Raw genomic sequence first — 144,179 nt, forward strand, 5'->3', positions numbered from 1 at the left:
GCATTTCGGAAAACACAGAAACCAAAAATTATTTGAACCTGCCTATGACTCGGCTAAACACCAGTTGGCAGCAGGAATCCATATGTGTGTATCAAAATCCTGTTCTTTCTTTTGGCAATGAAATTTTGGTGCAGGAAATGTATTTATTTATTTATTTATGTATTGTGTCAGAAGCAAAATGAGGGTATAGTAGTAATGTATTTTAAAAACACAAAGTTAAAAACTTGGCATTCTACTAAATGTCCTTTGACCAATAGCTGTCCACTGGGAGTGCCTGCGGTGTTGCTATAAGAAAGTCCTCTCTTTTGTATGTGGCAGGGCTCAGACTGCATTGTAATAGGTGTTCTGTGGTGAGCTCTCCTCCACACTTGAATGTTGTGAAGTAGTAACGAAAATAATTTTATGGTTAGGTGTCACAACATGAGGAACTATATTAAAGGGTTGCAAATTAGGAAGGCTGAGAACCACTGAACTAGAGGATTTCATTAACAAATGGCAGCCGGTGATCCAATATCTCAACAAAAAAAGTAAAATTACATGTAAAAACAGGGAAACCTGTAAGACAGTAAGCAAAGAGGAACATGTTGATAATTTAGAACCTATGATGCTCCTTTATGCCCTACTCGAACAGAAGTCAGAGGGTCCTTAAATAAAGACAATAAGTGAGAAATATTAATGAATTATCAACAACTGGAAAATCTAACACTGTACGCAACAAACATTTACACTGTATGCATATTTTAATAAATATATGAGTAAATATATACATAATAAAAATAAAATGAATATAATAATAAGAATAATAATAATAAAAGAATTTAAGCAATATTATATTTTAAAAAGTCAGAATTGAGCTGAAGGATACTTTCTTCTCCAAGAAACAATCAGGTTCTTCCTCAAGACAGATATTAGCTTTTCAGGGCATAAACTCGATCGAAGAAACACTGCACTTGGGACTTGCCTTTTGAAGAGTTGCCAACGTTGAAGAGGACTCCTCATTCTGAGAAATGTCCACAGATGTGGAAGTGTTTGACTATTTGGAATGAGAAGTGAATGCTGAAGTTGGTATCTGTGCTGGACATAGACAGGTGGGAGTTAAGAGACGCAGATGCATTATTTGCCATAGCAATGTGCTCATCTTCAGACTCGGGCCTGGTTGCGCACAACAGGGATTGGCAATAAAGAATGAGGGGTGTTAAATCAAGTGGCTGGGATAAAAACTGGTCTATAATCCCCAGATTCTCCATATGAGGACAAAGTATTTATAATAACCTTACGGATTAGGCAGTCCTACTAATGTAATTGCTCTTGATTTCTGTACCAAACGGCCTTGGGGAAATAAGTCAATTCCAAGATTCCAGCAACAACAAAACAACAAATCCAGATAAAAAGAAAAAGAGGAAATGAAGAAACAGTAGAACAACTTGAATCTGGAATGAAAGAATTAGAAGACCAATATCATAGTCAAGCTGAATGCTTTAACCTTCTGCCCCAAGGACCTGCTGGGTTTGGCGCCTCTCCGTCTCCTTCCAGCGTAGCAGTTGCCGGATATTTATTTATTTATTTATTTATTTTTCAAACTTATATGCCGCCACTCCCCTAGGGCTCGGAGCGGCTTACAAGAACCGGCTAAAATCAACAATTTAAAAACATTTTAAAAACATCATTTAAAAAAAAAATCTTTAAACATCCTAAAAGCACCTTTTAAAACATCAGCAACAGAACTCAAAAGCCTTGCACTCCCGTAGCCCAGCCTCCTTTAGCTTGTGGGGCTCACGGGTCCTTTGCTGCTCATATTTGGAGTGGATGCAGTCAGGCAATAGCTGTCACTCCCTCTCTGCTTCCTCTTGCAGCTCTCGGGCCTCCAGGGCAAAGTGGCGCCAGGCCTCCTGGGAGCGAAGACGCTTGGTCACCAGCTCTGTCCTCAGCTCCTCCATTTCCCGGCAGTGGTCTTTGTGGAAGGAGGCCGAGGAGGGAGGCCGAAGTGGGGAAGGCAGAGGAGGGCAGCCACCTTCCCCTCAATTACGTCCTCTGCTAGGGGAGAGGCCCGGCGAGGCCTCAGGTGTTAGCGCCTTGCCTCTTCTGACAGAAGGGCCACCTTCGGTCATATTCTTGGGGGGGGGAAGAGTTCCTGAGGGTACATTGGCAAGAAGAGCCTCTGTGACACGCAGTTAGGCCCAGTGGCTTTCAAAGCTATGGATGCCTTACAAAATATAAAAGATCTAGCAAAAAGCAACTGTATCATCTTACTATGAATCAAAATATAAGCCATATTAAATAGAGAAACATCAAAACATTTAAACATGGAATTAAAAAAATTATTAATATAAACATTAAAATGACATAATCCAGAAGCCAAAATCTGAGGCCTTTCCTTCCAATTGTACTTTTAGTCCACTAACCCTAACAGGCTTCGGCCTACACTTTTGTAATCAAAAATACCCAGTTAATGTTTCATAATTCTGACAGTAGGGACATTAGGCAGGGGCTCTCTGACCCCCCACCCCACTCCCGTGTTGCTAGTAGCCACAGTAATGACAGGGTGCCCTACATCACACTGGGATCTCTATCAACATCCTTTCATGTCTTGTGACCTGCAAAGGACCTGCAAAGGAAAATGGGAGGAAGATGGGGAAAGGCGAGTGACAAGGCATGGAAGGAGATCGACAGAGATCCAATAGAAGGCATGGCCAGCAGTGTCATGGGATGGGGTGTCAATCAGAGCCGGTCCAACAATGAGGCGAATTAAGCGGTTGCTTCAGGCACCAAACATACGGGGGCGCAGTCAAGACTTTTTCTGTTGATTTGTTGTAAAACATGATGTTTTGGTGCTTAATTTGTAAAATCTTAATGTAATTTGATGTTTAATAGGCTATTCCTTAATCCCTCCTTATTATCCAACATTTTCACTTATCCAACGCTTTTATTTTTCAGTGATTCTTTTGGGGGGGGGGCGCCAAAATTCTGTTCGCCTACACTTGAAAAATACCTAGGGCCAGCTCTGGTGTCAATAAAAAGGTTTCAAAAATGTATATACACTGAGCGTCTGTTTCCATGGTCAGCAGCCTCAAGTGGATCATTTAACTACACAATTCTGAGCTTATCTGGACTAACACGAGAAACTATCTCTGCATATATATGAACAATGTATTTGGATGATTACCTGGTGTAAAGGCCAAGGCTCTTTCACACAGGGGGAATCTTTGAGTTGATATCCCACCTTTGCTCCTCTTTCCTGCAATTTCAATTGAAACATCATTCTCTCATGTTCCATTTCCATCCTTCTCATCTCTAATTTTATTCTCAAGACGTTCCTCTTCCACTTCTTCTGTTTGTACATCTCCACTCTCTGTCACATTCTCTGAACTTATTTGCCTCATTTTAGGAGGTGCCATTTTTCTTTTCCTGAGGTAAATCTCAACACTAAACTATACTGTATTACTTGGTGTTCTGGCTTTTCAAACCACTGGATTTCAGTTTTATCTGAATAACAACCCCTGAACTGAAGTACTTTTCATAACCCAACACTTCAAAATACTGGATTTAAGAACTTTTTCCAGATCCCGGCACTTCAAACTACTGGATTTAGGTATTTTTTTCGGATCACGATGCTGCCACCAATGTAAAAGCACTACTCTTTCAGACAGGGGGGAATCTTTTCCCGAATATCCCAACTTTTGCCAACATTAACTATGGGACATCAAATCCCACAAAGGCAGGGGGATATCCTTATTTCAGGATCCCAGCCACTGCCAGCAATAAACACACGAGTGCGTGTGTGCGCGTGTATGAGGTGATGTGTCACTGAAGGGAAGAATGTGGGACAAATCCTCGCTGACTTTATGTAGTGTAGTTCACCACTCAAAGACATTGTCTTTATTGAAAGCAAAGAAATGTTTATTTATAGGTTCTTTGGCACAATAAGCGTATCTTGTTACAAAGGTTCCATTCTTCAGTTCCACTTGCATATAATAGATAATATCTTTCACTCTTTAGCATCAATAAATTGACTGAAACTTTGTCTCAACAGTTTCTTTTCTTTTCCCTCAGCTTTATCCAGCTGAGAACCAGGACCTAAACTAGCATTGAAATAAAGCATTGAAGTATAAAAGATGGCTCAGTGTGTTAAAGCGCTGAGCTGCTGAACCTGCAGACCTAAAGGTCCCAGGTTCAAGCCCGGGGAGCGGAGTGAGCGCCCGCTGTTAGCTCCAGCTTCTGCCAACCTAGCAGTTCGAAAACATGCTAATGTGAGTAGATCAATAGGTACCGCTCCGGCGGGAAGGTAATGGCGCTCCATGCAGTCATGCTGGCCACATGACCTTGGAGGTGTCTACTGACAATGCCGGCTCTTCAGTTTAGAAATGGAGATGAGCACCAACCCCCAGAGTCGGACACAACTGGACTTAACTTCAGGGGAAGAAGGAGAGGGAGGAGGAGTGGGGAAGTGGGAAAAAGGAATAGGGGGAAATGGGGAAAGGAAGGGAAACAAATTATAAGAAAATAAAATAATAAATAATTATATATATATATATATATATATATATATATATATATATATATATATGGCTTCCATCTTCACCTTTGCATTTCCATTTCTAAGAAAAAGAAGAGGATGAAAAAAAAAGTCAACCTCTTTTTCGAAAATGATAAGGACAAACACAAAAAAATATTGTCCTTTATGTTGGCTGAGTCAATGATTCTTCACTTTTCATTAAGTAGTAAGAAGAGAGACACAAAAATGATCTTCCTTAAGTCCTTTAATTGATACTAATCAACTTCTTTTCCTTTCAAATTCCTCTACTTTAGACCAGTCTGTGTATTTTATCGGGTTTCCTGTGTTTTTCTTTAATAAAAAGGTTAGTTTGTCCATGTCCTTGATCTCTCTCACTTTCTGTAACCATTCTTCCAGATTCGGTATTTCCTTTTGCTTTCACTATTTTGCAAAACTGATTCTGGCGGCTATAGTTAAGTATGTGAATAAGATATCATAGTTGGTATCGAAATACAATTTATTAAAGGTTGAGAAATTATAAAGTCTTTGAGGGAGCGAAGCTGCCGCCAATCTGGTCCCAAACTCCAAAGCTTCAAACTAGTGAAAGTTCGAAAAAGTTTTTTTAAAAAAATTAAATATATTTACTAGCTGTGCCCGGCCATGCATTGCTGTGGCGAAGTATGGTGGTATGGGAAATAAAGTATTGAGGAATTGGTGGTAGTTATGGTAAAGGGTAAAGGTTTTCCCCTGACATTAAGTCCAGTCGTGTCCGACTCTGGGGGTTGGTGCTCATCTCCATTTCTAAGCCGAAGAGCCGGCGTTGTCCGTAGACTCCTCCAAGGTCATGTGGGATGACTGCATGGAGCGGCGTTACCTTCCCACCAGAGCAGTACCTATTGATGCACTCACATTTGCATGTTTTCGAACTTCTGGGTTGGCAGAAGCTGGGGCTAACAGTGGGGGCTCTCTCTGCTCCCCCAATTCAAACTTGCGGCCTTTCGGTCCAGAAGTTCAGCAGCTCAGCGCTTTAACACGCTGCGCCATCAGGGGATATTATTTCCTAAAGGTTGTGAATTTCCTAAAGGTTGGGCTCGGGCTGTGGCACAGGCTGGAGAGCAGCTGCAATGAATCACTGCAATGAATCACTCTGACCAGGAGGTCATGAGTTCGAGGCCCGCTCGGAGCCTATGTTTGTTTGTCTTTGTTCTATGTTAAAAGGCATTGAATGTTTGCCTATATGTGTAATGTGATCCGCCCTGAGTCCCCTTCGGGGTGAGAATGGCGGAATATAAATGCTGTAAATAAATAAATTGTGAATATACAATATTTCTGATTGGTTTTTTTTTTGTCTGTTGGAGGCAAGTATGAATGCTGCAATTAGGAAAAATGATTAGGATGTAATGGCCTTGCAGCTTTAAAGCCTGGCTGTTTCCTCCCCGAGTAAATTTTTTGTTGGTAGGTGTTAGATGGCCCTGATGGTTTCCTGTCTGGAATTCCCTTGTTTTCAGAGTGGTGTTCTTTGCGATATTTTATGTGCTTCTACTGTCTGTGGCCCTGAGAAAACAGAGGATTTGCCAGACTTTGATGATGGTAATATTTTGTTGGGAGGTGTTAGCTGGCCCTGATTGTTTCCTGTGTGGAATTCCCCTGTTTTCAGAATGTTGTTCTTTATTTAGTGTTCTGATTTTAGAGATTGTATTGTTCTGTTTTATTATACCACATTAATTTTTATATATTCTGATTTTAGTGTTTTTGAATACTTGGAACTAGATTGTATTCATTTTCACGGTTGACCGCAACACAATAATAATAGTAATGATAGTAATAATAATGACTTTGGTAATACACAGTGCTTCACTCCCTTGTCAGCTTCCTTTCTGGAAGAATCCTTTCTTGGGAGGTGTTAGCTGGCCCTGATTGTTTTCTTTGTGGAATTTCCAATTTTCCTGCTTTCAGACTGTTGGTCTTTATTTACTGTCCTGGTTTTAGAGATTATATTGTTCTGCATTATTCTATCCCAGTAATTATTTCATATTAAAGTAGAATCTCACTTATCCAACATTCGCTTATACAATGTTCTGGATTATCCAACGCAGTCTGCCTTTTCATAAGCAATGTTTTTGTAGTCAGTGTTTTAAATTCATTGTGATATTTTAGTGGTAAATTTGTAAATACAGTACAGTAGAGTCTCACTTATCCAACATAAATGGGCCGGCAGAATGTTGGATAAGCGAATATGTTGGATAATAAGGAGGCATTAAGGAAAAGCCTATTAAACATCAAATTAGGTTATGATTTTACAAATGAAGCACCAAAACATCACGTTAGACAACAAATTTGGTAGAAAAAGTAGTTCAATACGCAGTAATGCTATGTAGTAATTACTGTATTTATGAATTTAGCACCAAAACATCACGATATATTGAAAACATTGACTATAAAAATGTGTTGGATAATCCAGAACATTGGATAAGCGAGTGTTGGATAAGTGAGACTCTACTGTAATTACAACATAGCATTACTGAGCATTATATATATAGAAGATATATCCGGGTCACGTAAAACTTTCTCAGACAGAAAGGGTTCACAATTGGAAAAAGGTTAAGAAGCTCTGCTCTAGAGGATTGTCTATCAGCACTTGGTCAAGTTTTTGTGGCCTTGAATATCAAAACAACATTTTTGTATGAATAATTTAACCCCAAAATGCTTTCCTGAGGGAAACTGGGCCCCCCATCAATACTGCCATATAATCCAGTTTCTCAATCCAGATTACACTATCTTCACACAATTTTTGTTCTTGGGTCATAAATATAATTTCCCAATTGTTTCTATCATAAAAACACGGAAAAGGTTTATTAAACGGCAAAACTTTGTTATTGTGGGACATCCTGCAGCACATTTTGCTATAGTTTTCCAATGAATATCTCATAGAGTCTCGACCAATTCAACACAGTTTGTGCTAGCACAAAAATGAAGTTTCTGGAGTATAACAACTGCTTTCAAAGTAAGTACCACACAATTAAGCAGGAAATAACACTTTACAACCAGGAACAGATTTTTTTTCAAACTTTATTACAAAGTTTTATCTGCTTTGAAGAAGATTATATGGCAGTGTAGTTCCAGCCTGGCCCTTTCACACAGCCATATAACTCAGAACACCAATCCACAATATCTTCTTTGAACTGGATTCTCTTGAGGACCCTTCCAGACAGTCCCTGGGCCCTTCCACACGGCCATATAACCCAGAATATTAAGGCAGGAGATCCCACAATTTCTGCTTTGAAGTGGGTTATCTGAGTCCACACTGCCATATATTCCAGTTCAAAGCAGAAAATGTGGGGTTTTATTCAGCTGTGTGGAAGGGGGTCTGATCCCAGGTTTTCTGTTTATCCCAGATTATGTGGCAGTGCAGACTCATATAATTCAGTTTAAAGCAGAGATCCTGGGATATAGGGCCTGTGTGGAAGGGCCCTCAGATAATCTAGTTCAAAGCAGATTTTCTGGATTATCTGCCATAATATTCTGGGTTATATGGCTGTCTGGAAGAGCTCTCCCAGGGCCCTTCCACACAGCCATATATCCCAGAATATCAAGGCAGAAAATCTCACAATATCTGCTTTGAACTGGGTTATCTGAGTCCACAATCATATAATGTGGGATTTTCTGCCTTAATATTCTGGGATATAGGGTTATGTGGCAGGGCCCTGGGTTATCTGAGTCCACACAGCCATATATTACAGTTCAAAGCAGATATTGTGGGATTTCCTGCCTTGATATTCTGGGTTATATGGCTGTGTGGAAGGGCTCCCAGACCCCTTCTACACTGCGCCTAGATATTAGGATTTTATGAGTATCCACTTCCATATAATCTGGGATAAGAAAATAATCTAGGATCCGATCCTGGTATATAGGCGCAGCGTGGAAAAAGCCACAGGCTGAATCTACACTGCCATATAATCAAGGCAGAAAATCCCACAATAACTGCTTTGAACTGGGTTATCCGAGTCCACACTGCTATATATCCCAACCCAAAACAGAACATGTGGGATTTTATTCAGCTGTGTGGAAGGGGGGTAATTCTCCCCTCCAAAAGGGCAACAAGGGAGGGAAATCCATGCCATGCGTGCAGTTCTGCTGAAGCAGTTGGCTCCTTCAACCAAAATGATTCAAACCCGACCCCTTTCAAATTCTGATGGTGAGCGAAAAACGTGACCACGCCAGTCGAGATGAGATTGCGGTCTGCTCCCTTTCGTTGTTTACTTCTAGTAGAATCCCGCCCCTGAGTCACACAATTGGCTATTTCTGTTGCGTCTTACGTAACGACGCATGACTTGCCAAGGCCAAAGATGGCTGCCTCAGCGCAAGGCGCTATAGACTTCAATTAGAGTCGATATTATGAGAGAGCTTCCGGGTTGCTAGTCCCAACGCTGCTCTGAGGGACTGTGCGGGCATCCAAGATGGCGACCGCGGTGACATAAGCGCACCGCTTGGGCTGCGTCAGGTCGTGCCAGGGGCCAAGATGGCCGCCGCCAAGATGGCGACCGCGGTGACATAAGCGCACCGTGCGCTTGGGCTGCGTCAGGCCGTGCCAGGGGCCAAGATGGCCGCCGCCAAGATTTCGGCGGCGTCGTTCCCGCCTGGCTCTTCTTGCCCTGAACAAAGGTGGCGGTCGGAAGTGCGCGGTGGCTGCTTTGCCTCCTTCCCGTCCTCCCTCGCCTTCTGCCTGCCGACTGGGAGCTGAGAGGATGGCGGCGGGAACAGTAGCAGCAGCAGCACCAGGAGGGGCGAACGAGGTGGAGTACGAGTCCATCCTCTGCGTGAAGCCCGACATCAGCGTCTACAGGATCCCCCCGCGGGCCTCCAATCGGGGCTACAGGTAGAAGAAGGGTGCCCGGATGAGCCCCATCACCCCAGTCTTGCCTCTCCTGAGTCATTCATTCAAGCAGCGGGCCTGCTCTGGCCGGGGGAGAAGGCCAGGGAAAGGAATCTAAGGACAACAACAAGCGGGGATTTAAAGTCATCGCCCTCCCTTTTCTGGGCCTTCAGGGTTTCCATTATGGTCTTAGTTGTGCCTAACGGTGCATCTAGACCAGGCAAGGGGAAACTTCGGTCCTCCAGGTGTTTTGGACTTCAACTGCTGAGGGGGAAAAGGAAAGGGCCCGAGGCTGTTAGGAATTGTGGGAGTTGAAATCCAAAACACCTGGAGGGCCCAAGTTTACCCATGCCTGGTCTTGACTGAAAGAATTAGTGTGGTAAAACATGCCTTTTCACCTGCCATGGCTCAATGCTATGAAATTCTGGGAGTTGTGGTTTTTTGTTTGTTTTTTTCTTCGTGTCAGGAGCAACCTGAGTCGCTTCTGGTGTGAGAGAATTGGCCGCCTGCAAGGACGTTGCCCAGGGGACGCCCGGATGTTTTGATGTTTTTACCATTCTTGTGGGAGGCTTCTCTCATGTCCCTGCATGGAGGTGGAGCTGATAGAGGGAGCTCATCTGCGCTCTCCCCGGGTGGGATTTGAACCTGGCAGCCTTCAGGTCAGCAACCCAACCTTCAGGTCACAAGGCTTTAACCCACTACTCCACCGGGGGCTCCTGGGAGTTGTGGTGTTGGAAAGACTTTAGCTTCCTCTGCCAAAGAGCTGGTGCCTCACTAAACTACAGCTAACAGGGCTTTTCCACACAGCTGTATAACCCAAAATATTAAGGCCGAAAATCCCACAATATTTGGGTTATCTGAGTTCACACTGACATATATTCCAGTTCAAAGGGGATAATGTGGTATTTTGTTCAGCTGTTTGGAAGGGGTCTCAGTATTCCATTGCATTGAGCCATGATGGGGAATAATAATAATAATAACAACTTTATTTCTATTCCACCCTATCTCCTCAAAGGGACTCAGGGCGGATTCCAACAATGTCATGCATTCAGTGCCTTCAAAAATTTTATTTCTTAACCTCACAACCTTTGAGGATGCTCCCATAGATGCGGGCAAAATGTCAGGAGAGAATGCTTTTGGAACATGATCATACAGGCTGGAAAACTCCAGTGATTCCGGCTATGAAAGTCTTTGACAACACATTGTATTTCTTAACCTACCAGATGTGAGGCACTGGCAATCCTGGATTGCTGTGAGTTTTCCAGGCTGTATGGCCATGCTCTAGAAGCATTCTTTCCTGATGTTTCGCCCACATCTAAGGCAGACATCCTCAGAGGGTGTGAGGTCTGTTGGAAACTAAGCAAGTAGGGTTTATATATCTGTGGATAGTCCAGGTTGGGAGAAAGAACTCTTGTCTGTTAGAGCCAAGTGTGATTCTCTCGGGCAAGAAGCAGCCAGGCTTTCAATCTGCAAGGCCATTAAATGCTAATCAAGCTGGCCATTTGCAGCATTCACATTTCCTCAAACAGACAAAAGTTCTTTCTCCCACCCTGGTCATTCCATAGATATATAAATCCCACTTACCTTGTTTCCAACAGACCTTACAATCCCTGAGGATGCCTGCCATAGATGTGGGTGAAATGTCAGAAGAGAATGCTTCTGGAACATGGCCATACAGCCTGGAAAACTCACAGCAGCCCAGTGATTCCGGCCATAAAAGCCTTTGACAACACACTAGCAATCCTTTTTCTCGTTTATCAGGGACTAACTCCACCTTTATGCTCCTTCCTTGGAAACTTTTAAACAGAGGCTGGATGGCCGTCTGTCAGGGATATTTTGATTGTGCTTTTCCATCATGGCCCATGTGGTCTCTTCCAACTCTACTATTTTATGCCTGTTGATTACAATTGTTTCATTGGAGTGTTGTGTGCTTTCCAGGCTGTATGGTCAATGTGTTCTAGCAGCATTTTCTCCTGATGTTTTACCTGCATCTGTGGCTGGCATCTTCAGAGTCTCTGATGATGGTCAAATAAGTGGAATATATATACTTAGGAATAGATATGCTTCATTTCCAACTGACCTCTGAAGATGCCAGCCACAGATGCAGGCATAATGTTAGGGGAAACTGCTGATCGAACACAACCATACAGTCTGGAAACCATACAACAGCCTGGTGATTCTGGCCGCACTGCTTTTTACTGCCATGGCTCAATACTGTGGGACCCTGGGAGTTGTAGTCTTGCAAAAATTTTAGCCTTCTCTGCTAAAAAGGACAGGTGCCTCACCAAGCTACAAATCCAGTGTGACAACTGTAGTCTTGCAAGGTCTTTAGCCTTCTTTGCCAAAGAGGGCAGGTGCCTCCCCAAACTACAAATCCAATATGGGAACTGTAGTCTTAACACGGTCTTTGGCCTTTTTTGTCAAGGAATGCTGATGCCTTACCAAACTTCAGATCACAGGATTCCATAGTATTAAGTTGTGGCAAGTAAAGCAGTGTTGAAACACTTTCTCTACAATATAGAATGCAGCAAAGAGCTTTATATGCTGAGAAAATGTTACAGGAATGCTAAGGTTACGTGGCTCTTTTCTTCTAAAATGTCTAAAAATTGACTCAGTGTTTGTGGTGTTCTTAAAGGGACCTTCCTTTCCCAACGGAGGTGTCTTGGCCCCTGACTTTAAACAGCGGGTGACTGTTGTTGCCTCACATCAGGCCCATCCAAGGCCCCTTCTACACTGCCACATAATCCAGATTATTAAAGCAGATAATCCACATTATCTGCTTTGAACTGGAATATCTGAGTACACTGCCATATAATCCAGTTCAAAGCAGACAATCTGGATTTTATATGGCAGTGTAGATTAGGCCCAAGAGCACTCCTTTCTCTTCCTTTCACTTCTCAGGAGCCAGGGACTATCCATGGCTAGTTGGCTACCTCTGCCTTGCAAGCGATGTGCCTCTGCCCATCCTGCTTTCTCTTCCATCCTGTACTCTTGATTTTGATTCACTGCCAGTTTTGTAAACCCACCCATCAAACACCAAAATACCTCGACTTCCTGCTCCCAGTAATTTTTCTGAAATTTTGGGCTGATGTAGAGTGACTGACCCATGACCAGACAGAGTTCCTAGTGGAATAAGCAATGGAATTCCTGAAGACAACATGAAAGCATTCATAGTTTTCTCTCTCTCTTTAATGGGAATCCCATTGGGCCTCTGCTTTTGCCCTCCTTGTTCTAATAGCAAGCAGAAGCAATTGTCTTTTATTCCCAGTCTTGCCTAACATCTTGCTCATACTGTATTTTTGTAAACCAGAAAGAAGTGCCTCGACATCCTTTACGGCGATAAGGTTAAAATGGAGAATGTCATGCATTTGTTTTTCCTGTCCTTGATTGTTGCTCTCTTCCTTTTGCCCAGCATTGCAGCCCAGGTGGATTTGCTTTTGCTGTTGCCTTTTGAACAGCGAGGAAAGATGTAAACATGCTTGTGTTTTCTAAACCTTTCTCCTCTCTCCCTCTGTTCCCTTGCGCTCTCTGTGTGTGCACTTACGCACGCGCTCTGAGTCATCCTAGTGCAGTTTTCATTAGTGACAAATCCTGTCTCCTGCCTGTTATCTTCTTGCTAACAAGCACAGAGGGAACGGGATTATCTTTCTGCATGTACATCGGCACAGACTGTCCTGGGGAGATGAGCAGAGAGGACTAGAAAGTGGATACTGTGAAGCAGTGATGTTTGTTTTTCTCTTGATCCCTCCTACACATGGACTCTGTTTGCCTGAAATGCTTTATGCTGCCTTGCTCACTCAAGAAATGAGCAATCAGAAGTGTTACTGATTTTTAATAGTAAGGTTGATACTGCCTTCTGTGTCTTCCTGCATCCAAGGCTGAAATGCTTTTGGAATCAGCTTTGAATGTTAATGACAAAACCTGCTGGAGAAGCAGTGTTCTGAAAAAGTATGAAGGTGCTTCTCCCTCCCTAGCTTTTCCATTCTAAAACAGAAAATGACGTATTGAAGAAAACAAAACAGCTTTCTCATTTGGTTATCTTCCAGAGTTCTGTGAAATACATATGAAATAGTGTTTTAAAATAATGATATGTGAAAACTGTCAATATAGAATACCATGACGAATTTGGTTCAGTTTAGAAGTTTTCCTGTTACTTTTGCTTTCCTCAACAAAAGCTGAATGTTCAGATTTCTTTGTGGGGATAGAATCCACTCTTGAAGCCTCTGGTCTGCTTTTTTAAATCCAAAATAAAAATGGCTGGTTGTCAAAATATCACTAAAAATTAGACTGGAGTAGAAAAATAATATAACCACAGCAGTGTAAGATTGAGATTATGAGGTGTACAGTATAGACTCAACACGTATGGAGTTCAGGCAAATCAAGGGGGCCATCCACATAAATATATGAGCCAGTGTCCACGTTAATTCAGTTAAATGTACTATTTTTGTTTCTTATAATGTAGAATTAAACAAGTACTCCTATGTTACCTGGTCCTGAGTGGTCCGTTTTACTCCAGCAGAGGATTCAAGCCCTGAAGCAAATGTAAAAATGTATTGAAATCATCTACTTTTGGCAAGCTGCTAATTATGAGGAACAGTGAAGTTGGAACATAGCTGGTTACTTCTTCAAACAGCATCATTTCTCTTATTTTGGATCTAATCATTTATTTCTGACACTTGTATCAGCCTTTTCTCCAAAAACCTTTTTTAAAAAAGGTTCTTCTCTCCTGATTGATCTTCACAAGTGCCCCATGAGATAATTTATATTGAAAGAAACAACCGATTCAAGGCCGCAGCCATGGATTTCATTTCTGAGAAGGGTTGGGGCTTGTATCATTCCAATTTTATTCTGCCATGCTAATAATGTTTTAGTTGTTATAAAATAATTTATTTCCCTCCTCTCTCTCATTTATTGTTCATATGCCTTACATTGCAAGGATATTGTTGGTTTTCTTTTAGTTTTAGGCCACACTTATTTTTAAGGTGCTGTGAAACTGATGGTATAATTCACACCAAAATGAGAATAACTGAAAAACAGTGCTTAACAACAACAGCCATTTTTTGTTTGCTCTGATTTTCCTCAATACCAAACTGGGAAGCAAAAAGGTCCACAATGTGGACGTCCTTGTGCACCTCAACTCTTTACCTTGAGCAGATAAATTGAACCTGTTGTGACCCAGGATTTAACTGAAATCAGCAGGGAAAACCAGGTGCAGAGAAGGGGACTTTCTCATTGGAGGTGTTTGTTTATCTGCAGGGCCTCTGACTGGAAACTGGATCAGCCAGATTGGACAGGACGACTCCGCATCACCTCCAAAGGCAAAATTGCCTATATAAAACTAGAAGACAAAGTTTCAGGTGAGGAATTTGCAAGGTTGACTAAGTGTTCCAGGAGATATAGTAGTGATGTTAGGGGAATGGTTTTCAAACTTTCTTGATGTCAGCTTCCAGAATTCCAAGCCAATGCAACTAATGGTCATGAACTGAAGTACCACAGACCCAAAAGATCAGAATTTGAGGATCACTGTGTTACAGAGTACGCTCAAATATTTTAAACTTCTGGAACAATATCTGTGGTAATAGCATTGTTTATTCTGTAAGTTCCATGCACTTTTCTTTTGCCTACACTGCTATCCTACATACCATATTTCTTCAATTATAAGACACCATTGATTGTAAAATGTGCTTTAATTTCAGTACCACTGTCACCAACAAACATCCATATGATCCACCTCTGATTCTAAAACGCACATATTTATATAGGAAAAAGTGTGTTTTAGAATTGAAGAAATACCATATTATTTTAAGTGGTATCCTATTTGGTACTTATTCACATCAATAGCTACCTTGGGTCTCAATCCAGAGGGAGAAAAGGGGGTACAAGTAAATAAAGTAATAGTAGTAGTAAACATTGGGTAAGTGCCAAACTGGTCCTAATGTTAGGCAGAGGGAAGAAGCACAATTAATTAAAATAATAGAATCATAGGTAAAGGAGACCTCAAGGGCCATCGAGTCTAACCTCCTGCAATGCAGGAGCACACAATCAAAGTATTCCTGATAGATGGCTATTGTTGAAAAACCTCCAGAAAAGGTGATTCCACCACTCTCCGAGGCAGCATATTCCACTGTTGAACAACTCTTACAGGCAGGAAGTTTTTCCTAATGTTTAGTGGAATTGTTTTCCATGCAATTGACTCCTTTCCTCTGTGTTCTAGTCTCTAGAGCAGCAGAAAACAAGCTTGCCCCTTCTTAATGTGATATCCTTTCAGTTATTTAAACATGGCAACATGTCTCTTCTCAGTCTTATTTTCTCCAAGCTAAACATACCCAGCCCCATCAGCTGTTCCGCATAGGGTTTGATTTCTAGACGTTTGATCATGTTGGTCACCCTTCTCTGAACACATCCTTGAATTGTGCCCAGAATAAGACACAGTATTCTAGGTGAAATCACCCCAAAGCAGACTAGAGTGGGACTGACTTCTCACCTGTTTGCCTTGCCTTGTGTGCTGAGCCTCTGTATGACTTGCTCCAGGTACTAGTGCTGTAGCTATATAGAGAGCTAGTGATAGGTAGCTTGTCCCCCAACCAGTGATTGACCTACTGATTGTCATGCATGGGCATAACATAGTTATTTAGTCTGATTTTTTTTTCTCAGCTGCCAGGGATGGAAGGAGGTGCTAGTGAGATTTTCTGCCTCGTGTGTGAAAAGTATATACCTGGCTCCGGGTACTATGCATCTTGACTTTGATGCGTGGCGGGGGAGAGGGGTGCCTCAGATGTCATGAGCCAATCCTTGTGTGCATGGAAGGCATGGCTAAAATAGCTTCCCAACCACTTCTAACTTTCCAACAAAAAGGGAGGCAGCATCAGTTCACACTTGTCAGTAATTATATCTTGGAATGTAAATTTGCACAATTTTCAGTGTTTTTTTAAAAAAAGAAAAAATATTTCCCTTTTTGTGAGAAGCCTTGAAAATTGTATCAGTTTGTGTTATCCACTCAATGATTGATGTTGTAGCATCAATGTCCAGTAGAGATATCTACATTTATTTAAGGAAGAAAGTTTATTAGCTAAGCAGATGGGAAATCTGTTCCACTAGGATATTGAACAAATTGAAAGATATATAGACTAGTTACAATTTTAAAGTTCTTCTCACTTACATTGTGTGAGTTAAGATTTATCAATGAAAGGTAATCTTTCTGTTGTTCAGCTGTGGTGTAACTAATATTGGTTTGTTTAGTGATTTATGTACAAAATGGCTACTTTGATATTTTCAGACATTGCTACTGAAATCCCATCAATTCACGAAGGCCCCTTCCACACAGCTGTATAAAATCCACATTGAACTGGATTATATGACAGTGTGGACTCAGATAACACAGTTCAAAGCAGATATTGTGGATTATCTGCCTTGATATTCTGGGTTATATGGCTGTGTGGAAGGGCCCTAAGATTAATCCTTAGTGTTTATGAAAACAGTACAGATGATTATGTGCAAATGAGCTCATAGTGTTTGTGGCTGAATAAATTGGTTATTCTTGTTTTTGTGAACATGTTTCCAGTATCCTTGTCAAGATTAATCTTTTTTGAGTGATGCATGTGGTGCTCCTCTTGTCTCCACTTAGGAGAGCTTTTTGCCCAAGCTCCAATAGATCAATATCCTGGCATTGCTGTGGAGACGGTGACTGATTCCAGCCGGTACTTTGTCATCCGGATTCAAGATGGCAATGGTAAGACAGGCTTTAGTCCTTCTCTACTGAAAGAGCGGGGCCTTAAAAGGATTCTGATACTATGGTGGGGCTGAATGACCAACAGGGATATACACATACATACATATATGGAATATTATAATGTGTTACATAACATTATATAACAACATTTGAAAAAAAATCTGTTCTTGGTTTTAAAGTGTTATTGTTTAATTGTGCTGCACTTTGAAAGTAGTTGTACTCCAGAAACTTCGTTTTTGTGGCTGCCACAAACTATGTTGAATTGGTTGAGACTCTGAGATATTCATTGAAAAATTATAGCAGAATGTGCTGCAGGATGTTTCTCCTGCAAAGACAACGTTTTTGCCGTTTAATAAACCTTTTCCATGTTTTTATGATAGAACCAATTAGGAAATGACATTTATAACCTAGGAACAAAAATCGTGTTACATCGTGTAATTGTATATAATGTGTGCAGTCAGGCTAATCAAGGCACAAACCATCTCCTGTTCAGCTATCGCACCTACTCTTGTTAGTAATATTACCTTCTTGGCAATTATATCTATAAGGAGAAGGAATTTTTTTGTAGAGGTAAGTAGAAAAGGTGTCAAAATAGTTGTTTGGCAAAATGGAAACAACATGTAAAGGAAGCAAGATAAATGGAAGTAAACATAGAAGGTGGGGTTATGAATAAAAAAAGCTCTTTCGCCTGATGATTCTGAAGATGTTGATTGATGCAAGTAGGGCAAATCCCCCCCCCCCCCCAAAGTGATTTCTACTTATCCCAACTATTGTCACCAAAAGTGGAGGTTTCCTGCTTTTTCCCCATCTCTGCCACTAACTGTTAGGTTTTCCACTTATCTACCCTTCTGAGGACATCCTCCTGTCCCACTATCTTGCATACACAACTGCTTTGCTTTAATTGAGCTATTAAGGGCTACAATCTCCCAACTCTCCGCAAAAGGTTCATAACATCAGAGAAGGCAAGCACCCACTTAAGATCTGAAGGGTTAAGCATTTTGATAAACAGAAAAAGAAAAGACAAGTGATGCAAGAGAACACAGCAATTAATGCATAATAAAAGGGCTGCTATTGCAAAAGGGAGTCTGTAGCTTTTTGGATTAATGGAAGTTGCTCTAGTCTATATATTTTACTATCTCTGTGTGAATCTTTGCTGTCTTAGCTAATTGCTCTTCTTTCATTGTCAGGACGAAGTGCTTTTATCGGCATTGGCTTTGGAGACAGAGGGGATGCCTTTGACTTCAATGTGTCCCTGCAGGATCATTTCAAGTAAGTTTTCTCTTTACTTTACCCTCTAGTCACATTTTATGTACTGATCATATGAGTCTGATCATTGCCCATCTAGGCCAGGGTGAGCAGGCTAAAACCCTTTTATTCAGGCAGGCTTTTAAAGAAGGATGTTTTTGAGATCAAGCCAAGGAGTGCTGTGGTTTTAGCTAAATGAATAAGTTTTAATTGATTTTAAGGATTTAAATTTTTAAATTTTAATACTGTTAATGTTTTTTTTCTATTTTTAACTAGCCTGGATACCAGGCATTGTCCGGGTTATTTGAAAAAAGCAATTTTAATTGTACAAAATGCATAAGGTTGTGGATTAACTACAACTGACATCATGCCAGGTTAAACCCAAGAAAATCCATCAGTACTTAAAGTTTATTATGTTGGGCAAGTTGCTCTGGATGCATCATGGGTGAGGTTCAGTGTGCTCTCTGGCTGTAGGGTAAACTACAACTCTCACTATGGTGAGTCAGTCTCCTTAAACCCCTCCAGTAAGTTGAGTTAGTTCTGTGTGCCAAGTTTGGACCAGGTCCATCATTGGTGGAGGCCACCAATGATGGTTGTGGGTGAACTACAACTCCCAGAAAGGAAGGTCAGTTTTGCCCAAACCTTTCCAGTAATCTAATTTTGGCATATCAGGTATGTGTGTCACGTTTGGTCCAGATCCATCGGTGTTTGGGTTCACAGTGCTGTCTGGTTGTAGGTGAACTACAACTCCCCCAAATCAAGGTGACTTTTCCCCCAAAGACCTCCAGTATTTTTTGCTGGTCATGGGGGCTCTGTGTCCCAAGTTTGGTCCAATTCCATCTTTGGTGGTTCAGACTCCAAAATGGCCAGGCCAATTCCCTTCAGAACGCACCAGTATTCATATTTGGGCATATTGGGTATGCATGGCAGTGTGGTCCAGATCCATCATTGTTTGGGTTCATAGTTCGCTCTGGATGTAGGTGAACTACAACTCCTATCAATCGCTCCAAAGACCTCCAGTATTTTTTGTTGGTCATGGGGGTTCTGTGTGCCAAGTTAGTTCCATCATTGGTGAGCTTCAGAGTGCTCTTAGATTGCAGGTGAACTATACATCCCAGTACCTACAACTCCTATAAATTATGGTGAATTCTACCCAAACTTCTCTAGTATGTTCAGTTGCTGATTAATTCCTCTGTTTGCTGTGTGCCATAGAAAAGAATCGGAAAGAGTTAAGGTGTAGGCAGTGGTGGGGTCATGCAAATTCCACACCAATGGAGAGAGAAAGTAACGCTGGGAAGTGTCTTTAGTGGAGGAAAAACAGAAAATCTAGGATGATATTGTTCCTGAATGAAAGCCTTCACTTGGGTGGTGGGCAGTATGGTGTTTGAGGAGGACATTGGCAGGGCTCTTGTACATGTTCATGACACTCTCTATAACCTGCAGTGTCATTAGAGGGAGGGCCGTTGGTGTTTCCTGCATAGTGGGAACTGTAGCTGTTTGTGTAGGCGGGAGCTTGTCTGTGTGTACACCCCAGCCACACACATACACACATCTTTTCATTTTTAATATGTGTATAGATGTTCTTTATATTTTTAGCTTTTAAATTATATTGTGTTGGCTTTACTGTGATCCGCTTTGAGTCTCTTTTTAGAGAGATAAAGTGGGATACAAATAAAAATAATAAATAAATTGTACCCTAGGTTCCATTTTATAAAAAAATGTCCCTAGGGCTTGAAGTATCATTCCCCCATAGTTGTGTAAGCCATTTTCAGTTAAAAATAAATCACAGAAAGTTGCAGAGGCTGCAGTGGAAGTGTGGCCTCTATGGTCCCCTGGTTGAAGCCGTGATGCCTCCTCTGCTTCTGGTTGCTTCCCCAGTCTACCCAAGTATTTTCCAGTGGCAGAACTTCCAAGGATTGAACTTTTCCCAGCCTTGATGCCTCAGCAGTGGAGATTGCAGGGCATGCACATGATTCCAGAGTAATGTATGTAGCTTTCCTGTTAAGCTGTAGCCCAGCATCTTGGTGCTACTAGCATTTAAACTTTTCAGCTGCTAGTTGTCTTTTTCAGCTGGCAAGGTTGGGCCCAAAGCACTTTGGGGATGGAATATATCAAGCTTCTAAGGGCAAACGGAAGATGAGAAGAGAACTTTTTCTTCTCCTTTTGGTTGCTTTTTATTCTGACTGTTGTAATATATTTGTTTGATGATTGCCCTTTAATGCAGTTTAAAGTCTCTAAAGGTAAAGGTTTTCCCTGACGTTAAGTCCAGTCATGTCTGACTCTGGGGGTTGGTGCTCATCTCCATTTCTAAGCCAAAGAGTCGGCGTTGTCCTTAGACACCTCCAAGGTTATGTGGCTGGCATGACTGCATGGAGCGCTGTTATCTTCCCGCTGGAGCGGTATCTATTGATCTACTCACATTTGCATGTTTTCGAACTGCTAGGTTGGCAGGAGCTAGAGCTAACAGCGGGCGCTCAAGCCGCTCCTGGGATTTGAACCTGGGACCTTTCGGTCTGCAAGTTCAGCAGCTCAGCTCTTTAACGCACTTTGCCACCGGGGCTCCTTAAAGTCTCTAGCAATACATTATTCAGCTATGTGTCTCCTAAGTGAGAGGCCATGTCTCTAGAAACATATTATATAACATTACTGCTCATCTGCACTGGCCTTTTGTCATCTTCAGGATTCAATTCAAGCTGCTGGTTTGTTACTTACAGCACTGCTTCTTACATTGTGGGTTCCAACCCCAAATTGAGTCCCCTTAGCAGCTAACTCAATGTTGGGGGTAATGAAACTTTTGGCAAGAGTAAGTGTTTCTGAATGCTACCCATTTCCAGAAATTTGTTAGCAGCAATATGCAGTGTTTACAGTTTGGTTTTCAGAAGATGCTTCAGCTTTATTCCACAAAAAGGGAAAGGGCCTTGAAAATGCTGATGTTTTATATCACGTAAAAAATTCCTGAGTGGAAAGATGTAGTGAGTGGAAGTAGTTTAAAAAGCTCTCTGTTGCACTCTAACACTGAAAACACTTTTTTACCCAGCACCACACCAGAGTCCAGTAGTTCTATCTAAAAATGTTTATTGAAGAAAACAGGTAAAAAGGGGAAGAGGGCATTTCCAAAAGGGGTCAGCAGAATAGGGAATGCAAAATAGCAGTAATCAAAAAAATGCCAAAGTACATAAAATCAGGAGAACCAAAACCCACAGTAGTACTACAAACAAATCAATGAATCAGAAAGCAAGAACCTTTCCAAGGTAAACCCCTTCAGGAAACAAAGGCATGAACCAAGTAACTTAAGAATTCTTGAATCATGAACTTGAGAGCAGAGACAGGAAAGCCATCCCTATGGCAACGTTGTGTCCTCTAAAAGGCATGAAGCCAGCACTCCTTAATTTAAGCCCAACCACGTAGCCATGAGATGTTGAACGTACCTGGGCTTCAATGTCTCACGGAGTCTCTCAGAGCATCTAACTCAGTGATTCCCAAAGTGGGCGCTACCGCCCCTTGGTGGGCGCTGCAGTGATCCAGGGGGGCGGTGATGGCACCTATTAGGACATGGGGCGGGACCAGAGGAGGGGCGGGACCGCTTCCCAAGTGCCGGAAACAGGACTGAGCACCTGAGGTGCCTGTTAGGACACATAGGGGGTGGAGCTAGAGGAGTGGGCATGGCTTCTTCCCAAGAGCCCAAGACAGGGCTGAGAATCTATACCTCTCCTGACGCGCTTGTTGGAACACAGAGGGCAGAGCTAGGGAAGGGGGCGGGGCCTCCTTCCAAGAGCCCAAGACAGGGCTGAGCCTCTGTATATCTCCCCTGAGGCACTTATTAGAACATAGGGGCAGGGTATAGAGGTTCATCCCCATCAAGCACTTGGGAAGAGGCCCCGTCCCCTCCTCTCGCCTCGCCCCCTGTGTCCTGGCAGGTGCCGCAGGACAGGGATAGAAGCTCAGCCCTGCCTCAGAGCTCGTAACTCCGCCCATTCCAGTCCTGGCCGCCCATTTGTGGCCCCGCCCACCTCCCCCTCCCAGCCCTGCATCTTGGACTAGTGGAGAGGCTCAGCCCCGCCCTCGGGCAGGAGCCACGCCCACCCCTCAAAGCCATGCCCCCCCCTTTCCAGGGGGCACTGAGTAATATTTTTTCTGGAAAGGGGGTGGTAGACCAAATAAGTTTGGGAACCACTGATCTAACTAGTCTATTTGTCACTCCCTCCATTCTCAAGCCTAATCTAGCTTCTTATGAAAACTCCTGATCAGCCGAAGGCCACTTTCCTCTGTGAAATCCAAAACATCGGCCTCATCTGGCTGCAATTCTTTCCTAACACTGAAACGCATCAAATTCCTTGTCCTCTGACATGTCAGAGAAATCGGAAAAATCCTCAGCCACTTTCTGAGCTACAACAATCTAATCTGCAGAGTCCTAAATGACTTGGGTCCTCTATGTTGTCCAGAACATATTCTTTTTTGGAGGCCATGTGATCTCAGCTCCTCCAACCCCCGAGATTTTATATTTTTATTAAGTCTTCCTGCGAGCTGATACAGTACTCATGAAATCCCCTCTTCGTTTATCTTTAGTTAGTTAGTTAGTTGGGTTTTTTTTTTGGGGGGGGGGAGGGGGTGACTTTTCAATATAATACCACAAATGATTGTCTAAAATGTAGTCAAAATTTCAAAATCGTTCTATTATATATTTTTAAAGTTTCATATATTGTGTTGAGTTCTTGCTATAGAGGTAAATAATAATGTTTGAAATAGTATTAAAAAAATATAGAGAGCACTCTCTTTCCCTACAGTAAAGAGTGGTGAAACAGGCTGCCTTGGCACAGATGGTGCGGCTGCTTCCCCAAGATGTGGGTGCTAGGTATTCTGTCTGAACATTTCCACCAACTCCTTTACACATACAGATTTTGTTTGAAATAACCATCTTATGTTATGTTGAAGATATCATTTGAATTTGCTAGGCTCAGCCATCATGCTTCCTTGTTATACTAGCTAAGTTGGAAAACCTGCATGATGCAATAGGGTATAGAGTGGATGGACCCTCCCCACATGGCAGTGCCCTTTGTTTAAATAGCTAGGCATTCACTTACATACTTTTTTCCTCTTCCTTTCTCAATTTTTCTTTCTCATGGCAGCCTCTTTCGCTCAATGAAGCTGTACAGTTTTGCGGAAGGAAGGGGAAAACACTCTTCCATGGCGTATTCTTTTTAAAGAGTCATTGCCCACCCAAACAGTGAGATTTTAGGGCATCCCATGCATGGTTTAGAGCAGGATTTTCCAAACACATTGGTGACACACTTTAGACGTGCATAATTTCACAACACAGTAATTCAGTTTTACTAGCACATCGGGTTAAATTAGCCCCTTATAAGAGACGCAGATATATACATGAAATGTATGGGAAACACAACATGAAAACATTTCATTCATATTTTTTAAAATATATGATTTTTTTGCTTATTTTGCTTAGACTTAGGCCCCTTCTACACTGCCATATAATCCAGGTTATCAAAGCAGATAGTTTATCTGCTTTGAACTGGATTATCTGAGTCTACACTGCCATATAATCCAGTTCAAAGGAGATAATATGTAAATGGAGCCTTAGAGGTGGCTCATTACATTTGTGAGACACACACACTGCAGCCAGCACACTAAAGCGACACAACACACAATTTGTAAAAGTCTGGTTTAGAGTATTGGATGTGGACCAGGCAGTTAATCATTTAAATTAGAAAGGGTAACTGGATGATCTTGTGCCACTTGCTTCAATTAACTAAACCACTTTCGCAAGTTGTGAGGCTTCAACAAGACAAAAGCTATAGACCAATCTCCTTGTTGTGCCATCTTTACAAAGTTCTGGAAATACTTATTTTGAATAGAATTATGGAAAAAATAGACCTATGTTTGATTTCGGAGCAAGCTGGCTTCAGAAAAGGCAAAAGCTGCACATCACAAGTGTTGAACCTGACTCAGCACATAGAAAATGGCTTTGAAAGGCAGCAGATTATAGGAGCTGTCTCCATAGACCTGTCAGCAGCTTATGACACTGTAAACCATTGCCTTCTCCTGAGAAAAACTTATAATATCACAAAGGACTACCACCTCACCCACTTCATAGGAAATCTGCTACAAAACAGGAGCTTTTTTGTTGAATTCCTGGGTCAGAGAAGTAGATAGCAAAAACAGAAGAACGGCCACCCTCAGGGGAGCGTGCTTACTTCATCAATGTTCAACATTTACACAAATGACCAGCTACTGCCAGAAGGGACAGAGTTTCATCTATGCTGATGATCGTGCTATCACTGCCCAAACAGGGAGCTTTGAAATGGTTGAAGCTCTCTGAAGCTTTAGGTGCTCTTATTGCTTGTTACAGGGAAAATCAGCTGATCCCTAATACATCTAAAACACAGACGTGTGCTTTCCATCTTAAGAACAGACAAACATCTTGAATCATAGAATCATAGAATCATAGAATAGTAGAGTTGGAAGAGACCACATGGGCCATCTAGTCCAACCCCCTGCTAAGAAGCAGGAAATCGCATTCAAAGCACCCCCGACAGATGGCCATCCAGCCTCTGCTTAAAAGCCTCCAAGGAAGGAGCCTCCACCACAGTCCGGGGGAGAGAGTTCCACTGCCGAACAGCTCTCACTGTGAGGAAGTTCTTCCTGATGTTCAGGTGGAATCTCCTTTCCTGTAGTTTGAAGCCATTGTTCCGTGTCCTAGTCTGCAGGGCAGCAGAAAACAAGCTTGCTCCCTCTTCCCTATGACTTCCCTTCACGTATTTGTACATGGCTATCATGTCTCCTCTCAGCCTTCTCTTCTGCAGGCTAAACATGCCCAGCTCTTTAAGCCGCTCCTCATAGGGCTTGTTCTCCAGACCCTTAATCATTTTAGTCGCCCTCCTCTGGACGCTTTCCAGCTTGTCAACATCTCCCTTCAACTGTGGTGCCCAAAATTGGACACAGTATTCCAGGTGTGGTCTGACCAAGGCAGAATAGAGGGGGAGCATAACTTCCCTGGATCTAGACGCTATGCCCCTATTGATGCAGGCCAGAATCCCGTTGGCTTTTTTAGCAGCCGCATCACATTGTTGGCTCATGTTTAACTTGTTGTCCACGAGGACTCTAAGGTCTTTTTCGCACACACTGCTGTCAAGCCAGGCGTCCCCCATTCTGTATCTTTGATTTCCATTTTTTCTGCCGAAGTGAAGTATCTTGCATTTGTCTCTGTTGAACTTCATTTTGTTAGTTTTGGCCCATCTCTCTAGTCTGTCAAGATCGTTTTGAATTCTGCTCCTGTCTTCTGGAGTGTTAGCTATCCCTCCCAGTTTTGTGTCGTCTGCAAACTTGATGATCGTGCCTTCTAACCCTTCGTCTAAGTCGTTAATAATGATGTTGAACAGAACCGGGCCCAGGACGGAGCCCTGCGGCACTCCACTTGTCACTTCTTTCCATGATGAAGACGACGCATTGGTGAGCACCCTTTGGGTTCGTTCGCTTAGCCAATTACAGATCCACCTAACCGTAGTTTTGTCTAGCCCACATTTTACTAGTTGAGCTCTGAGGATTACCTGGGAAGGAGGTATGTTGCAGCATACCAACATACTTGGGAGTTACCCTGGACCGTGCTCTGACTTACAAAAAGCACTGCTTTACTATCAAACAAAAAGTGGGTGCTAGAAATAACATTATGCGAAAGCTGACTAGCACAACCTGGGAATCACAACCTGACACAGTGAAGACATCTGCCCTTGCGCTTTGCTACTCTGCTGCTGAATATGCATGCCCAGTGTGGAATACTTCTCACCACATTAAAACAGTGGATGTGGCACTTAATGAGACATGCCACATTATCACAGGATGTCTATGTCCTACACCACAGGAGAAATTATACTGCTTAGCAGGCATTGCACCACCTGACATTCGCCAGGAAGTAGCAGCCAACAATGAAAGGACCAAGGCGTTGACATCTGCAGCCCATCCCCTGTTCAGATATCAGCCAGCACGCCAACGCCTTAGATCAAGAAATAGCTTTCTAAGATCTACTTGCAGGAATACCTCAGCAAGCGAGATTCCAAAAGTGGCAGGCTAAAACCCGGAACCTTAATCAGTGGCTGACGCCGAATGAGAGACTCCCCCCTGGGCACACAGAAGACTGGGCAACTTGGAAGGCACTGAACTGACTGCGCTCTGGCACCACGAGATGCAGAGCCAACAAGAAATGAGACTACAAAGTGGAGTCCGCAACATGCGACTGCGGAGAAGATCAAAACACAGACCACCTACTGCAATGCATTCTGAGCCCTGCTACATGCACAATGGAAGATCTTCTAACAGCAACACCAGTGGCCAGCTACTAGGCAAAAGACATTTAGTATTGATGCCAAGTTTTTTTTCTTAAAAAAACCTCTATGTTTGCAAATCCATTACAACTTGTACCCTCGGTTCACTTCTGACACAAGAAATAAATAACAAGACAAATTTGCCTAAGCCACCTCTGAACTCATTGGGCAAAAGTTGTGATCCAGCAAGTATCTTCATGTACTTGCTGTTATGCCATGCCTTGCTGGCATACTCATTGGAGGAAAGATACTAGATGGACAGATAGGATACTTTTCTGTTTTGATTTTTTTTTGTAATCAGTTTCCTCTTCTCTCTCTATGAACTCTGTATGTACTCTTTCTCTCTGTTTTTTTCCCCTTCTCAATATAGGTGGGTGAAACAAGAGTCAGAAATCTCCAAGGAATCACAGGAGACAGACAATCGTCCCAAGCTTGACCTCGGTTTTAAGGAAGGACAGACTATTAAATTAAACATTGGGGTGAGAACCACATAGGCCTCGTTTCCTGCCGTGCCCAGTGCTCTATATAGTGAATTGTTGTTAATCTATGAGGTTCCTATTGATTATGTTTCTCTTTACAGAATATGCCAACCAAAAGAAGTGGGCAACCCAAGCCGCGCCCAACTGGATCAGGAGGACTAAGCCTGCTCCCGCCTCCTCCTGGGGGCAAAATTGTGTCTCCTCCTGTCCCTCCTCCTTCCTCGACTGCCATTTCTAATCATGTGACACCTCCACCAGTGTTGAAATCCAGCACAGTAGGTGACACAGGTAACTGCCATGTGTGTTCAAGGAAGGAAATCTGGAAGAATCCTTTGGCCATTGTGTTAGCTTTAAATGTGCAAAGAGTAGTGTTTGAAAAAAGCATTGTAGAAATCAGGACTCTGAGCTATACATTAGAGCTAGAAGTCAAAATACTCCTTAGTTTCAGTATAATTACTTGTTAAAAGCAAGTTTTGACTTTCATCTAGAACATGAGAACCATCCTTGCATAGCTTTGCGCATTGTTGTAAGAAACTCAGGAAGAGTGTGAAGGCAACACACTTTCATGACCCCAGAGACTTTCTGCATGCAGAGTCTGGATGTCCTGCCACAACACTCTGGCTCCTCGTTGTACTGATAGTTTTTTGGTTGCCTTTCTCTTTGTATTGTCACCAGATACTGAGAACCAAATTGTTCACAGTATCATTTGGCCTAGGTCTGAGCTCTGTTTTTTTTTCCTCCAAAGAGCCATGTAAGCATCTGGAGAAGGGCAAGGCTCTTGGGTCTTTTAAGAAGATGGAGCCTTCCAGCAGATATAGGCCATTTCCATGTGAACAGTGCTGTGAGTTTTCGGGCTGTTGCAGAAGCATTCTCTCCTGACGTTTCACCAACATCTATGGCAGGCATCCTTAGAGGTTGTGAGGTTTGTTGGAAGCTAGGCAAGTGGGGTTTATATCTGTGGAAAGTCCAGGGTGGGAGAAAGAACTCTTGTCTGTTTGAGGCAAGAATGTTGCAGTTGATTACCTTGATTAGCATTGAATAGCCTTGCAGCTTCAAAGCTTGGCTTCTTCCTACCTGGGGAAATCTTTTGTTGGGAGGTAATTAGCTGGCCCTGATTGTTTCTTGTCTGGAATTCCCCTGTTTTTGAGTAGTGTTTTTTATTTACTGTCCTGATTTTAGAGTCTTTTGATACTGGTAGCCAGATTTTGTTCATTTTCATGGTTTCCTCCTTTCTGTTGAAATTGTCCACATGCTTGTGGATTTCAATGACTTCTCTGTGTAGTCTGATATGGCGGTTGTTAGAATGGTCCAGCATTTCTGTGCTGTCAAATAATATGCTGTGTCCAGGTTGGTTCATTAGGTGCCCTGCTATGGTTTACTTAGTCTGCAGTGCCTTTCATGTTCCTTGATTTGTGTCTGGGCAATGCTGCATTTGGTGGTCCCTATGTAGACTTGTCCACAGCTGCATGGTATAGGGTAGACTCCTGCAGAGGTTAGAGGATCCCTCTTGTCCTTTGTTGAATGTAGCATTTTCTTAGTGGGTCTGTAGATAGTTTGTAGGTTGTGTTTCTTCATAGATGTGGGTGAAACATCAGGAGAGAATGCTTCTGAAACATGGCCATACAGCCTGGAAAACTCACAGCAACCCAGTGATTCCAGCCATAAAAACCTTTGATAACAAAAAGGCATTTCTTTCCAGGACATCTAGCCCATGAGGGAAGTAGTATAATGACTATGCATTAGAGGTATAGACATATTTCTGGTCATAGGGTGTATATCTCTGATGTTAGCAGACAAGCACTTGACCATCTGTTCTCACTATCCACCATAGAATGAATAACATCATAATTTTTTGAGGTGTGAACAATCCACATATAGTACTTTACAATGTAGCCTTATATTTAATAATTTAGAACAACCTTTGGCTGTTAGGATGATGATGATGATGATGATGATAATAATAATAATAATAATAATAATAATTAATAATAATAATAATAATAATGCTGCGGATTAAAATAGGCTATATCTAATTGGTCCTCAAGTTTTAACTGATGTTTTAATCATGTTTGAAGGCCTGCTTGAAGAGCCATGTTTTCAGTAAATAAAGGTTTCCCCTGACGTTAAGTCCAGTCATGTCTGACTCTGGGGGTTGGTGCTCATCTCCATTTCTAAGCCGAAGAGCCGGCGTTGTCCGTAGACACCTCCAAGGTCATGTGGCTGGCATGACTGCATGGAGAGCCATTACCTTCCCACCGGAGCGGTACCTATTGATCCACTCACATTGGCATGTTTTTGAACTGCTAGGTTGGTAGGAGCTGGAGCTAACAGCGGGCGCTCACGCCGCTCCCTAGCTAATCACTATGGACCACCAAAAATAGACCACAAAGTAAAGCAGGTGAACGGACAAACAAAGGATACATGGAACACTTTAATCTCTCCTGAGCTTAGGATCCAGATGTGCTGCCCCCCTCATCTAACATATGAATGCAGTTTTCTTGCCTTCCCCTAATAGACTATTTAAGAAAAGCAGGCTAGGGGGCTTATTTGAATTTTCTCTCTATATCTAATAGTGTTTTTGCATTTGGTTTGGCTCATAAACAATAAACATGCTTTTTTGTCACATGTGAAAAGTTTTCTGTAAACTAGAAGGTTGGTAGTTCTTTTTCAGATTATTGATGTGATACACATTGTTTATACACTTCAGTGTCTCTAGTAAAGGTAAAGGTTTTCCCTTGACATTAAGTCTAGTCGTGTCTGACTCTGCGGGTTGGTGCTTCATCTGCGTTTCTAAGCTGAAGAGCCGGCGTTGTCCATAGACACCGGTGGCTGGCATAACTGCATAAAGCGTTGTTACCTTCCCACCGAAGCAGTACCTATTGATCTATTCACATTTGCATGCTTTCGAATTGCTAGGTTGGCAGAAGTTGGGGCTAAAAGCAGGAGCTCACCCCGCTCCAGAGATTCGAACTGCCGACCTTTTGGTCAGCAAGTTCAGCAGCTTAACAGTTTAACCCGCTGCACCACTCTAGTGGTATGATAATGGGATATGCCAATAACTGCTTTCAATTTTGCCACTCATAGCTAGGAATGATTGAAATCGTAGTAAAAATGTGGCAGAATTGTCCTCTTCCAATGGTAATATCAGATTCCGCCCCGAAACAAGCATAGTGTTTCAAATTCTGCATTTTAAAATTGTGCATGAGGGGATTCTTCTTCTGTCATTTTTTTTCTGGAGAAAGGGGAAGAATGGCTTTGAAAGATACAAAGTCAAAACAGCAAGGAATAAGCCCACCGCACAACTTGCCTTTCTGCTGCTTCTCTAATGTAAATATTCCATCCATTTACCTAGTGCCCACTAATTCTCACAACTAGAGGAGAATGGGAAATTCTGAGTTGGATCAGGGACATCTTGCTACCTTTTCACTGATTTGCTCAATTCATGACTGCTCCAGAGACAGCTGCACCTGCTGAACCTTTGGGCTGTAGTGAGATCTGATCTGTGCCAGGTTGGAAAGCCACAGCAGGTACCCCATTGCTCTAGTATGGAAGTATTATAAACAATTGTTTGTCTTTTCACAGCATCAGATATTCTGCTAGACTTTGACTTGCCGCATCCTGTTTCAAATGTCTCTGTGCCTGCCGTGGTTCCAACCACTACAGACTTGTGGGGAGACTTCAACACTGCATCAAGGTAAGTAGCTGTAAAAAGCGTGGGTTTAGCCAGGATGAACGCAAGTGCCACAGATGAGATACAGGATCACTGGAGGATACCTCCAGGAATGTCCGGGCGGGCTAGCAATCATGGTCTCTGCATTTTAAAATGAATATATTCAACAAAGAATAAGCAGATTTGTGGATTATGGCAGATCATGTAATTAGTGTTTCTCCAAATGAAGGGACTTTATGTCTCCTAATTTTTACATGGAGCCTCTTTTCCTATAGGTTGAATCAATTACTCTATGTCCTTGGCCCTTTCTACACAACTGCATAAAATCCAGATTATTTTCTTCGAGCTGGATTATCTGGCAATGTCGATTCAAATAATCCAGTTCAAAGCAGATAGTGTGGATTATCTGCCTTGATAGTCTGGATTATATGGCAGTGTAGAAGGGCCCCTAGTCTCCAAAGCAGTGGAAAATAAGCTTGCTCCCGGTTCAATATGCTATCCTTTCAAAGATTTAAACATGTTGATCTCGGCTCCTTCCACACAGCTGAATAAAATCTCAAATTTTCTGCTTTGAACTGGAATATATGGCAGTGTGGACACAGATAACCCAGTTCAAAGCAGATATTGTGGGTTTGTCTGTCTTGATATTCTGGGTTTATATGGCTGTGTGGAAATGGCCCCAGTCGCCTCTTCCCTTTCTCTTTTCCATACTAAATATAACTAGCTCCCTGAACCACTCCTCAGGGCCCTTCCACACAGTCATATAACCCAGAATATCAAGGCAGATATTTCACAATATCTGCTTTGAACAGGGTTATCTGAGACCACACTGTCATATAATCCAGTTCAATGTGGATTTTATACAGCTGTGTAGAGGGGCCTCAGAGGGATCAGCTTCCAGACCACCTTCTAAAGCAGTGGTTCTCAATCTGTGGGTCCCCAGGTGTTTTGGCCTACAACCCCCAGAAAGCCAAGCCAGTTTATCAGCTGTTAGAATTTCTGGGAGTTTGAAGGTCAAAACTTCTGGGGACCCACAGGTTGAGAATCACTGTCCTAAAGCAACCAATAATTTCATTCATAACGGATTAAGTCACATATGTTGAACTCAAGGCCCATGGACTGAACACAGCTTGCCATATCATTTAATGTGGCTCTCAGGGCCTCTGATGCTGGATTGCAACTCCTGTCTTCATCATCGTTAGACATCATGACTACAGCTGATAGGAGTTATGATACTGTAATATTTGAAAGGCTGCTGTTCGTTCTGTTTAGTCAGGATGGTGGGGTTTGAATTTTGGGATAAGGCTTGTGGATATGATGTTTGATGTTAAAATGAATTCCCTTTAACCTTTCCCCAACCTCAGAAATACAGTGTTGTTGGACAGCAATTCCCATTATCTCCAGTCTGCATGGCTGTTATCAAAAGTGAGGGGAGCTGTCATTCAGTAATATTTGGGAACCCAAACTGGGTAAAAACTAAAGAGCACAAACCACTGTCTAAAAATTATAGCTGGCCCACTGTATTCATGGATTCAACATCCATTTGAAGGCAACCATAAGCATGATGTGGCCCTCAATGAAAATGAACTTGACACCCCTGGATTAAACCATTCCTATATTACTGGAACACTAAGGGCCCTTCCACACAGCCATATAACCCTGACTATAAAGGCAGAAAATCCCACAATATCTGCTTTGAACTAGGTTATCTGAGTCCACACTGGGTTGTTGTGAGTTTTCCAGGCTGTATGTCCATGCTCCAGAAGCATTATCTCCTGATGTTTTGCCCACATCTATGGCAGTCATCCTTAGAAGTTATGAGGTTGCCTGCCATAGATGTGGGCAAAACATCAGGAGAGAATGCTTCTGGAACCTGGTCATACAGCCCGGAAAACTCACAACAACCCAGTGATTCTGGCCATGAAAGCCTTTGACAACACATTGAGTCCATGCTGCTATATATTCCAGTTCAAAGCAGATAATGTGGGATTTTATTCAGCTCTGTGGAAGGGGCCCCAGAATTTCAAGGCAGAAAATCCCACAGTAGCTGTGTTGAACTGGGATATCTGAGTTTACACTGCCATATATTCCAGATCAAGGCAGAAAATGTGGGATTTTATTTAGCTTTGTGGAAGGGGCTTAAGAGACTTGTTTCAGTATATGGTTTGAAGTTTCCAGTTTGAAGATGTTGATCAAGAAATGGGGAAGAGATATATAATGGGTTAAAGGTCCGTGAAAAGTACCAAAGACTGTTTCCATCCTGACTCCTTTCTGCTTTCTTTTCCCCAGCACAGCTCCCAGCCAATCTTCTCAGCCACCCGATTGGGTCCAGTTCTGAAGAATCTGAGTTAAAGAAATAAGAATGGACCAATAATCAAGGCTCAAGGGGATCCACATCAGATGGGCATGAGCTGATGCCCTTAGCTCCTCCATCAGAACATAATTTTTGGACAATCCTCCTTTTTTGTTTTGTTTTTGTTTTTAATGTCTGCATTTCCATTGGTACACATAGTTTTCTCTCATGGAACAGGACTGCAAAAACTTTAGAGGAAATGCCCTGTGATAATGTTAGAAGAACGGGAGAGGGGAGAGTGTACCTCCTGCTTCGTAATTGTCACTGTGGTAAGAAAAAAAACAGATGCTGTGTTGGTTAGGAGAAGGCTGACCAGACTTGGGGTTTCTAGCAGAACTTGGTCCCTTTCTGTTCTCCTTTTCTAGCATGGCAGGAATGATCATGGCAGGGAGCCTGCAGGCAATAGGGAACCTTGACAATTATATTTGATCCTTGTTTTTGTGTAGTAAACAAGGTGGGAAAAGAAAAGCCATTCCTAAAGAAGTAATCCTGAAGTTGCCTTCTCTCTTTGGGAAAGGTTGCTTTGTCATTGTCCTTTGATGATGGAACTAATTTAACCCTTCCTCAGATGTTATTTCCCCCTTATCTGTACAAGGGAAATGGTAACCAGTCTGTGTATCAACCTATGTATGGTGCAGTTTGACTTAGCTCACCCTTGTTTCATTCTGAATGCACACTACAAATCTCCCTGATTCCCCCACCTTCCCGGCAATGAAGGTAACTTAGCAATTATTTAAAACTGGAAATGTGTAAAAAAAAATACTTTAATACCCCTAGAACATGTAACCCCACCCCCTTGCCTTCCATCTTCACATAGAACAATAATAGAACACTTTGGGTTCTTCTAGAAATCCTCTGAGGGGGTTGTGTGGATTAGCACTGACTCTTGACACCAGTTTTATGTATATTTTGACACTTTAGATATAATCACAATGTGAAAGCAGCCCAGGCACTTAATTGTCTGTTTGTTGCCAATGGAAAGCTGCCACTACCTATCTGACCAAGGCAGGCAAAATGCCACTGCGGATTTCCAAAAATACATTTCAGAGCTTGAGAGAACTAACATTTGTACTTTCTGGTCAGCATGTTTACTTCCTTTATACACTTATTATCTCTTCCTAGCAAGTGTTAGTGAAAAGCGAAGTATCTCATTACTTACGCTGTGAATCATCTTTTCCTCCAGCTGTTTGGATGGTTAGGAAGGCATACCCTTGATGTTATTCCTACATTGCTCTCTGGGTAAAACAACAAAACAACAATTGCTTTGTGTGACTCTTGAAAAGTATTGCTAAACACTCAAGATTTGTAAGTTTCACAGTAGGTGTTCTTTGGTCATTCCAATAGGTGGAAGCAGTAATCTTTCATATCAGCTAGAGGTCTGCATTTATACACAGTCACACAGCTGGTATGAGCCCAGGGCTTGGTGCTTTTAGATCTGTGAGGCTAAATTAGAGCATATCTGAGTGGTCTCATCGCATTTCCCCTTTGCTCATGGCCCTGCAAATCTTGAACATTTCTGCAGATTAATACCAGTACAGCAGGGGGAGACCTGGTCCACTAGTAACTGGGAAGTAGAGCCGTATAAAAAGTTCTGAGAAGTTATATGCATATCTTACCAATTTGAAACATCTGCTGGGATTTGCTTTCTAAGGTTGTAAACGCTTTAAATCTCAGTTATTCATCATCTTGACACCACTACTACTTTATTTCTCAGCTGATCTACAGCTAAACGTATTTTTGAGTTTTCATTATTTCACTCTCGGTTGCTTGTGAATTGTTTTCCTTCCTCTCTTCGATGTGCAATGTTGTATAAACCAGACCAGGGAATCTGCAGTCTGGCTGAATATTCTGTATGAGTGGCAGGTCCTATCGTTTCAATCACTCTGTGTCCAGACCTCAAGGAGTTAGATAACAATCTGAAGAGACTTACTAGGAGCTTCTCCCTCTGTTTCCTTTTTTGTTTTTTACAGCTAGTATTGTCAAGATAATATATTATGTACTGGCAAAAACTGAAATAAATTTCATTTATATGTATATGATGCATAAGATGTACTGGTTCAATAACAGCAAATAAAATCAAGAATATAATTGCAAAAAGCATAACTCTTGATATATCTGGGTTTTATATTAAGCAATCTTTACAAATACCCAGCTTCTCTACAGTGCACTTCTAAAGACATCTGGTGCTGACTTCAGCTGCTGGAATCCCTCATGAAGGCAGGTCTAAGTTGATGTAGGATGGGACTGTGTCCTTAAGTGTGTGGAATAAACAGCCCAGACAAATAAGCAAGTTGAAGCTATAAAAGTAGGGAGGCAATATGGTCAGGGAGGCAGTTGTAGAATGTTTTCTGTAAGATGCAAAGAAAGATTCTGGATATAGCAGTGGTTCCCAACCTTGGAGCCTCCAGGTGTTTTGGACTTCAGCTCCCATAGTACCTAACAGCTGGTAAGCTGGCTGGTATTTCTGGGAGTTGAAGTCCAAAATACCTGGAGGCCCAAAGGTTGAGAACCTCTGGGGAAAAAGTAAGCAGGATTCTTGCTTAGGTAGAAGAATGAGAAACAACTATCAATGGTAGAAAGGTTGGAGCAAAGTAGAAAATGAAGGAATATAATACGGTAATATGTTTTAGGTAAATGTAAAGGTTTTCCCCTGACATTAAATCTAGTTGTATCCAACTCTGGGGGTTGGTGCTCATCTCCATTCTAAGCCAAAGAGCTGGTGTTGTCCATAGATACTTCCAAGGTTGTGCGGCTGGCATGACTGCATGGAATGCCTTTACCTTCCTGCTGGAGTGATACTTATTGATCTACTCACATTTGCATGTTTTTGAACTGCTAGGTTGGCAGAAGCTGGGGCTAACTGTGGGAGCTCACCCCGCTCCCTGGATCCGACCTGCCGACCTTTCGTTCAGCAGCTCAGCAGTTTAACCTGTTTTAGCCTGCTTATTTCCATTGTTTTCAATCCTGCATTGTTTTAGGCTGTTTTATTTTGCTTACCTACAATTTATAAAATAGGGTGAGATATAAATATTTTAAAAATCAGCAATACTTGCATAAACTTTTTTGTCAGCATCTAGCTGAAAGCAGAAGTTTTCCTACAGCATGAAGCAATATGCTGCAATACTTTATCCCCATCTGTGCTTCTGTGCCACATAGTTCCTTTGGGGGATTCTGTCTGCCCACAAACAACAACAACAATAATAAGTTCAATTGGAACTTATGCCTCAAGTACCACCTCCCAGCAATAAAGAACTGGTGGGATCACAAACCTGCAAAAGTATTGGAAAATGAACACGCAAAGGTACTGTGGGACTTCCGAACATGAGTGGATGTGGCGGGATGACTGTACTCCAAGATCCCAGACATAGCAATGGGCTTACTTTCCACTAATCTGTGCCCCAAACATTTTGTCTATTGCAAAATATCCCTATTTACTTTTATTTTTCTGATCTCCAGCTGTCATCATACTCAAGGCAGGATGATAAAGTAACTTTGCTATTAGGAGTTGGGGAAAGGGAGAAGATCTCTATGATGAGCCAGCCATGTTACGCTCTCACAGGAAAACACACACATCTTTTAAACAAGCAAACAAACAGCCTTTGAATGACTCTGGATTGAACATTTATTTATTTTATTATTTATTTTATTTACAGTATTTATATTCCGCCCTTCTCACCCAGAAGGGAACTCATGGCAAATCACATTATGTACATATAGGGCAAACATTCAATGCCTATAAACACATTGAACCGAGACAGAGACAACAGACAGACAGATGCAGAGGCAATTTAACCTTCTCCTGAGGGGATGTTCGATTCTGGCCACAGGGGGGAGCAGCTTCTTCATCATCCACTCTGATGGCACTTCCTCACTTCCTCATTCCAACGTTGTAAATTAGTTAAACTTGCCTCCCCACTTTTTAAAGTGGTACCTTATTTCCTACTTGATAGATACAACTATCTTTCGGGTTGCTAGGTCAGCAACGAGCAGGGACTATATTTTATTTTTAATTGATGGGTGCCCACCCCGCCATGGGCTGGCCTCGAATTCATGACCTCATGGTCAGAGTGATTTATTACAGCACCTGTTTACCAGCCTGTGCCACAGCCCGGCCTCACATGCTGTGAGGAGCTGGGACAAAGAGGATTCTTTAAAGCTATATACTATACTGTTGAACAATTTTTTCCCTCCTAGAATCAGCAAGAAAGTATATTACTTGCATCACATAGGAGCCCTCGGTAGCACAATGGGTTAAAACCTTGTGCCTGCAGAATTGCTGAACGAAAGGTCAGCGGTTTGAATCTGAGGAGCAGGGTGAATCCCCGTCTCTCAGTTCCAGTTTCTCATGTGGTGACATGAGAGAAGCCTCTCATAGGATGATAAAACATCCGGGCGTCCCCTGGGCAACGTCCTTGCAGACAGCCAATTCTATCACATCAGAAGTGACTTGCAGTTTCTCAAGTTGCTCCTGACATGGAAAAAAAAACAAAAAACCTTGCATCACATTGTGGGAACTAAGTTTTGTGTGATGGCTGTGACATCATTTCCAGTGATAGAAATGCTGAAGTTCTCAGTTCCTTCTTTGCACTACATTTCAAAGAAAGATGAGTCAGTAAACCATAGCAGGCAGCAGACAATTTTGTATGTACAACTCCCATAACCCCATAGCATTGAGCCATACTGTTGTCGAGCCACGGCACCCCCTCCCTTCCTGATCTCTGTTCCCAGAAGCTTATGTAAATAGGGTGCACTGGGGGAAGCAGATGCCTCCATAATATATGTGATGCAGTTTTATGAAACTTCTTGCCACTATCTCTGTACCTTCCTTTCCTTGTCTAGGTATGTCCTAATGTCAGATGTACAGTAGAGTCTCACTTATCCAACATAAATGGGCCGGCAGAATGTTGGATAAGCGAACATGTTGGATAATAAGGAGAGATTAAGAAAAAGCCTATTAAATATCAAAATAGGTTATGATTTTACAAATTAAGCACCAAAACATCATGTTGTACAACAAAATTGACAGAAAAAGTAGTTCATTACACATTAATTCTATGTAGTAATTACTGTATTACGAATTTAGCACTAAAATATCACAATGTATTGAAAACATTGACTACAAAAATGCGTTGGATAATCCAGAATGTTGGATAAGTGAGATTCTACTGCATTCCCAATATAGAAGCTCCTAGGGCTGTTATTGTTTCCAGTCACATTCAGTTTATGGTGATCCTTTGAATGCCAGCCCTCCAAGGGCCACTGTCCTGCTCAATCTTGCAGGAATTTAGGCTGTATTCTAAGACCCATTCCTTTGTATTTTTAGCAGTCCATGGTAACCATGGACGATATTTCTCCAGCACCATATTTCAATGAAATTGATTTCCTTCCTGTTAACTTTCTTAACTGTTCAGTATTCACATCTATACATAGAAATCTGAAGCACTATATCATGGATGATTTTGACTTTGGTATTTAATGATGTGCCTTTTACACTTGAGAAATAACAGAAGTTTCGTCATGATTGCCTTTCCAAATCTTTGTCTTCGTCTGATTGTTTGAGTACAGTGTCCATTTGGGTTGATGACTTATTGTATATTTGCATTGTGGAATTAATGCAGTTTGGCACCACTTTAACTGCCATGGCTCAATGCTATGGAATAGTGTAGTTTCTCAAAATCTTTAGCCTCCTCTACCAAAAAGTGCTGGTACCTTCTCAAATTACAACTCCCAGGATTCTAGAGGGGATGGGGGGTCGGTGGGGGGGTGGGTGGGTGCTGAAGCCCCCCAAGCCCCCCCCCCCCCCGCTACGGGCCTGCTGGGAGTCTTCCGTATCACCCAACTCCTTATCTAAAGTTGCAATTTCTGGCTTCTCTGACTGATCTTGGTCCTTTGTAGTTTCTGAGTCAGGTTTTTCCCAGAGAGAACCATACTTTTTCTGACTTGAATTTCAATCAGTTTGTGTCCCAGGAAATCTCACAGGAAATCCCACAATTATCTCTAAACCATAATTGAAACCATCAGCCTCAGGTTTAGATTGTACTGCAACAAGTGCCCCCCAGCCCCCCCCCCCCCATGTACCCCTAAAAAGTAAAGAAGACTTACCTAGAAGACTTACATAACAGTCCTCCTCCCCCATCTCCTGGTGAGTAAATTTTCTCACACCAGGAAGGGTTCTTTTGAGGGGCTTCAGGGTGGCTGCATGCCATCCTGATAATAATTGGGATGGCATGTAGCTACCCTTTGTGGGAAAGTCTGGATTTTGGGGGCTTGTGGTGACTTAAGCTCGCTTCAGTGCGGGTTTAACTCCTGTTTTGAAGCATCCTGGGTCTTCTTGCTCTTTATTTTATTAGTCAATTTTAACAGCTTATAATTTATTCTGGCTAAACTGTTTGCAATTATAGTGATATTTGCAGACATAACACACTTTGATTATTCCATCCCTTTGTTGTCTACAAAGCTCATGCTTTATTATTATTATTACGGCCCATGGGCCACAGGTTGGACAAGCCTGGCATAATAATAATAATAATAATAATAATAATAATAATAATAATAATAATAATAATAATAAACAAACCAGTACAAGAAAACCGCACTACAAACTAGAGCTGACAGCTGGACCCTGAAGAAGGAGACAGAAGGCCTGATCCTTGCAGCCCAGGAGAAAGCCATCAGAACAAATGCAATTAAGGCCAAGATCGAAAAATCAGCTGATGACCCAAAATGCAGACTGTGCAAGGAAGCTGACGAAACCATTAATCATATCCTCAGCTGCTGTAAGAAAATCGCACAGACAGACTACAAACAGAGGCACAACTATGTGGCCCAAATGATTCATTGGAACTTATGCCTCAAATACCAACTGCCAGCAGTAAAGAACTGGTGGGATCACAAACCTGCAAAGGTATTGGAAAATGAACACACAAAGATACTGTGGGACTTCCGAATCCAGACTTACAAAGTTCTGGAACACAACACACAGTTGTGGAAAAGAAAAAGGTTTGGATCATTGATGTTGCCATCCCAGGTGACAGTCGCATTGATGAAAAACAACAGGAAAAACTCAGCCGCTATCAGGACCTCAAAATTGAACTTCAAAGACTGTGGCAGAAACCAGTGCAGGTGGTCCTGGTGGTGATGGGCACACTGGGTGCCATGCCAAAAGATCTCAGCCGGCATTTGGAAACAATAGACATTGACAAAATTACGATCTGCCAACTGCAAAAGGCCACCCTACTGGGATCTGCGTGCATCATCCGAAAATACATCACACAGTTCTAGACACTTGGGAAGTGTTCGACTTGTGATTTTGTGATATGAAATCCAGCATATCTATCTTGTTTGCTGTGCCAAAAGATCTCAGCCGGCATTTGGAAACAATAGACATTGACAAAATCACCATCTGCCAACTGCAAAAGGCCACCCTACTGGGATCTGCACACATCATCAGAAAATACATCACACAGTCCTAGACACTTGGGAAGTGTTCGACTTGTGGTTTTGCGAAACGAAATCCAGCATATCTATCTTGTTTGCTGTGCCATACAACGTCGTTGTGTTGATAATAATAATAATAATAATAATAATAATAATAATAATAATAATAATAATAATAATAATACACTTTACTTATTTTCCACCCTCTCCTAGGGGACTCAGAGCAGATTACAGCATTTACATACACAGGCGAACTTTCAATGCCTGTACAATCACATACAATGAGACACACAAACACAAACAAAGGCAAGGCTTCTCCTTTCATTTCCGGCTTTAGGAGGTCATCTCTGGCTCTGGGGAGGTTCTTTTCTCCATTTTCAAGCCAAGGAGCCTGCATTGCCACCTCCTGGTTGAGTGTTGGCAAGATTGCTTGGAGCTTCTCTTTGTCTTTTCCCACCAAGGGTAAAGGTAAAGGTTTCCCCTGACGTTAAGTCCAGTCATGTCTGACTCTGGGGGTTGGTGCTCATCTCCATTTCTAAGCCGAAGAGCCAGCGTTGTCCGTAGACACCTCCAAGGTCATGTGGCTGGCATGACTGCATGGAGCGCCGTTACCTTCCCGACGGAGTGGTACCTAGTGATCTACTCACATTGGCATGTTTTCGAACTGCTAGGTTGGCAGGAGCTGGAGCTAACAGCGGCCGCTCACGCCGTTCCCGGGGATTGAACCTGGGACCTTTCGGCCTCCAGCTCAGTGCTTTAATGCACTTCACCACCGAGGCTCCAACCAAAGCCCTCCCACCAAAGCTTCCCACCAAAGCGGTACCTTTTTATCTAATCACATTTGCATGTTTTCAAACTGCTAGGTTGGCAGGAGCTAGGACTGACAGATGGGAGCTCTCCCCATCTTGCAGATTTGAACTGCCAACTTTCAGGTCAGCAGTTCAGCCAACCCCAGGTCAGCAGTTCAGCAGCACAAGGGTTTAACCCATTTTGCCACAGCGGCCCGCATAAGCATAGATCCTAACTCTGGCAACTGGCACTCTAAAAGTTAACAACACATGTAATACATATCTTTTGCACACTTACTTAAATGTAAGATCCATTTGATTTATTTTTATATCACAATAAAAATGTCTCCAACATAGTACAGTATTGAATATCTTGCATACAGCCAATTAAACCTATTTCAGTTCCAGGTTTTAACAGTAAAATATAGAAAAAGTCATAGAATAGAAATATAGAATCATAGAACTCGAAAGGACCACAAGGGCAGCTAAATAGAGGAGGGTGGAGCAAAAAGAAGAAAACTTTTTGGGACATAGCTGTGGCCTATGTATGCATGACTGTGAAGGAAAAGAAGAACAACACTTCCCTTTCCATTATGAAGTTCCTCTTTTGTTAAATACATAGTTATGAACCCCTCTTAATTAAGAGACAGCAAGAGATTCAAGCTTTCCTGGCTTCCAAATGTTTCTGCCTTTCCTGCCTGAATGAATGTTGAAAGCAGAGAACTTGCTGAAGAGTTGGAAACTAATTTACTTCAACTCTACAGACCCAAACTGCAGTTTTGGCAAGACTCCTTCTGAATCCAGATGGCATCAGAAATCACGTATGCTGAAGTGAAGTTTAATAAAACACCTCCACCTGCAGACCCAAAAGGTGAGGATGGGGATTTGGTGGAGTGGATGGTTAAGTGTATAGGGACCCGAAGAATGGAAAGCTTTGGTCAGGAGTAGGAAATAAGATTATTGGTTTATTTTCTTTATTATTTTGCTTTAAAAAAGATCAGGTGTAAGGAAATCCTAACGTTCCTATTTTCTGAAAGGATGAATGAATGAAAAGGTGCCTAGCAGACAAAAATCCAGTGGGTATAGATCCTCTTACTATGGAAATTTAACATGGGTGAAAGCCAGAACCAGCCCAAGGATATTAAAAAGGGTACGCAAAAAAATTTTTTGTGCCCTCCCCCCCATGCCGTGGGAGGCGGGGCCAGGGTGCGGGAGGCGGGGCCAGATCTGGCCCCGCCTCCCGGGGGCTCGATAGCGCCCCCAGGAACATGGTGCCCAATGCGGGGGTGTGGTCGGCTTCCCGTGTTGGCCCGGGCCTGGTGGAAGCTCACTGCTGTCTGACTTTTATGTAGTTGTTGTACTTGGAAGCCTAGACAAGAAAAGATTTTTGTTGATACAGTAGAGTCTTGCTTATCCAACCTTTACTTACCCAACGTTCTGGATTATCCAATGCAATCTGCCTCCCGTCCGGATCCACAGCTGTTTTTCTAGGCAGCAAAAACTGAACTTTTTACAGATTTAACATCCGACAATGTTGTTACTGCAAGTTCATTTTATGTAATTCTATCTTTATTTGTCGTCAATTTTTAAGTAGTCAATGTTTTTGTAGTCAATGTTTTCAATACATTGTGATGTTTTGGTGCTAAATTCGTAAATGCAGTAATTACTACATAACATTACCGTATATTGAACTGCTTTTTCTGTTGATTTGTTGTAAAACATGATGTTTTGGTGCTTAATTTGTAAAATCATAATGTAATTTGATGTTTAATAGGCATTTCCTTAATCCCTCCTTATTATCCAATATTTTCGCTAATCCAACATTCTGCCAGCCCGTTTATGTTGGATAAGTGAGACTATGTATCACCAACTGTGAATTTGGATGCATTTTAAAAAAAATTGTTATAATAAAATTAAGCCAAGACTCCTTCATCCTGAACCTGGCCAGTTGGTTGCTTTCCTGGGAGCTATAGAAAAGTCACTTGCAAGATTCACATTGTTTCCTTGCATCCTAACAAACACTGTTTCCAGGGACTGATTTTCAGAAGACATCTATCCAGTCTTGCTATTAATTTATCATGTCAGAAGCAAATTGAGGGTAAAGTTATAATGTATTTAAAAAACCACAAAGTTAAAAACTTGACATTATACTAGATTTCCTTTGACCAGAAGCTGGCCACTTGGTGTGCCTCTGGTGTCGCTGTGAGAAGGTCCTCCATTGTGCATGTGGCTAAGGCTACATTGTAGTAGGTGGTCTGTGGTTTGCTCTTCTCTGCACTCGCATGTTGTGGACTCCACTTTGTAGCTCCATTTCTTAAGGTTGGGTCTGCATTTCGTGGTGACAGAGTGCAGTCTGTTCAGTGCCTTCCAAGGTGCCCAGTCTTCTGTGTGCCCAGGGGGAAGTCTCTCATTTGGTATCAGCCAGGGATTGAGGTTCCGAGTTATCGCCTGCCACTTTTGGACTCTCACTTTCTGAGGTCTTCCTGAGAGTATCTCTGCACATATTAGGAAGCTGTTTCTTGATTTAAGGCGTTGGCATGCTGGCTGAACAGAGAATGGGTCAGAGATGTCACTGCTTTGGTCCTTTCATTACAGGCTGATACTTCCCGACTAAATATACTGGCTAAACAGTATAATTTCTTCAGTCGTGTATAATTTCTTCAGTCTATTATAATATGGCATGCCTCATATGCATCCACTGTTTTAGCATGGTGAGATGTAATCCACACTGGGCATGCATATTCAGCAGCAGACGTCTTCACTTGTATTTGGTTGTGATCCCCAGGTTGTGCCAGTCAGTTTTCAAATGATATTACCTGGGAAGGAATCCCACTGGAGCACTGCTGCTGCTGCTCAGTCGTTTAGTCATCTCCGACTCTTCATGACCTCATGGACCAGTCCACGCCAGAGCTCCCTGTCGGCCATCACCGCCCCCAGTTCCTTCAAGGTCAAACCAGTCACTTCAAGGATACCGGTCATCCATCTTGCCCTTGGTCGGCCTCTCTTCCTTTTTCCTTCCATTTCCCCCAGCATCGTGATCTTTTCCAAGCTTTCCTGTCTCCTCATGATGTGGCCAAAATACTTCAGCTTTGCCTCTAATATCCATCCCTCCAGTGAGCAGCCAGGCATTATTTCCTGGAGGATGGTCTGGTTGGATCTTCTTGTGGTCCAAGGCACTCTCAGGATTTTCCTCCAGCAACAGAGTTCAAAAGCATCTATCTTCCTTCGCTCCGCCTTCCTTATGGTCCAGCTCTCACATCCATAGGTTACTATGGGGAATACCATTGCTTTGACTATGCGGATCTTCATTGCCAGAGTGATGTCTCTGCTCAGAGCACTGCAGCACACCAAAATACCTGGGAGTCTTGCTATGAGAAGAGGACTTTATCTTTGAAAGAGGCAGAACCCTTTGATACAGTTTAATTTAATTTTTTTTCATATGTTAGAGACGTCTTAACACAGAAACAGTACTGAGAAAGAAAAAAGCAAATCTTTCTGCCATTGACATGTAACTCCTTTCTTTAACATCTAGGTGAAATTTTAAAACCTAAGAAATAAACTACAGAGCTCCAGAAATGGATGTCTTCACTTAGCAATCTCTGATAAGTTACCTTTTCTTTGTGCAATTATACATGCCTATCTCTGACATGTAAACTACATTTCTATGGACAGATCTCAGAAGATCCTAGAGGTGGGCTTACTCAGGAGAGAAAATCTTGTGTCTGATGACAGTTGTTCAGTAAGGCAAAAGTTATGACTTAAAGTAAAGGTAAAGGTTTCCCCTGACGTTAAGTCCAGTCATGTCTGACTCTGGGGGTTGGTGCTCATCTCCATTTCTAAGCCTAAGAGTCGGCGTTGTCCGTAGACACCTCCAAGGTCACGTGGCCGGCATGACTGCATGGAGCGCCGTTACCTTCCCACCGGAGCTGTACCTATTGATCTAATCACATTTGCATGTTTTCGAACTGCTAGGTTGGCAGGAGCTGGAGCTAACAGCAGACGCTCAAGCCGCTCCTGGGATTTGAACCTGGGACCTTTCAATCTGCAAGTTCAGCAGCTCAGCGCTTTAATGCACTTTGCCACCAAAATTTCAAATGCACTGTTTGATTTAATACAGAATATCCTGGCATTTGCTGCTAAAGAAAAGTGATTTAGGTATTCTCTATCAAGACACAAGAGAATTAGTTACGGGAAGAGAGGTCAGAAAAGATATGCATAACTGTCTGTAGACACTTAGTAATCCTCACAACAAAGCTGCTAGTGATTGTTTTTCTGTCGCTTCCAATAATGATTCAAAATCACGAGGAGTTCATGTATTACAGGATTCACTGAGCAGGAATGTCCAAACTTGGACCTTTCCTCCATGTGACTCATAATGATTTGTAGTAATAGATTTGCATTGGCTCTCAGTCATGCGCTCTGCCCTGGGGTAAGGTAACTCTTTCACTAACTTATGCCTCAGTTCCTCCAAATGTTCCTTTTTCCATCAGCCCTAGCCATCTTGACCAATGGTCAAATATATCTGGAGGAGTGGTTTATCAATCTCTGAAAGGCTGAAGATCCACCAAGCCCAGCACTAAATTACTATCACTAACTCATCTCTGTCCCAAATATGTATGTGGCTTCCTCTTTAGGAAAGCCAGTGCTTCAGGGCAAGAAGGCTAGGTTTACAGCAACAGAAAGTGCAGTGGTTCCAGTGTATTTGCATGTAGCCCAACAAGCTGATATTGCATAGGAGGATAACTAAAAAGAGAGATAGTATGAAGTTATGCACACATTTCTTATCTTCATGATGCAAGTAAGATATCAATTTGCCAACATTTAGACACCATGGTCTAAAATAGGGGCTCCCAACCTTTTTTTGACCAGGGACCACTTTGATCAGGGATCTCCAGCATTAGTACCAAAACGCTTACGAATCTGTTTTTGGTCAACTTTAGATTTGGTTTGGTTATTTGGGGTGCTGATTCAGACAATTGCATTGGATAGACCACATCAGCTCAAGTTTCTGATACAGAACATATGCCATCCAGTAGTCGCCATCTGTTCACTTACAGAAAACCATATTTAATAATCTAGAGCTGATGTGGTCTATCCAATGCAATTTTCTGAATCAGCACCCCCAAATAACCTCAGGAACAAGCATAAAAACAAAGACACCAAGGCTTCCAGGCACCACATGGAACAGCTCTGCTCAGGGGGAGAAAAGAGGAGGAGAAGCATCAGTCAGAAGGCTTGTTGTCGCCCCTTTGGTGGGTAGTCAGCCTCTCCCCACCCAACATCCCTGTTGCCTCAGCACCATAAGAGGGTTTCGCAAGACCAGTCACTCTTGTTGCAACGGTGCAGTAATGGTGAAGCCGCGTACCATATTTTAGTTCTTGGGGGCCACTGGTAGTCCATGGACTACAGGTTGAGAACCACTGGTCTAAATCCTGCTGTGAATTCAGACTAGAGCACAGAGTTTATATGTCAACATGACACAATTAAACAGTCACAACCTCTGAGGATGCCTGCCATAGATGTGGGCAAAACGTCAGGAGATAATACTTCTGGAACATGGCCACAGAGCCCGAAAGACATACAACAATCTAATTATACAGTTAGAATGCCATGATCTCAGATTCAGATGGCATGGACATCTGTGGTATGATAAAGTGAAGACAATCAAAGAGTTTGATCATCATATTGTAATAAAGAATTTGGGATAAAAATATAACTAAATTATGCTGTAAAATTCTGTTGTGGATTTTGACCTGAGGCATTTCATATATTAGACAAGAAAACAAAATAAAGAAGAACCATTTATATAGATTTCATATTTTTTTGAAAAGAAATAACTACAGATGTAAAACAACAAAAATTCTTGGAAGAATGCATGGATTTTAATTGGTATAGGTATAAACAACTTTATGAAATGCATAAAATGGACAAAAGATTTTTTAAGTTTGAAAAAGAAAAATCTGAATTTCATATAAATTTATATACTGATTTCGTGTCAGGAGCGACTTGAGAAACTGCGAGTCGTTTCTGGTGTGAGAGAATTGGCCGTCTTCAAGGACGTTGCGCAGGGGAAGCCGGGATGTTTGATGTTACCATTGTGCTCCTGATACGAAAAAAAATTATAATCCTGTGGGTGGTTTCTCTCATGTCCTCGCATGGGGAACTCCCCGGATTCGAACTGCTGACCTTTCGTTCAGCAGTCCTGCCTGCACAAGGCTTTAACCATTGTGCCACCAGGGGCTCCTATATACTGATGATGTCTATCTTATTAGGAAAATGTGCAAATTGCTCTGAAAATGAGTTAGAAGATGAACAACAAAAGAATGCATGGTTAAATGGCTGCAAATATTGGATATAATATAGAATTGGAGAGATGTTCAAAAGGATTAAAAGACAGCTTTGATCTTAGATAATTTCTATAAATCGGTGTAGGCATGGTACTTGACTCCAACCAAACTCTGTAAGGTATACAAAGATGCTAAAAAACCTATGCTGGAAATATGAAGCACACCAAGATACTTTAACCATATGTGGTGGACATGTGATAAAGCAAAAATAATACCAGAAGATGGTTCAGGGTTTAATAGAAGATTTTTTTTTAAAAAAAACCTGGAATTAGAACCATTCTTATTTTTACTGGTCTCACAGAATGAATGATCTATAATGAATGATCTATACATTAATCTAGCATCAACATATGAAGATGCTTGTAGGATTTGAAGATTAATGTAATAGTAATGGGGTGTCAGACTAGAAGGAAGAAAATATTTTTTCCCCCAAGAATTATTGGAAATTACAACTGTATTGTCATTGAAAATGTCTTTGGTTGAAAAGTGCGAAGTCAACTTCAATTTTTCTTTGAAACATCTTTTTGGGTTTTAGTAATTTTCTGGGTGAAGAAAGAGGAAAATTTGGAGGGTTTTATAGGTAATGTAAGATATATACCAGGGGTCCTCAAACTTTTTAAGCAGAAGGTCTCAGACTGTTGGGTGGCCAGATTATAGTTTGAAAAAAAATCCTAAGCACACTGCACATATCTCATTTGTAGTGCAAAAAATCATGAAAGAACAATACAATATTTAAAATGAAGAACCATTTCAAACAACATAAAATTACCAGTATTTCAATGGGAAGTGTGGTCCAGATTTTGGCTGTCAAGTCAAGCTAATTACATTGTTGTTGTTGTGTGCCGTCAAGTCGTTTCACAGTTAGGACACCTAAATCTAAAGTTTAGGGTGAAGACTGGGTAAAAGACCTTGGAGAACCGCATCCAGCCTGCGGGCCTTAGTTTGAGGACTCCTGATATATATATAATAGGTTGAAATTACCTTTATAGTATTTGCAACATAACACTTATAATTTAACAATAAAAATAACTTTAAGAAGAATTTATATGTCAACACCATTGATTCAATGGACCTACTCTATTTTTGCTTTATCCCTCCTTTCATATTACTCAAGGAATTTCAGTCTCTCTAAGATTTCAAAAAGTGATTTCAACACATCAATATAATCACAGGTCTAAAATGTCATAATATACTTTAAAATTAGTTTTTAAAAACTCAAAAACATATAGGATTGCTTCACAGCTTCTATTTTCAGGGCACAAAACCTGATTATACAAAGATGTACTTGCTCAACACTATTTGAAAAGAAATAATAATCGTGCTATTATTTAAATCATTTGGTTTATGAATGCAACAGATTGTCGTTTGCCTGATGTGAACCATTATTCATGGTGTTGGTGTCTCTAAATGTTCAGCATCATCAAAAACCGAAACATCTCTGAGTCCATTCCAAAGAATCCCCTTCTGGTTTCCATGGATGATGTCAGGAATATTGCTCTTGCTGTCCATTGCACTTCTTGTTTGCATCTTTGGTGAGTACAGAAGAATGGGAGTTGGCTGACATGCAAAGAATAAATCCAGGAAAACTGCATACATGATTTTTTAAAATAGTATAAGAAGGACTCAGACCTAATGCTAGACTAACGGATAAATTAATACCTAATCTCCAATAACTGAAAGGTGGGCTTCTTGGTCCCCAGCATGGCTCTTCTTGCCCATTCTAGGGCTGGGATATGTGTGAACCTTCACCTCCCCAATGTCAAGTACACTTTGAACTATGTTTGCAGGAAAACCTGAAAAGAAACATATAAGATTGTTCAGGCAAGCATATTTAGAAATAGGTGTGTGCATGACATTGTTTTGGTGTACTGGATTTGGGGGATGCGGCTGTCAAATCCATGAAAATGGGTTTGGCTGGGGGAGGGGCAGCCAAAGCCTTAGCTGATACAGATGACAACATCTGGATCTTTTAGGCTAATGGGGCTGAGCGGCACTCCACCTGAGGTGGAGGCGGCATGTTGGCAGGGCAGCCTCTCAAATCAGACAAGCTGGTGTTCCTCTGCTTCTTTCTTTCATGGCAGCTTCCTCCATCCCTTCCCAAAGCCTCCCCCTCCAGTGTTCACTTGAGGCAAATGGAAACTCGCTTTCCCAGCAGCACTTTGTGTGGCGCAGGCATTGAAGGAGCTTCTGTGCTCCCTCCCAGGGCACAATAGCAATTGATATATTTCTCTGTGTGTGTTTCTCACTTCTTTTCTCAGCCAATCGGGGCCTGGTTGACTGTGTCCATTTTCCTCCCCATTTGTGATGTGTACTTGGGACTTCAATTCCCCGAATGTCCTCTTGTGGTTTAAAAAAATGTTATGGTAAAAACCTAATAAAATTTTCCCCATATCAGTTGGTGATTGGTGAAACATTCTGAAACTTGGCAGTTGTAAATGTGGCCTACAAGTAAAGCCTAAAAATGACAGAGAAATGAGCCTCTAAATTTTCCCGATTGTCACCAATGAACCAAATCTAAATTTTTCCCATTGGCACCAATGAATCTGAACGAAAACAAAAACCCCTCCTGATTTTGGGAACTTCCCGGTAAACGGAACGAGACCGAAAATGGCACGAGTTTTTGCCAAGTCACACACCCCTACTTAGAAATCAGTCATTGGCCTCTTCCCATTCTTTGCATATGTGTTCAACTGAATGAGCTTTCAAGCTTGTGGCCCTTTGTATCATACAAATGCGCTGTGGACACATGAGTTGGGCCTAGAAAGTTTTGAAATGGACATGGAGAGGATTAATATAAAGCTAGTAGAAACAAGATGCTGCACTGCAGTATCCACCCCAACATGGCATTTCAATAAGTAAGCTAGTGCGATCGCTAGCTTTCCTATGACAATCCCAGAGGGCCCCTGCCCTGATCCTTCGACTTGTGTGTGAAATGTGGTGAAACTATTTTGCTACAGTTGCTTGATTTTTTTATTTCTCAAAGCTTCTAGAAGGAGAGAAAAGCTTGCTTCTGTACCATAAAGATGCATTTGTTCAAACTTTTCCTATATAAACATGTTGAGAACCACTGTGATGTAGTGGTTTGAACATCAGGGTTTGAATTCCCATCTCAAATTCAGTCCATGACAAAGTCTCTTTTAAGGGCTTCATACTGAACACAGATCTATAATGTATCTGAAGGCTTGAAGGCACTGAGGTGTGCATGTGTGCTTCCCTGTTTAGCCCTACCTGTGTTGCGGGAAATACCTTTTTTTAGTTGAGCATCCTATGCAATAATCACATCCCTCAGAAATGAATTATCACCGACTGGTGGATATGTCTTCTGCTCACCCCTTCTGGACATGACTATTCTAAAATGCTCAACCTGTACTAGTCTTCACCTGTATCAGGTTGCCTAGACTCTACCATCAGCAAATACTCTTTTTCATGATGTATCATCAAGTAGTCCTAGTCTGATAAAAAGAGCCCTTTTGGTGATGAGACTGTACCAATAATAATAATAATAATAATAATAATAATAATAATAATAATAATAATAATAATAATAATAATAACTTTATTTTTATACCCCGCCCCATCTCTGAAGGGACTCGGGGCAGCTTACATAGGGCTAGGCCCGATAAAACAAACAAATAACAGTAACAAAGCAATAAAACAATTATCCCAGTAAATATAGTATAATAATAAGTATTAAATAAGTAGTAAATAAGTATAATAATAATAATAATTTTATTCTTATGCCCTACCCATATATCTATGTTTATATCTATCTAGAGCTCTTTCTCTATATATGTGTGTGTGCATTTCCACCCTGTTATATTTGCAAGCCCTATATATCTATATTTATATCTAGACATCTCTCTTTATATAGATAATTATATCTATATTGGATAGGATTTGCAAAGACCTGCAAACATATGCGGGGAAAATTAATGTATATAGATAGTTACATGCTTATATATAGGTACACAGGGATTGCAATGGCTTGATGGGGAAATGTCTATATATCTGCTGAAGGAGAGATTAACAAATATTTCAGGGGAAAATGCTTTTATAAGATTAATGGATATATGTATATGTTGACAGCACAGAGGCAAGGCGATTGAAGCTCTGTACGTGGTGATATGTTATGTAGCTGTCTTTTTTTCTAGTGCCCCTCCAGGGATGGCAGATGAAGACCCTCCTCAAGAGCCTACCTCAAAATTCTACAAGTTTGCACTGTCTCCTGGAAACAGGTTAGTAATAGCTTAAGGGACAGTCTGGTGGAAGGAACAGGGGGCCACATTTGTACCTGGCTGATTGTTATAACTTTAAAAGAAGTGAAAAACCATTATCTATGGATCACTCTATGAATTTGGTGCCTCTTGGAAACAAACTCCATATAGGTTTTGCACTGTTTAAATATGGTTAAAAGCTTGTTTCTACTTTAATATAGTATTGATTTTGTGTGGGTTTAATATGTAAGTGGCCTTGAGTCCCAATCTTGGGGAAAGTCAGAGTATGAATCTTGGGACCCATGGGGGTGGTCGAGAGGGGGGTGTCAGAGTGGTTCCCAACCTTTTTTGGCCATGCCCCACCTAAACATCTCTAAAAATCCTGAGGTTCCTCCCCACATGACGTATAATTCTTATTACAGTAGAGTCTCACTTATCCAACACTTGCTTATCCAACGTTCTGGATTATCCAATGCATTTTTGTAGTCCATGTTTACAATATATCGTGATATTTTGGTGCTGAATTCATAAATACAGTAATTACTACATAGCATTACTGTGTATTGAACTACTTTTTCTGCCAAATTTGTTGTCTAATATGATGTTTTGGTGCTTCATTTGTAAAATCATAACCTAATTTGATGTTTAATAGGCTTTTCCTTAATGCCTCCTTATTATCCAACATATTTGCTTATCCAACATTCTGCTGGCCCGTTTATGTTGAATAAGTGAGACTCTACTGTATTCAAAGAATGAATTCCTATTCATGTAGAGGAAGCTTAACAGGCCATTAACGTGGTCTAAACATGCTTTCAAAGAACATAGCATTCATGAAAGAGACAAATAAAAGAATGAAAAGACAGTTGAAGTACTGAGGAAGTAATCACTAAGAAATTGGTAAAAAGATGATAATAATAATAATATGAAGTGATATGAAAAATAGCAAATATATACATTGTTCCCTCACTTATCATGGCGGTTACGTTCCAGGACCACCCACAATAAGTGAAAATCCACAAAGTAGGGACACTATATTTATTTTAATATTTATACATTACTTTAGTAGTTGTGCACTATTTTAAGTCTTTATCAACCAATCATGTGTTGATAAATTGCCTCCTTCTCCTTCCGTTGCCGCTTGGGTTTCTTTTCTCTCCCTTCGGCTCCTCCTTCCTCTCTTCCTTAGGCTGTAAATTGTAATTTTGTATGATTTATAGTATTCTTAAAGAGTTTATTTAAAAACCGCAAAACAGACAATCCGCGAAAAGCGAACCGCAAAGTAGTGAGGGAACACTGTAGTTGTAATATTCGAGGCAGAATTGATTTGAGTCATCTGCACTGAACTCAAGGTAACTTAAGCATCCAACTTCATTGCATATATTTGATGAGAATATGCAAGAATATCCTGTCATCTGAGGTTAATTTTCTTGTGGCTGATAATTTTTTTAAAAATCATATAAAATATTGACTTATCTATGAAAGTAGTAATTATGCTTTGGATTTTTTTCACAGATTTCTTGCTACATTCATCTGCAGAACAAAAAGTCATTTTTATACCAATGTGTATAGTTTGTATTGTTGAAAGAACACTGAGAAGAATGGGGGTGTTTGGAATGAAAGTTGTCTCCCTTTTCTGTGCTCCTTCACTCCATAGTTAACTCTATGTTCTCACCACTCCTATCTATGAGTGGCCTTTTCCCCTCTCCATTGTCACAGCCATGTACATTCTGACTGTAATTTTTAAAATATGTATGTCACAAAAAATATGGATGTGAGGCCCCTAGGACCATAAGATATGCAAAATATCCACTGTTAATAACTCATTCTCAAATTGCTCCCCCCCCCCCCGGTTGTTGTTGTTGTTGTTGTTGTTGTTGTTATAATTATTATTATTATAATTATTATTACTATTATTATTATTATTATTTTATTATGACACAGCAAACAAGATAGATATGCTGAATTTCATATCACAAAATCACAAGTCGAACACTTCTCAAGTGTCCAGGACCGTGTGATGTATTTTCGGATGATGCGTGCAGATCCCAGTAGGGTGGCCTTTTGCAGCTGGCAGATCGTAATTTTGTCAATGTCTATTGTTTCCAAATGCCGGCTGAGATCTTTTGGCACGGCACCCAATGTGCCCATCACCACTGGGACCACCTGCACTGGTTTCTGCCAGAGTCTTTGAAGTTCAATCTTGAGGTCCTGATAGCGGCTGAGTTTTTCCTGTTGTTTTTCGTCAATGCGACTGTCACCTGGGATGGCGACATCAATGATCCAAACCTTTTTCTTTTCCACAACTGTGATGTCTGGTGTGTTGTGTTCCAGAACTTTGTCAGTCTGGATTCGGAAGTCCCACAGTATCTTTGCGTGCTCATTTTCCAATACTTTTGCAGGTTTGTGATCCCACCAGTTCTTTGCTGCTGGGAGGTGGTACTTGAGGCATAAGTTCCAATGAATCATTTGGGCCACATAGCTGTGCCTCTGTTTGTAGTCTGTCTGTGCAATTTTCTTACAGCAGCTGAGGATATGATCAATGGTTTCGTCGGTTTCCTTGCACAGTCTGCATTTTGGGTCAACAGCTGATTTTTCGATCTTGGCCTTAATTGCATTTGTTCTGATGGCTTGCTCCTGGGCTGCAAGGATCAGGCCTTCTGTCTCCTTCTTCAGGATCCCATTCGTGAGCCAGAGCCAGGTCTTCTCCTTATCAGCTTTTCCTTCAATTTTGTCAAGGAACTTTCCATGCAATGTCTTGTTGTGCCAGCTGTCAGCTCTAGTTTGTAGTGTGGCTTTCTTGTACTGGTTTTTTGTCTGCTGTGCTTTGAGGAGTTTCTGATTTTTGACTTCAATCAAAGCAGGTTCTTTGCTTTGCTTTACATATTCTGCCAGGGCATGTTCTTCTTCTTTGACTGCTTGTTTTACTTGTAAGAGTCCTCTGCCCCCTGATATTCTAGGCAGATATAGCCGGTCAACATCACTGCGAGGGTGCAGTGAATGATGAATGGTCATGAGTTTTCTTGTTTTTCTGTCCAAATTGTCCAGTTCCGCCTGTGTCCAGTTTATGATGCCAGCAGTATATCTTATGACAGGTATGGCCCAGGTGTTTATGGCCTTGATGGTGTTGCCTCCATTGAGCTTGCTTTTGAGAATTTTTCTGACCCTTTGTGTGTATTCTTTACTGACCACAGTCTTCACATGTTCATGCTTGATGTTGTTCAGCTGTAATATGCCCAGATATTTATAGGCCTCTGGCTGGTGACACTTTATTGTTTGGCCATTAGGCATATTTATGCCCTCACTTTCAATGATTTTTCCCTTCTTCAATGCCACTGTCGAACATTTGTCCAAGCCAAACTCCATGCTGATATCAGTGCTAAAAATTCGGACAGTGTTAGTCAGAGACTGGATTTCAGTTTCCGTTTTTCCATACAGCTTCAGGTCATCCATGTACATCAGATGCGAAATTTTGTGAGAATTCTTAGATGTTTGATAGCCGAGATTTGTTTTTTGTAAGATTGTTGACAGAGGGATCATGGCAATAATGAAAAGCAGAGGGGACAATGAGTCTCCCTGGAAAATTCCTCTCCTGATGTTGACAAGTCCATAGCTTTCATTTCCAACAAACAGTTCAGTTTTCCAGTGCTCCATCATGTTTTCAATGAAGGTGCCAACGTTTTTACAAATCCCGATGGCGTCCAGGCACTTGATGATCCAGTTGTGTGGGAGTGAGTCAAAGGCCTTTTTGTAGTCAATCCACGTCATGTGAAGATTAGCTTTTCGGCTTTTACAGTTCTCCAGAATCATTTTGTCAATCAATAACTGGTCTTTTGTGCCCCAGCTTTTCCGTTTGTTGCCTTTCTGTTCGTCTGGCAAGATGTTTTTTTCTTCAAGATAGTCTTGAATTCTATCAGCTATGATGCCAGTCAGTAGTTTAAACATAGTGGGCAGACACGTTACTGGCCTGTAGTTTCCTGGTGCTGCTCCTTTTGCTGGATCCTTTTGTATCAGGTAAGTTCTTCCAGTTGTTAGCCATTCACTGATACTTCCTTTCTGCAGCAACTCATTGAATTGTTGGGCCATTTTTCCATGTAAACTAATCAGATGTTTGAGCCAAAATCCATGAAGTTGATCACTACCAGGCGATGTCCAGTTCTTGACTTTTTGCACTCGTTTGCTGATCATTTCAGTTGTTATTTCCATCTGTTCCATTTTGTTCTGTGAGAATTTTCCTTCAAACTCCTTTATCCACCCAGCGTTTTTGTTGTAGTTCTTATTATTTTCCCAAAGCTCTTTCCAGAACTTCGTTGTTGCAGTTTTCTCTGGCTTTATGGTTACTGTGCCCGTTGTTTGGTTCAGGCTCTGGAAGAACCGTCTTTGGTCTGATTGAAATAGTTGATTTTGTCTGTACAGGATGATTCTGGCTTCATAGCTTTCAATTTTTCTGGCTGTTGCTGTAATTTGTTCTTTCACAATTTCCAAGGCTTCTTCAATTTTTCTGGTGTTCAGCCAGTACTTTCTGATCAGGTATTGCTTGATTTTGTCATTCTTCAGTTTCTTCTCTTTCATATTTTTCAGGTTACTTACATCTGATCTAAGTTTCTTGATTTTCAACTCTAGCCTGACCTTCCACTTTGGTTTTCCAGTCGATTTTCTTTGGGGATGCCTTGGTTGTTGGAGCCCAAGCTCTTCTGTTACTATCACTGCTGCACTGTAGGCATACTGGCTTGTTTGTTCAATTGATGTTATTTGGACAGTGGAGAGTACTGCATTCACATCTTTCATGAGAGGCGCCAGGTGTCTCTTGGGCACTGTTTTTAGAGTTGGGAGCCGCTGTCTTATTGCATTTGCTGCAGCATGAGCCATGATCTTATTTTTGAGCTCTTGTTGTCTTGCTGTCAAGGTTCTTGGTGGCTCAACAGGTGTTTCAAGTGCTGGTTCATCAAATTCTTGCAAAAGCTCCATACTTTCTTCTGGTTCAATCTGTTCCACCATTCCAAGTGTTGCTGGAGTCTCTGCTGCTGTCTGTGCTGAGGTCTGATGGTAATTTGCTTTGCAGATTTTCTGGATTTCTTCGAGTTCAACTTCACTGAACACTTTGTTTCTGATTATGAATCTTCGTTGGTCAGCCAGTCGGGGTTCTGTTATCTGTGAGTCAGGGTACTCTTATTTCCATAGCTGATGCATCCTTTTTTGGTAGCCGCGCTTTTCAGGTTCAGAGTTGTAATAGCATTTCATGACTGTGCGGTTTTCTGGCATTGTATATTTCTGCCGCTTCTGTGACTGTTCATTTGGGTTTTGATGATTCCGTAGCCCACCTGTCGATGGATGTCCAGAATCAGCAGCATCCACCGCGGTCCTTTTTATCCTGGGCGACGACCGAGCCAGTATAGACTTCGTTTTGGTTTGATTCTCCATAATGCTAATGGGTTAGGTGCACTTGGTTGCATTCCTCCGCTGAGGCCTCTCTGGCTTGGTTGGACCTGCCGGTAGTTACACTACCACCAGCACAGCCCTCAGCATCCTCGGAATGGCTAAGCCCCCCCCCCCCACGTCAAGGTGGCACCTGCGGGGGGGGGGATTATTATTATTATTATTATTATTATTATTATTATTATTATTATGTTTCTTATGTTTATTTATACCTTGCTTTTTCTCTCCACAAGGAAACTCATGGTGGTGATCGTGGTGTTGATGATGATAATAAAGGCTTAACATTGACTGGGAAAGATCCATGAGCTCTACAAAAATCGGCTCCTTGCCAAAAAGAAAACAAAATAATTTTGTAATTTTTCATATTTGGTGTAGGTCAAAGTAACCTTCTGATTTTTTGTGCATTCCTTGTTGGCCAACTGTCAAGAAGATGACTTGATGTTGAAAATTTACTACTACCCTGTTTTCCCGAAAATAAGACATCCCCGAAAAATAAGACCTAGTAGAAGTTTTGCTGAATTGCTAAATATAAGGCCTCCCCCGAAAGTAAGACCTAGCAAAGTTTTTGTTTGGAAGCTTGCCCAGTGCCTGCCAAACAGAACACCAGAGCATGCAGGATTGGTAAATGTACATACCAATTGTACATGGAAATAATGGTAGTAACAAGAAATTCTTGATAGGATTTACAGTTTGTTTGGTTATATTGGTTTGTGATGACAACTACTGTACAGTATATAATAAATGTTCATTTTTGTTCAACAATAAATGTGAATTCTTCTTCATGGAAAAATAAGACATCCCCTGAAAAAAAAACCCAGCACATCTTTGGGAGCAAAAATTAATATAAGACACTGCCTTATTTTCGGGGAAACACGGTACATGTGTGCATGTGATTAAGAAAATAGTAGGTTATAGACATGGAGAGAAAAATCATTAGGTCCCACTTGCAAACAAAATCTTCTGGTTTTTCCTCTTTATTTCTTTCCTCCCTTACAGAACAAAAGCTGTCATGTTGTAAGGAAGGCTGGAAGTCATTTCAATCCAGCTGCTATTATTTCTCTACACAAAGAGGTACCTGGAATAACAGTAGGCTGATGTGTATGGAGATGAAATCTGACCTGGTTGTGATAAATGCAGAAGCTGAGCAGGTGATTCAAAACAGATCAAACTGTCCTGGAAGTTGAAAGACTCTTCCGCCACCCACAGCTCTGCTTGCTTAAAAAGAATGGAATTTCTTCTTGTCCTCAGTATCAGATATATATTGACTTCTCATAAAGAGCACCTCTTTTGTTGACCTATATGCCAGAGTAGCCTATTTTATTTTGGGAGCATTATGGCAAATGTGGGGATTGTGACATGGTCTATTCTAGTTTCTTCTTTGACACTGGAGAGTGTGCCTAGTAGAGATGTGCATGGTATTTGTTGCATTTGTTTCATTTGTGTTTCATTTCGTATGGTATATTTTGATGGCACGAAATAAAAAGGCTCCCCTGAAACAAAAATGCAATCGAAACTAAAGGCAGGTGGGAGCTGGTATTGCACCCGGGCCTCGCAGAGTCTGCAGCCAATTGCTGAGTAAGGAGCGCTCCTTACTTGGCACTCGGCTGTAGGTCCTGTGAGGCCTGGGTGCCTAGGCCAAAAGCCTGCACCTGTAGGCCGGGGTGCTTTGGGCCGAAATATCAGTTTTCTTTTGGCTCAAAGACAAAACATAACAAATTTCTGACCTCCCGATTTCGGGATGTCAGACGAAAGCGGAACAGGGCCCAGCTGAAAGCTGAAACACGAAACGGGACAAGGTAAATCCTGAATGCACACCACATAGTGTCTAGCACTGGTACTAGATGCCCACAAATATTCTGTTTTTATGGGAGGCACGCCCCTTTTAAGAATGTTCTAAGATTTTACTTATCTGAATAGTGATTCAAATTTCCATACAGGACTTCCTGATAAATCAGACAAAAAATCTGAGTCAAACCACCAATTATTTTATCGGCCTCACTGAGCAAGAGAAGAAAGGTGAATGGCGATGGGTAGATCAGACTACTGTTAACTCCACAGGAACGTAAGTGATAGTAGTAATGATCATAGCAATATTTATTATTTATATGCAACTTTTTGAGTTATAAATCTAGTTACTGGTTCTAATGAAAGTGGACATATTTGATCAATGGAACTCACACAAGTGTTGACTAGATAAGTTCATATTGATTCAGCATGTTTATGGCAAGTGCTGTAACTCTGGTTGCAATGCTGAATTACCCTGCAGCTTATAGTAGGGAGATCTTTCATCATTCCTCTTACTAGGGCATCCAATCTTTTTGGCTAATGTGTCTGTTTAGCTTTCAAGGTGGGTTTAGAGGACAGTCAAATTGAGAGACATACACGGGCATAATTATGACAATGTGGCTGTATTTTCCATATATCTCAGCCTACAAGCACAAACGTGCAATTCTTTCTGGGTCTTTCAGCACCCCTCTCTCTCTAGCCATTGTCTATTTTGAGTATCAAATTTTAGTCCTGCATCCTTTTTTCATAAATGTCTCTGTTTCAGATTCTGGAGAAAAGACGAACCCAGCCCGGGTGACGAGCCCTGTGTTGTTATGCATATAACAGGAACAAGAGAAAAGAAGAACTGGAATAATGTCAGATGTGGCCCGGATGACCACCACCACTACATTTGTGAATCCAAGGCATTTGTTTTAGATTGTGGATTTTAATCTCCATCAAAACAGTGACAGCAGAAGGATGGGGCAGAGAAGCCAAACATATCTCTTAATATTGTTCATTTGGAACTATGACTGGGGCAGGGTGGGGGACCCATCCAGGCCTTAGTAGTATCTAAGAAAGCTGTGCATCTTCATTTCACACATGTACTCTCTTTCTCCTGCTGGAAAGAATGTTCTGTAGAATTTTTCAAAAGAATCATTTCCAAGCTCAACGGCAAAAAAGACTATACAGTAGAGTCTCACTTATCCAAGACTCGCTTATCCAAGGTTCTGGATTATCCAAGGCATTTTTGTAGTCAATGTTTTCAATATATTGTGATATTTTGGTGCGTAAATTCATAAATACAGTAATTACCACATAACATTACTGCATATTGAACTGCTTTTTCTGTCAAATTTGTTGTATAACATGATGTTTTGGTGCTTAATTTGTAAAATCATAACCTAATTTGATGTTTAATAGGCTTCTCCTTAATCCCTCCTTATTATCTAAGATATTCGCTTATCCAAGCTTCTGCCGGCCCGTTTAGCTTGGATAAGTGAGACTCTACTGTATTTGTGTTGGCTTATTATTAACCGTACAACCGGCTTTTGAACAGAGCCTCTAAAGCAGTGGTTCCCAACCGTTTTTTGACCAGGGACCACTCTCCAACATTACAAAGTTAAAAATCAGTTTTTGGTCAACTTTAGATTTGGTTTGGTTATTTGGGCTGCTGATTCAGAAAATTGCATTGGACAGACCACATCAGCTCTAGTTTCTGATACAGAACATATGCCAACCCATAGTCGCCATCTGCTCGCCCACAGAAAACCATATGTAATAATCAAGAGCTGGTGTGATCTATCCAATGCAATTTTCTGAATCAGCACCCCAAATAACCCCAGGAACAGGCCTAAAAACGAAGACACCAAGGCACCCCCACTTCCAGGCGCCACATGGAATGGCTCTGCTCAGGGGGAGGGAGAAGGAGGAGAAGCAGCAGTCAGGAAACTTTTCGTCGCACGTTTCGTGGGTAGTTAACCTCTCCCCTCCCGACATCTCCCTTGCCTCGGTACTCTAAGAGGGTTTCGCAAGACCAGTCACTCTCGTTGCAATAGTGTAGCGACGGTGAGGCTGCGGATCATATTTCAGTTCTTTGGGAGCACTAGTGGTCCATGGACCACAGGTTGGGAACCACTGCTTTAGAATAGCAGAGAGAGCAAATTGCAGTGTGGTTTTACTTAGATTTGGGATGCACTCCCTTTGGCTTACTTGACACCAAGAAGAAGCCATTTGACCTCAGCATACACCTACCTCCCATATCTCAGCCTAAAACATTTTACCCATTATCTATCTTGATCCTAATAGATTTTTGGCACTCATCCAGAAGTGATCTTCTAAAACTGCAACTTCCATGATTCCTGGCTGTTAAAATGGCATCAAACTGCATTAATTCTAAAATGTAGATGCACACATATAATCTGCTCTGTATCATTATAGATTTGATCATTATAGCTTTGATGCCCAGTGTTAGATGGAGACTATTTACACCCCATGTATTGCAATGTATTGAAATCTCATTTTGAAATCAACAAAACTGAAAATAAAAAAATATTTAAATTGACTGGAATGGAAAGTACTGAGATTTTTTTCTGTTAATTTGTAAACAGAAACAGAGAAAATCAAGTGTGCCATTGAATAATCACGAACAATTTTATTAAGGATCATGGTTACATTATAGGCCTAATAAATCAAAAGAAGTAATCAAATAAACGCCAATGTACTAGCAAGCCAAATGGCCCTTTACACAATCAGGAAAGATGTTCCTATCTTCAAGACACAACAGAATACAACATTGCTGAATGCAGAGCAAAGTATTTGAACAGTAACTACTGCTTATCAGATGAAAATTCTGTGTTTTTGTATTCCTGAAGTATATGTTACATGAGGCCAAATATTATCAATTAGCATTTTTTCATATTAGATTCTAGCACCAGATCTTTATTTTTTAAAAGCAGCAGCTGAATGCCCTCTCCCAGATTCATTCACCAAATTATTGAAATTCATTATTTGTGAAGTTCATTCATTTTCATCTTGTGTTCATTCACTGTCTCCAAGGACAGGCAAGCTGTATTCCCCAGAGTTGGTTCAAGGGCAAAATCAATCTCTTGCCTTACTGTCATATTTGGCTTCCTATGGAGACGTGTACTGCTTCATTGGGTTCTCCGCCCACATGGTGAAAGATCTGGACAACTTCTGAGAAAGTTCATTCCTAATAGGCCACTTCCATGCTTTAAAGAAAGGGACCAAGTTTTTCTTCACTTGCTCAGAGTACTTCTCTGCCCATAGATTCATCTTGGATTCATTATCATCAGGAATGTTGGTCATTTTTTGATACTCAGCAAAGATGTGCATTAAAGGCTCCCAGCCAAATGCTTCCTGTAGCTAAGGGGGAGAAATGCATATTTTAGTCCTTTTTCTAATTACCTGAATGATGAGTTCAATGTGCAAAGTTAAGTTGTGGAATTTCTGACTCACTGATACCTATCCGAAAAACAAACCATGTTTATATCACTTCAAAAGAGATGATTCACCCATATTGGATTGAGTAAAGGACCCTCACATGTGAAACTCCTTCTATGAATATGACCTCTTTACTTATTCTTCTGCTTTTTCTTCTGTTTAGCATGTTTTACATCCTGCTATTTTGGTTGTTAATTTTTTACTCTTCTGTCAAGGCTGTATTGTTGATGTTAACTGTATTGGCTTTAGTTGCATTGAGATGGATTTGCCCTAAAACAGAGGTGGGCGATAGAGTACCCACCATTTTTGTGGCTTCTGTTGCCACCCATAAATGCTGTTGTTGATTTGCCAAATTCACCAGAAATATATCATTACCAAGAAATCAGAGAGCATACACTTTGTTTTTATAGCTTCAAAATGGGATGTATGCACCCTAGGGGAGTGGTGGCATATAAGTTTAAATAATAAATAAATAAATAAATAAATAAATAAGGTGCTAAAATCAACAGAGGTGGTGGTAAATTTATTGGTACAACCACATAGGAACCCCAATGGGTTCAGGATGGAGGAGGAGGTCCCTAGTCCTAGATATTGTCCATCCCTGCACTACAAATGGGATATAATTACAGTGTTCCCTCACTTATCGCGGGGGTTAGGTTCCAGGACACCCGCAATAAGTGAAAATCTGCAAAGTAGGGACGCTATACCTTTATACATTATTTTAGTAGTTATACACTATTTTAAGTCTTTATCAACCAATCATGTGTTGATAAATCACCTCCTTCTCCTCCTGTTGCCGTTTGGGCTCCTTTTCTCTCCCTTCGGCTTTTCCTTCCTCCCTTCATTAGGCTGTAAATTGCAATTTTATATGATTTATAATATTCTTTTAGAGTTTATTGAAAAACCACAAAACAGCAAATTGCAAAAAGCAAACCAAGAAATAATGAGGGAACTCTGTACAGTCATTCCTCCACATTTGTGGATTTGACTTTTGCAGATTGGATTAGTCATTAATTTGACTAAGGACTTCATCACACTTACTAAAACAAGTGTCCTAAAATATTTGGAACCTTTTTTGGAGATGGAGACCCATACTGGCCATCACACAATGTTGTATGACTTCTGTCGGAGGCCCTGCCCCCAATCAGGGTAGAAACATCATTGGACGCTTCCTCCCAAACATGAGAGCTTTCTCATTTTGTGCTGGCTCTAATGGAGCCAGCACATTTCTGCCCTGGTTGGGCGACAGCCACTCCCTGTGGGATGGGGAAAGTGACACCTCACCAGAGCAGCACACAGAGCGATCATCCCTTGAGCCTTACATTTTGTCACACTTGCTGGCGAAACAACACAGGGGAGGGCTCCCTCGTGTGATAACGGATGTTTTCTCTAGGGCTACAGTGTGACTTTAGGTACAATTTCTTCCAGTCATACTGAAGGACCTTAAGGGGAAATCTCTTTAAGAATTTGCGAGGCCTTCCCTAGTGATTTTATGGCAATATTTAAGGCAGTGGTTCCCAACCTTTTTTTGATCAGGGATCCCTTGACCAGGGACCATTTTGACCAGGGACCACTTTCCATTATTAGTACCAAAAGGGTTATGAATCAGTTTTTGGTCAACTTTAGATTTCATTTGGTTATTTGGGGTGCTGATTCAGAAAATTGCATTGGATAGACCACATGAGCTCTAGTTTTTGATACAGAACATATGCCATCCAGTAGTCACCATCTGCTCACCCACAGAAAACCATGGAACGGATTTGAGCACATATATTTTAAAATTTATATACTGTGATTTTATATTGTATTTAATTGTTTTTTAACTGATTTTATGTACTGTTGATTGATTTTGTATAGGCATCTAATTGTGCCAGTGTTGTAAGCCGCCCTGAGTCTCTTCGGGTGAGAAGGGCGGGATATAAATATTGGAAATAAATAAATATTTAATAATCTTCAGCTGATGTGGTCTATCCAATGCAATTTTCTGAATCGGCACACCAAATAACACCGGGGGGTGGGATGGTGGTGGTTGGAACTAAAACTAATAGATACAAAATATACTGTATTTTAAATTCCCCTATGAGTAAACAGAAGAGCTTCTATCTGAGATGATGAATGTAGCTTAAGTCTTGTGGCTTAATTCTGCACCAAAAGCAAAACAAAGACCTGAATTGTAAATACCCTTCATTGGACATGAGGCCAAGGTAACAATTCAACTTATTTCTAAGTAAACATTTTTTTTGAAGGTTAAAGAATTCTTACACTTTCAGTGTGTGTTACCTGTAAGTAGGGTTCCAGAGCAACAAATTCCTGGAAGTCCTTGAGCTGGCCACTCCGCACATATTTTTCTATTCTCTCCTTTCTAAGTTCTGGCGCAAGCTCTGGATGGGCCCTTTCTCTTGGGACATGCAGTACAGTCTCATTCACATAAACAGACCAGAGATTGTTGGTGGCTTCAGTGGTATGGGGTGGAAATTCCCACCCACTTTGCTGCTGATTGTGACCCAGTTCATGGATGGGACCCCATAGACCATTGTCATGGATGGACTGCACATCTGTCATTTCCTGCACTGAATCCAAGTGAAGCATGACGGGGTGGCCAGCATGCATCCAACCTAAGAAGAGGAGAATGGAGGAGAAAGACATGTGAAAAAATAACAACACATATATTTACATAGCAGTTCAAAGAATCAGCAGCAAACAAAACCACATATGTAAGGGAACTTCTATGTATGTATTACACCAACAAGATAGTAGCCATTCATTTGTACAAACTCATTGATTAAATAACCAGTGCAAATTATCATCATCCTCAATATCGGCCTGCCACTGATAGTAGTTCTATGTTGACATTTTCCACCTGGAAAATATATAAACTAAGTAGTATGAGTTTCTGCCAGAGAGAATCATCTCCCTTTCTGGGATTATGCAATTGCAAAATCACAGATGAATTAAGTCGTACTTCCAGGTGGGTGGTGTAACACCACTCTCCACTGTGCTACTTCTCTCTTTGTTCTTTCCTATTATATTCTGGGGAAAGAAGCAGATACTGCTATAGAATTTAGCTTGTGCATGTCATTGCACAAGGTAAGTTCTGGCACTGAGGTATGATCAGGGGCTAATGTTGGGCTTTACCCATCAAGAGCCTTTGACAGCTTTATCACAGAGAATTATGGGCCAGCAACAACATCATGCTACTGTGTTGGTTCATTGCCACCATGTGATAAAATCCTTGTATAAAAAAATGCATTGTATAAAATTCTACCTCTGCTACTTTTATCTACATATGTGAGAACCGATTGGTAATACTTGCCAACTAATATCTGAACATCTGCTACAAGTCTCTCTGGCCTTGGGAACACAGGGGAGATGGCTGCTAATTTGGCCACAGCTCTCATCATGTTGTCCCAAGTTGTGAGGAGAATGTCTGGGTTGTTTATTTTTCTCGCATCTTCTGTGGGCACTGTCATAATCACGTTCTCGGTTTCCAGTTCAGTCCAGGGAACAGTGGAGTTGCGGATGGTATTCTGCCAGGCAGACAGGCTGGTGTCACCTAGCACATTTTCAAAGTATATGTTTACTTTATTCTTTTAGTTTGGAATATTGTGCAGATTTCAATCATTTGACTAACAATGGGTGTTGAGATGAGCAAAATCACAGAATGTCATTGAAAGTTAAATAATTGCAATCCTTTCCCTAATAATAAAATATTAAATATTAAATAAAATAATGATAAAATAATAAAATGCAAATAACTCCTGTAAGTAAACATTAGATAGTAGGAACTATGGGTGTAAGAAATCAAAATCAAAATTTTGAACCCACAATTTTTAGATTTTCATGATTTGAGCAGTGTCCATTACTTCTACGGTCACCAGATTTATTCTATTTGCTGTTTTTCCAAAATGCTCATACTACATAGATGCTGGCTAGGGCTAAAGGCAGCAACAAAAATAAGAGCAATTGCTACAGGAAACAAAGTAAGAATCAAAGTGACTCATGTGCATAGAAAGAAATAGTTGTTGGCAATGCCAACAGAGAACTGACACAGGGCAGAAGTCATGAAATCTATTATTAATTGAGCAGTATTATGTAAAGTTTGCCCATTCTGCCCAAATCTTCAGTGACATCATTTTATGACGTAGTACATAGCTGAGGATTGAAGATTGGATAGGGTTTGAGTTACCGTATCTGATTCTCTCATAGCTAAACATCTAATTTGCCTAGTATGCATCCTTGAGTGGATGTATCTATGCTAATTCCCCTAATTTGAATTTTAATTGTACAAATGAGACACATTTATTGTTTAACCTTTCTTCTGCTATATTTCAACCTGCATAGCACTTTTTACTGTTATAGTTCATTAGGAAGAACTCACACGGGGCAATATTCAAAGTACAAGATCTAAAAAAAGGAGACCCACGTTCATATCTCTGCTTCATCATACAATTTAACTTAGGCTACACTATCTCTAAGGAAACATACCCTATATAACAGGTGTGGGGATTCATAGAAAGAGGGCAACCATGCAAAGTGTACATTCTTAGTACATTAAAAAAACAAAAAAGCAATAATATTATTTTATCATGCACAGATCCTTCCAGGAGAATTCTCATTTGTTCCCTTTTTTTTAACCATCAGTTTTGTTCTGATTACACAAAGCTACAGTTCCATGAAAACCCAACAAGAGGCCCCTGAGGTTGGCTGCCATCCATTTCACAGGGCAAAGTGCAGAGGAACATAAAGACAAAACAACATCAATGAAAGAGAGAAAGCATGCTTTGATTTTATTCAAAGGTATATATTAAATATTTTATTAATACTAGAAAAAAACCTGCTTTCTTTCCCTGTGTCTTCTTACCATGCTTAAAATAAGGTGCCTTGACAGCTCCTTCTACAGTGATGGAAATGGGTCCCAATGAGGTTTCCGCTGGCACAATAACATATAAGAGTCCGCCCCACAAGCTGGAGACTTCCATCCGGGGATTCTTGACTTCAAATCGCCTTATAACCACTGGAGCACGCTTCCATTCCTCAGCCTCACTGAGATCATCTGAGTGACAGCCTATCTGGACCTAAGAGAAACAAGGCTTAAAACTGCAAAGCAAACTTCATGGCAGACAAAGCATGATAGATAAAGCAAACTTCATGGCAGACAAAGCATGGTAGATAAAGCAAACTTCATGGTAGACATGGCCTGTACTGTCTGTCTGATTTCTCTGACATGCAAGAGAATGCTATATTAGGGATTGATGGATTGTGTAATCTTAACTGGCCAAGATTACTACTGGTCCTTGATCTAAACTTTGTGATGACAATGTGGTTGTGTCTGTAGCCTAGAAGATATTTTGAGTTGGTTTAACTTTGCTTCTCCCTCACTCTGTCTCTTTTAGGATTGCACTGTTAAATAGAAGAGTGCAAGAACAGAATGGGCTCCATATCCATATAATATATTATAAATCTAATCCAGTGGTTGCAAACCATTTTTTGACCAGGGACCACTTGACCAGGCAATACTTTGACCAGGCACCACTCTCCAACGTTAATACCCAAAGGGTTACTGTAGAGAGGTTATGTGTTAAACAGAGATTATTGATATGATTTTATTTATTTGTTTGTTAAGGGAAAAGGGAGTTATATATTAGCAAGGAAAAGCCTAACATGGAAACCAGCTGGAAGCAGCGTTTGGTAGGTTGCCATGGTAACACAGCTTCCCTTGGGAGAAAAGGGGCGTGGCTAAGTTGACAGTTGGAGCATATTCCCTTATCAGTTGCTGATAAGGTTTTGAGAGGATCAGTTGCTGTTAGGTTTTGGAAAGATTAGGAGCTGTGGGAATCAGCTAAGGACGGCAGCTTATTGTTCACTCAGGGGAAAGGCTGGTGATATAAGTTGACCGGGTGTTTTATTTACTGTTCGAAGAGAAGTTATTTAAGATATATCCATTCAAGAAAGACTACATTGTAACTTAAGATCCTGAACGTTTACTGATTGAAACCACACGCTTATGTACCAAAATAAACTTGAGTTTTATTGTTCATAAAGATCAGTCTCCTTGCCTCTCTGTAAGCCTGAAGGAAGACCATTACCTCATGTTGGTGGCAGTTACCGTACCCATCTATATACATTACCGTACTTTTCTATATAAGTTACCATCTATACTCATTTAAACCCATCAGTTCTGTTATCGTTCCTTATCCACTAAATCCTCCCAGTCATACATTCACACATCCTCCATCCCTCCCTCTCACACGCGCACACATCTCCTCAATTGGAGGCAGCGGAGGGATTCAAAAAAGGATTTCCCCCTTCCTGAGTTGAGTTTCACAAATTTGGGCTCTCTTCAGTTACGAATCAGTTTTTGGTCAACTTTAGATTCTGTTTCATTATTTGGAGTGCTGATTCAGAAAACTGCATTGGACAGACCACATCAGCTCTAGTTTCTGATACAGAACATATACGATCCAGTAGTCGCCATCTGCTCACACCACATGTAATATTCAATGGCTGATGTGGTCAATCCAATGCAATTTTCTGAATCAGCACCCCAAATAACCCCAGGAACAGACCTCAAAATGAAGACACCAAGGCACCCCCACTTCCAGGTGCCTGTGATGTCTCATGGGCCTTGTAGTCCCGTTCCTAGTACTATTGTGGCAGACGAAGAGGAAAACATGGGATTTCCACCGGTTCAGCCAGAATCGGAGCCCCTGCACCTGGAGGATGTTTGCCCTCAAGAAGTCAGCCAAACAAGCCTTGGGCAGAATTCTCCCCCGTTTTCCCAAAAGGACAATTATAATAGAGATAGAGGAGCTAGGGAGGCTAATCGACGGAGCCTCAGAATCGCAGCCAAACAATTAGCTGATTAGGTCTGCTTCCCTTGGGAAATTCTAAGGAGTCATGCATCTGGACGGAGTTGGGTTTCACTTCTCGTTCTCCAGGGAAAGTGTTCTTCTGGCAGGAAACGAGACCCTATTTAGGGGTTTTGCCGCAAAGGGAACCTTGCGGAGTCAACTTGTCAGCTTGAGGAGTGAGATCGTGTGTGGACTTCGTAACCCCAGTTCCTTGTTTCCTGGACCAAGTTCCAAGCCTGCCTTGTTTCATGTTTTGCCGCGGACCTCGCCACGGACCTTGTTCTTGCTTCTTGTTTGCCTCGTATCAAGTCTTGTCTAGCCAAGAATCAAGTTTGTTCTCCAGCCTTGTTGTCAAGCTTCAATGGACTAAAAGACCTTGTCATCTCCCCACACTATTGCTTGGCAAAGTGTGTGTTTCGGTTAATGGATTATAACTTTGGACTCTAATATCACATATTGGACATTATTTTCCTGGACTATATTTGACCTTTCCTGAAAGGTCTACTTCTGAACTATATTCTTCACTTGTTTTTATTGACTTTATATATTCCTTTAATAAAGATATTAGATAGAATCTGGCCTCTGCGCATGGTTATTGGTGTTCTGTAGCCTGGGTCTTGACAGTGCCACATGGAATGGTTCAGCTCAAGGGGAAAGAGGAGGAGGAGAAGCAGCAGTCAGGAGGCTTGTTGTCGCACCTTTTGTGGTTAGTCCTGCTTCTTGGCAGGGGGTTGGACTGGATGGCCCATGAGGTCTCTTCCAACTCTACTATTCTATGATTCTATGGTAGTCAGCCTCTCCCCTCCCAACATCCCCATTGTCTCATCACTATAAGAGGGTTTCGTGAGACCAATTGCTCTTGTTGCAACAGTGTAGTAACAATGAGGCTGTGGACCATATTTTAGTTCTTGGGGACCACTGGTGGTCCACGGGCCACAGGCTGGGAACCACTGCATCAACAAGGAGCTGAAAGTATCCAGCAACCAGGAGGAATAGGCAAGATTTGGAAGTTTGGCACAAATAAACTACTATTTTAAGCTGAGAGGATGTTAAACTGAGGCCACAATGAGCTAATAACATGTAATTCTTTATTCAATAGATATAATCTAAGATATATTATAATTGTTTCATAATAAGGGATTGCTTCCGCTGTTTTGCAGGATGACTGTTTCAATCACATTACTTCAGTGAATTACAGGCCAATGTCCTTTAGCAATCTGACTTGTTTTTTGCTGAAAGTAACTATTTTACTTTTAAACTTTTGAAAAACAAAAGTACAGTATATGATATACAGAAATACCTTGTTCCCAAAAGGATTTACTCTTGGCCTCTGCCTCTACTGAGATCTGACTACAACAGAAATGTTAGATACAAAATGTAGACCTGTGACTCTTAACACTGTCATTTTCTGCTCTAAGATTTGAAACACCTTTTGTCTGATAAATAAGCCAGTGGAGCTTCAGAAGCTTGCACAATGTGTTTTATGTATTTTAGTTGGCCAATAAAGGAGAATTTTGTATTATTTTACAATATGACCAACACAGCTATTCCCAAATATGTTTCAAAGAATGTTTTGTAAAAAATTATAATGTTAACTAACTATGAAGGAATGATTTTGAGATATAAAAGATTAAAAAAATACTTTTTAAAGTATGTTTCTATGCTCTCAGCAGAAAAATGCAAGGCAGAATCACAGAATCCTAGAATCTTAGCAAGGCCAGCCAGTCCAACCCTTGTCATGCAAGAATAAACAACTCCAGGACCTCTGAACATTCAACTTCTGTTTAAACATCCTCAAAGAAAAAGAGTGCCTCCACAACAAAAGCAGTGCACTCCATTGCTGATTTTTTTTTTTACAGTAAATAAGTTCTTTCTCATGTGTAGGTCTTTGGTTTGGTAATTTGAATTAATTGGTTCATGTTCTAGCCTGGATCAACAGAAACCAGACTCACTTCATCTTCCACATGATATTGCTTCAAATATTTAAAGATGGCTATCATATTAATATTTCAGACTTCTCTTCTCCAAACCTCCTAACTCCACAAATTCTTCCACATAAGATTTGATTTCTAGACTTTTGACCATTTTGGTCACCCTTCTCTGAACATCTTCCAGTTTGTCACTATCCTTCATGAGCTGTGGTGCCTAGAACTGGACACACTACTCCAGATGAGGTCTGGGGCAAGTTCAAAAGAGTTTCACTATTACTTCCTTTGATCTGAACACTCTTCTCCAATAATGCAAGCTACAATTACACTGGATATCTTGGTTTTGGTATCACATTCATGTTTCGCTTGTGGTCTACTGACCCCTTTCAAATCAGGTGTCACCCATCCCATCTTTGCGCATTTCATTTCTTATGCTTAGATGTAACGCCTCACATTTACTCCTGTTGAAGTTCATTTTATTAATTTTGGTTCAACCCTTCAATAGCTTAAGGTCTAGATTTACTAGAGCTATGAGAGCCAAATTTACTGCACAATGGAGGACCTTTTCACAGAGACACCAGAGACACTCCAAGTGGCCAGCTTCTGGTCAAAGGACATTTAGTATAATGCCAAGTTTAACTTTGTGTTTTTAAATACATTATAACTGTACCCTCAATTCGCTTCTGACACGATGAATAAATAAAACCAAATTTATTTTGGTCAGATCAGTGTCAATATTTCAAGTTCAATCGTTGACTGGAATAATAATGAAGGTAAGAACACAGGAGGAAGAATTTTGTTAAATGGCAAGATTAGGATGGGAAAGCAGTAAAAGTGCAGAGTCATGAAACTAAATATTTTAAGTAGGGCATATTTTATTTTTAATATAGCAGGCAAAATAAATTAGTACCTGTAAATTTGAATTGCTGACATTGGATGGAAAGATCAAGGTAGCAGTTTTACCTGAAGGAAGGTAAAAACCAGTGCTTCTCCATGCTTCCTGACCTGAAAGAGATCACAGCAGGAAAGATGTCTGTTAGTTAATACTATAGCACTTTGAATCATAAGGTAAAGGTAAAGGTTTTCCCCTGACATTAAGTCTAGGCATGTCCAAGTTTGGGGGTTGGTACTCATCTCCATTTCTAAGCCAAAGAGCCGGTGTTGTCCGTAGACATCTCCAAGGTCATGTGGATGGCATGACTGCATGGAGTGCTATTAGCTTCCTGCCTGAGCAGTATATTGATCTACTCACATTTGCATGTGTTTGAACTGCTAAGTTGGCAGAAGCTGGGGCTAACAACAGAAGCTCACCCCACTTGCCAGATTTGAACCGGCAATCTTTCGGTCAGCAAGTTCAGCAGCTCAGCGGTTTAACTACTTTGAATCATGGTCTCTCTTATTCTTTTAATTGTATGAATCCTAATATTATTGCCATTTTTCTTAAAAATTTAACATCAATATTTTGTATGCTTTAGTGATGATATATTTTTCTCCTATAGTTTAATAATGTAAAGATGGGTGATGGTGATAGTTTGCTGCAGGCCATTACAAATTCAGGAATGAGAAAAAAAATGAAGCAGGGATTTTCCAGCCCATGGCAACCATAGACCGATAGGACTGCCAAAAACTGCAGCTGTAAAAGAGTTAAAAAACAAATAAATAAATACACGTAAATAAAATCTTACCATTGTTCTTTCCATTTACTGAAATAACATGACGTGGGGCTATGGGATAGTTTGTTGCAAAATGTTGATTCAGCTTGGGCAGTAGCTTCTGGAACTCTGGGAAAGTGTTGTAGAGCTCTGAAGACAAAATGGTTAAAAATGCCTCGTCTGAATGGGTTTTGATTGGATTACTGGCACTGATATCAGGAATTCCATTCTGCACGACCAGGTCCATCAGATCTTCATCCACAGAGAAGAAGGGAGGAGAATTGGTGGCAGGGATGTTGATGAAGGCTGCAGAATCTTGCCCTAACTTTTGAACCCATGAGGAATATGGAGATGTTAGAGCTTGGTGGTTCTGAAGGTGTTGCTTGAATTGAAACAATGCCTTCCGGAAGTGATAGGATGAAGCAAGCTCTTTGATTGGTTGAACTGAGTAGCTATCACCAGGTACATCCAGGACTTTTTCAAGGATTCCAACTCCAAACTTGTTCAGTATCTTGTTTCCTGGATATTCAGCTAAGGCACTGGAAGCAATGTTCTTAACAGATGACCATGCTTGTCCCCCAATAAGGAGGCCACCTCCTTCAGAAACAAACTCATGAATTTTTTCCATCTCTCTATCACTATATGCAGAACAACAATACACACTTAGATCATCTTTAAGTGATGTTAGTTCACACTGGATATTTGCTTGATTTAATATGTAGTAAAGATCCTGGAGGTCATTACCCACACCAACTTTCTTTCCCTTTCCAGAACTCAGCCAGTCAATTGCATTAAGAAGAAATGTTTTCATTGATGGTTTGGTAAGTAGGTTTTCCTGAGAAACTGCAATGACACGTCCCCGGCCATAATAAGCAGCAGCAAACAACGCTTGATGATCGGCATTTATGCCAAGTGGAAATGCCAATGTTCCATGGATAAGCAGCTGAGAAGGAACAATACCCTGCAAATCGATCTTGGATACACCTTTTAGAATAGCTTTTAAATCGCTTTGGGTGTCTAGTCCATGCCTAGAAAAAAGCAAGATAGATCTTTACCATGACAAACATTGTTACAGTATGCTCCTCTAGTCACTAACAAATCAGAATGACTTCGGAGAATACTCTGATGCTGTGTATATGTTTTAATATTAAACACTGTGGCTCTTTTATTAGGACCTGTTTGCAGTTTTCTTTTGAAACATCCTGTTTGGGAAAGAGCAATTATGTTTCAGGGCCAGTGCCTACAGCTGTTTGAGGATCTTATCCTAGGGCAATGATGGGCAACCTTTTGCACTTCGTGTGTCAAAATTCACCAAAAAACCTAGCATGACTTGGGTGGTGTGTCACTTCGAGAAAAAAACCATAATTTCACAATATATATAGTTTAAATAACAAAAATATATAATTGTAATATATAACTGTATTTAATAAATCAAAAACTATTTATTACCATTATTTCCATGTACAACAATCTATGGTACTTCTTGCAGTTTCCACACTGATTTCTCTCTATTGTAGTTTCAATGTAGTCATGAATAATGAATAATATATTAATAATATAATAGTAATATTATAATAATATACTACAATAATAATAGAATAATAATAGAATCATATATATATATATATATATATATATATATATATATATATATATATAAATGTAATGCGCATAATTCCCATGGAGTAAACAACAAAACCACTGGACCAAATCACACCAAATTTGGCCACAAAAGACATAGTCATCCAATCAATCTGCATGCGGCAGCGTGTCAGCAAAAATGGCTAGGGGTGTCAGTGCTGACACGCGTGTCATAGGTTGGTCATCACTGTCCTAGGGCCATCTGAGAGCAACCTGGACTATAAAAATGCCAGAAAAACATAAAACTAAAACACCAATGATGAAATGATTACTTCTTGTTATGACAAAAAAATAAATAAATGTTAAACAGTACAAAGGGAGTACCACAACAAATTTAAAAGATGAGCATCCCCTCTTGCTCCCCATGCAATTGTTTCAGTTCCACCATCTAGGCAAGACTCTGCTTGTGCTTTGGATTTCCAGGGTGACTAAAGCCCCATCTACACTGCCATACAAAGTAGTTCAGTGCAGTTAAACTGCATTATGAGACTGCATTATATGGTAGGTTCATAATGCTCTTGGAAAGTGCTGCATGCAGGTTGTCTTGCTAGCTTTGTTTATGTGGATTGTTGACTTGCTGGACAATTCTTGGACCAGTTGATAGTCAGCCTCTTGCTTCCTCTTTCATTCTATCCTGCTGGATAACTTGTGACTAACCTAGGCCCTCATCACAAAGCGGGATGCTTCACCTGGGATCACAGCGAAAGGAGAGGAGTAGCGGGGTGAATCTGACACCTCGCACTCAGCTCTCTCTTTGCAACACTTTCCCCATCACACAGGGGAAGCATCATCCTTCTCCATTGAAGCCAGCACAACACAGGAAGGCTCCAGCGACACTTCCACCCTGGTTGGGGATGGAGCCTTCGCCAGAAGTCACACGACATCATGTGATGGCCGGCATGGGCCTCCGCCTAGTAGAAAGCATTCTAGGACACTAAATTCCCTGCATCTGATGAACTCCCTAGACCAGTGGTTCTCAACCTGTGAATCCCCAGGTGTTTTGGCTTACAACTCCCAGAAATCCCAGCCAGTTTACCAACTGTTAGGATTTCTGAGAGTTGAAGGCCAAAACATCTGAGGACCCACAGGTTGAGAACCACTGCCCTAGACAGAATTTACTATTTGACAGCTCTTGTATTCTAACACTTTTACTTTCTATCACATGAAGTTGTAAAAGATCCCACAGCTTATACAGCATGGAACTCTATATGTACTTTCAAAGAGTTTATATACTCAAGTAAAAGTTGACCGGAATATAAGCCGAGATACCTAATTTTACCACAAAAACTGGGAAAACTTATTGACTCGAGTATAAGACAAGGATGGGAAATGCAGCAGCTACTGGTAAATTTCAAAAATCAAAATAGATACAGTAGAGTCTCACTTATCCAACACTCCTTATCCAACGTTCTGGATTATCCAACGCATTTTTGTAGTCAATGTTTTCAATATATCGTGATATTTTGGTGCTAAATTCATAAATATAGTAATTACTACATAGCATTACTGCGTATTGAACTACTTTTTCTGCCAAATTTGTTGTCTAACATGATGTTTTGGTGCTTCATTTGTAAAATCATAACCTAATTTGATGTTTAATAGGCTTTTCCTTAATGCCTCCTTATTATCCAACATATTCGCTTATCCAACATTCTGCCGGCCCGTTTATGTTGGATAAGTGAGACTCTACTGTACTAATAAAATTACATTAATTGAGGCATCAGTAGGTTAAATGTTTCTGAATATTTACATAAAACTGCAATTTAAGATAATCAGACTTTAATAAGATAAGACTGTCCAACTCTGATTACCTATATATTTTATTTATTAATTACAATATTTATATCCCGCCCTTTTCACCCAACAGGGGACTCAGGGCGGCTTAACAATAAAACACACATATAAAACCTGTACAATACACTATAAATCAGTTAAAAATTAACTTGCATAAAACATTCATAAAACGCATTATAAAATACAGATAGGTGTGTTCAAGTTTAAAAGACTGGGTCTGTCAATTGAGTTCCAGCGTACATAATAGTAATTAATGCTGCTGATTCTTATTCGAAGGCCTGGCCCCACAACCAAGTTTTAACCTTCCTACGGAAGGATAGGAGGGAGGAAGCCTGCCTGACTTTAATGGCATAGGCGGGGAGCCACTACTGAAAAGGCCCTGTCTCTCGTCCCCAGCAGCCGCACCTGTGAGGCTGACGGGACCGCGAGCAGGGCCTCATCTGATGATCTTAAACTTCGAGTATATACTCGAGTATAAGCCAACCTGAATTTAAGCCAAGCTGAATATAAGCCAGCCAGGACCCTCACTTGACTATAAGCTGAGGGGGGGGAGGGGTTTCAGCTCTTAGAAAGGGCTGAAAAACTCATCTTATACTCAAGTATATAAAGTAGTTTTTGTTCATACCCTGAGTATTTCCTTTAAATAAAGCCTTAGTGCTTTTTAATACACATGCATAGTAGATGGGATATGCAAACTGGTAATCTCCTTTCAAAAACAATGCTGTGAATAAGATATATACTTACTCGGTGATGAGTGGAATCCTTGGCATCTCTTGGGAAACTGGGAAGGTTCCTTTTTCTCCCACATTGCCAGTGAAGTATATGCCAGCCACACCAGTCACCCAGTTGCCAGGAAACCCATTAAGCACGTTCTTCATTCCATGTTGACCTGCCCAATGCCAGGCCTGCCCTCCAATAAGCAAACCCCCACCTCTCTTTACAAACTGCACAAGGCCATCAGCATTCTGCTCATTATAGGCATCTGTGCAATACACTCCGAGCTTAGTCCCCAGAGTTGCACCTTGTTGCACTTTCATGCCATCTCGGAGCAACATTTGAGCCAGGGCATCCAAGTTTGCATCAACACCCACCTGGGCCGCTTGGGAGGGTTTGAGCCACTGCAAAGCATTTTTAAGGAATAGCAAGTACTGGGGATCTTTCAGAATGTCTTCATGTGAAACAACTACCATTCGGCCCTTCCCATATTGGGAAGAGGCAATAAGCACTTGCCCACTGTTACTTACAAGCACCGGGAAAGCTTTGTCTCCTATGAGCAGCAGTTCACTGGGATAGAGCTCCCCTGTGAAATCAAAGGAATGAACACCCCGCACCAGAGATGCATAAGACTGCTTGAAATTCATTTAGGGTCTTTGTGATGAATCCTTGGAAGACGAAGCTGAAAAACAGAAAGAAACACAACACAAATGCACACTTATATATTTAAAATGAATAAATAGAAAGCTGCTAAAAAACAATTTACTAAACTCTAGAATCTGGTTCATTCTTTTAAAAAATCTGTTTTGAAAGTCTGTCTGTAAAAAAAAACCTGTTTTGGAAGGAAACAGGGGAGCGTTCTGGTGTCCCTAAGATGGGAGTTCCAGAGCCTCAAGAAAACCACTGAGGTCCCATCTACACTGCCATATTAAATCCAGGTTATCTGCTTTGAACTGGATTATATGGCAGATTCACAGAGAGTGCAACTATCTGTCAAGATCACATCCATATTTCCTTATGACAGTTTTAAAAAGTACAAAGCATTACTTTTACCAGACTTGAGTTCCCTCTAGAATTGCCTGTGAGTGAGAGCACTTCTATGGGGTCTTTATAGAAAGTTTGAAAAAATACAGTGGGTGTGGTATTATTGTAACAAGCTTTCTGTCACTCACTTGTCACAAAAACATGACAACTAGCTGCCAATAAAGGAAAAATCCAACCCTAATCTTATTTAAGTTTTTCCTCATTTTTCTACCCATAAATAATTTTATATAAATGACACAATTGTATATTTCAATAACATGTCCAAAACTGTGGCAGGGAAATCCTTTCAAATCTCAACTGTCTTTCTTTCTAGAAACCACACAGGGCGTCTAAATTCAATGGGACTTGGGTCTTATTTTTGTTTTGTGTGCCTTCAAATCTGCTCTGACATATGGTGACTCTATCATACGGCTTTCTTGACATGTGTTTTACACAGAGGTGCAGCATAATCCCAAATAGCTATGTTTAGGATTATGCTGCACCTCTGTGAAAAACACTAATCTATTGTTACTCTCCCTGTCACATATTATGATAGAAAATAGCTGTGCTGGACACCAAATGTAGAGTTGAACTGCGGAAGACTTGGGAAAATAAACATACCGTAAGTTGTGTGAGATAGCATGATATGAAAACCATAGCTATCCTTTTAGTGGGAAAACTGGCATCTGTGTGCATTTAAAAAGGAAAAGAAACACTCCGATAGTGTGAGTGGGTGAACCCAGTACAAAGATATTCAGGAAAAAAAAATCCAGAACAAAGTTCTATGTCAAATCTGGCCAAATGACCACAGCACTTGACATAGAATCCTTCAACTGAATGGGTGACAGCAATGAAGTCACTAAAGAATTTCTGAAAGATGCAAACATTCCCAAAGCTGCCACTGAATCATAAAAACAGGACTCCAGCATGGGAGGTGCGATTAGGGAAGATATGCAAAGCTAAAGTTAAGTAAAGGTAAAGGTTTTCCCCTGACATTAAGTATAGTCATGTCCGAATTTGGAAGTTGATGCTCATCTCCATATTCTTAGCCAAAGAGCCAGTGTTGTCCGACTCTGGGGGTTGGTGCTCATCTCCATTTCTAAGCCGAAGAGCCGGCGTTGTCCATAGACACCTCCAAGGTCATGTGGCCGGCATGACTGCATGGAGCGCTGTCACCTTCCCGCTGGAGTGATACCTATTGATTTACTCATATTTGCATGTTTTCGAACTGCTAGGTTGGCAGAAGCTGGGGCTAACAATGAGAGCTCACTCCCCTCCCCTTATAGCTCACCCCATGCCCCAGATAGTGGAGGAAGCTAAAGTAGACTTTTACAAATTAAGGCCTACACATAAATGTCAGCTCACCACAGCCGCTCCTGAATGAACACACGAGACTCTCTGTGATATCACCAGAAACTTTACTGCAGGAAACATAAACATCAGAAAAGCCAAGAATGGGAGACTCCGGCCAACCATCCTTTATATACCCTCCCGCTCATTTGAAAAGTCTCTTCCCGCTCAGTAAAACCCCGCGCAAATTCCCCGCCAAGACCAGCAGCCGTTTCTTCTCCGAGTCCTGAGACGCAGGTGTCTTATCAATGTCAGTGACCCTGAAACTCAGAGCCACATACAGGCTCTAGTAGCAGGGTTCTGACATGGCGTCCTCCTCCCCTTCGTCCTGGAAGGAAAAGATTAAACACAACTATTGTTCTCCGCTGTCCAGAGTTCCTTTATACTTTTTTAACAGGCTGCAATGGAATACCGGGTGTACCTTTCCTAGGTCCTTGGGTAGCCTCAGCTCATAGGTCACTTCGTTTATTCTTTTCGCTACCCTGAACGGCCCTATATAGCGTGGAGCCAATTTCTTAGATGGGAACCCCAATTTCAGGTTTTTTGTGCTCAGCCAAACCAGATCTCCTTCGCCCAATTTGTCCCCCTCTCGGCGCCTACGATCTGCAAAGAGCTTGTACTTCTTTTGTGTTTCCCGCAATGCCTCCACCACGGTCTGCCACCCTTGCTTAATTTTGGCCGGCCATTCCTTGTCGGTCTGGCCCTCTCCTTCCTTCCACTCGGGTAGCCTGGGGAAAGGTGCCACCTCCTGTCCGTATACTATTTCGAATGGGGCACGACCTGTGGCCGAATGTACGGCCCCGTTAAAAGCCATCTCAGCAAACGGAAGAAGGTCCGCCCAATCGTCCTGTCTATAATTGGTGTACATCCTCAAGAATTGGCACAGTGTCTGTTGGGTACGTTCGACCCCCCCGTTGGTTGCGGGATGAAAAGCCGAGCTCAGATTCCTTTCCGCTCCTAACAGCTGTAAGAATTTTCCCCAAAATTTTGCAGTGAATTGGACTCCCCGGTCGCTAATTATTTTGTCGGGACACCCATGTAGGCGATATACATGCTTCACATACAAATCAGCGAGCTTTTCAGCCGAGGGGAGTTTTGGCAGGGCCACAAAGTGTGCCTGTTTTGAGAATAGGTCCAATATTGTCCAAATGTATCTGTGGCCTCTGCTGGGGGGTAGTTCGCCTACAAAATCCATTGCCACGCATTCCCATGGCCTCATGGGCTCCACCACCTTCTGCAATAGCCGCTGGGGCTTCCCAGGTGGTGTTTTTCCCTCTGCACATAATTCACACTGCGTGACGTACCCCCTGGCGTCTTTCCTCATTCCGGGCCACCAGCATTGTTTGGCCAACCGTTTAATAGTCCTGGTGGGGCCTAGATGACCTGCACCCTTGTTATCGTGGCGCTTCCTTAACATTTCTTGTCTTAAACATTCAGGAATATACAATTTCTTATTTACAAACACCAAATCCCCACACAGTTCTCCCTGTTCTTTGTTCGTTTGTAACCATTTGTCCATTCCATATGCTCGCTTCAACTCTTCCTCCCATATTTCTCCTCCCCCCGTGGAAATGGCAGTACGTTTGTTTTCTTTGGCCGCTTGTGCTCGAGTCAGTACTGCCAGGCCCCATTGCTTATCTAGGAAAAGGCTCCCCTCAGATTCCTGAATTCCTCCCCCGTGCTGAGGCATCTGAGAGAGAGCGTCAGCGAGTATGTTGTGTTTCCCCTGGAAGAACTTGAGTCTGAAATCAAAACGGCTGAAATATTGGGCCCATCTAATCTGCTTCGCTGATAGTTTACGAGGGGATCTTAGATACTGTAAATTTCTATGATCAGTCCACACCTCAAACGGTGTTCCACTTCCTTCCAGAAAGTGTCTCCAGCACTCTAGTGCTTTCAGAATCGCTAAGGCTTCTCTCTCCCAAATCGGCCAGTTTTTTTCTGTATCGCTAAACTTTTTCGACAGATAGCCACATGGCTTCAGGTTCCCCCCCTCGTCTTTCTGCAGCAGAACTGCCCCATATGCCCGGTCTGACGCATCGCAATGTAGTACAAAGGCCTTAGACATATCAGGGTGCTGTAGGACAGGCTCCTCAGTAAAACGCTTTTTAAGGGCTTCGAAAGCTTCCTGGCATTCTATTGTCCAGGTCAGTTTGGCCCCTGGGGCCTTCACTTTGGCTGTTTCTCCCCTGCCTTTAGTCTTTAACAAATCCGTTAACGGCAAAGTGAGGCGCGCAAAGTCCTTGATAAATGTTCTATAGAAGTTTGCGAACCCCAGGAAGGATTGCAGCTGCTTCCGTGTTCTGGGGGCTTCCCACCCCCTCACGTCTTCCACCTTCGCAGGGTCCATCGCCACTCCCTGGGAGGAAATCCTATACCCCAGAAAGTCTATCTGGTCTTTATTGAACTCGCACTTGGCAAGCTTCGCATACAGCTTCGCTTCCCTCAACTTTTGTAGGACTTCCCTGACTAGTTCTACGTGTTGCTCCTTAGTCCGAGACATTATCAATATGTCATCTAAAAAAATAAAGACTCCCTTGTACAATAATGGATGCAACACTTCGTTGATTAATTGCATGAACGCGGCCCCTCCCCCGCATAAACCGAATGGGAGCACACAATAATTGAATAATCCGAAGGCGCAGGAGAAGGCCGTCTTCCACCTGTCCTCTGGTTTGATCTGCAATTTATGGTAAGCCTCAATTAAATCCAATTTAGTGAATATCTGTCCCTCCGATAACTGGGCGATCAAGTCCTTCACTAAGGGTAGGGGGTATTTATTTACAGTACTGATTGCATTCAGGCCCCTGTAGTCAATGCAGAGCCTCAGCGTTTGGTCCTTTTTCCGCCTAAACAACACAGGTGCCCCTAAAGGGGAGTTCGAAGGTTCTATGAAACCCCTCGCTAGGTTTTTATCAATGTACTTTCTCAGTTCCTCCTTTTCCCTAGCCGACATCGGGTATATCTTTGCCTTGGGAAGCTCTGCTCCTGGGACTAGCTCTATTTTCACTTCAACTCTCCGCTTCGGTGGGAAATTGTCTGCTTCCTTCTCGTCAAACACGTCCACAAAATCCCGATACTCTGGGGGTAATTTATCTGCCAGTTCTGCTATTCTGATAGAGTCTTCCTCCCCCCTTTTCCCCGGCTCCCTCTCAACTTCCTGGCTCCCTTCTTCCAAATTCATCCCGAAAATCATGCTCTTATCCTCCCAGTTGATTTGCGGGTTGGCCTGCCCCAGCCACGGCATGCCTAGTATAACATTATAGCTGGCTATTTGTGATATCACAAATGACACCTTTCCTTCCCAACTCCCTATCTTACACTTTACATCTTCGGCACTGTACCTAGCTAACGATCCTGATGCTGTGGATCCGTCCAACTGCGAAAATGCTATTGGGGATTCTAGGTTCGTTCTTTCGCATCCCAATCCCTCGGCTAATTCAGGGGAAATGATGTTCCTGGAACATCCACAATCTACAAACGCTTTGCAGGTTGCTTCTTTGCTGCCATTTTCAAGCTGAATGGGGACCACTATCATAGCTTTGTCCTGACTTACCAACCCCCCCGAATGGTGCCTCATCGGTGTTTCTTCCTCGGCGCGTTTTCCTGCCACGGCTCTTGGTTTGGGCTGGCCTCCGCTTTCCCCTTTTCTCTGCCAGCACTCGGCAGCTCTGTGGCCCAACCGGCCGCACACAAAGCAGCCACTCCTGCTGGCGCCCACGTTCCCTGTCGGCTCCGCTCTCCTCCCGGCTGGGGCTGATCCCTCCTTCCGGCTCCCCTCTTTCATCTGCGGCCGTTGCTGTAGCGCTCCTCGGTGCCTCCTCGCCTGGGCCAGCGATGTCTCGACGCGCCCCGCCAGCTGAATCCATCCGCGCAGTGTGTCAGGCTCATCACGATGCACCGCCCAGGAGAGGATCTCCCGCCTGAGCCCCTCCTTGAAGAGTTCCATCTTTGTCACTGCAGACCATTCCGGCACCTTTTCGGCGAGGCATTGGAACTCCTCCGCATACTCAGATACCGACCTCTGCCCCTGGGAGACGGTCTTCAATTTCTCCCTCGCCCGGATCTGCTCCAATGGATCTCGGAAATGGGTCTCCAGGGCCCCCATAAAGCGTCGGACTGACCCCAGACATGGGTCGCGCCGCGCGTGCAGCTGAACGTACCAGCTAGCCGCTCCCCTCTTCAACACTGCACCAATGGCCCGTATCCGGCTGGATTCCGTTCTAAAAGTGTGAGCATTGTCCTCCATATAGCCCCTCACCGTGGTAAGGAAAAAATCCAGTTCAGAGGACTCTCCCCCAAACTCGATCCTTAGTTCCTCTCGTCTCGGTAGGGGTCCCTGTGGTGGCAATCCCCAATTCTCCGCCCGTCGCAAGCCCCCTTGCGGACCAGTGGGCCCCGCTGCTGTTTCTCTTTGCCCTGTGCCACACCCGGCATTCGCCAGGGGCACTAGGGTCTCAGCTGGGAGCGTAGCCGGGATTCTCGGAGGCTTTTCCCCTTCATCGTCACTCTCCTCCACCCGCGTCAGGCTTGTTTGGGTCTTGGGCCGGGCGCCGGGCTCCTTTCGCATTTCCCTTCCCTTCGGTGCTGGAAGGTCTGCAAAGCCCTGGCTGCTTCCCACGCTCACGTCCCACATTGAGCCAGCCCGAAGTTCCCTTCCTCTCTCTGGCTCCGCCAAAAACGCTAGGCGCTCCATCGCCCTCGACATCACTGCCAGGGTGGTCTCCATCGCCGACATCCTCTCCTCCAGAAACACCATCCTTTGTGGGCCTGGGGAAGGTGAACCTTCCTCTCCTCCGGTGCTATCTCCCCGCACCACTCCACGCCTCTGGGTTACCCCATTTGGCTGGGCATAAGCGGTGGATGACGCCAGGGCCGCCAGCTGGTGGAACTCAGCGTCTGGCTCGGGAGTGGCCCTTCCCGACCTTCCTCCTCCTGCGCCCAAGAGCTCTTCATCCTCCACTTGCATGTTACACCTCACCGCTACAGCGGGATGGTGTCTATTTTCTTGGCTTAGTGTCAGCTCACCACAGCCGCTCCTGAATGAACACACGAGACTCTCTGTGATATCACCAGAAACTTTATTGCAGGAAACATAAACATCAGAAAAGCCAAGAATGGGAGACTCCGGCCAACCATCCTTTATATACCCTCCCCCTCATTTGAAAAGTCTCTTCCCGCTCAGTAAAACCCCGCGCAAATTCCCCGCCAAGACCAGCAGCCGTTTCTTCTCCGAGTCCTGAGACGCAGGTGTCTTATCAATGTCAGTGACCCTGAAACTCAGAGCCACATACAGGCTCTAGTAGCAGGGTTCTGACACATAAATATATAATACTATCATGGGGACCCAGTGGTGCCCAGGATTTTAGAAGAAGACATAGTTTCTTTTGGCATGTTAGATAATATCACTGAAGTTTGGTCCAGACACATTGTTGGCTGGGTTCAGTGCTATCTGGATAAGCATGCACAACAATGTCCAGATTCCCAGGGCAATCACCCCCAAACTCTGCCAGTATTTGCAGTTGGCAATATTGGGTCAGTGTGCCAAGTTTGGTACAGATCTGATGTCAGCTGGGTTCCATGCTTTCTGGATGCAGTTGAACTACAACTCCCAGAATCAAGGTCAATTCCACTAAAAGCCTGCAGTATGTTCAATTGGCCAAGGGACTTCTCTGTGCCAAGTTTGGTCCTGGTTTCATTGTCGGTGGGGGTCACAGTATCGCTGGATGTAGGTGAACTATAGCTCCCAAAATCAAGGTCCATTCCCACTAACCCCTGCAGTATGTTCAGTTAGTCATGGGGCTTCTCTGTGCCAGGTTTAGTCATAGAGAAATTGAGCAAGAGTACCCCCCTGTGACTAAATTTGAACACAACCTCCAAGCACAACCTCCAAGGCACCAAAGCTGGACTTCAAACACAACATACCTCCTTTCTGTCTGTTCTGTTCTGTCCTGCCTGTCCAAACGGCACTGAATGTTTGCTGTGTATGTGTACTGTGATTCACGCTGAGTCCCCTTGGGAAAATAGGGCGGAATAGAAATAAAGTGTTGTTGTTGTTGTTCTTGTTGTTGTTGTTGTTATTGTTGTTATTATTATTATTTTATTTTATGACACAGCAAACAAGATAGATATGCTGGATTTCGTATCACAAAATCGCAAGTTGAACACTTCCCAAGTGTCTAGGACTATGATGCATTTTCGGATGATGCACACAGATCCCAGTAGGGTGGCCTTAGAAGTTGGCAGATTGTAATTTTGTCAATGTTTATTGTTTCCAAATGCCGGGTGAGATCTTTTGGCACGGCACCCAGTGTGCCCATCACCACCAGGACCACCTGCACTGGTTTTTGCCAGAGTCTTTGAAGTTCAATCTTGAGGTCCTAAGTTTTTTCTGTTGTTTTTCGTCAATGCGACTGTCACCTGGGATGGCAATATCAATGATCCAAACCTTTTTCTTTTCCACAACTGTGATGTCTGGTGTGTTGTGTTCCAGAACTTTGTCAGTCTGGATTCGGAAGTCCCACAGTATCTTTCCATGCTCATTTTCCAATACTTTTTCAGGTTTGTGATCCCAACAGTTCTTTACTGCTGGCAGTTGGTACTTGAGGCATAAGTTCCAATGAATCATTTGGGCCACATAGTTGTGCCTCTGTTTGTAGTCTGTCTGTGCGATTTTCTTACAGCAGCTGAGGATATGATTAATGGTTTCGTCAGCTTCCTTGCACAGTCTGCATTTTGGGTCATCAGCTGATTTTTCGATCTTGGCTTTAATTGCATTTGTTCTGATGGCTTGCTCCTGGGCTGCAAGGATCAGGCCTTCTGTCTCCTTCTTCAGGGTCCCATTCGTGAGCCATAGCCAGGTCTTCTCCTTATCAGCTTTTCCTTCAATTTTGTCCAGGAACTTTCCATGCAATGTTTTGTTGTGCCAGCTGTCAGCTCTAGTTTGTAGTGTGGTTTTCTTGTACTGATTCTTTGTCTGCTGTGCTATGAGGAGATTCTGATTTTTGACTTCAATCAAAGCAAGTTCTTCACTTTGCTTTACATATTCTGCCAGGGCATGGTCTTCTTCTTTGACTGCTTGTTTTACTTGTAAGAGTCCTCTGCCACCTGATCTTCTAGGCAGATATAACCAGTCAACATCACTGCGAGGGTGCAGTGAATGATGAATGGTCATGAGTTTTCTTGTTTTTCTGTCCAAATTGTCCAGTTCCACCTGTGTCCAGTTTATAATGCCAGCAGTATATCTTATGACAGGTATGGCCCAGGTGTTTATGGCCTTGACGGTGTTGCCTCCATTGATCTTGCTTTTGAGAATTTTCTGACCCTTTGTGTGTATTCTTTGCTGACCACAGTTTTCACATGTTCATGCTTGATGTTGTCCAGCTGTAATATGCCCAGATATTTATAGGCCTCTGGCTGGTGACACTTTATTGTTTGGCCATTGGGCATATTTATGCCCTCACTTTTAATGATTTTTCCCTTCTTCAATGCCACTGTCAAACATTTGTCCAAACCAAACTCCATGCTGATATCAGTGCTAAAAATTCAGACAGTGTTATTCTTATTCTTATTCTTATTCTCATGCCACCAAGGAGGCTTAGGGTGCCCCTGTTGGACTGCAATGAAAGTCAGAACCAGTGTTTTTTGCACGCAGGTTCCAGTCCGGATTATGGGACAGAGACATAATGTGGGCTGGCTCTGTCTACTTAGGGTAGACAGAGCCAACCTTAGTTCAGTGATACCTGCATGGGAGAGGCTGATGGTGTCATTTCATGCAGAACCCTCTATGAGCCTAAATCCCCTACTTAAGAGGATTATGCTGTTTGTTTTATTTTCTTCACTATGTTCACAGTCCTGTTCGTTTTATATTGTACAATGTATTCATAGTCCTGGTTACAGCGCTTTGCAATTGCTGATTTCATCAAATGTCCTACATCGGAACACACCTTGAGAAAACATCCCTGGCTTTTGTTATTGCTGGTTTTAGATTATGGGAGAATAAAACTAGTTACCAAAATGTATCAGTGTGTATGTTTATTTGTATGTGAGAAATATTTTAATAAATTATTTAAACTATATGCTATTAAGACAATGGGGCCCCTGGTGGTGGCGCAGTGTGTTAAAGTGCTGAGCTGCTGAACTAGCAGACCGAAAGGTCCCAGGTTCAAATCCCGGGAGCGGAATGAGTGCCCGCTGTTAGCCCCAGCTCCTGCCAACCTAGCAGTTCGAAAACATGCCAATGTGAGTAGATAAATAGGTACCGCTCCGACGGGAAGGTAACGGCGCTCCATGCAGTCATGCTGGCCACATGACCTTGGAGGTGTCTACGGACAACGCCGGTTCTTCGGCTTAGAAATGGAGATGAGCACCAACCCCCAGAGTCGGTCACGACTGGACTTAACGTCAGGGGAAAACCTTTACCTTTTATTAAGACAATGAATAGTTAAAAGGACTCATTCTAACCTGAAACAGCTCTTTGCCTTCCAGGAATATGCTCCTTCTTATTACGTAGTTTGGATACTTTCCATTACATAAGTCAAAGTGCCTTTTTTCTACCACCACCACCAACACTACCTCCTCCTCCTCCTCCTCCTCCTCCTCCTCCTCCTCCTTTGTGTGTTGTGTAGTTTTGCTGATCAGTCTTCTACTCACCTTGACTTTCACACATGAAGGAAGGAGCATTAGTGCATGAAGTAGAGCTCTACCAAAAAAGGGAAAAACAAACGTCTCCTTTCCCTGTTTCTGCTCACCTGGGAACAAGTAAATGTCAGAGGTCTTTCAATTTTTACTGACTATAAATAAGGCTCAGGTTAAAAATGAATAGTCAAGAAGTCATTAGATGGCTGGTTGCATCAAGCCTACACTGAATAATTTTGTACTTTCTCCCCCACCCCCAGAATATAAAATAAATCTGCTACAAGATAGCCACTGTCTTTCTATTTGTTATGTTCATACACTACAATACATGGTATTCCTTGGCATTATTCTGTTTAGGCTATGGCAACTAATAGACCCATTTAGGCTGGCTCTATAGTGTAGAAGTAATTCAGCTTGACACCACTATAGATCCCTAGGATTTGTAGTTTGGTGCATTACCAAAACTATTTAGCAGAGAAAGCTAAAGATCTTGTGAAAAGACAACTGGTGTCAAACTGCATTAATTCTATAGTGTAGCTGCACCCTTAAGTTTCAGAAGGTTACTTGATCCTGTGCCATTTATTCACAAGACTGTGGATGTGCCCACAGAATGAGCAAAACAGGGACTAAGCTAATAAACCCAAGATAGTGTTTTATGACTGTTTTTTTGTATCAGATTCATAAAAACTCAAGGAAACATCTTGTAGCCAAACTTCACCTTTTATTTCTGGCAGTGAGCCACCCATTTTATAACTTTGACAATATGTGTGACATGTTTTCAAATATTTCACATCCAGCATTCATTATACAACCACTGGATGAACAGAACGAGATATGATGTATCAACTTGGGATGTTAAAATACAGTACAGATTGTATTAACTATCAAAGTGATATGTTACAAAGTAACTTTCAAGTCAGAAATCTAGTACATACAGTAGAGCCCTGGTTAACCAAGTTCCTGGTTAACCTAGGCCTCCGGTGGCCTAGGGGATAAAAGCCTTGTGACTTGAAGGTTGGGTTGCTGACCTGAAGGCTGCCAGGTTCGAATCCCACCTGGGGAGAGCGCGGATGAGCTCCCTCTATCAGCTCCAGCTCCATGTGGGGACATGAGAGAAGCCTCCCACAAGGATGGTAAAACATCAAAACATCTGGGTGTCCCCTGGGCAACGTCCTTGCAGGCAGCCAATTCTCTCACTCCAGAAGCAACTCCAGTTGCTTCTGACACACAAAAAATAAAAATAACCTGCAATGTCAGGTGAGGGAGGGCCAAAGGTATCTCCTGCTCAGTGGGAACTATAGCCTGTTTGTGAAGGCAGGAGGCTGTGCAAGCGGACACCTCTGTCATATACACACATACACATTTTCACTTTTATTATGTGTATAGATTTACCCCTTGGGAGCTATCTTTTCAATAGAATTGTTCTTCAGAAAAAAGAAAAAGTTACTAAACTAAATGGAGTTAGAAAACTCAAAATGCTCATTAAAACTGAGAAAATAAAATAAATGAATTACACTTCCACTTGATCTCTTAGTTTAATCAGGAAGAAAAAATAAACATAAAAAATGTATTTTAAAGGGAATATGGGGCTCTGGGTAGAACACTGAAGGTCTTTGGATACAGCTTTGCCTTTTTTTGCCTTTTGTGTTGAGGTACCTGGCCAAGGAAGAGAGAGAAGCTAGCTTCACAGATGCAGAAAATTTCATTATCCAGGCAGTGAAGGAGGCAACAACTGGACAAGTATTTTGAAAGTGAGCCTAACCAAAGGGATGAACTTTTGGACAGAAGTAGTGGATCCATGACTGGGAAACAGCACATTCTAGAACTGTTATATAGAAGAAAGAGGGGGAAAGCAAACATGATCAAACATTCATTATGAGAAGACTAATTTCAGTAAGCTTAGCAAAATATTGAGTTTATCATGGTAAAAAATGCTTAGATATTGGTGCACAGTTCCAAACAATTCCAATATGAAAGAAAAGTGGAAACATCTAAAGAAACTGTTGGTGAACATTTATGGAGCATCCATATGACAAGTTTTAAAAGAAACATATACATGAAATAGAAGACAGTGGAAATAAACAAAGAAGAATAAAATATGCCAATAATCCTGGTTATACCTTTCAAAAATGGCTGCAGCTGTACTCACAATGATAGCTGATTGTTGACAATGTGTATTGCACCCTTGCCACATATGTGCTGAAACAGCACAACTAGAACATGTTTTCAACTGCACTAATTCTGTTATCACCACCCTGTTTGTTCCACTTTGTGTTTTGAGAATGGTTTTCCTCATTTTTTTAAAATATATATATATATAGCTACAATAACACCCATGGTATGACAGCATATACAACTCACATTTTCTCTAATTGTGACAGGTGCCACAGGAAGATAAAGGAACCACAGAACCCCTGCCATTTTTGATATCTTTATCCTATGAAAAACAAAAAATGCTTATTCTACTAGTCAGCTGTTTTTGTTTGTTATGTGAAAGCTGGTTCCTCCATACTCTCATGTAGCAAAGACATTTTAGGTTTAAAAGGTCAAAATTGCACCATTATTGCACTATAACAGCAAGCTTTTTATACCAGAAAAAATAGAAAAATTTGAAAAGTCTTTGAAGAGAATTCAGCATAGAAAACCATTCTGTTTGGAAGTCTTGTTCTCCCTACCCAACACTATTTCACTAATATTTCACTGCTAGACATTTCCTTGAGACTCCCCAAAAAAGAGACAATGAGATCATAGCCACTTATTAATCATCCCTGCAATTAAACAGAACATCAGCACTCAATCTAGCTACTGAACTGTAGCAGGGCCATTAATTGATTATTTCCAGCATATAAAAATGCATGCCCAATGACTATACAGTAGGCTTGTGCACAGATTCAGATTTGTCCGTTCCCTTTGGTCAATCCGGCTTGTTGCCATGTGCTACTTGCACAGGGTTTCCCTGTGAGCCTTGCCTGTTGGGCCAATCGGAATAGAAGAACGCTGTGGCGTGTCTTACGCAAGCTATGTCTAAAAAAAGGGTCCCAGGAAGGATGTTTCCTTAACCCCATTCTTCAAACCCAGATTCCCTTGAAAGGAAGATAGGAAAGGGTCCCAGGAGGGGTGCTTCCTTAATTCTGTTCTTCAAACCCAGGCACTCTTGAAAGGAAGAAAAAAAAGATCCCAGGAATGGAAAGGGGAGCCTTGTAACTTCCCCTTTACCACCAATTGGACGGATCTTCCCAGATATTTTGGCTGCAGACCAGAAACGGCTATTCGACAACCTGCCCAAGGAGTCACATTAAAATGGATCCGTGGGTCTCCCGGAATTCAGCCACCAGAAACGAATTAAGTTTCAGCTGAAATGCAGAAGCCTACTGTGTAGTACAATAATGGCAGGTGACATTGTGTAATAAGACTGAAGCAAAAAGAGAAAGAGAGAACTAAACCACTGATATGACGGTAGCACAATGTGGTGTGATAAGGTTCTCAGATTTCTCCTAAAGGAAAACAATTTTCTAAATGATGACAACACAACACAACAAAAGATTTAGTAATGGGACTGCAGCCTGGAATAGGTAAAGGGGTAGTACAAGAATATATAGGTACAGTCCCTGAGTTACGAACATCTGACTAGGAGTTAAGAATGGGGCTGAGACAACAGGAAATGAGAGAAATATAACCATTGGAAGGGAAATTCATTTCTGGAAGAGTTACCAGGGGGGAAAGGTGCCTCAAATGAAGCTTTATCACCAATCCTTGTTTCCACAACAAGCCACATTTTTTCAAAATCCAATCTCACAGGGATAGAAAGTGAGGTGAATCTTCTGAACAGGAGCACAAAAAGCAAAACAAACACCAGAGTGTTGTTAACCCTTCCATATGCTATCCAAAACGAATACACTTTAAAAATGTACCTGTTCTGACTTACAAATAAATTCAGCTTAAGAACAAACCTATAGAACTTTTCTTGTTCATAACTTGGTGGCTACCTGTACTCTAAATAATTTTAATCTACTTACCAATAGTTGCTTTTCGTCCTAGAGAGAAGTGGAGTTCTGTTCTGGACCTATTTGGTTTAACATCACTATAAATTACAGATGATGGGACAGAAGGTATGCTTAATAAATTTGTAGATGACACCAAATGGTAAAGGATAGTGAAGACCCCAGAGAACAGGATCAGAATTCACAATTACCATGATGAACTGCAGTACTAGGCTGAAACTAATAAAATGAACATCAACAGGAATAAATGTCAGGCACCACATTGAAGTAAGAAAAATAAAATGCACAAATATAGGACACTTAGCTTGAAAGTGAAATAGATCTAGGGATCTTCATAGATCACAAGCTGAACACAAGTCAACTGTCATGTGGTGAGCAAAAAAGTAAATGTAATTCAAGGCTACATTAACAGAACTACATTGACCATAATGCCACACAATTCTACTTTGCTCAGGTCTGTAATATTGTGCCCATTTCTGGACACTACAATCCAAAAAGAATATTGACAAGCTAAAATATGTTCAAAAGAGAATGATCAAGACAGTCAAAGCACTGGAAAACAAGCCCTATGGGAAATAACTTAGTGAATTGGGTATGTTTATGTTGAAAAATGGATGGAAATATGATAGGTAAAGGTAAAGGTTTCCCCTGACGTTACGTCCAGTCATGTCTGACTTGGGGGGTTGGTGCTCATCTCCATTTCTAAGCCGAGGAGCCGGCGTTGTCCATAGACACCTCCAAGGTCACGTGGCCGGCATGACTGCATGGAGCGCCGTTACCTTCCTGCCGGAGCGGTACCTATTGATCTATTCACATTTGCATTTTTTCAAACTGCTAGGTTGGCAGGAGCTGGGGCTAACAGCGGGCACTCATTCCGCTCCTGGGATTTGAACCCGGGACCTTTTGGTCCACAAGTTCAGCAGCTCAGCGCTTTAACACACCGTGCCACCAGGGCCCCCCGGAAATATGATATCATAGTCATATTTAAACCCCTGAAGGGATGTCATATAGAAGCAAGTTTTTCCTCCCCCCTTTTCTCCAGAAATGAAAACATGAAGCAAATGGGTTCAAATTACAAGAATAGAAATTCCACCTAAGCATTCGGAAGACTGTCTTTACTGTAAAGAGCTGTCCAACAGTGAGATAAACTGTGCCAGAAGGTGCCAGGCTCCCTTTCTTCGGAAGTCTTTAAAAAGAGATTGGATGGTCATCTTTAGGGAGTGCTGCTGTATATTCTTTTATGGCAGAGCTCTGAACTAAATGCAGTGTCTTTCAACTCTACGATTCTATGAAAAATGTTATTTCCCATTTCCTATTTCAATAATGTTTTCTATCTCGGATTCCAGTGTCAACTATATAAACATTATATCAATCTATTAAAGCTCAGCGAAGAAGTATTCTATAACAAGATTACTTTTATATAATATCTTTAGGAGCCTCCGGTGGCCTAGGGGATAAAAGCCTTGTGACTTGAAGGTTGGGTTGCTGACCTGAAGGCTGCCAGGTTCGAATCCCACCCGGGGAGAGCGCGGATGCGCTCCCTCTTTCAGCTCCAGCTCCATGCGGGGACATGAGAGAAGCCTCCCACAAGGATGGTAAAACATCAAAACATCCGGGCGTCCCCTGGGCAACGTCCTTGCAGATGGCCAATTCTCTCACTCCAGAAGCAACTCCGGTTGCTCCTGACACGAAAAATAAAAATAAAAATATAATACCTCAACCCTAAACCAAAAGATTTTGGTACATACATCTAAGGGCCCTTCCACACAGCCATGCAACCCAGAATATCAAAGAAGATAATCCACAATATCTGCTTTGAACTGGATTATCTGAGCCCACACTGCCATATGATCCAGTTCAATATGGATTTTATACAGCTGTGTGGAAGGGGCCCAAGGTTAAACGATCAATTAAAGTAACACTGTTACAGTAATACAGAAATAGTTTTAGATGTCATTAAACCTATATTTAATTCAATGCATCAGTATGAATACAGATACAAAAAAAGCATTGCTATATAATCAAATCATTATAGAACATAAAAGTAAGATCAGGAAACATTCTACTGATTCGATTTTCTATAAGCTTTTGAAGATTTAAAACATAATCTTGAATCACTCCGGGTCCAGATTCTAGAAGTTGTCACACCTTCTAAGGACATAGATTTCCAGATAAAGCTCTTACAGCATGAATCTTTTTGGCTTTTCACACTCCAAACGGAACATCCGAAGAGGTTGAACAATACCAACTCTTATGACTGTTTCTTGTAAAAATTGAAAGTCTTCCTTTAAATGTGATTCAGGAGTAATAGCAACTACATTACTTTATAACCACCTGACCAATGTGCTTCCCATATTAACAGTGAGATTAGTTACTCAGCTTCATACTCGTATTGAAATCAAACTGCTTGCAGAGTATGCGTGTTAAGAAACAGATCTTTCTGTGAGTATAACTTTTACATTATCTTTGTTATGTATCTTGTATGTCTCATGTAACTATGTGTATTGTAAATAACCTTTAGCCACTGTATATGTTCCCTATAGGATCCATATAAAAAAACTCAGAAAAACAACTTAAAGAATAGACTACAATCCACCTGATGAAGACTCTTTAGAGTTGAAACTGGTTGTTGTTTTGGAGTCTACTATCCATAGTAAAGAAATAGGAACAATTATTATATATAAGAAGATGAGTCAATTTGTGTATTTGGAGTCTACTACTTCCCACTAAAGAGCAATTATTGTTTATGAGAAGAGAGTCCATTCATCTTTCAAGATAAAAATATTATTTTTACTGTGAATATAACAGTTGTTTGTTTGATTATATAGCAATGTTTTTTTGTATCTGTATTCATATTGATGCATTGAACTAAATATAGGTTTAATGACATCTAAAACTATTTCTGTATTACTTTAACAGTGGATACTTGTCTTTGTAGTTTCAGGGAACCCATTTTCTTTTATGGTACAATTCAAATATCAGTCAGCTCCATACAGACCTTGAGTGCAAAAGTCAAGGAATTACTCAAGGGATACACAGAATTTGTTTTCTTTCCTTAGTATCTTCTTAAAAGTGCTTATGGTGTTGCAGAGAGCAATCCATCAGATTATTCACAAAACAAGTCACAGATAATCACATAAAATAATTGCAAAGATAAAGTTCAGTTTTGTTTTCCTGATGATATGATTGCTTGCTATCCCATTAGGGCAGCATTTCTGAACCTGGGAATCGGGACCCCTGAGGGGGTCATGAGAGGGGTGTCAAAGGGGTTACCAAAGACCAGTGTTTTCTGTTGGTCATGGGGGTTCTGTGTGGGAAGTTTGGCCCAATTTAATCTTTGGTGGGGTTCAAGGGGCGCTTTTGGTTGTAGGTGAACTATAAATCTCAGGAACTATAAATCCCAAATATCAAGGTCTATTTTCCTCAAACTCCACCAGTGTTCATATTTGGGCATGTTGAGTATTTGTGCCAAGTTTGGTCCAGATCCATCATTCTTTGAGTCCACAGTGCTCTCTGGATGTAGATGAACTACGTTCCAAACTCAAGATCAATGCCCACCAAATCTTTCCAGTATTCTTGTTGGTCATGGGAGTTCTGTGTGCCAAGTTTGGTTCAATTCCATCATTGGTAGAGTTCCAAATGCTCTTTGATTGTAGGTGAACTATAAATCCCAACAACTACAACTCCCAAATGACAAAATCAATCCCCCCACCAACCCCACCAGTATTCAAATTTGGGCGTGTTGGGTATTTGTGCCAAATTTCATCCAGTGAATGAAAATATATCCTGCATATCAGACATTTACATTACAATTCATAACAGTAGCAGAAGTACAGTTATGAAGTAGGAACATAAGGAACTGTATTAAGGGGTCACGGCAAGTTGAGAACCACTGCACAAGGGACAGTTATTAACTCCTTCAAACAACAAAGACAGGTCAAATTAATTTAATATCTCTCATATTTGCGATCCAGGATATTACTCCATTCTTTGTAACATAATCACAGTGTCAAGGGACACTCTAATGAACAGAGGTCCCATCTACACTGAGGTGGCTCAAGTTATCCTTATCCAGTTCCCTGTTCACATTTTGTGACTATGTAGAATCTCTCTAAATTAAAGAAGTGATGACTTTGAATGTTCTTGCACTTATTAAATTTCTTAGAATATGTTGATTGTAAATGTCAGCAACATAAATAATGGACACAGTATATTATTTGAGAACACAGAAATGCTGGACCACTCCAACAACTATCATGTCAGACTACACAGAGAAGCCATTGAAATCCACAAGCATGTGGACAACTTCAACAGAAAGGAGGAAACCATAAAAATGAACAAAATCTGGCTACCAGTATTAAAAAACTCTAAAATCAAAACAGTAGATGGGAACCAACACTCTGAGGGCAGAGGAGCCCCAAGGACGGCTAATGACTGAATAAAGGATGCCCCCCATGCAAGAGACAAAACCTTTCCAATGCTAATTAGGGTGATTAACTGAAACATTAATGCTGGCTTCCCAGTGACAAAGGACCCTTGCCACACCCTGGACTCTCCACAGATATATTTTTTTTTCTTTCCTTGCCTAGTTTATCCATACCTTACAACCTCTGAGGATGCCTGCCATAGATGTGGGCGAAACGTCAGGAGAGAATACTTCTGGAACATGGCCACACAACCCGAAAGACATACGACAACCCTGTGATCCTGGCCATGAAAGCCTTTGACAAAACATAAATAATTCTTGGCACTCTTGGACAGTAACAAGGGACATTATTACTTATTATTGACATTCTGGATGTGATTAAACCAGGGAACGATTTAAGATGTAAATAACCCCACTACTTTTTGCAGCAGAGAAGCTTCTGTAGCACTTCCAGCAGTGTTTGTCCTGTAAGATGTAGTTTCGATCTAAAGGTTCAGGCATTTAATTATATAAACACTGGGGTATAGCTAGACAAATATCAGCCTGCTCAAAAAAGAGGTGGAGGCAACAGTTATCTGAATGTTTGTGCAACTTGATAAACACTCTGCTATGCCAATCCTTACAACTCCTTGCTTTGTTGGCAAGAAAGATTATACAAAATCCACAAGAATTTGGTGAATCAGATGCGAGAGCTCAGTGTATGGAGATTATGTAGTCTTAACTGTCACCCACCCATTAAAGAAAATATTGAGAAAATAGTGAAGTTTGCGCCAAGGATTATGCTCACAGACGAATCAAATGATGTCTTGGGACTTGCCTGTGAGGGTATAAGCACCTTGGTTTAAGGAAACAATACATATTTGTGAGTATTATTGCTGTGCAAACATTTTTTAAAAAAAACAATGATTGACTTCGATGCCACTTCTCTTATATTCACCCTGCACTACCATATTCAATACTTGGTTTTAATCCTGTTTTGACAGTATTTTTTTAATATTTTCTGTTGCTGATCATGGACTGTAATAAATAAATATATATACAGTAGAGTCTCACTTATCCAACATAAACGGGCCGGCAGAATGTTGGATAAGCGAATATGTTGGATAATAAGGAGGCATTAAGGAAAAGCCTATTAAATATCAAATTAGGTTATGATTTTACAAATGAAGCACCAAAACATCATGTTAGACAACAAATTTGGCAGAAAAAGTAGTTCATTACACATTAATGAACCAGCAGACAGCCTATCCCAGCTGCTCGAGACTGTGTCGGAGTGGTCCTTGAGGTTCCCCAGACTTGTTGTCCTGGGGGACTTCAATGTCCACGCTGATACGGACTCTTGCTCAGCAGCGGCTATGGACCTAGTGTCTACCATGGAGACACTAGGACTCTTGCTCTGCAGTACTGGGCCCACGCATCAAGCAGGACATACGCTAGACTTGATCTTCAGCGCAGGAATTCATGTGACCCAAGCCTCTATTTTAGAGGTTCCATGGTCGGATCACTGTGCCCTGAGAGTCAGGCTGGAGCATGCCTACCCACCTGGCAAGGGCGCCGAGCCGATTTGGGCTCGCCCAAGAAGACTTATGGAACCTAGTAGGTTCCAGAATGCTCTGAAGGATCTGGAGCCTGTCAGCGACTCAATCGATGTGCAGGTGGACATGTGGAACATCAGGCTGTCCAATGCACTCGACGAGATCGCCCCTAGACGCCCTCTCCAACCCCGCCGAAATCGGTCTCCTTGGTTCACCGAGGAACTTCGATCGATGAAGCGGGAAAAGAGACGGCTAGAGGGCGTGTGGCGAGAACTTCATGACAGAGCTTCGAGATCAGCTTACAGGGCATTTATGGAGTCCTATGAGCATGCTACCATCGAAGCAAAGAGAGTATACTATGCCTCTTTGATAGAGTCCGCCAGCTCACGCCCGGCAAAATTGTTCAAAATAATTAGATCTCTAACGACGGTTCCTACCAACCCAAAAAGTGATGATCAGACCCCTTCAGCCGAGGCTTTTCAAAGCTATTTTGCTGACAAGATCTCACTACTACGCCGGGACCTCCCCGCCACAACTGATACAATGAGAGAACTTGAGACTCCGTGGCCACTTGCTGGGCCCACCCTCGACCAGTTCATCCCACTGGACGCAGAGGGTCTCGATAGGCTCATAGCTGCAGCTAGACCGACCACTTGCTCCCTTGACCCGTGTCCCTCTTGGTTAGTAAAATCCTGCTTGGAGGGATTACGTGACCCGCTGCTGAAGATAATAAACAGCTCCCTTGAGCAAGGAGTCTTTCCAGAGGGATTAAAAGAGGCAGTGGTCTCTCCTCTGCTGAAAAAACCAGATTTAGATCGTTTGGTTCCCTCCAGCTACCGCCCAGTTTCGAATCTTTCATTTCTGGGCAAGGTGATTGAGAGGGCAGTAGCGGTGCAGCTGCAGCAGTTCCTAGACGACACAGCCGGACTGGATCCTTTCCAGTCTGGCTTCCGTGCGGGGCATGGGACAGAGACTGTATTGGTTTCCATCACAGATCATCTCCGATGCCAGCTTGACCGGGGCGGGTCGGTGTTGCTTGTGTTATTGGATCTCACAGCAGCATTTGACACAGTCGATCACAATCTTCTGACCCACCGCCTTGCCGTTGCTGGAGTTAGGGGGACAGCTTTAAATTGGCTGGCCTCCTTTCTTCACAACCGTGGACAGCGAGTGGAGAGGGGGGGCCTGGTCTCTGAGAGGTCCCCTCTACATTGTGGGGTTCCTCAGGGGGCCATTCTCTCCCCTCTGTTGTTTAACATCTATATGCAACCACTTGCTCAGCTGGTCCGAGATTTCGGGCTCGAGTGTTATCAATATGCTGACGACACTCAGCTTGTGTTAAAGATGGAAGGCCAACCGGAGTCTGTACCCGACAGTTTTCACCAGTGCCTCGAGGCCATTATTGGATGGTTGCGTTCCAGTAGTTTGAGGGTGAATCCAGCAAAGACGGAGTTCCTATGGCTGGGCCGACCGGGCAGTGGGGATATCCAGTTGCCAACCCTGGATGGTGAAGTGCTACGCCCGTCTTCACTAGTAAAGAGTCTGGGAGTCCTCTTGGACCCTTCACTGACGATGCAGGCCCAGGTCTCCGCCGTTACCAAAACTGCCTTTTTTCATCTTCGGCAGGCTAGACGGCTAGCCCCCTATCTATCTAGGGACAACCTGGCTACAGTGATCCAGGCTACAGTCATCTCGAGACTGGATTACTGTAATGCCCTTTACATTGGCCTTCCTGTGTCGGTGATCCGGAAGCTCAAATTGGTGCAAAATGCAGCTGCCCGGCTCCTTGCGGGAGTCCCCATAAGATGCCACATAACACCAATCTTACGGCAGCTGCACTGGTTACCAATTGAGCACCGGATCACTTTCAAAGTGATGGTGCTTACCTTCAAGGCCTTACATGGTCCAGGGCCGATGTACCTGAGGGACCGCCTCACCCCTTACAAACCCCAGAGATCCCTCCGTTCTGAGGACCAAGACCTGCTGGAAGTCCCCAGTTTTAAGACCTTGCGTCTAACTGCAACTAGACGCAGAGCCTTTTCAGTAGTGGCGCCATCTCTGTGGAACACCTTGCCACCTGAAGTTCGTGCCTTGCGGGACTTGTTGGCCTTCCGCAGGGCATGTAAGACACACCTGTTTCGGCAGGCTTTTGAGTTCTGTTGCTGATGTTTTAAAAGGTGCTTTTAGGATGTTTTAAAGATTTTTTTTTTAAATGATGTTTTTAAAATGTTTTTAAAATTGTTGATTTTAGCCGGTTCTTGTAAGCCGCTCCGAGCCCTAGGGGAGTGGCGGCATATAAGTTTGAAAAATAAATAAATAAATAAATAAATTAATGCTATGTAGTAATTACTGTATTTACGAATTTAGCACCAAAATATCATGATGTATTGAAAACATTGACTACAAAAATGCATTGGATAATCCAGAACATTGGATAAGTGAGTGTTGGATAAGTGGGACTCTACTGTATGTATGTAAGGTCAAAAAATGTCAATGCATTTCTTCTCACTGCATGATAATCCGCATTTTGAATATCAACTTCAGGGTTTTTTAAGCACAAAAATGGACCAAAAATGTCATTTTTAAAAAACATTTTGAACCTTCTCTCAGATATTTTTTTTAAAAAAATGTTTTTATTGGAAACACCGGTAGAATAATAACAAAATCCATCACCATTTCAATATACAGTAGAGTCTCACTTATCCAACATAAATGGGCCGGCAGAATGTTGGATAAGCGAATATCTTGGATAATAAGGAGAGATTAAGAAAGAGCCTATTAAACATCAAAATAGGTTATGATTTTACAAATTAAGCACCAAAACATCATGTTATACAACAAATTTGACAGAAAAAGTAGTTCATTACACATTAATGCTATGTAGTAATTACTGTATTTACGAATTTAGCACCAAAATATCATGATGTATTGAAAACATTGACTACAAAAATGCATTGGATAATCCAGAACATTGGATAAGTGAGTGTTCGATAAGTGAGACTCTACTGTACATATCAAATTATATATTCTCAGTAATATTATCCTTGCTAATTCCACCTTTATCTCCCACTTATGTCTATTGATTTTTCACCCCTCCCTTCTCACAGAAAATTCATATATGTTAAAATGTGCTTTTACCCTGCATTTGTAAGTTTTCAACTTTTGTAGAGCTAGTGTGGTATTTTAAATTTGATTTTTAATTCATATAGTTTAATTATCACATTTAATATTTAAATTACAAGAAACAATAGACAGATAATACGTAATTATAAACACACCCAAAGCACCCAGTGGTGCAGCAGGTTAAACCTCTGAACTGTTGAACTTGCTGACCGAAAGTTCGGCGGATCGAATCCAGGGAGCTGAATGAGCTCCCACTATTAGCCCCAGCTTCTGCCAACCTAGCAGTTCAAAAACATGCAAGTGTGCGTAGATCAATAGGTACCGCTCTGGCGGGACAGTAACGGCGTTCCACGTAGTAATGCCGGCCACATGACCTAGGTGGTGTCTATGGACAACCCCGGCTCTTTGGCTTAGAAATGGAGATGAGCACCAACCCCCAGAGTCAGAGGCGCCTAGACTTAATGTCAGGGGAAAACCTTTACCTAAACACACACAGATAAGGTAAAAATGCTACATGTCCTGTTTCTCCGAAAATAAGATATCCCCTGAAAATAAGACCTAGTAGAGGTTTTGCTGAATTGCTAAATTATAAGGCCTCCCCCGAAAATAAGACCTAGCAAAGTTTTTGTTTGGAAGCATGCCTGCCGAACAGAACACCAGAGCATGCATGATCAGTCAATGTATATACCATAGATTGTTGTACATGGAAATAATGGTAGAAACAAGAAATTCTTGATAGGATTCACAGTTTGTCTGGTTATGCTGGTTTGTGATGACAACTACTGTCAATAATAAATGTGAATTCTTCTTCATGGAAAAATAAGACATCCTCTGAAAATAAGACCTAGTGCAACTTTGCAAGCAAAAATTAATATAAGACACTGTCTTATTTTCGGGGAAACATGGTGGTAACTATCCCCACTACCAAATACAATTGACTTTTCTATTTTCTTTGCCTGCCAGTTTATATGCAACATCCCTCCTTTCTGAACTATTTCTATTATGTTTATTATCTTTCCTTATGATAAAAGAAATATTGGAGTGAATAAAGATGGGCACAAGTAAATCCTGGACACAGATTCAAGTGATCAAGCAAGAAAAAGAGAAACATTAGCTCTAAAATAAAACAAGACTAATGCTTAGTGCAATAGTGCTAAAGCAATTTAGCATTATGGCTATAACAGTTGAAAGTCATTGTCGTCATCATCGTCATAATCTCGGTGGGAAAAATCAGTTTCAGAATTGTTCAATGAAGCATGATCAGTGGGAAGTGGAAGTGCAAGACCTAAGAAAAAGAGGAAAGGAAACATAAGAAATGTCCATAAATATTTAACTTGATGCAAGGGAATGAAAAGCAGCACATATTCAGGTACAATCAAAACAAGAAGAATATTCTGGTTGGATGGAAAGGGAGAAGCCAGAAGGAAAAGGTCAAGAAAGAAGAGAACAGACGGGACAAGGGAATTTTTGCATTTACTTATCAAATTGCCTAGCAATATGTGAATAATATTAGAACATGCTAGAATGTTTTTAATGAGATTTACATCTGAGGAGACTTGGGAAGGACATGTCTATAATTAAGACCATGTGTACACACACACACACACACACACACACACAAACACAAACACAATACTCACCATGAATCCAGTGCTGATACTAGCCTTCATGACATACAAAGGCCTCCTTCTACACTGTCATATAATCAAGATTATCAAAGTAGATATTCCTCATTATCTACTTTGAACTGGATTATATGAGTCTACGCTGTCATATAATAATAAATAATAATATAATATAACTTTATTTATATACTGCCCTATCTCCCGGATGGGACTCAGGGCGGTTTACAGTCATAAAAGCAAACACAAACATTACATAACATAATACACATTATTAAACAAAGTAAAATAATACAATTATAACAATAAATCACACATGACCAGATCAAGGGGACGGGAACCATAAAACCAATATATTAAAATGTATCATTTTAGGCTAGGGAAATCTTGTGCAATATATTCAGGCCCAGAAATCGGCGGTAGTCCAATGTAATTACTCACCACCAGGTAGTCCAATGCCGACACCACCAGGTCTTCAGTTCCTTATGGAAATTGGATAATGTAGGGGATTGCCTGATCTCTTTTGGCAATGCATTCCAGAGCCGGGGGGCCACTGCTGAGAAGGCTCGTTCCCTCGTCCCCACCAGCCGCACTTGAGATGGTGGTGGGAGCGCAAGAAGAGCCTCCCCGGAAGATCTCAAGGTCCGCACTGGCTCATAGGAGGAGATGCTATCACGGAGATAGGTAGGGCCCGAGCCGTATAATCCAGTTCAACGCAGATAATCTGGATTTTATATGGCAGTGTAGAAGGGGCCAGAGACTTCGGGTTAATATCTGGAGTTTTTAGCCTGAACCTGACTTTGGTTCCCAACCTATGGTTCATGGACCACCAGTGGTCCCTAAAAACTAAAATATGGTTCTCACTGTTACTGCAAAGTTGCAACGTGAGTGACTGGTCTCGCGAACCCCTCTTATAGTGCTGAGACAACAGGGATGCTGGGAGGGGAAAGGCTGACTACCCACGAAAGTACGACAACAAGCCTCCTGACTGCAGCTTCTCCTCCTCCCTCCCCCTGAATGGAGCTGTTCCATGTTGCATCTGGAAGTGGGGGAGCACCTTGGTGTCTTCATTTTTAGGCCTGTTCTTGGGGTTATTTTGGGTGCTGATGTGAAAAATTGCATTGGATAGACCACATCGGCTATAGATTATTAAATATGGTTTTCTGTGAGGGAGCAGATGGCGACTACAGGATGGCATATGTTCTGTATCAGAAACTAGAGCTGATGTGGTCTTTCCAATGCAATTTTCTGAATCAGCACCCCAATTAACCATACCAAATCTAAAGTTGACCAAAAACTGATTCGTAACTCTTTTGGTACTATTGTTGGAGAGTGGTCCATGATCAAAGTGATCCCTGATCAAGTGGCCCATGGTAAAAAAAAAAAGTTGGGAACCACTGCTCTACACTAAGCAAAGTTAATAGATATTCCAGAGTTTGCAAGAAAATCCTCTGGATTTGCAGCCATTTAGATAGCTAGATCAAGTCCATGTTGGCCCAATCCACCATCACCCTTTCTTTGTGCTAATTAGTGATTTCTTATAATCTTCCAAACAGCACAACCCATAATGGGATTTGACAGATTTTCACTAAAGTATAGTTTATTCCACAGACCACTTATTCCTGACCTTTTATTCCTGAAAGGCAGAAAGAATATAACTTCAGTCAAACAGAAACTGAGATAAATGAAACCCTCATGCCCATCTGAATGAACATCTAAATTGGGATGGTGAGTTCAGCAAACGTCATCTTCTTTGTACTTGGTCCCTATACCTTTGTAAGCTGCTTGAGTAGTCAATTGTGTGGTTGAAAAACCTACTGATAGGAATGAGGGTAGACTCCACTGTCTGTCATATATTTTGCGAAAGCACATGCTTGTTGATGCTATTTAAGAACGGTTTCACATCTCTGTCTCTCACTATCCTACTCTCTTCTCTCTCTCTCTCTCTCTCTCTCTCTCTCTCTCTCTCTCTCTCTCTCTCTCTCTCTCTCTCTCTCTCTCTCTCTCTCCGTGATAAAATCGTTGCCATCTGTTCCTGTGATTTCGCCCCCTGGTTTCTTCAAGATAAAGCTCCATGGGAAAGGTATATCTGGAAATGCACATTTGCACTCTACTGGGACTTAGCTTCTGCATTGCCATTGGTTTTCCACTTCCCTACCTTTTCACTGTTTGCTTTGCCCTGCATTACCACAGATCAGCAGGCAACTGCCATGGGGCTGATCCTAAACTATACTGATTTTAGTGTAGTTGGAGACCAAAACACCCAGTTGTAGGGTTGTGCTTTCAGAGTAAACCGTGACGCGTTTTGTGTCCTGACTTTCAGTGGGGGCCCCAATGCATTTTTGGGAGCCTTCCAAAATCAGGAAGGCAGATATCTGTTTTCACTCTGGGGTGCCAAAAGATACATTTTCTATCAGACCATTTTGGGAGGGGGGGGGGCTCCCCAGGCTCCCCTTCCCATCATTTTAGGTATTTAAGCTGTTTTACTCTAGAGGAGAGGTGCTCAACTACAGCCAGGCATGCGCTTTGAGGAGGCTTCTTACCTGTTCCTACTCTAGAGGGGGCGCTTGGCTGAAAGCAGGGTGTGTGCTAGACCTGCATGCCACACACACACTCTCTTTCCAAGAGAAGGAGGCATGGGGTGCCACATGGATCCCGCTTGTTTTCTTGTTGAGCTGATTTGGGGGGGGGGGGGGCTTCCCGTTGCATGCATCCAAAGGTAATGAAAATAATGAAAGAACGGATGAAATGAAGGAAAACGTGCACAACTCGACCCAATTGTGATCTCTCTGTTCTTGGCAATAGGTATGGTGGCAAAAGATAGCCTCTAAAATCAGAGAAAATAATAATAATAATAATAATAATAATAATAATAATAATAATAATAATTCGCAGTTGTGAAAAAGAAAAAGGTTTGGATCATTGATGTTGCCATCCCAGGTGACAGTCGCATTGATGAAAAACAACTGGAAAAACTCAGCCGCTATCAGGACCTCAAGATTGAACTTCAAAGACTCTGGCAGAAACCAGTGCAGGTGGTCCCTATGGTGATCGGCACATTGGGTGCCGTGCCAAAAGATCTCAGCCAGCATTTGGAAACAATAGACATTGACAAAATTACGATCTTAAGCACTCAAGACTTGGCTGTTTAGTTGTGCATTTAAGTAAATCAGATCTAATTTGCCAAATAGTCACTGTTGAATGTTTTTAGGTTGAATGTTTTTATGTTGAATGTTTTTTATATTGTGGAATGATATTTTAAATTGTAACTCACTCGGAGCACTCTGGTGGAGAGCGACTAATTAAGAAATAAAGTGAAGTGAAGTGAAAATTACGATCTGCCAACTGCAAAAGGCCACCCTACTGGGATCTGCAAGCATCATCTGAAAATACATCACACAGTCCTAGACACTTGGGAAGTGTTCGACTTGTGATTTTGTGATATGAAATCCAGCATATCTATCTTGATTGCTGTGTCATACAATAAAATAATAATAATAGTAATAATAATAATAATAATCTTTATTTGCAGACCTCCCTATCCCCCTATTTGCAGACCTCCCTATCTCAACAAAGGGAGTCAGGGCAGTTTCCAGCATATATGACAAACATTCAATGCCAACAGGAAAAAATATACAAACACAACAAATCAAAACACATCAAATAATATAAGAAGCCTAATTTTAAACTGTGGGGCCCCTGATGGCACAGTGTGTTAAAGTGCTGAGCTGCTGAACTTGCGGACCAAAAGGTCCCAGGTTCAAATCCCGGGAGCGGAATGAGTGCCCGCTGTTAGCCCCAGCTCCTGCCAACCTAGCAGTTCGAAAACATGCAAATGTTTGTGTTAGCTTATCCATTTGTATCATGTCCAAGATTCTGATTAACCATTCCTCGGGAATAGGAAGTTTTTTCCCTAACACAAAAAATAAGAGAGGGTAAAAATAAAACAGATTGGACAAACTTCATAAAATTCTTGATAAAAAGAAGAATGGACTTCAAGATAGACTTATCTACAATATAAAACGGTTTAAGCAAAAAGAGACTAAGGGAAAATACCAATATGTAATCAACGAAAGAGAAAACTCCGAGGACAAGATGGGAAGTCAACCAATTTTTTTAAAATTCTTTTTTTTCTTCTTCTTTCTATTCTTTTCTTTCTCCCCCCCCCTCCGTTTTTCTCTCTTCACCTACTTTCAGAACCCTTTCACCTCCCTCACTTTCCTATCAATATATTGTTCCACCACTTTCGATGTATTATGTTTCTTTACAAAATAAAAAATAATGAGCAAAAACATGCAAATGTGAGTAAATCAATAGGTACCACTCCGGCGGGAAGGTAACAGCGCTCCATGCAGTCATGCTGGCCACATGACTTTGGAGGAGTCTATGGACAATGCCGGCTCTTTGGCTTAGAAATGGAGATGAGCACCAACCCCCAGAGTCAGACATGACTGGACTTTTTTATATATATAATTTTTATTGAAATTTTTGCTTATACATAGCAGTGATCCAGAGGGGAAGAAACTAAGGGAAAAGATTGTGCGGGAAAGTTTTTGAGGGAGGGAAGTGTGTAGGTTTAAGGGGGAGGGGGCAAAGACAAAAAAAAAAGGGGGGGGAGGGAAAAGAGGGGTAAGGATAAGTTGAGGAGGGTAGGATAAGGGGGCCAGGGAAGGAATGTTGCCTAAAGTTTGGGGGGGGGGAGTTGGGTGACTTCCGTTCTTCTCTTCCAATGTGGCATCTTCTCTCTTCAATCATATTCTTTTTTAAGATACTCGTCGAAATCTTCCCAGTTTGTTCTTTTCATGGCCTTACTGGAGTTACTCTTCATCCAAAAAGTTAAAATGTCCATATCTCTTATTTCTATAATTTTATTTAACCATTGGTCTTTTGTGGGGGGTTCTTCCGATTTCCAGTGTTTCGCCAAAGTTATCCTCGCTGCCGTTATAAAATAAGTAAAAAGTTTATCTTTATTTGTCTCCATTTTGATTTCAGAATCATACAACCCTAACAGGAGGAGTTCTGGTTTAAAAATCATTTTTAGTTTAAGAATCTTATTGCATTCTGAGTGTATTGTTTTCCAAAACTTTTCAATTTTTTTACAGCTCCACCACATATGTAGGTAGGAGCCCACTTGGTCTTTGCATTTCCAACATTTATTACTAACATTTTTATACATTAAGTTCAATTTTTTTGGTGTCAAGTACCACCTGTGTACTATTTTTAACCAATTCTCCTTTAAATCTGAGGCGTATGTATATTTCATTTTTTTTTTCCATATTGATTCCCATTCATCTATGTTTATAGGCCTCCCTATATTTTTGGCCCATTGTATCATAGATTTAGTGACTTCTTCTCTTTCGGTAACCCAATCTAATAATTTTTTATAGAGGATAGTTATACTTTTCTCCTTCACTTGCAGGAATTTGTCCCAAAAACCACTTTCTTGATTGAACCCTACTTGTCTATCTTTTTTATAGAATTCCTTAATTTGAATATATTGAAACCACGAGACGTTTTTATAATTCTTTTGTATCTCTTCCATGCTTTTTACAAAGGGCTCTTCATCTCTGTTATTTAGTCCACCCAAGATCTCCTTGTATGTTGGCCAGATTGTCCAGCCTAAGAGCCTTCTTTGGTTTGCCTCGAGGGGCGATAGCCACAATGGAGTTTTTGTGTAGAAATAATTTTTATATTTAATCCAAACTTTTAACAGGGCTGAGCGAATAAAATGGTTTCCAATTTTTTTTTCTACTTTCGTCATATCATACCACATATATCCATGCCACCCCCTTCTTAAATCAAATCCCTCTATGGTAAGTATTTTTTCTTTTTTAAGGGTTACCCATTCTTTCACCCACTCCAAAGAACAGGCCTCGTAATATAATCTTAGATCAGGGAGACCGAAACCGCCTTTTAGTTTGGGAGTGATCATAATTGAGTATTTGATTCGAGGTTTTCTATTCTTCCAAATAAATTTGGATATATCTTTATTCCAATCTTTGAATATTTTTGTATTTCTTATGATTGGGACATTTTGAAAAAGATATAATAATTTAGGAAGTATGTTCATTTTGATTACCGCTATCCGCCCTAGTAATGATAAATTCAGATTTTGCCAATTTTCGAGGTCTTTTTTTATTTCTTTCCATTTGGCTAAGTAATTTAGTTCCAGGAGTTGGTTGTTCTTTGCAGAAATCCAGATCCCCAGATATTTAATTTTTGTTGCTATTTCTAGTCCTGAGATTTTGTGTAGATTTTCTTGTTTTTTCTTAGTCATGTTCTTGGTTAGAATTTTTGTTTTCCTTTTATTTAATTTGAAACCTGCCACTTTGCCGAATTCCTCAATTTTTTCTAGCCAATTGTTTAACTCTCTTTGTGGGTCTTCTACTATACAGATTATATCATCTGCAAAGACTCTTATTTTTATTTCTTGTTTATCCAATTTTGTCCCATGTAAGTTTTTATCCTTTTTTATGGCTTTAAGTAGTATTTCTAGGGCAAAAATAAATAACAGCGGAGATAAAGGACAGCCTTGTCTAGTTCCTTTTTCGATGTGGAATTCTTCTGATGTCAGGCCATTAATACTAACTCTAGCTTTTTGTTGGTCATAGATAGCGTTAATAGCGTTTTGAAATTGCCACCCTATATCTATTTCTTGTAACAGTAATTTGAAAAATTCCCAATTTAGGTTGTCAAATGCCTTCTCGGCGTCTATTGAGACAAGTCCTAACTCTTTTTGAGGGTTTGATTCATAATATTCTATTATATCCAATATGATTCTTACGTTATCTTTTGTACTTCTGTTTTTCAGAAATCCCGTTTGGTCCTCGGAAATCCAATCGTTTAAAAACTCTTTAAATCTATTTGCCAGAACTTTTGTGTAAATTTTATAATCTATATTGAGTAAGGATTATAGGTTGCTGATCTCTTGTGCTTCTGTTCCTTCCTTGTGTATCATAATTATTTCAGCCTCCTTCCAAGATTCAGGGATTTTTTTCAAGTTTAATGCCTGATTCATTATTTTTTTCAAATATTGTATTATTTCTTCTTGTACTGTTTTATAAAATTCTCCTGTGAAGCCATCTGGGCCTGGTGATTTATTTGCTTTAAGATCTTTTATTGCTTTTTTTATTTCCTCCTCTGTAATTTCCTTATTTAGTCCAAGTCTCTGGTCTTCCGTTATTTTTGATAGCTTTTGTTCTCCTAAGTACTTTACAATGTTTTCCTGACCTATGAGATCCTTTGAGTACAAATTTTTATAGAAGATTTTAAATTCCTCCTTTATTTCCTCGTCTTTAATTATCTCTCTATCTCCTACCTTTATTTTAGCTATGTGTTTATTTTGTTTCCTCTTTCTTATCATTCGAGCCAGCCACCTACCTGGCTTATTGGCATTTTCGAACGTTTGTTGTTTCACCCATTTTAACCGATTGGCTAGTCTCTCTATTTCCCAAGTATTTTTTTGTTTTTTTAATAATTCTAATTTCCTTTTCGTCAATTGATTTTTGGGATTTTGTTTAAGTTTCTTTTCTTCTGAATCGATTTGTTTAACCAAGTCGCTTATTTCTTGGTTCCTTCTTTTATTTTTACTTGCGCTTAATTGAATTAAATCTCCTCTGATTACCGCCTTATAGGCATCCCAGATTGTCTGTGGGCTCACCTCAGGGGTATCGTTTAGTTTAAAAAATTCCTTTGATTTAATTTTTATTCTATCTATATCTTTCTCTAATTTTATTAAATTATCATTTAGTCTCCATTTTCTCTTATGGTTTTTATGATTTATTACCATAACAAGTGGACAATGGTCCGAAAGGTCTCTTGATAATATTTTAATTTTGTCTATTTTGGTTAACAATGTTTTGGTCATCCAAATCATATCGATTCTTGACCATTGATGGTGTCTGCTAGAAAGATGGGTATAGTCTTTTTGATTAGGATTAAGTTCCCTCCATGTGTCTTTCAGGTCAAATTCTTCCTTAAATCTTATGAACATTTTTGGCAGGGTATTGAATTCTTTTTTCCTCTTTTGATTATAGGTTTTGTCTAATTTATTGTCTAGCACCCCATTGTAATCTCCGAAAATCATGATGTGATCAAAATCTATCTGATTAATATTTTCCCAAACAAATTTTATAAATTTCGTTTTTGGGCCGTTTGGTACGTATATATTACATAGAAGGATTTTCTCATTTCCAATCTCTATCATTACCCCTATAACTCTTCCTTCATTGTCCTTAAATTTTTCCAACGGCTTAAATTTGGTGTCTATATATAGTGCAACTCCTCTTTTTTTCTTAATATCCGAGGAGTAATATACCTGTCCTAATGGGTCGTTTACCAAATATTTTACATGTTTTTTTGCTATGTGTGTCTCCTGTAGGGCTGTAAGATTATATTTTTCTTTCCATAATTTTCTAAATAGTCTTTTCCTTTTGGATGGCGAGTTCAGACCGTTAATATTGTTTGAAAAACATTTTATTGTTTGGGTAAAATCATTCATCAATTGGGCTGTCATCGATTGGGCTGTCGTCGTCCTCTTCATCATCTGCCTCTGAAGATGGGGCTGCTTTGTCCGTCTTGTCTTTCCGTCTTAGGTTTTCCTCGATTTCTTTTGGTGAGTCAAATCTTCTCTTTTTTGGATTTTTTGGATTGAGCACTTTCTCTTTATCTGGTGATATTGACTCTGGATCTATATCTCTCTTAAGTTTCCTGTAAAAGTCCCTGGCTTTATCTTCTGATGTCAGCCAGAATTTCTCTCCTTTATAAGTTGTCATAATCCCCTCGAATTTTTCCCACCTAAATCTGATGTTCAGCTTTTTCAATTCATCTGTGAGAAAATAGTATCTCCTTCTTCTATTCATTATTGATGCGGGGATTTCCTTCATTATTGCTACTTTTCTTTGTTTATAGTAGGGTGGGTTGGACAAATTACTTTTTAAAATTTCATCCCTGGTATTTTTCTTGATAAAGCGGACAATTACATCTCTTATTGATTGGTTCTTCTTTGCGTAGTTAGTTTGTATTCTATAGACCCGATCAATTTGAGAATCGGCCTCTGGTTCCGAACATTGGAGAATTTTGGCGATCAGTTGTGACACCACCATTCTAATATTTTCTTTAGAATCTTCTTCAATATTTCTGAATCGCAATTGGAATTCTGACTCTTGATGTTCACATTTTTCTTGTATTTTTTCTAATTTTTGATTTTTGGATTCTAAGCTTTCCAGTTTCTTTTGCATTTTGCTTTGGATCTTCTCCGTTTTCTTATTGTCCATTTTCAGTTCTTTTATATCTTTTGTGTTATTAATCGTTTCCGCTTTTATTTCCTGAATTTCTTTTGTATTATTGAGCATTTCATTTCTTAGGGAACTGAGTTCTTCCTTTAGATCTTTCATATCTTCTTGTAGCGATTTCTGTTGTTGATCCTGCTTAGCAGCGATGGCTTGTACCTCCTTTTGGATCATGTCTTGCTTATCTGAGATCGATTGAATCTCCTTCATTAGATCCCTTAGATTTATCTCATCATTCAGCGATCCTCTGCGTAACATAGATTTGTTGTCTTTCGGGTCTTTTTCCATTTTCCACTTTGCTGTTATCATTATTTCCTTTGAAATCCCAGGGATTAACACTCTCTTGGTGCTACTTTGTTATCTGTTGAAATCTTAATTGATTAATTAATAGAATAGTTCGTAAATGCAGATAGACAATTAATTTAAATACAAACAGTCTTCCCCTTCCCTGAAACAATTAATCTGAATAGCAATTACCTGATTGTTTAAGTTCTTAATTAATTAATTGTTTATAGTTAATTTAATGCCCAAAATTTAAATTACATATCTTTATTTGTTTTCTATGTGGACGAAAGAGAAAAGAAAAAAAAAACAAAAAAAAACACACCCACAGCAAGGGGGGGGGGAGCCGCTGGCTTCCACCTCTGGAGGAGTCCCCTTCTTCTTCTTTCTTCCTCCTGCCTTCCTTCTCCTCTCCCCTCTCCCTCCTTTCTTCTCAATTGAGTTTTCTCACTTTATTTAATTATTCTTGAGAAATATATTGTCTCACCTACATTGGTATCTTGCCTTAATTCTCTTGTAGGCTCTCTATTGGGTTGTCCGGTCCGATGCTGTCTTCTCACACGTCTCAGTCCTTAATCTTCTTCAGACTCTCCTGTCTGTTTTTGTTTTTTTGTGCTGTGTATTATAACTCGCTGCTCCACAATGTCGGGTTCTTTAGTTACGGCTTCTAGCGTCCAAGAATTGATATGCTTCCCCGCAGTCCCATCTAGATCCGTCTCTTCCTGTTCTTCTATCCTTCTTTTAGTCTCTCTGGTATGTGTTTCTGAATTGGCGTCCGTGGAACAGCACTTCCTGTTTTTTCCTTCTTCCTCCTTTTGGTAGTGCACCTCTTTCAGTAAGCTTGCCCCTCCTCCTTACACATCGCCACTTCCGTCCATTTGCTCACGTACCCACACAGCGTCGTAGACAAAACATGCCAAGGACTTCAAAACATGCCGAGGGCTTCAAGGTCGGAGTGGCTTTTGTTTAGTAGAAGGGGATATTGTTTATAATGTCTTTGCTGGCCGTGCCTTCTCTACTAACCGACCTGGGACTCGATGTTCAGACTAAGCTATCTATTCTTGTAGCTTTCCCGTTTCAAACAGCGAACAAATTAAGCTAAATCTTGCAGTAAACAATGGGACAGTGAAAATAAGTCTTGAGGCTTGAGTTTATCTTGACGTTTATCTTGACGGATATTGGCAGGAGAACCAACAGGGGAGATTTTGGGGGGATAGCCAACGCGTTCATATGTTTCCCTGACTCAGTCTCCCCCGAATCTTTGCCCTGCCCTTAATCCCCCAAGTCCCAGCTTAGCCAGAAAGATGAAAATAAAGCATTTATCAACTCACAATTTTCGTTCTCATTCTTAGTTCTCCGTAGTTTTCCTTGGAAGCTAAGAACAATTTTTTTTTATTCTTGCCGTCTGCCCCCTCCCAGGCGGCTTTCTGCTTGAATCTTTAGTCTTTGTGAGCGAAGCGTACGGCTTGTGCAGGATCCCCTGCTTCCCGTGCCGCGCCTTGCTGTCTGGATCTTCCCGGACCCTCTCAGCCACCCACTCTTGGGGAATGGGCGCCTGCTGGGGCCATCGGGTTCTCCAGCCGACCTTGCAACTCCTCCCGTCTCTATCCGCGGTAAGGAGGGGAGAGCTAGGCTCTTCCCAGGCGCAACATTCGGGTGGTCACCAGGAGCACTGGTGATCCGTGTCCGTCGCCATTTGTCGCTCACCGGAACTCAGACATGACTGGACTTAACGTCAGGGGAAACCTTTACCTTTATTTAATTTTAAACTAACAGACAATATTAACCAAAAATAAAAACATAAATAATCCAAACAGACGTAATTTATCACATCTAAGACATTTAAAATTATCAGCTAAAACCTTAACTAGAGATGGGGTGGTTTCTAACAACCAACAGGCTAAAATCAATTCCAGTATCTAGACAGCATGTGACATATCTAGGCAAGGTTGCAAGTTGTATTAGTCTTCCTCATCTCCATACTCCAGAGTGCATAGAAACTTTTTTAAGGTGAGGAGAAAAGGGGCAGTTTTAAGTCCTTCTGGTTTTTGTGTAAGCAAGATCCTGCTCACTTCCTAAGACTCCAGGTGACTGGGGCTTCAATACAAAAGTTCTGTTGTGTGCAAATCCATTTGAATTTCACAGAGGCATAATCCTCCCCCTTCAGACTTATCAAATCTGTCTTTTCTACTTCTATCATCTCTATCTTCTTCCTCACCTTCAGTTTTACTGAGCTTCCTTCCTTTCCCTTTCTTTCTCTACTACCTCCTGCACTGGGTTGCTCTTTGTACTGAATTCTCTGGAGTGATTGCATCAGAAAAGAACAGGCCACTTCCATCACCAGTTCTACAGGTCTTATCTCTTTGTATTTTTATTTTATGGTTTGCAAGTTGCAATAAGGGGATCCTGGGAGTGCGGGCAGCAAGAAGCAGGACAGTTTGCACGTCCTTCAACTTCCTCAATTTGGCAGTGACAGTCACGACTGATCCTCTGTTGTCCCCGGTTTCAGTTCTTTTTAATATGCCTGAGTTTCTCTCTTTTCTTCCCCCAGTTTGTCCTTAGCTTACTTTATTTGTTGCAAACTATGCTCAAAATGTAAAAAGTCCCTAAATAGGGAGGAGAGATGAAAGAAGGGGGAAGAATCTTGCTTTTCTCTCAAATGAAATGGAGGGAATATCTAAACTGAACGGGTCTGGGAGCAACCCTTGGTCTCAGTTATTGAGATGGCTTGGAGCACATCTGCTTCACGAGGCAGAGGGGACACATCCCCTTTCCCACTATGATGGGTGCAGGGAAAGAGTGGCAGCAGCAATTTGTAGTTTGGAAAACAGATAGTGCCAAATTGAACCTGAGCCCATGTCCTGACTGCTCCAAATACATGAGATTCTCAGAAGTTTCCAGCAAAATCTGAAATATCCACCAATGTTCCTGAAAGTGGGTAAATCTGATTTAAAGCCAAAAAAAACAACAACCTTATGGTACTTATGGAAGCTGCTGTGGGGTTTGAGTTCAGAGAGGGTTTTTTTTTTTTTTTTTGCTAATGTAGAGAAGTGCTTAGATAAAAAGCAAGATGCTGAAAGCTCTCTTGAGATGGTGTGAAACTGGACACATGTGCACACAAATAGAGACAAACTTCAATTCCTGAGATGCTGTAGTGCTCTTAGATTGGAGAGGGAGGATGGAACTAGGTCAACTCCAAAAAGGAACAACAAACGCCCCAAGGTTGGAGGACTGGCCTCAGACACATTTGACTAGGACATATTATTTACTCTTCCTTCACCATAAATAATTCAATTTTGCATCTACTTGCTTGACTTGTTTTACAATGATTCAGCGAGTCTCCATCGGAAGTCTCTCTCTGTTATTATTATTATTATTATTATTATTATTATTATTATTATTACAGTAGAGTCTCACTTATCCAAGCCTTGCTTATCCAAGGTTCTGGATTATCCAAGCCATTTTTGTAGTCAATGTTTTCAATATATCGTGATATTTTGGTGCTAAATTCATAAATACCGTAATTACCACATAACATTACTGAATATTGAACTGCTTTTTATGTCAAATTTGTTGTATAAAATGATGTTTTGGTGCTTAATTTGTAAAATCATAACCTAATTTGATTTTCAATAGGCTTTTCCTTAATCCCTCCTTATTATCCAAGATATTTGCTTATCCAAGCTTCTGCCGGCCTGTTTAGCTTGGATAAGTGAGACTCTACTGTATTACTACTACTACTACTACTACTACTACTACTACTATTTTTATTACCCATCTCTCAAAATCTAGAACCTGTCTTTAAAACACTTCAACAACACTGAGTGTTGCAAGTGGCATTTATGGTATACTCCATGTGTAATAAAAACTAGAATTATATACTACCTGGATTTACAAAGGTTCAAGCAGGGAGATAAATGAAGATCAGGCAAACTAGACATAGGATTTTCTGTGTAAATATGAGGAAGATGCATGTGTTTTCCAGAAATGTAAATAGCAGCTGCAGAAAAACCTGTTGAGCCTTGGGCTATAGGTGTTGAGATGCCTACCATAGTCTTGATAAAAGCCTCTCCTTGTAAACTGCTATTTGCATTGAGATATAATCCCTCTCCCCCTGTGCTTCAGCCTTAGGTATGGAAAATGATAACTCACCTACCAGATTGCTAATGCTGATATTAGAGGCCACCATGGGCCAGAAAAGCCCTCCCCTTTTTCTGGCTGTGTTTGTAAAAATGGCTGGTGTTGTTGAGCAGGTTGCAGAATGTTATGTTACTGCATTTGAGTGGGCGCATTAAGTAATGAACGGAAAGCATAGGAGATTTTTTTTTTCTTTAGAGTGTCTTCAGCATCTGTCATGAATACTGTTTGAACCTTAAAATGTTCTTTAATCCATTTTCAGTGGGACAGAGTACCTCAGGCAATTTCAGAGTAAGAAGTAGACACACAGACCCAGTACTTGTTTTATAATTGCTACATATATGGGTTACCAAGACAACGGGGAAACATCACATATACTCCGACATTCACGTATAAACATTCATCATTCATACTCATTGTCCCTTTCCTGGTCAGGCCTGCTGCTGGAAAAGAGAGGCGGGTGGACAGAGCTACATTCCTGCAGATCTGACACACATACACTAAAGAAAAGGGTCTCCTTATGTAGAGCTTTTTTGGTTATCCATTACTTGGTTGTTTAGATAAACTCTGTCATTCAGCTCACACCTGCTGGAGCCTCATCCATTCTGGAACAGATACATTTCTTTAGCTTCTTTCTTAAAGAGCTTTTGTTTTTGATGATGTAAACCAGAGTTCTCAGATTAGGTCTCATCAGCACCTTTGTTGCCAAAGTTCATCTCCATTGTTTTCTATAATTCAATCTTCCAGATTGTATTTTTAGGATGGTGTCTTCAGCCTTGCCAGACCTTAATAGGCCTCAGCTAGATTCCAAACATAGAATTCATTCAATCCACTCATCAGACATCTTTATAAGAAGGAAGCTTGTTTTAAGCTGACAATAATGATATGGTACCTTGCATTTTTTACTTCCCTACCTTTGAAGTACAGCAACTATAGCTCACCAGGGTAAGCCATTCATGCTTAGCTATTGACTTCATCACATGGAGGTCCTTGAGGTGGGGAATCTGTAGGGCAGCAGGAGCAAATCATGGGGGAGCAAGGCTAATCCGTCGACCAGTGCCCACATCATCTGCTTGCCCATCACAAGCCGGAAAGCATACAATTCTGGCTTGCTCCCACACTGTCCCCAGCATTTTAAATCTGAACACGGGTATTCTCTTGTGTTCAGAGTTCCCTGGTGTAAAGTATTTATAATTACTGCCACCAATTGTAAAGGGTTATGAACGACCAACACCAATTTGGAAAGATGCAACCACCAAAGACTCAGGGAGGAGACCTTTTACTTTAAAGGGTAGCGTAACTTGGTGTAGAATATATGCGACAGAGGCTTAGATGTTAGAAGAACAATAACAAATTTATTCAGGCACAGAGCTCAGTGGTTACAATATTGTTTCTTACTTAGAGGTATTCTTATTAACAGTTACAATACTAGAATGAGATGAATCAACTCTCTAAAGTATCACTTTTTTTACTTAAAGTAGTTAAAACTTCTCCCTCTGTCACTTTAAAACCGTTACTTCAATGGATCTCTGTGAGTCCAGCCGGGATTGGTTTCCAAAGTCTGAAACTTGGAACTTCAAACCACAGTCACCCCTGTGATATACTATCACAGATCCTCTGTGCCTTTCTAGGACACAGACTACATTAAATAAGTCACCAAACTTATTTAAAACTGACTCAAATTGAACAATTGAGTCTCCTTGATCCCATCAACCTGGAATCAATTTTCCCTGTGTCTCATCAGAGCACAGACTGACTTTCTTTTTTTAAACCCTGCACTTCTTCAACTAAACGGCAGTTGGCGCCGCCTACTTCTCCATGGCAACCAGCCTCTGAGTGCTGAGATGCAATAACTGTAATACTTACCCTTTTAAAACATAAACACACAATTAAACATAACATCTGTAAAACAAAATTCGTACTTCATTACACCTGGTATAGAACACTTCGCTGACACAGCCTACACAAATCCCTGCCAGAAGTAGCTGTGTGTCATCGGTGGAATTTGGTAGGCTCTGTGCTGGCTGCATTGGCAAAGTGTTCTACGATGGGGAAATTTGGCAATGTGATGAGGTGGTAAATCACTGGCTCTTTGTAGGAATTACAAATCTCTAAGATAATACATATGTTTAACCTGATATATTATCTGTTATTTGATTAACACTATTCAATGAATAGTTAACTAGTGATGGACAATGACAAGGAACGATGGTATCAGGCATATTTGTTTCCAATAGCTCCAACTCTCAACGTTTTGAATAGTTTGAAGGAGGAAATGCTTAAAATGGCTTCTGTGCTAGAAGGCATGGGGAGGATTTAATCAAGTCAACCAAGGGCATTTTGGATCCAGGAGGAGGTATTTAAATAGCATTTGCAAAAGCCATGAAAAAGAGAAAATAACATATTATAAATGGGGGAAAGACTTCCTGGTTAACTTTAAAGCAGTATTCAGAATCCACTTTCTTGATAGAGAAGTAGCTGTTCTCCAAAGGCTACATCTACACTTCCATATAATGTAGCGTGGGTATCACATTAGCCTTGGTGCAGCCACTGAACGCACACAGGCTGATGCAATTTAACTCAGGATAAGCAGGGAGTCTCTGAGTTAAAATAAACACTGGGGAAGGTCCAGATCCTTCCCCAGGTTGGGACAATGGGGCAGCTATCCTGGATCCCAATGCGGCAGCCTGTGGAGGTGGAATGGCTGTGTTCAGCACACACACACACACACATACACACATACACACACACCCTCCCCCCAAAAGCAAGGAAATCTCCCCTTAATTACATAGCTTGTTCTTCCCTTCCTGTTTTGTTATCATTAAGTGAGCAGACTTTCATAGCATTGTGCCATAGCAGTAAAAGTGGTGCATTAATTCTATGATATAGATGCACACTGGGTATTATTTATGGCAGTCTTTTTGTATATTCCATTTCATTGATTTGTTGTTGACCAACATTCAGTTGAAGAGGGGGCTGCTACCCTGATGGTAATAACCACACTGGAGTGAAATCGGAGGAGTTTGATTTCTCTTATATGAAGGTTGGTAACACTTATTTGTAAATGAGGGACAAGCTGTGTGGTGCCCTGGCTCTGTATGCAGCATTCCCATAAACTGTTTTTGCTGCTCTAAATTTCTTTGTACTTCCTAGACTCCCTTTTAATAGCCAAAAAGGGGGGAAATGTCTGTCCTGGAAGCTTCCAAGGGTTAATATTTTTTTTGAAAAAAATACTTTCTCTCTTAAACCAGCAGTGAACTTCTGAACATTTCTATTTTGATTTTGCTCTTTGACACCCTGCATTACCAGTATAGGTTTGATGTATGAAAGCCTGCATGGCATTAATAATAACATCCATCTATCTATCTATCTATCTATCTATCTATCTATCTATCTATCTATCTATCTATCTATCTATCTATCTATCTATCTGTATCTATCTATATACACACACACACACACATTGAATGTATGTACAGTGTTCCCTCATTTATTGCTGGGGTTGGGTTCCAGGACCACCCGCAATAAGTGAAAATCTGTGAAGTAGGGACGCTATATTTATTTTAATATTTATATATTATTTTAGTAGTTATGCACTATTTTAAGTCTTTATCAACTAATCGTGTGTTGATAAATCGCCTCCTTCTCCTCCTGTTGCCGCTTGGGCTCCTTTTCTCTCCCTTTGGCTTCTCCTTCCTCCCTTCCTTAGGCTGTAAATTGTAATTTTTTATGATTTATAATAGTCTTTTAGAGTTTATTGAAAAACCGCGAAACAGCAAACCCGCGAAAAGTGAACCACGAAGTAGTGAGGGAACACTGTAATCTATATATATAAAATGATAAAGTTGTTTGCGCAGTGACTATAACAACAAAACTAAACATCCCAGAAATACGAAATTTGGCAACACAATGCAAAAGGCTTGCCTCCAGGTTACAACAACACAACCACACCACAAAACCACAATCCAGACCCACAAAACTCACAACAACGCATCATGCGATAACAACACAACTAAACGTCCCAGAAATACAAAACTTGGCAACACAATGCAAAAGCCTTGCCTCCCAGTTGTAACAACACAACCACACCACAAAACCACATAGGACCCACAAAACTCACAACAACGCATCGTGACTGTAACAACACAACTAAACGCCCCAGAAATATAAAACTTAACAACACAATGCAAAAGCCTTGCCTCCTGGTTGTAACAACACAACCACACCACAAAACCACAATCCGGACCCACAAAACTCACAACAATGCATCGTGACAATAACAACACAACTAAACATCCCAGAAATACGAAACTTGGCACACAACTAAATGCCCCAGAAATATAAAACTTGACAATACAACGCAAAAACCTTGCCTCCCGGTTGTAACAACACAACCACACCACAAAACCACAATCCAGACCCACAAAACTCACAACAATGCATCGTGACTATAACAACACAACTAAACGCCCCAGAAATACGAAACTTGGCACACAACTAAACACCCCAGAAATACAAAACTTGACAACACAACACAAAAGCCTTTTCTCCCGGTTGTAACAACACAACTACACCACAAAACCATAATCCGGACCCACAAAACTCACAACAACGCATCATGCGATAACAACACAACTAAACGCCCCAGAAATACAAAACTTGGCAACACAATGCAAAAGCCTTGCCTCCCAGTTGTAACAACACAACCACACCACAAAACCACACAGGACCCACAAAACTCACAACAACACATCGTGACTGTAACAACACAACTAAACGCCCCAGAAATACGAAACTTGGCACACAACTAAACGCCCCAGAAATATAAAACTTAACAACACAATGCAAAAGCCTTGCCTCCCGGTTGTAACAACACAACCACACCACAAAACCACAATCCGGACCCACAAAACTCACAACAATGCATCGTGACAATAACAACACAACTAAACATCCCAGAAATACGAAACTTGGCACACAACTAAACGCCCCAGAAATATAAAACTTGACAATACAACGCAAAAACCTTGCCTCCCGGTTGTAACAACACAACCACACCACAAAACCACAATCCAGACCCACAAAACTCACAACAATGCATCGTGACTATAACAACACAACTAAACGCCCCAGAAATACGAAACTTGGCACACAACTAAACACCCCAGAAATACAAATTTGACAACACAACAAAAAAGCCTTTTCTCCCGGTTGTAACAACACAACTACACCACAAAACCATAATCCGGACCCACAAAACTCACAACAACGCATCATGACTATAACAACACAACTAAACGCCCCAGAAATACAAAACTTGGCAAAACAATGCAAAAGCCTTTTCTCCCGGTTGTAACAACACAACTACACCACAAAACCATAATCCGGACCCACAAAACTCACAAGAATGCATCGTGACTAGAACAACACAACTAAACGCCCCAGAAATACAAAACTTTCCACACAACTAAACGCCCCAGAAATACAAAACTTGGCAACACAACACAAAAGCCTTGCCTCTCAGTTGTAACAAAACAACCACACCACAAAACCACAATCTGGACCCACAAAACTCACAACAACGCATTATGACTATAACAAATACAAAATTTGACAACACAACTCATCCACCTTCCCTATCCCTACATTCACACTTGGCCTCCAAAAAAAAATTACAATAATAACCATGACAACAACAACAACAATAAGAATCAACACCATCACAGGCAAGAAACAGCCAGGCACTGAGCCTGAGAGGCCAGTCAGTGCTACACTGGGCCTCCAAAAAACAATACAGTAGCATCTAACTTATCCAACCTTCATGACCACTACAACAACAATAATAATAAACACATACATAGGCAAAACAAAAAAAGACTATTGTACCACAATAAAAATATAAACCGCACTCAGCAGAATCAGACATTACAATTAACAACAAACCAAAGACAACAGGGATCTCAAGCAATTATCAATCAACACAAAAATTGAAGAAGGTAACAGACTTCAAATACTACTACTAATGTGAGTATAAAGAAGGTGGAGGTCACAGCATAAATACAACCTAATGTAGACTGACCAACACCACCAGACTAAGCCACAGCAACGCGTGGCCGGGCACAGCTAGTATATATATAATATCCTGCTTTTTCTTTCTAAAAAGAGATACAGAGTAGCTAACAACACTCAAAATAATTTAAAATACAATTTATAACCATTATAATTTAGAAAACACTAAAATATAAAACATGGACATTATTAAAATAAATAGTTAAAACCTTACACAATACCCCCTGATTCAGTGTTAAAAATTCAATTAGGACTCAAAGGGGCCAGGGCTGATCCTCTGCTCAGCCAAGAAAACCCATTGGGAGAACCTGAGCTCTTCTTTTCAATTAATGTTGAATTTTCATGAGAAAATATTGAAGGGCTGGAGAAGAAAAATGTTTTGTCAGATTAACAAAATTAAGAGACTACTGGCCTCTAGTGGATTGCCTTTGAAATTAATCAAAGCAGTTATTTTCTCCACCTAAAGCAATGGTTCCCAACCTTTTTTTTTTAAACCAGGGAACACTTTGGCCATGGACTACTCTCCAACATTAGTGCCAAAAGGTTTAGGATTAAGTTTTTGGTCAACTTTAGATTCAGTTTGGTTATTTGGGGTGCTGATTCAGAAAATTGTATTGGATAGAACCCACCAGCTCTAGTTTCTGATACAGAACATATGCCATCCAGTAGTGGCCGTCTGCTCGTCCACAGAAAACCATATTTAATCATCTAGAGCTGATGTGGTCTAGCCAATGTGATTTTCTGAATTGGCACCTCAAATAACCCCAGGAACAGGCTTAAAAATGAAGACATCGAGAAAATGTTTTTTGGTTGGGCTGTGTTATTATCCGTAGTAGTAACGGTGAGGCTGTGGACCTATTTTAGTTCTTGCGGACCACTGGTGGTCTCATGTACCACAGGTTGGGAACCACTGGCCTAATGGCACCAGCTGTGGCCCAGCTGGCTAGTAACCAGCTGCAATAAATCACTACTGACTGAGAGGTCATGAGTTCGAAGCCCGGGTCGGGTTAAGCCTCCGACCATTAAATAGCCCGGCTTGCTGTTGACCTATGCAGCCCCGAAAGACAGTTGCATCTGTCAAGTAGGGAAATTTAGGTACGCTTTATGCGGGAGGCTAATTCAACTAATTTACAACATCATAAAACTGCCAGCAAAACACGAGGAAAGGAATAAGGAAGTACAGCCACTAGTGGACAGTGAAGCAACAGCTCCCCCTGTGGCCGGAATCGTGAAGCTGGAAAAAAAATGTTAAATGCCTCTGTGTCTGTCTATATATGCTGTTTGTCTGTTGGCATTGAATGTTTGCCATATATGTGTTCATTGTAATCTGCCCTGAGAAGGGCAGAATATAAATACTGTAAATAAATAAATAAATAAATCCCAACTGATCATGAAAGCCAATGAATACCAGGAGAAGGAAGAAAGAGCTGGCAAAACTATCTCGGATGATTCCATGCCTACGATAACCATGTGACAAAAATTCATAGGGGCCCCATAAATTGGCAGGTGATTTCAAAGTACATACACACAAACAGGGCCTAAGTTTGCCCATGCCTGATGTACAGGATGATGGCAAAGGGGGGGGGGAGTAGTCGGTAGTTTCAAAAATAAATAACTTAAGGAGGAGGACGTCCAAGCCTGAGCAAGTCATGACATTTGTATCCATTGGATACCATTGCCTATGCCTGTACACTTCCACCTCGGCCTATCAAGTGTTCTTGTGACTCATTATTTGTCACCACCTCCATCACTCCCAGAGTAGCCAGACATGTTTCAAAGTAAGGAACTGTTCTGCAGCCACCTTCTTCCCTTTTTCTTTTCAAAGCGCCCAGAGAAGGTCCATGAACCTTCTCTGGGTGCATCCATGGCTTTTATTCTCAGGTTTCCATCTTAGCCTTCTTATTGATTCGAATCCTTCTCATTCCTTCTTACAAAGACTTTCTGTATATATTTCAGATTTCAATATTAATGTCAGAAATATGTAGTATGATTTTACACAGAATTTGTGTGACATTAGAAAAGTAAAGACAAATATCACTTAAGTAAAATAAACATTAAATATTAAATAACCAAAAAATGAAATAAGGTGTAAACACTAAGCTAATCTGGGAATCTGCTGTTGCAACACATCCAATGAAGTGGTTTAAAACCAGTAGAAAAAAAGATTAGGACTAAGTATGTTCCAGTCTACTTGGAATACATGAAGCTCATTCCAGAAGCATGTTTAAGAACTGGTCCAAGAGTCCTCTATATCTTGATGTGTGTTGTTACGTGATCTATGCATGACAAGCCAGAGATCTGTTTCCTTGGTTGCACATCAAAGGGCTGCCTTTGGATACCTGTTCAATGTTGTAATATCAGACTTATATTTCTTTTGCCATTATCCGATGTAACAACTTGTCACCATCTCAGGTGGAAGGAATTTAATGTTCTTTGGTCAAGGATATATGATATTACAGTAGAGTCTCATCCAACATAAACGGGCCGGCAGAACGTTGGACAAGCAAATATGTTGGATAATAAGGAGAGATTAAGGAGAAGCCTATTAAACATCAAATTAGGTTATGATTTTACAAATGAAGCACCAAAACATCATGTTAGACAACAAATTTGGCAGAAAAAGTAGTTCAATACGTAGTAATGCTACGTAGTAATTACTGTATTTATGAATTTAGCACCAAAATATCACGATATATTGAAAACATTGACTACAAAAATGCGTTGGATAATCCAGAACATTGGATAAGCGAATGTTGGATAAGTGAGACTCTACTGTATTTTACATTCTACCAAAATCTTGGGAAGGGCCTGGGGTAGTATGCTGTTTTATTTGCTAAAGTGTATATGTGTTCTTTGGTATGCAGTTTTTCCTAACTCTATGTTGTTGAAGTTATGGGAAGGGCTCCAGATCATGTGACTAGATCATGGACTATTTAGAAAACAGTTAAAAGTTGACAGTTGAGGGATGACCATTGAAGATGACAGTTGAAAGTAGACAGTTATAGAAGAGTTGGACAGAGTTGTATAGTGTTGAAGAGACTGATAAAGACTGAAAGTTAAAGACACAAATCAAAATGTTTTAAAGTTTAAACTAACAAGAAATGTGCCTGCATATTTAAATGCATGAAGTTATGAGTGAAACAAAAAAGTTATTTTTTAAAAAGTCTTTTGTCTTCTGAGAGCATGAAATAGAAACAAGATATTTATGGGAGAATAGATGTTTTTGCAACTCAACAAATGTTCTGAAGATCTGCTATATATTTCATGCATGGGCATATCTTTGTTCCTAACAGTTCAGAGAGATAACTAGGTATATCAGTCTAACAGCTGAGAAGCCTAAATTGCCTTGCATGAATACTAGTAGATATTTACCACTAAGGAGAAGGTTGACTCAAATGAGTTTTTAACTCTTCTCAGGAAAATCATATTTTACAAAAGGTTACGATCTCTAACAAGGTCATGCCTTTCCAAAGGTTATGATTATTCCAAATAGTGTGAATGCCAGTTAATCTCCAAAAGTGTAGTGCTTCCAAAAGCCTGAGGAGATTCCTGGTTTTCCCAATAGCTTATGATGCAATAGGTTATGATCCTAACAAGTCATAATCCTCCATTGGGTTATGTGACCAGTGATTATCCACTAGTATGAAGTTTTTATTCTATGTAGAATGGGGTTAATAGGAGATTTGGCTATATTATCTTTTTTACTTGAAACATGGTAAGTTGGAGATGAAGCTAGGAGAGAGAGAAAAATTATGCAGATCAGAAATTGTTTGTTTAATCACAATTGTAAAGGGATATAAATGAGCTAAGGCATATCTGGTCAAAAAAGGATGGAGAAAATGAATGTTTATATAGATTTCTGTAAAGATGATAACATGTTATTTTAAAGGTACACCAATATTATTTGAGCATTAATGTGAAAGAAAATACTTATAAGGTGATGTATAGGTTCTACTTTATACCAGATATGTTGCCAAAAATGTCCATCAATGATTCAATTTTATACTGGGGTTTCCAGATTTTTTCCACACAAGGCGGCAAAAATATATTATGTGCCGACTTGAACTTTTTAAAATGTGGATGGTTTAATGTTAAGCATAAAGAGTTGGATATCCAGTATGGATTAATCTTCAATATATAAAAAAGCTGCAAAAGTATTTAAAGTTTAAACTTGGAAATAGAAGAATGGGTTGTGAAATTTGCAGAATTTGATCAAATTGCTAAACAGATCTGGGTTTTCAAGCATTTTGAAAAATTTCAAACTGTTTATGGATGTTTTCTAATTTGTGGTTAAGGTTTCTAGTAAAACAATATAAAATCTAGATAAATCTAGGTAGAATTTTTTTTACTGTTTCCCCCCCTTTTCTTACTGTTGTGGAGGCAGAGTTCTTTTGTGTTTTAGTTCACTTTTGTAAAGGTCAACCCAGCTCTGCTAATGCCTCGTAGTGTTTTATATAGTTTGGTTTGATGCACTTTGGTTTAATTTTAGTATCTGTTATATGATGGTGCTGATGGTGCAGCAGGTTAAACCACTGACCTGCTGAACTTGCTGATCGAAAGGTTGGTGGTTTGAATTCGGGGAGCGAAGTGAGGCCCCGCTGTTAATCCCAGCTTCTGCCAACCTAGCAGTTCGAAAACATGCAAATGTGAGTAAATTAATAGGAAGGGAAGGTAACGGTGCTCCATTCAGTCATGCCGGCCACATGACCTTGGAGGTGTCTATGGACAACGCCGGCTCTTTGGCTTAGAAATGGAGATGAGCATCAACCCCCTGAGTCGGACACAATTAGACTAAATGTCAGGGGAAAACCTTTACCTTTACTATATGTATATATATTATATATATAGTCCTTTTTCTTTTGTTTAATGATGTTTATTTTGTTGTGTATTTGCACCTTTCTTCTTCCTCTTCTTGAAGTTTTTCATGTCTTGCTCATAGGCTTATTTTGGGATGTTATTGGAGTTACTTACCTCCTGACTATTTGGTGATAAAATTCCATTGTGGTCTAATATTCTAGACTGAAAATACAAAGTTCTGAATTCAAATCCTATTCTTATTTACCTGCAGGAATTTGATGTGCTGCAATTTGTTATGCATCATTGATAATGCCTGGGGGGAAAAGGTTGAGGTTGCAAATAGATTCTAGAAATTTAGAACCAGCTCTTTTGCTTCACCATGTATCACGTGATGTGATGCCACACATTCCCAGGTATCTTCAATATGGCCATTACCCAACTTCTCCCAGTGTTTGAGAAGATTCATTGTGGATAGCCGTTGCCCTGATTAAACTTGGAGGGAGCTGGCTTGGTGACACAGGGAATATTCCCAGGAACCTTGAGTCCATCCATAGACTTGTGGCTTCAGGGACCAAGGAATACTCACATTTTGGGGCATCACTCCCTTCCTGGGAAGCCTTGGCTTGAACGTTATCTTAGAAACATTTTCATACTTTCCATTGTTTTGTAATTAAGCATCTTTGCTCCAAAGGAAAGGAATCAAAGTCATCTTATGTTTGTAATCTAGGGAGACTAGAAAGGAAGGGGAAAGACTTTAATTGGAATACTTACCTCAAGTATTACCTTGGCTAAAAATTAATTTCTTTTTACCCATTCTCTTTTTTTATCAGGAGGAAATGCTGCTAGGACATGGCCCAGAAACCACATCCCACTGAAATGGTGGAGCCCCCAGTGGTGCAGTTGGTTAAACCCTTGTGCCAGCAGGACTGATGACTTGAAGGTTGGGTTGCTGACGTGATAGTTGCCGGTTTGAATCCAACCCAGGGAGAGAGCAGATGAGCTCCCTTTATCAGCTCCAGCTCCATGTCGGGACATGAGGAAAGCCTCCCACAAGGATGGTAAAAACATCAAAACATTTGGGTGTCCCCTTGACAACGTCTTTGCAGACAGCCAATTCTCTCACACCAGAAGTGATTTTCAGTTTTTCAAGTCGCTCCTGACACACACACACACAAAACTGAAATGGTTTTATTGCTCAGAGTGAGCCAATAGGGCTGACAAAAGAAAGGTTTGTCTGCACCTTTTTCTGAGGCAGATAGTGTGACTCAAGGCTGAGAGAGTGTGACACATTTAAGACTGCTATAGCTCAATGCTATGGAATCCTGGGAGTGGTAGTCTGGTGAGTCACAAGCACTTTTTGGCAGGAAAGGTTGAAACCTTGTAAAACTATGACTGCCAATAAAAATGTTAGAATGTTAAATACCAAGTGATCTACGTTATTTCTCCCAGAGTGATTAATGTACTGGCTTTTCCCCAAACCGCTGCAATTTCATAGCCTGTGGATTTTTTAATTATTTCTAGAGCACAATCAAATATTATTTCATTAAAGAAACTTGAATGCTTGTTAACAAAAATATCCAGCTTAACTGTCAACATATGTTGCTTTCACTCTTTCAAACTAGAATACCTCAACTTTTCTCATTGGCTTTCTGATTAATTAATGGAAAATTGTATTATGGATAATTTGCAGTTTGAACAGGTTAGAAGGGGGTAAAATATTTTTCAACAAAATTCAATTAAATCCGCAGAACATTTTGTTTTGTTTTACAGTGCTGTGAAAATATGCAAGACAGCATGTTGTTAAAATCTGGCTGGGTCAGTGGAGCAGGATGAATAAATACGCATAGCCATATGAAAATTGCCAGTTAAATGAAGATCACAACATTGTTTTGTTGCTATATAAAGGTTATTTTTTGCTATTAAGAGAGTAATTTCAGTTTATAGAGGCTTAGGGCAATTTTCCATCTAATTTTCCATTTTATAGTATCTGCTAAAATCCTGGTGCCTTATTAGTTTGTGTGGTCGAATATAGTTTTTAAATTTCAAGGCTTTTGGTTCTTTTTGAGCAAAAGAAAATGTGATTAGTTCTGTTTGTTTAAATACTGTATAGGAAAATTATGTAGCTTAAATGAAGACCCAAGTCAAACACACGCACACATGCATAATGCATAGATGCACAAATGGCATCTGGCATTCTCTGATGGAAAAGGGCTGATGCGTCATTTCACCAACAGAAAACAAGTATTAGGATTTTCCAGAACTCTGTGTTTATTGCATTTTATTTTAAAAATCATAATGTTAAAACATCATATCTTGTCGTACTGACTTGGGTTACAATCCATTAAGTCCCATTTGACAGGAATTGAGCTGTGTCATGTAAGGTGAACCATTATGGAGTGAATTTCTATAGTGGCAACCCAACTGCTAAAACTCTTATCAGGAGAAGAGTTTTATTGATACCAAGTGAAGATTCTAGAAATTATCTGTGTATTTTTAATCATATTGTTCTTTTAGGACAGTGGTTCTCAACCTGTGGGTCCCCAGATGTTTTGGCCTACAACTCCCAGAAATCCCAGCTAGTTTACCAGCTGTTAGGATTTCTGCGAGTTGAAGGACAAAATATCTGGGGACCCACAGGTTGAGAACCACTGTTTTAGGACCTCATCACATTTGACTTTTTGAGCATCCTAGGATCCTGGGGGGACAGAGTCTGCTGGATCCCATCAGACAACACACAGCTACTTTTGCTGGGGCTCTGTCTTCTCAGTGTCCTGGCAGCATCCTATGACAGAGCCCTGAGAATAAGGGATGCTTCCCATGGTCTCATAGTATAAACTGGGGAAGGCATTGGGGGGGGGGAAGGAATCTGGGCTGCAATATTCCCCCCTGGGATGGTGAAGGAAGCGATGCAGATGATGTGGTGCATGGAGTTACGGTTTCCTCCTCTGCCCGCCGGATTTACCCCATTGCCCCATGGATGCCCCTGATTTTCCCCAGCTTGAAGACCTACATCTGATGGGACCCTTAGTGTATATATGACTAAGGGTCCAGTTGGAGTCCAATTGGTGCAGCTGGGCTGAGATCACATTAGCCCCACTGAACCATCACTGTACTGACAATGTTGCCATTGCTGCTCCCAGATGGCTATGGAGGAACCCATATGACTAGGATGAAGAAGGAGCAGGACACAGATCCCATTCACCCCAAGTAATGACTGTAGGGGGAGTAGGATGGTGGTAATGGTCCGTGTGGATAGATGACTGGTCCAATTCGGACACATGCAAAAGTGCAAATTCTGGAGCATCCCCAGATGTTTCTGTCTTTACTCTTCAATTTCGACTGGACATTCAGGAATCACCAAGATCCAATGCAGGCAAGTATGGGTTATTTGGTCTTATGCATTACTAGCTGTGCCCGGCCACGTGTTGCTGTGGCAAAGTCTGGTGGTATGGGAAATAAAGTATTGAGGAATTGGTGCTAGTTAAGGTAAAGGGTAAACGTTTTCCCCTGACATTAAGTCCAATCATGCCTGACTCTGGGGGTTGGTGCTCATCTCCATTTCTAAGCCGAAGAGCCAGCGTTGTCCGTAGACTCCTCCAAGGTCATGTGGGATGACTGCATGGAGCGGTGTTACCTTCCTGCTGGAGCAGTACCTATTGATGCACTCACATTTGCATGTTTTTGAACTTCTGGGTTGGCAGAAGCTGGGGCTAACGGTGGGGGCTCTCTCTGCTCCCCCAACTCAAACCTGCGGCCTTTCGGTCTAGAAGTTCAGCAGCTCAGCATTTTAACACGCTGCGCCATCAGGGGATATTATTTCCTAAAGGTTGTGAATATACAATATTTCTGATAGTTTTTTTTTGTCTGTTGGAGGCAAGTATGAATGCTGCAATTAGGGAAAATGATTAGGATTTAATGGCTTTGCAGCTTTAAAGCCTGGCTGTTTCCTCCCTGAGTGAATTTTTTGTTGGGAGGTGTTAGCTGGCCCTGATTGTTTCTTGTCTGGAATTCCCTTGTTTTCAGAGTGGCGTTCTTTGCGATATTTTATGTGCTTCTACTGTCTGTGGCCCTGAGAAAACAGAGGATTTGCCAGACTTTGATGATGGTAATACTTTGTTGGAAGGTGTTAGCTGGCCCTGATTGTTTCCTGTGTGGAATTCCCTTGTTTTCAGAGTGTTGTTCTTTATTTAGTGTTCTGATTTTAGAGGTTGTATTGTTGTGTTTTATTATACCACATTAATTTTTATATATTCTGATTTTAGTGTTTTTGAATACTTGGAGCCAGATTGTATTCGTTTTCACGGTTGACCGCAACACAATAATAATAATAATAATAATAGTAATAATAATAATAATAGTAATGATAGTAATAATAATGACTTTGGTAATACAGTGCTTCACTCCCTTCTCAGCTTCCTTTCTAGAAGAATCCTTTCTTGGGAGGTGTTAGTTGGCCCTGATTGTTTCCTTTGTGGAATTTCCAATTTCCCTGCTTTCAGACTGTTGGTTTTTATGTACTGTCCTGGTTTAAGAGATTATATTGTTCTGCATTATTCTATCCCAGTAATTATTTCATATTATAGTAGAATCTCACTTATCCAACATTTGCTTATACAATGTTCTGGATTATCCAATACAGTCTGCCTTTTCGTAATCAATGTTTTTGTAGTCAGTGTTTTAAATTCATTGTGATATTTTAGTGGTAAATTTGTAAATATAGTACAATAGAGTCTCACTTATCCAACATAAACGGGCTGGCAGAATGTTGGATAAGCAAATATGTTGGATAATAAGGAGGCATTAAGGAAAAGCCTATTAAACATCAAATTAGGTTATGATTTTACAAATGAAGCACCAAAACATCATGTTAGACAACAAATTTGGCAGAAAAAGTAGTTCAATAAGTAGTAATGCTATGTAGTAATTACTGTATTTATGAATTTAGCACCAAAATATCACGATATATTGAAAACATTGACTACAAAAATGCGTTGGATAATACAGAACATTGGATAAGCGAGTGTTGGATAAGTGAGACTCTACTGTAATTACTACATAGCATTACTGCACATGGAACTATTTTTTCTGTCAAATTTGTTGTATAATATGATGTTTTGGTGCTTAATTTGTATAACAATTACCTAATTTGATGTTTAATCAGCTTTTCCTGAATCCCTTCTTATTATCCAACATATTCACTTATCCTGCCGGCCTGTTTATGTTGGATAAGTGAGACTCTGCTGTATATTGATAATCTTATATTATCTGCTTAGAACTGGATTATATGAGGCCCCTTCTTCACAGCTGTATAAAATGCACACTGAAGTGGATTATATGGTAGTGTGGACTCAAGATAATCCAGTGCAAAGCAGATAATATAAGATTATAAATGGGTTATATAGCTGTGTGCAAGGGCCTTGAGTCTACACTGCCATATAATCCAGTGCAAATTAGATAATCTGTGGAAGAAGCCTAAGTGAGGCCTAATTCTGCCTGTGTCCTGGGCTGAGTCGGTTGCAAGGAGACCAAATTGGCAGAACTTAGACTTCTAACTGGCAGCAATTTGATAAAAACAATTATTCCTTTCCCTCTAATTAGGACTTTTCTTTTTGTTGTATCAACCTAGAGGCGTGGATGATGGGTTGTGTTGTCAAATTTCGAGGTTGGGGGGCCTGTAGTTTTGTTGTTTTGTCGGTCGCCGTGATGCCATCACTCATTTATATATATAGATGGAGCCCCAGGTGGTGCAGTGAGTTAAATACTTGTGCCGGGAGGACTGCTGACTGAAAGGTCAGTGGTTCAAATCTGGGGAGCGGGGTGTGCTCCTGTCTGTTAGCTCCAGCTTCCCATGTGGGGACATGAGAGAAGCCTCCCACATGATGGTAAAACATCTTGGCAACCCCTGGGCTCACACCAGAAGCAACTTGCAGTTTCTCAAGTCATGACATGAAAAAGAATTATACATTATGCATTAGGTCTATGTAGGTGGCCACATGGGATTACATCGAGTATCTATTTCTTTATCATAAAGAAAGTCAGCTATGCAGGAATTATTTTGAAGGAAAAGGGTTAGGAAACCTCTCCATAAATTGGTGTTCCGTTTAGAACGACATTTAAGAATTGCCCACACAATTCATGTTTCTGTTCTAAAAATCAGACATTTCCTCAGAATCTGTAAATATGCAAAGACATCAGTGGTCCTCAGTCTCTGGTAAAAGAAGTTACACAGATCCACAATTCCCTTTGCAACTATAGGGATTACTTCTGGCCTTTAGGGAGTACAGTGTTCCCTCACTACTTCGCGGTTCACTTTTCACAGATTTGCTGTTTCGTGGTTTTTCAATAAACTCTAAAAGACTATTATAAATCATAAAAAATTACAATTTACAGCCTAAGGAAGGGAAGAAGGAGAAGCCAAAGGGAGAGAAAAGGAGCCCAAGTGACAAGGGGAGGAGAAGGAGGCGATTTATCAGCACACGATTGGTTGATAAAAACCTAAAATAGTGTATAACTATTAATATAATGTATAAATGTTAAATAACTATATCTCGGATTTTCACTTATTGCGGATGGTCCTGGAACCTAACCCCAGCGATAAGTGAGGGAACACTGTATATGTTGTGTGGCTGAGATTTTTGCTGAGCATATTTGTTCATATTTTTGCATCACAGGATCATCTTTATTAAACGTGAAAGTAAACGATCATTATACTGTTGGGACATGCTATAAGACTTTATTGTGCAAGCCCACTATTCCACTACAGTTGTGCTATTATTGACTGCAGATACATACGGGGTTGAGCGCCTTTGATATTTCACCTCTCCTCAATTGCACATTTGCATCAATTTAGCAGCAATTCATGTTCTTTTGATCGTGCTTTCATATTCCCTCGCAGTCCTGCCTTTCCATATTCATCTTTATTTTTAGAGGAATTTTGCAATTCCAGCTTTGAAAAATAAAAAAGGCAAATATAACTATAAAGTACTAGCTGTGCCCGGCCATGCGTTGCTGTGACTTATGGGAATCATTTGTTGACCAGGTGGAATAGCAATGAATAGCAGTGCAGCCTCAAAGCCTGGCTTTTTTCTTCTTATGCGAATCCTTGTTTGGTGAGCTGGAATACAATGCTGGACTTGCTGCTTGGAAGGCTGGGTACTTGCATTCTAGGAGAATGGTTTTTTGGCTAATTTGAATTGCACTGAATAGCCTCGCTGCTTCAAAGCCTGGCCGCTTTCTATATAGGAGCATTATTCCTTGGGCAAGTTGAATGGGATGGAATAGCCTCATGGCTTCAAAGCCTGGGGGTTTTCTATCTAGGGGAAATCTTGGTTGGCCAAGTTGAACAGCACTGAAAGCCTTGCTGCTTGCAAGCCTGGCCGCTTTCTACCTTGTGGAATTCTTCGTTGGCCAGGTTGAATAGCAATTAATAGTCTAGGTGCAGCAAGTATGAATGCTGCAATTAGCCACCTTGATTAACATTTAATGGCCTTGCAGCTTCAAAACCTGCTTGCTTCCTGCCTGGGAGAATCCTTTGTTGGGAGGTGTTAGCTGGCCCTGGTTGTTTCCTTTCTGGAATTTCCCTGTTTTCAGAGTGTTGCTCTTTATTTGCTGTCCTGATTTTAGAGATTATATTGTCCTGTATTATTATACCACAGTAATGATTATATATTACATTTATAATCTGATATCTGCTTAGAACTGGATTATATGAGGCCCATTGTACACAACTGTATAAAATCCACACTGAACTGGGTTATATGGCAATGTGGACTCAAGATAATCCAGTTCAAAGCAGAGAGTGTGGATTATCTGCCTTGGCATTCTGGGTTATATAGGTTTGTGGAAGGGCCTTGAGTCTACACTGCCATATAATCCAGTTCAAATCAGATAATCTGTATTTTATAGGCAGTGGCCTGAGTGAAGAGGCCCTGGCGCCATTGGGGCTTAGTGGGTTGCTAGGACAAAGTGGGTGGAGCCTAACCTTCTAACTGGTGGCAAGGGGAAAAAACAGTTCTTTCTCTTCCTCTAATTTGGGCTTTATATTTTTAGGGGTTTTTTGTTTGAAAGGCATAGCTTGGATGACTTATGTCTTTTGTGGCCAAATTTGGTGTGAATGGGTTCAGTGGTTTTGCTGTTTACTCCATAATAAAGTGCCACAATATATAGATAGATAGATAGATAGATAGATAGATAGATAGATAGATAGATAGATAGATAGATAGATAGATAGATTTTAGCTGTGCCCGGCCACGCGTTGCTGTAGTGTTGTCTGGTGGTGTTGGTGAGAACTTGTTGAGGTAGTGGTGGTATTGAATGTCTGTTGTATGGTTGTCTTTATGTTTAGTATACATTTGGTTGTTTGTGTACTGTGAAAGTGGTGAGGGTAGTATTGTATAGTATTTATACGTTGTCCATGTGTTGTGAATGCTTGGATTGTGTCCTGCTGCATAGTAGAAAGGGTTGTGCTGGATGGCCCTTAGGGGTTTCTCCAAACTCTTGGATTCTATGCTTCGATGATGATGATGATGATTATTATTATTATCATCTTCATCATCATCATTATTATGTAGAGGCTGGATGGCCATCTGTCAGGAGTGCTTGGATTGTGTCCTCCTGCATGGTAGAAGGAAATTGATCTGGATGATCCTTAGGGGTCACTCCAAACCTTAGGATTATATGATGTTGTTGTTGTTGTTGTTATTATTATTATTATTATTATTATTAGTATTAGTAGTAGTAGTATTGAGAGGCTGGGTGGCCATCTGTTGGGAGTGCTTGGATTGTGTCCTGCATGGTAGAATTAGGTTGGATTGGATGGCCTTTAGGGTTGTCTCCTAACTGTCTGATGCTATGATTCAATGTGTATTATTATTGTGCAGATATTGGATGGCCATCTGTCAGGAGTGGTTGGATTGTGTCCTCCTGCATGATATAAGGAAGTTGAACTGGATGATCCTTAGGGGTATCTGCTAACCTTAGGATTGTATGATATTCTTCTTCTTCTTCTTCTTCTTATTATTATTATTATTATTATTATTATTATTATTATTATTGAGAGGCTGGCTGGCCATCTGTTGGGAGTGCTTGGATTGTATCGTCCAATGGCAGAGTTGGGTTGGACTGGATGGCCTTTAGGGGTCTCTCCTAACTGTCTGATTCTATTATTCGATTTGTATTATTACTGTGCAGATCTTGGATGGCCATCTGTCAGGAGTGCTTGGTTTGTGTCGTCCTGCATGGTAGAAGGAAGTTGAACTGGATGATCCTTAGGAGTGTCTCCTAACCTTATGATTGTATGATCTTCTTCTTCTTCTTCTTCTTCTTCTTCTTCTTCTTCTTATTATTATTATTATTATTATTATTATTATTATTATTATTATTATTATGAGGCTGGTGGCCATCTGTTGGGCGTGCTTGGATTGTGTCCTCCATGGCAGAACTGGGTTGGACTGGATTACCACAGTAATTATTTCATATTACAGTAGAATCTCACTTATCCAACATTCGCTTATCAAGTGTTCTGGATTATCCAATGCAGTCTGCCTTTTAGTAGTCAATGTTTTTGTAGTCAATATTTTAAATTCATTGTGATATTTTGGTGCTAAGTTTGTAAATACAATTACAACATAGCATTATTGAGCATTGAACTACTTTTTCTGTCAAATTTGTTGTATAACATGTTTGGTGCTTAATTTGTATAATCATTACCTAATTTGATGTTTAATCGGCTTTTCCTGAATCCCTTCTTATTATCCAACATATTCATTTATCCAACGTTCTGCCGACCTGTTTTGTTGGATAAGTGAGACTCTACTGTATATTTATAATCTTCTATTATCTGCTTAGAACTGGATTATATGAGGCCCCTTTTACACAGCTGTATAAAATGCACACCAAAGTGAATTATCTGGCAGTGTGGACTCAAGATAATCCAGTTCAAAGCAGATAATATAAGATTATAAATGGGTAATATAGCTGTGTGGAAGGGCCTTGAGTCTACACTGCCATATAATCCAATTAAAATAAGATAATCTGTATCTTACAGGCAGTGTGGAAGAGGCCTGAGGCCTAACTGTGCCTGTCCCCTGGGCTAAGTAGGTTGCTAGGAGACCAAGTGGGCAGAGTTTAGCCTTGTAACTGGCAGCAATTGGATAAAAAACAATTATCCCTTTCCCTCTAATTAGGACTTTATTTTTCTTTTCTTTCTGTTGTATGAACGTAGAGACATGGATGAGGGGTTATGTTGCCAAGTTTAGTGTTTCTGAGATGTGTAGTTTTGTTGTTTTGTCTTAGGCCGAATTTTTTTTATCCTTTTATATATATAGATAGATAGATAAAACAAAAGGAAAAGGGTCAGCAAGAGAGAACAGAGGAGAGGAGGATCCAGTCCCCCAATGTCACAGTATTGCTGGCATGTCAGCAAAAAAAGCAGAAGGGAACTATCACACTAAAGTGATGGGAATTTTGTGGGATTGGGACAGGTCAATCACGCGGAGGAGACAAATCAAGATAGGTAGCTGCAATGCCGGTTTGCCTGCTCTGTGCAAAAAAGTCCTTAGTATCTCCAAAGGGAGATGATAGAATTCTGTCTTCACTAAGGGAAAGTCTCTCTCTCTCTCTCTCTCTCTCTCTCTCTCTCTCTCTCTCTCTACCTCACTCAACCATTTTGGCTGTAGAAATAAATTGGGAGCTGAACTCTGTCTTCTGACACCTTCCCACAAGTCCTGCAGGCTTTACTAATGCAAACTTGAGAACTGAATTTGACTCTGACTTAATCCATTGCTCATATACCCGGGGACAAATCTAGCAACTAGTAAATGCCTTTATGCCCATATATATTTTTCTTATTTTCTTTGATCCCAGTAACAATTAGCAGCTAGTTAGGATTTTGATGTAGTCAAAGTATTTCTGTGGCCAACTGTTGAACAGCAGTGTTTTATTTCTAGCTTTACAGCTGCAAGTTGGGTGGCAAAATAACAATTTGGAAGGAGACATATCAAACTGACTTCTGGAACAGAATATTATTAAAATGCCCCAAAATGCTTTATTTACACAACCAGAGGTCCGCCAGATTAATTTACTTGCACCCATAGGGAGGCTGTTAATTTGTCATCATCTGTAGAATTCAGACTTTCCTTTTCTTCTTAAATCTGCCTGTTTTGTTTCTGGGGTTGGCTTCCCTCTTGCTTGTACCCGTATTCCCTTCACAATGCCATGCTTTATCTCTCTTGTTTATATTGGAATGGGCAACTGAGGACAGGGCTTCAATCCTTTGTGGCCACACATTCACTTCTATCACAGCTTTTCCAGTATTGGAGGGTGGTAAGGGGAAGAGCAAAAGGACACAAACTAAAGCAAGTTTGAGGCAGGTTGGGGGCAATTTTTCAGCCAAATATCTGCAAAGAAAAATAATTTTGGTGGGTCTAGGAGATTCATGGGATGGCTACATGGGAGCTTCACCGGTCACATGGGAGCAAATCTCTTAGGAAGACAAGTAGACAAATGTCAGCATTCTGAAGCAATGGTCCTCCACTATCAACTTCGTTGGACTGGCCACTTCATCCAAATACCCGATCACTGTGGCATAGATCCCAAGAACTGGTAAGCCCTGTCCCTCAAGCGCTCTAACTGGAGGTCAGCTGTGTTGTCGAAGGCTTTCATGGCCGGGATCACAGGGTTGTTGTGTGTCTTTCAGGCTGTGTGGCCATGTTCCAGAAGTATTCTCTCTTGACGTTTCGCCTACATCCTCAGAGGTTGTGAGGTATGGATAAACTAAGTAAGGAAAGGAAAGAATATATATCTGTGTAGAGTCCAGGGTGTGGCAAGAGTCCTTTGTCACTGGGAAGCCAGCATTAATGTTTCAGTTAATCACCCTAATTAGCATTGGAAAGATTTTTGTCTCTTGCCTGGGGGCATCCTCTGTCCTCTGCCCTCAGAATGTTGGTTCCCATTTACTGTTTTGATTTTAGAGTTTTGTAATACTGGTAGCCAGATTTTGTTCATTTTCATGGTTTCTTCCTTTCTGTTGAAGTTGTCCACATGCTTGTGGATTTCAATGGCTTCTCTGGGTAGTCTGACATGATAGTTGTTGGAATGGTCCAGCATTTCTGTGTTCTCAAATAATATACTGTGTCCAGGCTGGTTCATCAAATGCTCTGCTATGGCTGATTTCTCTGGTTGAATTAGTCTGCAGTGCCTTTCATGTTCTTTGACTCTTGTTTGGGTGCTGTGTTTGGTGGTCCCTATGTATACTTGTCCACAGCTGCATGGTATCCGGTAGACTCCTGCAGAGGAGAGAGGATCCCTCTTGTCCTTCGCTGACCGTAGCATTTGTTGGATTTTCTTTGTGGGTCTGTAGATAGTTTGTAGGTTGTGCTTCTTCATCAGTTTGCCTATGCGGTCAGTGGTTCCCTTGATGTATGGTAAGAACACCTTTCCTCTGGGTGGATCTTTATCTTGACTCTCATGGCTTGTTCTTGGCCTTGCAGCTCTTCTGATGTCTGTGGTGGAGTATCCATTGGCCTGTAGAGCCCAGTTTAGGTGGTTTAGTTCACCTCGGAGGAGGTGAGGTTCACAGATTCTTTGTGCACGGTCTGTCAGGGCTTTGATTGTGCTCCTTTTTTGACTTGGGTGATGGTTGGAGTTTTTATGAAGGTATCTATCTCTGTGTGTGTAGGTTTTCTGTAAACTGTGTGGCCCAATTGTTGATTGGGTTTGCGGATGACCCAGAACATCTAGAAATGGCAGTTTTCCTTCCTTTTCTTTTTCCATGGTGAATTGGATGTTTGGGTGCATGCTGTTAAGATGATCCAGGAGCTTGCTGAGTTCTTCCTCTCCATGGCTCCAAATTGTGAAGGTGTCATCTACGTATCTGAACCAAACATTTGGCTTTTTTGGAGGTCAGCTGTTATCAACAGTGCTGTGGATTTTGAAGACACACAAATAGAGGACGAAGGAGAGAGAAACGTGCCAAGAGTAAGGTGCATCAAGCAAACCCTTGTTGAGACTACCTTCCATCTGGAAATCTATGTCCTCATTGTGATAGACCATGCAGATCCAGAATGGTTCTCTGCTGATACATGATTTTTGTATGGATATGAAAATTCATTGTTTTCCTAATGAACAGGATATGTTATTTATGATATATGTATCAAATAACGCACATTACATTGTTAAATTTGTGAGTGGTGTTCTGATTTTAAAAGTAAGAGTTTATCTAAGGTAGGGGTAGACAAATTATGGCCCAGCAGATATGGTTGGACTGCATCTGCCATCATCCCTTAACATTGCATATGTCTTCTAGAGCGGATGGGAACTTATATGCTTGCTCTAAGGTAAATGGAGGTCATAACAACCCTTGCGATCCAGGAGTCTTGCGAAATGGTTTCATGTTATGTTAGCTGTAGCATGGGGAGCCTCCGGTGGCACAGTGTGTTAAAGAGCTGAGCTGCTGAACTTGCAGACCGAAAGATTGCAGGTTCGAATTCGGGGAGCGGAGTGAGCACCTCTTGTTAACTCCAGCTTCTGCCAACCTAGCAGTTCAAAAACATGCAAATGTAAGTAGATCAATAGGTACTGCTCCAGCGGGAAGGTAATGGCGCTCCATGCAGTCATGCCGGCCACATGACCTTGGAGGTGTCTACGGACAACGTTGGCTCTTCGGCTTAGAAATGGAAATGAGCGCCAACCCCCAGAGTTGGACACGACTGGACTTAACGTCAGGGGAAACCTTTACCTTTTACTTAGCTGTATCATATTTTATTTATTTATTTACAGTATTTATATTCCGCCCTTCTCACCCCGAAGGGGACTCGGGGCGGATCACATTATATACATATAGGGCAAACATTCAATGCCCATATACACATAGAACTGAGACAGACAGATGCAGAAGCAATTTAACCTTCTCCTGAGGGGATGTTCGATTCTGGCCACAGGGGGGAGGAACTGCTTCATCATCCACTGTGATGGCACTTCCTCATTCCAATGTCGTAAATTAGTTAAATTTGCCTCCCCACTTTATAAGTGGTACCTTATTTCCTACTTGATAGATACAACTATCTTCCGGGTTGCTAGGTCAGCAACGAGCAGGGGCTATTTTTTTATTTTTTAATTGACGGGTGCTCACCTCGCCACGGGCTGGCCTTGAACTCATGACCTCATGGTCAGAGTGATTTATTGCAGCAGGCTGCTCACCAGCCTGCGCCACAGCCCGGCATATACGTATGCATATCATACATACGTATATGAAGTTTGTTGAAATGCTGTGAAAGATGTCCTACTGATGACTGAAGAGTAGTGAGTTAACTACCATCTTCTTAATAGGCAAGCAGGAGCTGGGAGATGTTGGATGGAAGCACATCATAAAACAGATATGCTATTAGTTGTTCAGAATATAGATAGAATGTAAATGAATGCTGTGATCCATCCCCCTTGATAGATTGTCACTTTGTCGTGGTGAGGAGGCTTGCATGTTCCAATGAAACTGTGGGCATAACCACCAGAGTCATGCACTGCCGGGGCGGGGGCGGGGGGGGGGGGCGGTTCCAGGCTGAGCATAGTCCGAAGATCCCAACGGTGGATCAAATGGAAAATAACATGAGGTACATGTTACAACAGCTGAGAAGGCAGAAGAATGCTGCAACAGATTGAGAAGCCACCATTATTGTGTTAACCACACCACTGGTTGGGCCCTCACTCTGTGAAGACTGTGTGTTGATGGGCTGTGCACCAACAGCCAGACATTAAAAAAACTCACACACAGGCATCTTCCAAGAACTTGGAAGGCCATCATACTTGTCCAACGAGGGGTCACCTAAGGGGAATGCTGTGATCCACACAGAAAATATTTATCTGTGCAAAATGTTTTTGAATTTGTTGGTCTTTTTGAGGTAATCAGTATTCTTAGAGTATGTGTTGAAATTGTGTTAGTGAAAAACATGGAAGAAGAAATATTTAATTGAACAGTACCAAATCTGTCTTCATTCATAATTCATTCATTTACCCACATATACTGTGATTTTGTGGCAATATCCCTTTAGAATTCATGCTTGTTTCCATTACTTTTTGTTGTGCATATATGTAATCTAGTGATTTCTTGGGGGCAAATGGTTTTTTGACCATGCGTGCTTGGTAATACAATGGCTTTCATTTACACAACTTGCCCAAGTAGGTTCTTACTTTAAGCAAAACCAGACCACCTCCTTTGCTGAAATTCAGGGTATGCATTTGACCCTCCAGGATACAGATACAGAAAGCTTTGCCAAACCTTTCCTCCATCTGTAATATTATGCAGATGACAAAGACATTGCCCGTCCTCCATGAAGGAACTCCCCAAGGCTAGGTCTAGGTCACATGTGCATGCAGGTTTGAAGTGTAGCGTGCCCAAGAAGGCAAACAGACCAGGGGTCAGCAAAAGCTTTCAATACTTCATCTAAAATGTGATATGTGCATCCTCGCTTGGAGAAAATAAACATTTCTGATATCTATCCGCAACTGAGTCATGCTACTCCTTAGGGCAAGCTTTGGCTATCACTAAGCACTGATGAGCAGAAATCATCATGAGGTATTAGTGATTTCAGAAATGTGTCAAGCAGGAATGAAGGATAGAATCATAGAATAATAGTGCTGGAAGAGACCTCATGGGCCAATCCCCTGCCAAGAAGCAGGAAATCATATTCAAAGCACCCCCGACAGATGGCCATCCAGCCTCTGCTTAAAAGCCATATAACGCAAACCTACTCAACTCCGTTTTCCTGGACCAATGCACAAACAAAACACAACTATCATTTTCTATCTGCACTCCTCTAGATTTCTGATGCTACTCAGTAATCAAAGAGGGCATAGAAAAATGTATGTATATATGGGAAAACTACAAACAAAAATCATATCCATAAAAATAATAGAAAAATGTTTTGTATGAGAAATGCATAATGTAGCTGTGTACTCTCCTGGGCACTGAGGAAGGTCTTCAGCTATCTGCAGAAACAGGTGAGATCTTCCTCTATCAGGAGGTACAAAAGTTCCACAGAGTCTAGTCTTGACAGAGCTCTGTGTTTTGGTAGAACAGACAATCTTTTGCTTATAGATCTAAAGGCAGGGGAGTTGATTCACTGGAAAAAGCTGCTGAGTTGTGCCTGGGGTTATTGAGATGAATAGTGGCTGGTGGGATGTTGGGGATTGTATGTACATTATAATGGGGTTTTTTTTAGTGTTTAGATCAAAATAACATAAAAGACATCTCCATTCTGGAAGTACAATAGTTGGACTAGATTGGTTCAGCAAAATGTTTCTGCAAACAGACAGATGATAAGATGCCAGAAATGTTACAATTATAATATCTATTAATAAATTGAGAATGGGTTCCAAAACTATCAGAAATAACCAGATTGATAGAGAATATCCTTGTCTTGTGCCTAGGAATATATCTAATTAACATTAACTATTGCAGTTGACCTCTCATATGACTGACGGCATTTTCTAGCAGTGTGGATAGCCCCATAGATGAGTATAAAGGCAAGGTATGAGGTAGAGGATAGGGAGAATGGCATGAAATCTCAGGATGGAGAGAAGATAGAAGTTACCAGTTCTCATAATGCTTAGCAGGAATCTAAGTGTCTTGTTTCATTGGAGATCCAAAAGCTACAGAGATGTGCAGCTTCTCTAAAGGAAATACAGTATTCAGA

The 144,179-nt window shown here is 41.0% G+C and overlaps 3 protein-coding genes across 4 annotated transcripts; 2 read left to right on the forward strand and 1 right to left on the reverse strand.

Moving 5' to 3' along the window:
• Nucleotides 1-9,042: 9,042 nt before the first annotated feature.
• Nucleotides 9,043-35,277, forward strand: necap1 (NECAP endocytosis associated 1). 2 transcript variants are annotated; one of them, XM_008115907.3, is made up of 8 exons: nt 9,043-9,368; nt 14,622-14,722; nt 16,990-17,094; nt 18,282-18,363; nt 27,043-27,151; nt 27,253-27,439; nt 30,734-30,845; nt 33,116-35,277. In XM_008115907.3, exons 1-8 carry the CDS (start codon nt 9,238-9,240, stop codon nt 33,171-33,173), a joined length of 885 nt encoding a protein of 294 aa, XP_008114114.1. In that variant the 5' UTR covers nt 9,043-9,237; the 3' UTR covers nt 33,174-35,277. The 2 variants fall into 2 exon arrangements, with proteins under 2 accessions (XP_008114114.1, XP_008114115.1); XM_008115908.3 differs by having other exon boundaries at nt 9,068-9,368; nt 33,111-35,277.
• A 6,163-nt stretch (nt 35,278-41,440) lies between these two features.
• LOC103279661 (C-type lectin domain family 4 member A) lies at nt 41,441-61,723 on the forward strand. Its single transcript, XM_008115906.3, has 6 exons — nt 41,441-42,270; nt 49,162-49,278; nt 51,898-51,981; nt 58,390-58,541; nt 59,331-59,455; nt 59,945-61,723. Exons 1-6 carry the CDS (start codon nt 42,204-42,206, stop codon nt 60,108-60,110), a joined length of 711 nt encoding a protein of 236 aa, XP_008114113.1. The 5' UTR covers nt 41,441-42,203; the 3' UTR covers nt 60,111-61,723.
• Nucleotides 61,724-61,798: 75 nt separating this feature from the next.
• Nucleotides 61,799-77,957, reverse strand: LOC100559407 (TRPM8 channel-associated factor homolog). The gene is made up of 7 exons (XM_062982729.1): nt 77,233-77,957; nt 73,055-74,081; nt 72,312-72,401; nt 67,484-67,697; nt 65,936-66,175; nt 64,903-65,237; nt 61,799-62,544 (listed from the first exon to the last, which is right to left on the reverse strand). Exons 1-7 carry the CDS (start codon nt 77,847-77,849, stop codon nt 62,293-62,295), a joined length of 2,775 nt encoding a protein of 924 aa, XP_062838799.1. The 5' UTR covers nt 77,850-77,957; the 3' UTR covers nt 61,799-62,292.
• Nucleotides 77,958-144,179: the final 66,222 nt, after the last annotated feature.

Source organism: Anolis carolinensis, chromosome 5 (genome assembly GCF_035594765.1).
Source record: "Anolis carolinensis isolate JA03-04 chromosome 5, rAnoCar3.1.pri, whole genome shotgun sequence".
NCBI classification, from domain to species: Eukaryota; Metazoa; Chordata; class Lepidosauria; order Squamata; family Dactyloidae; genus Anolis; species Anolis carolinensis.

Excerpts from the sequence above, each read along its gene's own strand:
- necap1 (XM_008115907.3), top strand. The coding sequence starts at position 9,238 with ATGGCGGCGGGAACAGTAGCAGCAGCAGCACCAGGAGGGGCGAACGAG. Across the intron at positions 18,364-27,042 it reads TCCCTGCAGGATCATTTCAA|GTGGGTGAAACAAGAGTCAG; the intron begins GTAAGTTTTCTC and ends TTCTCAATATAG. Across the intron at positions 27,152-27,252 it reads CTATTAAATTAAACATTGGG|AATATGCCAACCAAAAGAAG; the intron begins GTGAGAACCACA and ends TTCTCTTTACAG.
- LOC100559407 (XM_062982729.1), bottom strand. The coding sequence starts at position 77,849 with ATGAATTTCAAGCAGTCTTATGCATCTCTGGTGCGGGGTGTTCATTCC. Across the intron at positions 72,402-73,054 it reads TTACGTGTATTTATTTATTT|GAAGCATGGAGAAGCACTGG; the intron begins GTTTTTTAACTC and ends CTTTCAGGTCAG. Across the intron at positions 67,698-72,311 it reads TCAGCAATTCAAATTTACAG|GTCCAGATAGGCTGTCACTC; the intron begins GTACTAATTTAT and ends TGTTTCTCTTAG.
- LOC103279661 (XM_008115906.3), top strand. The coding sequence starts at position 42,204 with ATGGCATCAGAAATCACGTATGCTGAAGTGAAGTTTAATAAAACACCT. Across the intron at positions 42,271-49,161 it reads TCCACCTGCAGACCCAAAAG|CATCATCAAAAACCGAAACA; the intron begins GTGAGGATGGGG and ends CTAAATGTTCAG. Across the intron at positions 58,542-59,330 it reads TAAATGCAGAAGCTGAGCAG|GACTTCCTGATAAATCAGAC; the intron begins GTGATTCAAAAC and ends ATTTCCATACAG.